We start from the raw sequence: 112868 nt of genomic DNA, 5'->3' as shown, positions 1-112868 counted from the left end.
TGGACTGTAAGCTTTTAGAGGACGGATCTGTACTTTGTTTTTGGTGCACTGTAAAATTCAGCGATTGCCTTTTTTTTTATTACCAGCAGAATTATCTTTAGCATACAAGGAGTGTGGCTTTGTCCTCTGATAGAATCAATAATAGAATTGTAGTATTGGAGGGGACTCCAAGGTTCATCTAGTCCAACCCCCTCCAGGGCAGGGATCTCAACTAAAGCATTCATGACAGATGGCCATCCAACCTCTGCTTAAATACCTCTAATGAAGGAAAGTCCACCACCTTCTGAGGGCGTCCGTTCCACTGCCAAACAGCTCTTATCGCCAGAAAGTTCTTCCTGATGTTTAGTTGGAATCTCCTGTCTTGTAACTGGAATCCATTGGTTTGGGAACTATCCTCCAGAGCAGGATAAAACAAGCTTGCTGTGTCTTTTATGTGACAGCCATTTAGATATTTGAAGATAGCTATTGTATCTCCTCTCAGTCTCTTCTTTTCCAAGCTAAACATACTGAACTCCCTCAACTGTTCTTCATAGGGCTTGGTTTTCAGACCCGTGATCATCTTGGTTGCCCTCCTCTGCACACATTCCAGCTTGCCAATATCCTTAAATTGTGGTGCCCAGAACTGGACACAGTACTCTAGGTATGGTCTGACCAAGGCAGAATAGAGCAGGACAATTATTTCTCTTGAGCAGTACACTAGACTTGATGCACCTAGAATAGCTTTAGCACTTTTTTTTTTTGCTGCTGTTGCTGCATCACACTATTGGCTCATGTTAAGCATGTTAAGCTAGATCCTTTTCACATGTACTGCTGGCAAGCCAGGTGTCCCCCATCTTATATTTGTGCAGCTGACAAATATAGAATCTTACATTTGTCCCTATTGAAATTCATTTTGTTTGTTTGGGCCCAGTTCACCAAGGTCACCTTGAATCCTGATTCTGTCTTCTGCACAGAACTTTGGTGGGCCCTGCCCCTTCAGCTCCCATGGCTTCACATAGATGACACCCCTGCTTAGCAGGAAGGAGGATGGGGACTATACTAGAATTAGCTGGCTCTGCCTGCCATTGGCTAGGCTCTACCTACTGTTTTGGCTACCTGCATTCCATCTCACTAGTCTCAATGGGCACTGGTCGCCACTGGTTTTGAGAGGTCGCCCAGCTCACCCAACAATCCCACAGCAGTACTGAAAGTAAGCTGTTAGACGCCAGAGTTACAAATAACAGTGGTACCTTGGGTTACATACGCTTCAGGTTACATACGCTTCAGGTTACATACGCTTCATGTTACAGACTCTGCTAACCCAGAAATAATGCTTCAGGTTAAGAACTTTGCTTCAGGATGAGAACAGAAATCGAGCGGCGGTGGCGCGGTAGCAGCGGGAGGCCCCATTAGCTAAAGTGGTGCTTCAGGTTAAGAACAGTTTCAGGTTAAGAACGGACCTCCGGAACTAATTAAGTACTTAATCTGAGGTACCACTGTATACAAATACAAATCAAATAAATACCCCAAAAGCAACTTATACATTTACATCTAACTAATTTAGATTAGTAGCTAGGCAGACCATGATTTTTAAAATGTCAAGAAATTGGAGCTTGTCCCACCACTTACTCTTTTATTGATGGTTATCAGTGGAGAGAAAAGAAACCCCAGCATTCCACATGTAAATTATAAATTATCAAAGAGAACCCACCACACCACCAATAATCTAAAGAAGTCAAATTCTCCTGGGATTCAAAGAACCAAACAATGGCTAGTCTTGACTGTTAAGTATATATATACACAGGAAGTGACTATCTGATAGCCTGAGACCATTAGCTGGTTCCAAATCCCTTGGCAGTAAGTACCGTATTTTTTGCTCCATAAGACTCACTTTTTCCCTCCTAAAAAGTAAGGGGAAATGTGTGTGCGTCTTATGGAGCGAATGCAGGCTGCACAGCTATCCCAGAAACCAGAACAGCAAGAGGGATTGCTGCTTTCACTGCACAGTGATCCCTCTTGCTGTTCTGGCTTCTGAGATTCAAATTTTTTTTTCTTGTTTTCCTCCTCCAAAAACTAGGTGCGTCTTGTGCTCTGGTGCGCCTTATAGAGCGAAAAATACGGTATCTTAACAGAGACTATTTTTCCTCTGTTTTGTTTTGTAGCGTCCTAGAGTTATGGACCTTCCAGAACACTGCAGCGTAAAGCAGCTGTTTTGCTGGGGCTTGAGCACTGTTTCTTTTACAAGGCAAATGCCAAGGACATGTGTGTGCATATGGTGTTGCCAACTAAACCTACTCTGTGAATACGTGTTCATGCTTATTGATTCTGTAAGTTCTTCCTCTTCTTCTTCACCCAGTTGCATGTTGGAAACATTCAGCAATACCAGTAAAGCTGTTCTTTCTGTTCACACTATCTCATTTGCTTTATATCATCAGACAAATTCTTGTCCGCAGCAGACAGTCCAGATAGAAGGGGCTTTGTTTTGATTCCGCCTCTCTGGCCCAGACTCAGGACAACCTGGCCATGATGTGCTACTCGCAAGCCAGCTTCCCATCAAAGCTGGATAGGGCGATGGCAAAAGCTTGCACAGCACACAGTGGGTAGTTGTAGTCCAGGGTGAAAGTATCATCAGCTACGCGGCCAAACTGCAAGACGATGTAGTCCACTGTAGGAAAAGAGGTGAACACACCATCATTTCAGCAGATGGACCAAAAATAGGCTCTGCTACAATGCCATAACCCCCACCCCAAAATGAGTAATGACAACTTCTGGTCCTCTGTGCCTTCCAGTTGAAAAAGACTCTTCACCACTGGCCCACTGTCATAAGAAGAATGGGGTTCTGGAGAAAGGCCCATTTCCAGAGCTGCCAAACTTTCATGCTCCCCCCCCAAAAAAACCTTGTAGCATTTCTATCTTGACCAGAACCTTTTGATGTTATTATCTTGGCATAGCTGCCTCCAGACATTTGAAAGGAAGTTGGATGTTCCTAAGATGTCGTCACCAGAGGTGACTTCCCAGAGAATGCCTGAAGAGAACAGGTTTTCTACCATATGGCTTATATCTCTATTTCCAGTGCTAAGGGAGTATGGCTCACATGGAGCTGAACAAAACCTTTTTATTCCGGACCCTCCTATTCAAATGCTAAGGAGAAAAGAACAGGATGGGACAGGGAAGAGAACAGCAGAGTTCAGGAGTTGACTGGCCACCTGCTGGGCAATGAATGCCTGCTGCTTCTTCAACAGAGCTACCAAGTAAGTACATTTCTTTTTTCCAGCTGGGTGGACAGAGCACAAGACCCAATATGTGCTGCCTCCCCCCTAGAGACCTGCCCCCTCACCAGAATTCCTAACCAAGACATTTGTGGCATTCTAGAGGTCTCTCTGACTCACTGCTTCGGTCATGACTCCCTTTGTTACCAGTGAGAGCAACAAGAAATCTGTAAAAATAACTGGGGCCCTGAGCAGGTTCTTTCTGTCCTGTAATCCTACACCCAAGACAGTAACATCCCCTGATTGGGCTGGACAGGTGACAAGCAGACAAGTCATACACTCGGCGAAATTGCTTGGCTGCCTATGTTTGTTGCTCTCATGTGAATTCTGCAGGGTGCTCACAGCCCCAGCACTCACAAGGGGGATGGAAGTGTCAACGTTTTGTCCTCTTTTTGTATCAAGAGCTGCTTCTTTGATCCTGGAATCCCTTGTTCTGCCTATAGAATATGCTAACTCAAAATATCAACACTGTGATTAGAAAAACACCCTTTAGATCTTTATTACATAAAGAAGCCAGCACTATTTGCACATGCCTCTTGAGTGAAATCAATGCAGACCTTGGCATCTTGTACCCCAAAGTATTTCATGACTAATTGGAAATGCCAGAACAGTTCTTTTGAGTTGGAGGCTACATATCAATTGGGCAATTAGTGCCCAAGTGGTACCTGTTATTGGCCATTTTGGATTAGCCCCATCAGAAACTGGATGACTATCTTGAGTAATCAGGAACACCTTGTGTACGCATCAGAGTTTACGAGTGTCTCATAAATTAACACTCAAAAGTTTGAAGCGTACCCAGGAAGAATTCCAACCTCAAACAACTTAGAGACAAAACCAGACGAAAGCTTGGCTCCAAGTCATTCAGCAGTTCCAAGGGGCTTAGCAAGGAACCCAAACCCTTATTATTCCTGTCTTCCGACTGTCATGCTCCCTCTCGTGGATGATTTGTGCATGCCTCGCTTCCTGTCTACATTTAGGCAAACTCCTTAGAGAGTTTGGTGGCTCGTTCAGGTCTGGTTGTAAAACTTAACACATTCCCAAATTGTGATTACAGAGTACAGGCTTCAGGAAGGTTCTTCTCACAGCAGATAGGTCAGGTATCCTTGTATCTGGAAAGTGGACATTCTGGTTTCCTCTGGCCTAAATTACACAACAACTCAGGCAACTTATTTCCAAACTCTGCTGCCTTTTCTTTTTAGGTCAGTCCTGGTCCACACATGTACTCTGTGACATGGTTGGCATTTGGGGGGGAAACACAACCAATTGCACATAGGCAACTCCATGTGGCAAGTCATTCACGGGAAGGAGCTTCCCGTGCAATCACAGAGATTGTCAACATACTCTCTCTCATCTGAACCTCCTCCTGAGTGTTGGTTTCACACAGCTGCAGTTTCAAGTGGCTACTATGCCACAGATAGATGTATGGTTCAGACATGAAGTGGTCACCTGAGCATGCCATTATGTGTGGCAAACAGTCCTTTTGAAGCCATTGTGTGACCACACAGCCCTCATACAGCAGACACAATTTCAAGTCTGCTTTGACACTCAGCTAGCATCTGAGTCAAAAGCATCTGCTTATCCAGCTTTCTGCATGCCTTGTCTCCAAATCTGATTGGTCCTATAACTATTGTTAACAATGAACCAGCATCCCAAGCAATTTATTTGCAAAGCATAAATGTGAGAGAAAAGCAAACCCCAACATAGGTAATATAATGATGCTGTCATTATACCTTTCCTTTCTGCCCCATCTCTCTTCAGATTACAAGCTGTTTGTTGAAATGGAGAGTATAATACAAGGACTACCTTGCTCCATACACTTTATTGCCTAGAGTAGCAATAATTCCAGAGCCAATCCTGGTTGACCTCCTAAGTTAGCACAATGTAGGATTGCTCCATCGGTAGAGCAGGAGAATCTCAGGGTTGTGGGTTCAAGCCCCACGTTGGGTAAAAGATTCCTGCATTTCAGGGGACTAGATGACCCTTTGTGATTCTTTGAGGTCTGCCTTCACTCTTACGGGCCAAGAGAATTCCATAGGACTTACCGTCATTGCTGTGGACAATCTGGAAGTTCTTGACGGAGGCATGAGTAACTCTGCCATGGAAGTTGAGCACATAAGACTGGGTCTCGTCATTCCACACTGGGGCTTTGTTATGCAGTTCGATTAAGTTGTCCATTATCCTGTTCTGCCATCTGATGAGCAGCCCATCATTATCCTGGCAAGAAATGTGAGAAAAGCACAAAATTAAATCATTTCCAAACACACTTCAGTGCCAGCTGCAGCATTTGGTTTATCTGTCTGTGGATATACCTTTCTGGTTCCCAGAGATAAGGGACCTTGTATAGTATTATAGTGTTATACCTCACTATCATTTTATTTTATTTTATGTGGGAATGAGAGGACTGATTAAGAAATACAGTGGTACCTCGGATTACATACGTTTCAGGTTACAGACTCCGCTAACCCAGAAATATTACCTCGAGTTAAGAACTTTGCTTCAGGATGAGAACAGAAATTGTGCAGCAGCAGCAGGAGGCCCCATTAGCTAAAGTGGTGCTTCAGGTTAAGTACAGTTTCAGGTTAAGAATGGACCTCCGAAATGAATTAAGTACTTAACCCGAGGTATTACTGTAAAATAAAATAAAATCAGGGTCATAAATGGCACCCACTGCAACACTTATACTGAATGTGGGCTGAGATGCAAATGGACCCACCTATCGCAGCTTCCTCAAGGCCACCAGTGTGGCCAAAACAAAGGTGCAGGACTCTGAATGTGGAAAATCACTTGCAATTCCACTTGTAACTTAAAATAGCAAAACAGTAATTGGGTAGCACTAGGAACATCCTATCATGATAGGATACTAAGGTTCCAGGATATTAAGGGTGTCATGCTATGGTGAGCATCCCATCAGTGCAAGGATATCAACTTGCTAGACGGAATGACCCCTTTTCCTTCCCCTGTTCTGAGGATTCTTCCCTCTGAGCCAATTGGGGGGAGGGCCTGCAGAGAGAGGACAGAGGGGGAAAGCCCCCTTTGTGACAGTGGAAGACCTCAGACAGTTTGCACTGAGGGGACTTGTTAGGTGTACTGTACCCCAAGTGTGTACACAGCACTGAGAGACACCTGCCAATCCTTCCAAGGTCTTCTGCCCCTCCTAATTTTAGTTGCTCATATTTTTTGAATGGAGATCCCTGCCCCCTCTGGCCCTGGGGGCCCTTTTTATTGTTCCATTGGTGGTGCCAGGCTGGCTGGAGACCACAATTCTGGCACTTAGGCATCAAAATCTCCCTTTCCCCAGATTGCCTCTAGGATTGTGTCGTAGATGCTTATCATGTTGGTAACTTACATTTCGGGGTCGGATTGGCACCCTCTCATTGTCTGAATTCATTCCAGGGATAATCACTGTCATTTTTCGAGGTCCCTTGAACCCTAATACATTTGTCTCCTGAAACAGAAACCCCAGAATGCTTATAACTCAATCACAGTCATATATCCTCAAAACATGATTAATTTGTTTATATTCCCCCAAACTATCTGATTCGTAACAGCTTAAAGCAGCTATCTTGTCAGTCTCAAGCTTGTGCTACAGCTTTGCCATGATAGTGTTGCATCCTCCCAACATATAAAACAAAAATAACATTGATATAACATGAAAAGGAGTTAGATACCACTGATTTTTTTAAAAAAACAAAACAAAACCCTTCCTTTCTCTGCCTTCTTAGCCTGGCAAGAGTATTTACCAGTGATGATCAAATGTCAGCATGTGGGATCTACCTTTTTTTGTTTGTTTAAAGAATGTTTTTATTATACGCTTCACAGTTTATTTTGTGTATGGAGAAGAATGGCTGTTTGGCAATACACTCTAGCTGAGAACTATTTGTATATCTGGAGGAAAAAAAAACTAATAAAAAGTACTTAAATAATAATAAAGACCCAAGGTCCACCAAGCAGAGTCAGATGCAAAATAGTGGCTCAGGAGAGAAGAAATACATTTAGAATTAAAGAACAGGGTGCCTCTGAGCACATGCTGCTCAGCTCAATAATTTGTTTTCAGGGCCAGGATCTATCTTCTGCTTGTCCCTAGCCTAGAGAATGGAGGAGATATTGATGATATGAAGGTGCTTGCATCTGGAGATGGCAAGCATGATTGTTCTGTTAGGTAAACACTATTGCTTATTATTTCCCCTCTAAGAATTCTGGATAGTGCAGTTTAACCCTATCAGAGTTATAATTCCAAGCAACTCCTAACCAACTACCATTCTTAAAAGGGCATGAGCCTTGAGAGAAGCCCTGGAGCACCCATGTCCGCAAAAATGGAGTCGGGTGTAGCTTGTGCCAGCTGCAGCATTTGCTTTACCTGTCTGTGAATGTTGATACCTTTTTGGTTCCCAGAGGATAAGGGACCACCCTTGGCTGGACTGAAATATGGCAGGGTGGTTTAAAAAGTAAGCGGATTGGACAGGGACTTGGCTAATGTAACACATGCCTTGGAAATATCTAGGTTAGATTTGAAAAGGCATCAAGGTATGACAAGCATAACTCCACCCCCAGCCTTGAATTATCCCCAGCCACTCCATGCAATGTAGACCCTGCAGATTTTACCTGCATTGGGTGACACTAACTGGTTGGTATTAAGACTCTGTTCCACTCGGGAACAGTTTTTACAGCAGACAAAGAGTTCTCAAGCCTCCCTTGGGAAAGGTACTCACAAGCATATTCTAGCCCAGGGGTAGGCAACCTAAGGCCCGGGGGCTGGATGCGGCCCAATCGCCTTCTCAATCCGGCCAACGGACAATCCGGAATCAGCGTGTTTTTATATGAGTAGAATGTGTCCTTTTATTTTAAATGCATCTGTGGGTTATTTGTGGGGCATAGGTGTTTGTTCATATTTTTTTTTTCAAAATATGGTCTGGCCCACCACATGGTCTGAGGCCCACAGCTGAAAAAGGTTGCTGACCCCTGTTCTAGCCACTGCAAGCAGCTGCCCAGGAGATTATGGCTAGAAAAGATGGAGTGGCACAATGTGGTTCCTTACATAAACAACAGCTGCAAGCTCCTGGCGCACATTTGACCAATCCGAATTTGCTCTGTCAGGATTCACGCCATTATCAAACACCGAAAACCGAGTGCCCATCAAATTGGATCTAAAAGCAAAACAAAAAACCACAACAGCAATCAGGCAAAGCAGAGGAGGGTTTCAGAGTCAAGGAGCCCCTTTGCACAATTACCCCTTTCCTGTTAAAATAAACACCGTAACATTGAGTTAACTAGGTATACTGTGCATCAGTGTGGGTATAGTATATATGTGTGTGTGTGTAAGAGAGGGAGGGAATATGGGAGTGGGATGGGATAATGAGGGAATGGAAAGGTCACTCAATCAGGGCATCTTCAGTATTTCCAAATGCCCAGGCCTATTAAATTGCGACATGTCTCTCCTCTGGATAGAACCGGCTAAACCACTTCTGCCCTGCCCTGAGGGACAATCTTGATACCATATCTGATAACAGGGTGCGTCTGGCTTGCTGGGCTAGGGGTGTAATTATTGACAAATCTCCGCACCAGGGGAAAGAGAGGCCACACTTTAAGGGAGTGGCTGCAACTTGATGGCAAGCTCAGGTTTTGCATGCCAAAGATCCCAGGTTCAGTCCCCAGCATCTCCAGGCAGGGCTGGCAAAGACTTCTTGATCACTTAATCTAGATGGACCAATGGTCTGACTCTGCATAAAGCAACTTCCCGTATTCTGGACATTTTTTATTTACCTGTGATCACCATCTGCAATGTAAATATGCAAAGACTACCCTACCCTACCCTCACATATAAGCTTGTTTGCAATCAGAGTCCTGCTACTTGGGAAGTCAGTATGGGCTGCCCAAATAAGCTAAAGTAGCACTTAAAATGTGGGACTTTAGCCATGCAACACTGTAAACTGCCACGCACATTTATGGTGCTGTATACACAATCATGAGGGACGCGGGTGACGCTGTGGGTTAAACCACAGAGCCTAGTACTTGTGGATCAGAAGGTCGGCGGTTCGAATCCCCATGCCGGGGTGAGCTCCCGTTGCTCGGTCCCTGCTCCTGCCAACCTAGCAGTTCAAAAGCCCGTCAAAAGTGCAAGTAGATAAATAGGTACCGCTCCAGCGGGAAGGTAAACAGCGCTTCCGTGCGCTGCTCTGGTTCACCAGAAGCAGCTTAGTCATGCTGGTCACATGACCCGGAAGCTGTACGCCGGCTCCCTTGGCCAATAAAGCGAGATGAGCACTGCAACCTCAGAGTCGGCCATGACTGGACCTAATGGTCAGGGGTCCCTTTACCTTTACCTATACACAATAATAGTAATAACCAGTGGGATCTGCAACAAAATATTGCAGTGTGGAGAGTTCCCTCCTTAATAATTAGAGTTGCTTTTGGAGTAATTCCAAGCAAGGAAATCCCAGTTCGTGGCACCTTTCAGCAACAGAATGCATAAAGCAAGCCATCTATCACAGAGATGGGGAATTTGAGACCCTTTTTTATGTTGTTGGACTCCAACTCCTGTCAGCCCCAGCTAGCATGGTCAATGCTCAGGGATGATGGGAATTGTAGTCTGGAAACATCTGGAGGGCCATAAATAAAAGGCTATCTCATTGGCTCCCTTCTGTGTAAATGTGCCCCAACTAGGCAGAAATTCGGAACCCATCAGAAATGAATCTTTCCCAGACACAAAAGCTAGCTTGTTTTTAATCAGCCTTCCTGTATTTAAAGGGAACCCTATGTTGTGTGATGGCATTGCTCCCTGCAGAATGTCCTGTTATGTCTGAACCACATCTTGATGTCAAGCCTAACCTCAGCTTTCCAATGAAGTTCTCTCCATCCCGAGACAAGTCAGTGGGATCCATGGAAATCAGGTAGTTAGAGGTCTTGCTCTTTTTGCGCTTGCGACCAGCAAGTAGGAAGACCTGCAAGAGACAGGTGGAAGTAATAGCTGCTGCAGTTTCTGTCTGTAATGCATACAAAAATCCCAAGCTCCACAATTTTATTATTGTTATTGTTATTGTTATTTTATTTTAAGTCCTCAGGTAGCTTCCACGCTACATGCCTTTAGGGCTGCTGAGGCATTTCTTTTCCACAGATGGGAAATGAATTAAGGTGGTTGTGCCACAGGGTATTTAGTACAGAACTGTGTTATCTGGCAGCGCCCATCCCCATGACCCTCCTATGAAGTTTTCATAAAAGTAAGTCCCATTTGGCAAACATCTCCTGAGACTTTAGTTGGAAGCATCCTTCTTGCCTCTTCCATCTCTAGTTGCTTCAGCATTAGTGATAAATTACCCCCTTCATTAGGCAGTTTCTGTTCCGTGCACAAGGGGTGGAGGGGGTTTAATTACTGGTTTCCTCTTGTTAAGAGTCTTTAAAATTGTGAAATAGCTCCGTTTCACAATTAGAGAAATAAGAGAAGCCAAAGAGCCACAGCAGCAGTGAGCGCATATTGGTTTGCCAGAGACAAATTGGGCAGAGGCTCCCGTTTCCAGAGTTGTGTGCATTCTGTAGATAGGAATGGAAATCAGCTTAAAGCTTTTTATCTCAAGAGTGGTTTGATCCATTTCCTCCCCTATGCACTTGTGAGAAGAGATCGCTGTGTGTGCCTCTCCAAGCAAGGGAAAACTTGAGCAGCCTTGAGACTGTACAGTGGTACCTCAGGTTACATACGCTTCAGGTTACATACACTTCAGGTTACAGACTCTGCTAACCCAGAAATATTACCTCGGGTTAAGAACTTTGCTTCAGGATGAGAACAGAAATCGTGCGGCGGCAGCGGGAGGCCCCATTCGCTAAAGTGGTGCTTCAGGTTAAGAACAGTTTCAGGTTAAGAACGGACCTCCCGAATGAATTAAGTACTTAACCCGAGGTACCACTGTACTGGGAGAGTGTGTGTTGAATTTCCTTTCTCCTTTCCCTATGGCTCTGAGGCCGCTCAGGCTTCCCCAGCAGCTTCTACATACATAACAAAAGAGAGAGTGCGCATGTTTTGCAATTAATGCATGCATTAATTTGGCCCTTGGAAAAGAAGTTGACAAAGGATCTCTGCCAAGAGGGATATATTTATCAGCCCTTTTTACCCATCCTTCTAAGTGGCTTTGCTGCAGGGCCATCTCTGTTTCTGCACAAAAGGCAACACTCCCACTGAGCAACTCACCTTTTTGTCATTATCCAAATGAAGGTAGTATGTAGGATAGAGGCCCCGGTCCATCCCCTTCTTGTCTCGAGTGACCCGACACTTGATGGTCACTCCTTGCGGAGCTGGCTGTAGCACAAATTCCTCCAGATTGTCCACTTCAATGACTGGGGAAGGCGGTCTCTCTTCCTTCTACAGTCCAGCACCAAGAAAGAGAAGGGAGGTTTGTTTCAAGTACATTGTTCTGCCCCAGGCTTTCCAGCATGACCTCTACTAGTCACCTGCTGTGTTTGTGTTTCTTCTTCTTCTTCTTCTTCTTCTTCTTCATCATCATCATCATCATCACATATATGGCCTCATCCCCAACCATGTCTATCCTGGTTGCTTGGTTGGCTAGTTTCCCTGCCCCGCAGTCTGTTGCAGTAGATCTCCTGCTACCTAAATTCCACTTGCTTAAAAAACTCAAGTGTGACCCCCTGATTCTCTGAGCAGAGCATCCTGGGACAAAGGGCCAGGTTGCCCTGGGAAGGAGGTGTCAGGGGTAACAGTGGCTGGTCTCTGTGGGAACTGAGACTGGCACACTCTCTGAAATCACATGCCCTCCCCATCAGGGAATCCATGGTTGGCTTCTCAGATCAGGAATGTCATAGAGAAAAGCCAGATGGCAGGAAAGGTGAACAGGGTTGCAACCTGGGCTGGAAATTTGCTTCCCCAGCTGTAATTTAATTGTCTATTCTGGAAGCTGGTCCTATATAAAGAAAACTGAGGAAGACAAGCTGGGGAAGTGGACAGTGTGCCTGTACAGTGCCTTTGTTTCAATGCACGAGGTGACTAGCACTGTTAATAATACACCATAGCTTCATTCCTGCTTTTGGTAAAGATTTGTAGTCCCTCCCCCACAAGAAATGACTTCGCTAAAGAAACTGCTCTGACTTTCACAAAGCACCTTCTTTCAAAGAGGATTTTGAATCCCTCACATGCCCCCTAAGAGCATTCCCAGCTATCTACCTTCTTGGATTTCTTTGTTTTTCCTTTCTTGTTGGTGTTCTTTTGAGCTACTGCTTCTGTGGGCTCATCCTCACTTTCGTTTTCAGTGGCTTTGGGAAGAGCTGCAGAAAAAAAAAGAACACTCTGCTTAGTGGCCACCCAGTGAGTATGCAGACTGGCCTTTGTCAGAGTCCTGGTGGAGCAGGTTGGAGACCCATCTAATCCAGCATTATGTTCTCTAGTCTAGCATCCTGATGACTTGGACTTTTCTGTATTCAATCTGTGAAATGGGGGGTGGGGTTCCATACATTTTATGAAGTCCCCTAAGCAATTACCAAATTTCCTTTTAGAACAGGAACCAGTAATGGATACAAGATAACTGTAAGACAACTCTGCTTATTTCTGGGGGGTGTAACAAATTAATGAACACAATTGCATCAACCAAAGTCAGGCTACAGTAGCAGTAGCAGTAGCAGTAACAGTTCTTCTTCTTGTTGTTGTTGTTATCTGAGCATGTCAACAGTGGGGCAGCAGCATTCTGCATTAGCTAAAGTTGCTGGACCAGCTGCAATGACTGTGTTTCAGTCTTAACCGAATGCACCTTCTTGCTCCATCTCCTTACCCTGCTCACTGTTTGCAAGGGGCTGATGCTGCACCTACCTTTCTTTTTAGTTTTCTTCTCCTTGGCACCTTCTGCCCCCGCCTGAAACATGGAAGCTGTGTTCTTCTTTTTTTCAGTTTTTGTTGGCTTGGTGCTAGAATCTGAATCACCTTCTGTCTCACTATCTTTCAGATCTAGTGTTGTGAAGAGCAAGGTTTTTAAATTGTAGAAAGGAATCAGGCTGTATTTTATTTTTGGTAATGATATCTTGCTATATCCTAATGCAGGGGTCAGCAAACCATGGTATGCAGGCCGGATCTGGCCCAATTGCCCTCAGGATCTGGCCCATGGACGGTCTGTCGATCATGTGGATTCTGTTCATTAAATTCTTTTTGTTATTTTTTTTCTGCACCGCCATTTTTGGGGGGCACCATTTCCCCCTCTCCCTCTCACACACTGAGGTGCCTCCTCCCCCCTGGCTTCTCCCCACCCTGCATAGAGGAGGAAGGGGCCTGGGCTGAGCTGGCTGAGCACCATTTTGGGCAGTGCCTCTCCGGAGCCAGCCAGCCCTTTGGGCTGCTCGTCCCGCCACAACTGCCACCAGCCTCTGCCACTCACAAGGGAAGGCACAGGAGCCGTGGTTGGCAGAGCACAGCACAGCGCCTCTCCAAAAGGGCTGGCTGGCTCCGGAGAGGTGCTGCTCTGCGCCCTGCCAACCACGGCTCCTGTGCCTGTCCTTGCAAGTGGCAGAGGCTGGCGGTGGTGGAGGGGCAAGCGGCCCGAAAGCAAGGGCAGTCACAGGAGCCACAATTAGCAGAGCGCAGCGCAGCACCTCTCCGAAGCCAGCCTGCTCTTGCGCTGGCAGCACCATAGGTAGGCAGGGCGAGGGGAGACAGGAGGAGGAGAGAGTAGTGGCCCGCCACAAGGTCTGGGGGACTGGGGAACCAGCCCCCTCCAAAAAAAGTTTGCTGACCCCTGCCTACCTATGGGTCTCCCCCCAAATCCTCAGGAACTGCTGATTAGCAGAAGAATGTTTCTTAACATCGTATTTGCAAAATATAAGCATTGGCAATAGAATAATTCCACACCTTCATTCTAAATAATGGAGCTTGGATGCTTCCTCACTCAAAGTTTTGGAGACTCCTCATGCCTCAAACTAGGAACAAAAATACATACTTAGACTCGCATGGGGGGTGGAAGAGTCTCTCCTATCAACCCCAGCTACCATGTTCATGCTGGCTGGAGCTCCTGGGATTTGTAGTCCAGAGAATCTGGAGGGCATCAGGTTGGCATAAGCTTCTTTAAGCCTTCTTTAAGAGGCTACCAGAATTGTTTTGGTTTTCACTACGCAGCTCTAAATAAACATTTTGGTTCCTTCCCTAGTTCATTTATCTTTGCATGGCACCATGGCATCCATGTAAACTTAACTTTTTTTGGGGGGGGGCGGGGGAGATTATAGCACAGAATGCTTGCTTGACCCATTTATAAACGTCCTTTTTCATTTCATTTCATTTATTTTTGCCAAAGCACCTTAAGGTAGTTTACAATTTAAAATGCAAATGCTACAAAATACAGAACAGAGAGTTCTCTCTGATGATACAAACTCTTTGATCTGGTCTTTTGGATCTTCTGCCACCCCCTCAGGGCATGCAAGTGTTATGTAGTCCTAAGGAAGGTGGGGTGGGACTTTTATCATCCTTCTTCTGGAACCTTGAATGTTCAAACTTGATGTTACACAAACACCTTATAACAAGAGCCCTTTAGCCTTTGTGGTGGTGGTGGTGGGGAACCTGGAAAAACCACCTCAGTAGCATATAATCTAGAGCAGAGAAGTGCTAGGGGAAGGTCCTCTCCAGAAGCTTTCCCTCCCCCCCCACTGCCCCCAAACCACTTTGCAGTTTTGCCCTGGGAGACCCAAATTATTTGAGAGGAATAACAACTCTCAGCACCCTTAACAAACTACAGCTCCTAAAATTCCTGGAGGGAACCCATGACTGTCTAAAGTGGTATAATCCTGCTTTAAATGTACGGTCACCAACAGCTAAAGGGAATCCTGCAGAGGGTGGAGCTGGGGGAACCACTAAGCAGATCTCAGTGCAGGGGGGGGGGGTGGGTTTCACCTTTCTTTTTAACTTTTTTCTCCTTCTTGTCCCCATTGACTTGGAAGACAGACACTGGTTCCTTCTTCAGCGTCTTGACAGTTCTTGTCTTGACATCAGCTTCAGCTTTGTCTCCTGTCCAAGGGGGAAATGATTAATAAAGGGTTTCATCAAGAGGTTGGAGAAGACAGCGACTGGAAAGTGGCTGAAGAGAGAACAGTCAAGGGAGATGGATTGGGGCAGATGGGGCAGAGGAGGATACAGCAGGGGCTCCTCCAGGCTTCAATTTCTGCCAGGTTTCTAGGCAAAGGTTTGAGCTTCAAAGCTGAATGTCTGAGCAATGTTGTTTGTTTATTTGTTGTCTTGGCGCTTTCCCCAGGAAAACCCACGTTTTACCGCTGAATCGGGGCAAATGACAATTGGGTTTTCTATAGATGGACACTTGCTCTGATTCAGTGGTGAAATGCAGGTTTCCCCGGAGAAAGCGCTGGGACAACAATAACAACAGCTCCTCTTGAACGCAAAGCTTTAAAGTGCAGGCCTGTGCCTGGAAGATGCAGTGCAGCAGAAGTCAATGAGACTCAAAGAATGGAAACAATAAAAATGGAGAAACATTGCTGAAGAAAGGTAAGAGTTTTTATTCATTTAGTGCTCTTGTGCCTGCTATGAGCAAAAAAGGCTGAATCAATCAATTAAGACAAGACACTCCCTGCCTGTAGGGTTATAATCTAAAAGTCATGAGACAAAAGGAGAAAGGCACAAGGAGGGAAGAAGAAAAAAAGCAAACTTGGGCACAAATTATTTTAAGATAAATAGTATTTCTTGCAATGACCAGCTGGAATGGAAATAGTTCAGGGGCAGTAGGAGGTGGTTGATGGAACCTGGCTTCAATCTAAACATATGGGTGATGAGCAGAAAGCAAGGGAAGGGGAAAAAGGATGGCTATAGGATGAGAAAGGGGAGGTGATTGCAAAACATATGAGTCTCCATTGTAGCTCACCCTCAAATGCCTTTCCTTAACCATATTTCCTGCAGGACATAAAAGTCATGTGCCGTGTGTGTGTGTGTGTGTGTGTAACGCTCTCCCACGGGAGGCAATGATGGTCACCAAGCTTGATGGCTTTAAAAGAAAAGTAGACACATTCATGGAGGAGAGGGCTATTGATGGCTACTAGCCATGATGGCTATGCTCTGCCTGCACAGCTGGAGGCAGTGATGCTTCTGAATACCAGTTGCTAGAAACCACAGGAGGAGAGAGTGCTCTTGTGCTTGAATCCTGTTTGTGGGTTTCCCACAGGCATCTGGATGTCTACTGTGAGACAGATTCCTGGTCTTCCTCACAGACTTATGGTTCCCAGGGGCTCCTAAGGAATAGGAAGTAACTCTTCAACCAGTATCTATGGCTTAAAAATGGCCACTGAAAGCCACTGACCTTTACTTTTGGGCTTCCTTTCCTTTATGCCAGCAGATGGAACATCTTTGTGGATTTTCCTTTTGGGTTTTTTGGGAGGATCTTCGCTTTCTACATCATCTTCCTCCTCTTCTTCATCATCATCATCTTCTTCTTCATCGTCATCAGAGTCCTCTAGAAGTTTGAAATTTGGACACACAGCAGTTAAGGAAGGGAAGTGAGAGGAAACAACCACATCAATTGATACAGCAAATGTTATTATGAACAGAACCCAGTCACATTGCACCTTGATGTATACCTTTAGTTTTGGAGCTGAGGACTTTGACACTGCATAAACAATCATTGTTGTTATAACCTACTTCCCTGTAATAGTAACCCAAAGGAGGAAGTGGAGATTCCAAGAGGTTTCAAGGAGGAAGGTGGTGGTGGTGGTGGAAAGAGGACTGGCAAGTTGTTTATGGATTAATACTAATTATGTTTCATTAACTATTTATTTTATCAATAAGTGCACCTCTGCCTCTTCTGCTTCAGAACAGATGCCTCTGTGACCTTTCTGTGAACTGTACATAGTGTCCTAGCCTATTTCTTTGATGCAGAACAATTTAAGAAAAAGGGCTCCCATGAATGAATGAATGAATGAATGCTCATTTCATTTCCATTCACACAATTTCCCATTCATTATTTTTTTTACCATAACAATGGATGAGCAAATGAAGTGCACACTTTTAATGACAAATGGGCAGCCACACTGAAAAACTGAAACTTTGACATGTGCATTTCTGCTCTGGGAGACTTTTAGCATAACAGCCTCTGCCCTCTACATATTCACCCCTCAAATCTCTTGAAGAAAAACATTCAAGAGCTGGAAATCAGAGGCAGGGAAATGGAGCATCCTCTGCTGCTGCTGCTGCTCAAAACACTGGCTGGAGCACAGAATGGGGAGCACCTTACCTTGTTTCTTTTTTGATGCCTTGGTCACAATGAGATGAGAAGAGGCAGCTTCCTTCTTCTTCCTGGGCTCTTTGGTGCTTTTGGCAGGTGGGTCCTTCTCACCTTCTTCTTCTGGCTTCTCTTCCTTTTTCTTTCTCACTTTTCTGACAGCAGCTTATGACAGAAGACACCAGAGTCAGATGTCTTCTGACAAAAGGCACCGGAGTCAGGATGGATGAGAAAAGAGCACTAGGGGTGTGCATACAATGGCTGTAGCTCAGTGGTAGAGCATCAGTTTTACATGCAGAAGGATCTAGATTTCATTTCCAGCATCTGCAGGAAAGATTCCCTGACTGACATCCCAGAGAACCTCTGCCTATCCGTGTAGACAATATTGAGCTTTATGGACCAAGTGTCTGGTTCGGTACAAGGTAGTTTCCTGTGTGGTTCGGTACAAGGTAGTTTCTATGAGGGGGAGGGGTGCAGTGATGTGAAAATGGCCTGTCTGAAAGCCAGTCTTAGGATTCGTGAGGCTGCACATTTTATAAAGTGCAAGGGTGCCTCCAAGACTGTCAGTATTCTGCAGGAGGCATTCACACACATACTGGGGAACTGGATTTAAAGTGCCCTGTCTCCCTAGCACAACAAACCCACTTTTAAACAGCATCAGACCTGTTGTAGTTTGGAAAGTGACAGAATGAATGAACAACTATCAAAGAAGACAGAAAAACATGCTTCAAGCATATCAGGATGAATGCCAATCAATGCTCATTAAAGAGCAGTTGTAATCGAACCTCCATGTAAGCTTTGTGCAAGCAAATCAGGATGATTGATGCAATAAACAGGTCATCTGGAGGAGCCCCAAGTAACTCACAGAACTGGGGTTTTGGGAACAAGCGCTCTCACAGCTGGGCCGTTGGGAGAGTGGCAAACACCTTACCTGTGTGAGAACAGAGTTTGCCCTGTGCTCTCATTTGAGGAGAAGGAATACCAGGAAGCTTTGGCTACATGTGGTAAAAGGATGATTTCACAGGAGCCAGTGGTGTGAGGGGCTGTGTGCAATGTCCTTCTGGCTGAGCTGCCTGCCTGTGGTGTTTCTGCCCTCTCCTGGATGAAGCAGATTAGGACACTGCGACCGCACTATGGCTGCAACATCAGGGTAAGGGCCAAACTGAGGGCTTAGAATCATAGAATCATAGAATCATAGAATCATAGAGTTGGAAGAGACCACAAGGGCCATCGAGTCCAACCCCCTGCCAAGCAGGAAACACCATCAGAGCACTCCTGACATATGGTTGTCAAGCCTCTGCTTAAAGACCTCCAAAGAAGGAGACTCCACCACACTCCTTGGCAGCAAATTCCACTGTCGAACAGCTCTTACTGTCAGGAAGTTCTTCCTAATGTTTAGGTGGAAACTTCTTTCTTTAGTTTGGAGCCATTGCTCCATGTCCGCTTCTCTGGAGCAGCAGAAAACAACCTTTCTCCCTCCTCTATGTGACATCCTTTTATATATTTGAACATGGCTATCATATCCCCCCTTAACCTCCTCTTCTCCAGGCTAAACATGCCCAGCTCCCTTAGCCGTTCCTCATAAGGCATCGTTTCCAGGCCTTTGACCATTTTGGTTGCCCTCCTCTGGACACGTTCCAGTTTGTCAGTGTCCTTCTTGAACTGTGGTGCCCAGAACTGGACACAGTACTCCAGGTGAGGTCTGACCAGAGCAAAATAAGCAGGCTTATCCCTGCTCTTTCCAGGCACAGGTTTGCACTTTAAAGCTCTGTGTCTGAGCACCCTTTCTTTTCTTTGGGAGCTTTCTCTGCGAAAACTGGCTGAACCAGAGCAAACAGCTATTCGGGCTTTCCACAGATTTTGCTCCGATTCAGTTTTAAAGAGTGGGTTTTCGTAGGGAAAGCTCCAGAGCAGGGAAAAAAGTGGTGTTTGTACATGGAGTTTTAAAATGTGGACCATGCCTAGAAAGTAAGGAGGAAAGGTGCTCCAGGAGCATGGCATAAGTGGGCTCATGCCAAATTCCTATGAAATGGGTATTTAAAGTACTGTAGGAGCGAGTGGGAGGAGGAAACTAAGCTCATCCCAATCCAGTCTTTCCTCCCCAGCTCCTTTATTTTCCAGTGGGGTTTACTTCTGGCCTCCTCAGCAGCAAATAGTGAAAAAACAAACACACAGAGGGAAAAGCATTAGCTTCTGCCCCAGCCACTATGAATGGCAAGGTTGTAGATGTGGCAACATCATAAGCCCCTCTGGGCAGTGGCTAGAATTAGGGCTGCAGCCTAAATCACCTTTTGCAACCCAGCCATGCAAACTGCTGCCACCTCAGCCAGCCCCTGTGTGCCTGCTGGCTGATGGAGACAGCAGTAGGGCCAGCATGAAACTTGTTTGTGGATCAGTGCTTGAGATGACACTGCCATACTTCTGGTTTGGCTGCGGGGTGTAGGATATTATCCTGTGGGGAGGTACCTGAAAAGGGAAGAGCCCATTGCTCAGTATTAGATCACAGGCTTTGCATGCATAGGGTTTCATAACTGGTAGCATGGTTGGGAAACACTCTTTGGGGGAGGCCTTGGAGATACGGGGACAAATGGCCTGGATCACCATATGGCAGCTTCCTGTGCTAATATACCACAATTCCTGGAACATTGGTTGTGTCCCTTACGTGGTCGGGGGGCACTTGGCTCTTCTGCAGGGCTTGATTCCTCCTGCTTTTTCACTCTGGTCTTTTTTGGCTTGGCCTCCAGTGAAGTAGCCTCCTGCCGTTTCTTCTTTGGCTTCTGCTCCAGCAGGTGAGGCTGCATGAGGGGACATGGGTTGTGAAAACTAATGGAACATCTCTTTCCTGAAATGACCCCCCAAATGACCCTCTTCCAGACAACTGCTGAGAGTAGCCTGGTGACGTGCTGGCTTGTTCTCTGATAGTAGGTTGGGAGGCTTTGGGCTTTTGGGGAAATGGTAGTCCGAAGCCTACACAGCAAGCCCATAAACAGTTCACTGTATCTTGTTTTGATAAACTTGTGCCCCGTTCTTGTTAGGAAGGGGTCCCAGTTTTGAGAGAAGGAAGCAAGCCCTGATGGTTACCATGAGAACAAGGTGTTGGACTAGATGGGCCATTGGCCTCATCCAACTGGCTCTGCTCATGTTCTTATGTTCACCTGACAGGTGTGTTGAAATCTTTACCATCTTGTTGCCCTAAGCTCTGCAACAGAGAAGAATTCCAAGGTCCTGTAAACTCAGGAGAGAGTGGCATAGTTCAGTAATTTTAGACTTATGTGCAGGCTCCATCTTTAGATGACAGTAGCATGCCCTTCCTTCCAAATGTGGTAAGCTAGCCCTGCTGCATTTGGGGACCCTGGACATCAGCCTCAAAGTCCTGCCCTGATTGAACCACTAATCCAAAACAGAGTGAATGGGCACCAACCACCACAGTCCAATAAAAAGGATGAGGGCTGTGTATGTTGGGAGCAAAGAGGGACCAAGAGCATTACTATTCCCACCGCTCTTCTCTGCCCTGATATTAGGCTACAATGGAAAGAAAATTGTGCAGCAAAGTAAACGGATGACAAAGTGTGGGGATGGGGCACTGTTGGAAACACTCTCACATTCAGGTGATTCATATGAGCAGCACTGATTTATAAGCCAAAAGAAGGCTGAGCATGACTCCCCGTGGCCATGCACATCTCCAGGACTACTATTCCTTCACCTTCCTAAGTAAGTATCCTTCCTAAGGGACTGTCCACCTTTTTCATTTGATGAGCCATCTGGGCCAAGTCCAACATTTTTTAAAAAAATAAAAGGCCCACAATAAGAGAGAGCAGGGGCTCTGAAGTTGCCCATCAATAGAGTAGGCCAACAAAGGGCACAGATTACCAGGTCTTTCCCCACTGTAGTGAGATGTACTGCATTTCTAGTTAAATTACAGTAATTATTTCTAAAATTGAATCTGTATATACGAATAAGCACGTGCTATTTTAATGCAAATCTTGTTCCTCTCCCCCCGCACCCATTCAGGAATAAGTGACTACCTTAACATATTCCTGAACTTAATGTCTTTCTTGCCACTCAATTTACATTTTGAGCCTTTGCTATTAAAATAATCCCAAGGTGAAAATGCTAATGGAAAGGGAAAATAAGCAAAATGGTTAAGCTGGTTAATTTATATTGGGTGCGGATTTTTTCCCCTTCTCCAGCTTGGCATCTGCTGGTGAGAACATGAACCAACCACACAATATGTGTGCATATGCAACATGCTTACAAAAGCAAGTGAGTTGAGTTGGCCCTGAATCAAAACCGTGAAGTAAACAAAGCACTCTCATATTTGCAAAGCGCAAAAAGTTGTAGTAACTCAGGCCCACTCAGAACTGAACAATGCAGGGAGGAGTAGATGAGACACACAGCCCTTAGTTGAGGAGGGCCTTGTAGGCACCAGGATAGTAACTGGGTGTGTGTTAGAATAAACAGACAAGCCCCATGCGGCCAGTATGCAAAACCAGTCCGCTCCTTCCAATCCCACATGCTTAAAACTCATGAATCATGCCTTTAGAATGATAAGGTTGGTAAAAACGAAAAGAGATTTAGGGTCTTTTTTATGGGTGTTTTTTGTTGTTTTTTGTTTGCTTTAAATAGGGAATAAACCATAAGCACATTATCATGGTGAGGTGTCTTAAAACCATCAAGGCTAGAAGTGGCTTCCCCAGGGAAGTTTGCCTGGTGCCTTCATTATACACATTTAGGCGCCAGGCAAAAACGTTCTTTTTAACCAGGCCTCTGGTTGATCCGATTTACATCCTATGCCCTTTTAAAATGTTTTTTTTTGGGGGGGGGTATTGGGTTGCTGTTTTTATTTTTATTAGTATTTATTAGTATTTTGTGATTTTATATTTTGATTTTATTCTGTGAACTGCCCTGAGACCCCTGGGTATATAAATTCAATAAATAATAATAATAATAATAATAATAATAATAATAATAATAATAATTTAAACTGAAGAGAAAGGGGGGGACTTTAAAAACGAAAACAATACTTTGTTTTGCATTTATCTCAAGTCAATGATTTTTTTAAATAATTGTAGTTAACAAATTTGCTCCTGTCACCCCAATACTACTGGGCACGTTTTCAATTTCACAACCAAGCAACCAACAAAAATGTTACGAAACCACACAGCAACTGAACAATGATGAATAGGGCAGCGTCAAATACACCCATCTCAATTATTTTAGGCTGCATCACAATTAGCACCACTAGGTGGCTCACTGATACCTATGGAGAAACTAAACCGTCTGGTTTATGTAGTGGTAAAAAAGCGAATAAGGAAAGGTGCTACTCAGCTCTGTTGAGTCATCTGGAATTTTTGCCATAGGGTGATGAATGTGTATTGCTCTCTAAATATGTTGCAGAAAATGCAAATGCGTATGCTGAAATAGTGTGTGGGGATTTCCCAGAAAACTGCAAGGTTAAAGTCAATATTGCCATATGCTCCAGTTGTTGGTGTGGTGTCCTCTATCCAGCTGCCAGTACATACAACACCTCTCTGAGGTAATGGTTATTGGGAGTTTTAACAAAATTGCAACTAAAAACAGCAACCCACTGATGTGTACTTAAGTCATGATATCCAGACAGCTGGGAGGAGTGCAGTTGTTGTGCCAGTGTGTCTGAATGCAGTATGAGGAGACCTCTGAACCTAGTCAACCCATGACATGTTATTGCCAGTTGAAGAGACACAAAGAACCATATGAACCAGCTACTAGTTTCCTGAAATACTGAAATGGCAGCACCACGACAATGTTTTTGTAGAAGGAAGTAAGGTACTGATTTGTAAGTGGCGCAGAAAAGTAGAAATGGCTCACTGGAAATGCTGAAGAACTATTTGACTCAAAAAGATATGGTGGCTAATCTTCATGAATGATTTTTTTTTTTTGTTAATACCACCATTAGTAACTGGTGTGGCTGCATTCTTAGACACCTTGCTGTGCTAATGCCCAGTCCTTCTGTGTTAGGCTTTTTACGGGGACATCACCACTTCAAAAACAATAATAAACCAACATATCACCTCTCTGAGGTAATGGTTATTAGAGTTTTGAGGGAAGTTACTTCACTAACATCACATTAGTATACTTGTTTACTTAGAAGTTATTCAATCCAACAGGGCTTGCTCCCAAAGGAAGTGAGCATAGGATTGCAGCCTAAATACTCTACTGTGACTTCTGAAGTAAAATATCCACTGAATATTCAATAGCCAAGATTCATGGTTAACATTTGACATCCAATTTTCGGTAACAGTACTTCCAGTTGACAGAATGTGAAGTTGAAGGGAGAGAGAGAACATGAGAACATTTACCTCAGCTTCTCACATATAAACAACATAGCAAGAGCAGAACCATGTTACTAATTTAAGGCAGAAGCTGTGCCGGAATGTTCCCCACAGAGGTAACATCTGTAGTGTCTCCTCACCTACACAAAAATAATCTACTGAAGACTTCTATTTTGCAGTGGTGGTGGATAAAACCTTGACCACCTTCTTGTGCAGAGAAAAGCTTAAATTGCAATAAAATATGCCTTCTTAAACTTGAAAAGCAGAGTTCATACAACACTAATCTCATTATGTTTTTTTTTTAAAAAAACAGTTTATTAAGTACTACAGCCTTGTACCCAGCACTGCTTGGGAATCCTAATAATAATAATAAAAAAATGAGTGCAGTTTTGAAAGATTTAGCTCACCATCTTGATTCAAAATGGAATCTAATTGTATCCAAACGTAGATAAAAATGTGCTCTCAGGTACCATGATGCCAAATTTTGTTGAGTTATCTTAAGAGGTGCCCGAATGCAGAGCAAACAAAATATATAGCAGAAGACTGACATACGATAGAAGGTTATATTCAAAGCACCCCAATAAAAATAACAACAGTAATAATAACAAGAATAACACAACTTACCAACCAGGTCCCCAATTGATGGCAAAGAGGGAAACAAATAAGAAGATGTTTATTAACTTGGTCAGGTTAAAAAAGGAATACTGCTACTGAGAAAATATTGCACTCCAATATGGAGAAATCTTGGAATATGTAGATATAATTTATCTCAGCATTGTTACAATATGAGCTTCTTACTCAACATCTGAAGGGTCATAATTTTCCTCTCTGTATTGCATTAACGGGGAGAGTGACTTCCTTCCAAATACAATATTCTAGGACCAATCCTGTCCCAGCAGGCTGAGGGGAAGCATATTTACTCATTTTTATTTTATTCATTAATTTTTAAAAATTGGACTGTAGCTGGAAATAGCTAGTATATGTAAGTTCAAAGAAAATAAATGTTTTAAACCCACAAGGGAGGGATTGCACTGTGCATTATTTTCTTTCTAAGGGGCTTAATGAGAGCTTGTGTATAGTGATCCATTCCTTCAGTCTACCTTGGGAGCATTTTCACATTTCCTTTAAATGCTGGAAGATGTTTAACTCTGCCTGAACTGGCCACCTCATCTGCTTATGGAAGTGCTTAGGTAACTAAAGCCCTATAGGGATTTGCATTGTACAGAACACTGACCATTAGACAAAGAGACAAAGACTGATACTAGAAGACCTTTTGTAAGGAATGGACACACCTCTCTCTCTCTCTCTCTGTCTCTCTCTCTCTCTCTCTCTGTGTGTGTGTAATGTCCTTGACGGGAACACTCCACGTTGCAACATTTTGTTGCAGCTCCCGCTTGTTGTGTAATAAAAGGAGGGCACAAGTTGGACATGAGTGGAGAGTGATATGTCCCACCTTCTTTCCTTATGTCAACTAAAGGCTTGTGTGTCTCAGTATTTTCAGCTGCCTCTTATTTAAAAGAATCATCTTAGAGCCTCAGCAGCTTTAAACTTTCATATTGGCTTCCAGAAAGGGCATAAGCTGCAGACACACAATATGTGGAGTGCTTTTGTTGAGAATGTTCCTTTCCCACTCAGAATTCTGCTTCCTGGTCCAGGAATCAGCCAGTATTCCATGGCCACTGAGCATGCTCAGTCCTCATTGGGCTGTTTTGTGTATCACTTCCCCCCACTGGATATATATATAACAGTCCTTCTGCAAACCTTGATTCCCCCACTTCCAAGCCTGTTGATACCTTCCTTTTTTAGTATGAGTGGTCACATTCTAGCTACATAAACAATGGCACTCACTGCCGGCACATCAGAATTAGGGGGAAGGATTAAAACGACACTAGACCTCAACTAATCTGCACAGTCAGATGCATATACATGCATATGCCTAAATGTGGGTGTCCTGAACAATATATTGCATTTGAGGCATCAGTGGTCAGCTCACCAGTATACCGTCTCACACAGAGAGTAAGAAGACCATGACAAATATGGCTGTGTTTACCTATGAAACACTGGCAGTATAGAACGAGTATCGCGAGCCAAAAGGTGCTCATAAATAGCCTGTAACAACAACTCTGTTCTTCTGAGATTGAGGTCACTCAGAGCTACGGTGCAGAGGAAGAAGCAGATGGATCAGATTAGGTGCCCTGCATCTAATCCCATTTATCGAGGGCTATATATATGATTGATCAAACGGGAAGTCATGTATCTTGCGCAAGAAGCATTTTGAAATAGGTGCTAATGCAAAACTGCAACCCAGCGCCTGGAGACACCTATGGTCTTCTTGTGCCACACTATTGGTAAACAAATTATTTCATTGGCTCAGACTGGCTCATCCAACCCTATGCCTAAGCAAGGAGGAAACAGGACATGGTCCAAGATCTGACCTGGACTAGATGATTCTACAGTGGAGTCACTGTGGGGTAATGAATAGAAATCTGTACTGGAGAGAGGTGGGTTCAAATGTCCACTTTAGCCATTAAGATTACCAAATGTCCTTGAGCTAGTCCCTATCCCTCAGCATAAGGCTCACAGGGCTGTTGTAAAGATAAAATAGGACAACCTCCTGTGTATCTGTTGCCCCAAGCTCTTTCGGAGGAAGTGTGCAGTACAAAATGTAAGAAACAAAGGTTTGGGCTTGGTTACTGTAACCCCACTGGACCCACATTCTTCAAGCACATTCAAAATGATGTTTTTGAGATAAACCAGTCTTCACTGAGATATGCTTTGAGGAATTTCTTGCACCATGTACCCTCTTGAAGCATGAGCTGCAGAAATTTCCTGCACCTTTGTCCAGCTTCATGGTAATAATTACGTCCAGGGACTTCACCTTTGCTACACCCTTGCGCAAATTAATTGAAACAATGCATATTTTCTATCTTACTCGTAATACTGTACTCAAAGTGAACACGAAAAGTCAGTTGATCATTATGGTGTCCGAAGCCTGCAGCCAATAGAAGAAATGATGCGCTCTCCACAATATATTGAGGTTCTACTAAAGAGAGTTATTCCAGAGCTGGAAAAGATATCCCTGACGATACTGGGATATTGCAGCAGGACCTAGCCCCCTGTCACACATCAAAAGTGGTGAAGAAATTTATGACAGAGCAGCAAATACAGGTACTTGATTGGCCAGGGAATTCCCTGGACGTAAATCCCATTGAGAATTTGTGGGCTATATGCAAAAGTCACCTCCTTGCTGTAGACTGTACAACTATGGAGAAGCTCATTCAGGCGCTGATTCAAGTGTGGCACAGGGATCCAAAAATCAACAGGGACTGTTCGAAACTAGCAGACTCCATGCCAAACCATGTTCAACTGCTGCTTAAAAATATCAGAGGTCATATCCATTACTAATGTACATTTATGTGAGTTTTGTACAATAAAATACTAAATTCATTGTTTGTTTCAATTTATTTGCACAAGGGTGTATTATGTAGCAACCACCTTTCTCAGTTATTATTTTTCAAAATCATCAGTTGCTCAGAAGAAATGAAGCATCACTTCAGTTCATTGCTAGACATGGACAGGATCTCGCACACCGGCTCAAACAACTAACATTAGCCGCTGCTGTAATAGGAGCCCCAAAGAGAAGCCAGAGCTTAGACAGACACATTGCAGCCTAGAAAAGAAACCAGGTAATAAGGGTGGTTGGGACAAATTTTCCTACCTGCTTATTAAGTCTCTGCTGCTGAGGGCTCCCAGGTTCCTCACTTGCACTGAGGGAAGATGGAGAGGAAGACAGGGAAAGCAAATATAAGGCATTAGGCAGACTTACTTTAGGTTATTACCTGAACATATTTATGGAGGAATTGCTAGCCATGTCATGATATCCTCCAATAATTAAATGAGCCTGAGCACAGCCATGGTGCCCAGAAACTATGTGTGATCCTTTCTCGTGTCAGCAGGTGGAATTATAGCTTATCTAGGGTGCTTCCAGAAGGGATTTTATTGTGGAATCAGTGCTACTCATGCCCACAAGTTTTTTTTGTATTTTCCACATGACTGATATGATGGCTTTCTAACACAATTCCTCAAAGACAGTGTAATTGCAGCTCTGAATAGGAGATAGTTCTAGTTCCTAGGCTGTCCAATGTGGGGCTTCCTGGAGGAGCCACTTCTGTCACTGGACTATGATGGCTAGTGGTCTGACTCCTTGGGATGTCAAGAGAGCTCTGAAGAGAGATGCCCACCATAGAAACCTCATTACCCCAAACAAGCCAATAGCTGGAGCCGAAGGCAGTTGCCCTATAACTAGCTGGAAGGCAGCCCTCAGTGGATGGGGCATCCTGTTAATGATGACCTAGCCTCATTATAAAACCAGGACTTTGCTAAGGCAACTTGGATCTTTGGCTTCAGCTGCATGAGTACTCTCCATGGTCCTGAACCCACACCTTGGACTCCCTCCAAGGTGCTGGCGCCTTTGAAACCGTAAACCTCTGACCTCCCCTTGCTTGGGCCACCACACCTTCTTGTTGGTGGGCATCCCTGTGAATCACAACAAATGCCAGTAAAAATAGAGATTTCTAGGATGGGGTCGAAACCCATCACACCAATAATACTTAGCATTTATATCATGCTCTAAAGAGCTTCACATCCATTGACTTGTCCAAATCCTTACATCAGCCCTGTAGGTCTGGGATGGGGAACCTGTGGCCCTCTGGATGTTGGTGAACATCCATCTGCACCAGCAAGCATGTGGATGATGGGAGTTGTAGTGGGATTTACTGATAAATACTGCTAAACTTCTGGAGGGTCACAGGTTCCCCATGTTTGCTCTAGGTAGATTAGCAGATGGGAGGGGGAGGTTCAGGCTGAGAACTTGTGTCTTGCCTGAGTGACTAGATGGGTTCATGGTTGAGATGAGACCCCCACCAGGGTCTTCCTCACTCTCTTACCACCACTGCGTATTTAAAAGTTACCCCCTTCACAATATACCCAATTTTTTGGTGCTGACCGTTGCCCAGTCAGCTTTTTAGCTATTTACATATCTGCACTATTCAATAAAAAAGTAATATTTTGTCATGTACCCCAACATTAAATTTAATATAGAATCATTTCAAGACAATTTCTTGGAGTTTTGTGAAGATGTCAGGACAGCATAGAATGTGGTTAGTTTTCATTATATTGCACACCACAAATTCGGCACTTTCTGGTGCAGGGGTGGGGGCAGTTTTTCTGTAAAAACCCATCCAAAACCCTACATTACATTGTTTCATGACTCAGCTTAGTAAATGTCCTCTGAGTATTGCTATGGCCTAAAGGTAGGTTAGATATTTCTCCAAGCAATAGCCTTGGTATTTAATGGACATGTAACAAAGACAGCTGGGAAGTACCAATAAATGCAATATTATTCTGAATGGCTCTTTGAGTTATTTGATATTTGATAGATGCATGTAACTCCTAAAAATTAGAGACAAATCTCCAACTGTCCCAAATAACTTATAAGCAGTAGCCTATCTTTTAGTTGGATTTTGGTTGCCAGAGCCTATTGTTAGCTATATTTCTGCACTGTTTTGAATAGTACTTTTAATTGTTTTTATGGTGCATTTATAAATTGCCATGAGACTCACATGAAAGGGGATTAATAAATTAATAAAATAATAACATTAACTGGATCCAATGAGAGCCAAAGGGGCAGGGCCTTGCAATTCAAAGAACAGAACACTGGGATGAACTTTCGTTTTTGTTTTGGTTCTGCTATATTCCCTTAATACCTATAAATTAAATGGAATTTAAGCTGCAGGAGGGGAACACTGGTGATGCATATATATTTCATACCAAACTGTATGATGGAAGAAATACTGATTAAAGTATAAATCAACCCCCTCCCCTAATGAACAGTATTCCAGGATTCAGATTACGCCTCTTTAAAGTACAACATATTCCACAACATAATTTAATGTAAAATTCAATAAACTGTAATGTACAATGCTAAATTTTTCCTTTACAGAGCTCATTGCTTTGTATAACCTAAGATCAAAACAAATGACTCAATTAATTAGATCCACATTTCATTTTTCTTAATTTGCCTAACTCTTCTTCGGCAAGGATAATAATATCGTATTTCTAAAATCTCATTACAATTCAAGCCTAAGAGCTAAGAATGTTTTCAAACACAAAAGCTTAAAGCAGTTTTTGTTCATTAGATTTATATTCAGGCCAGAGATTGATGCAACATTTCCATGTGACTACCATAGGACATCTAACCCACTTGGTCCCAATGTGCCAGAAAGCTGATTGTGTTCCCAGTGAAGGTTTCCAGCATACAGAAAATATGTGTGTTCTTCCTCCCCTCCAGCAGATTATTATTATTTTTTTAAATTATGATCTTCTTTGTCTGCCCTAGAACAGAATATATCACCCCGCACTAAGAGCTTCCCCACCATGCCTACCATGGTGAGGTCAGAAGGACCGTGGGACATTCACTGGGCGCCTGCTGAGGTTCATGGCCCTGAAAGGGACTCACGGCTGATCCCTGAAACCTCCCAACCCTGCTCTTCCTTTTTCTTCTTGCTGCCCTTGCCTGTTCTCCCATGACCTCTGACCATGCAAGCAGTGACTGAGCAGTATCCTCCACAAGCCTTGCACTTGCCCTCTAGGGAATTGTGTGGATGGAGCCCAGTGGAAGAGGCCAAGCAAATGCATGGCAGTGACGGTGCTGAGGAGGAGGAGGTGGTGAGCCCACTTGAGAGCAGGGATGAGTGGGAGCATCTTACTTAAGCCTCCCCCCCCCACAAAAAATAAAGACCCTGGAGCCTGCACTGAAGGACCTGATAAAATAGGGCCCCTTCTCACTTCCTGCTCAGGTTTCCAGGATAAAAAAATTCCTTCCAGTAGTACCTTAAAGACCAACTAAGTTAGTTCTTGGTATGAGCTTTCGTGTGCATGAAAGCTCATACCAAGAACTAACTTAGTTGGTCTTTAAGGTGCTACTGGAAGGAATTTTTTTATTTTGTTTTGACTATGGCAGACCAACACGGCTACCTATCTGTAACAGGTTTCCAGGAGTCTTCCCTAGTGACTATCTACCCACACCTAAGGGTGGAGGGTCCTTGTACTTACCCATCTGATGTCCACACCTCACGGAGGATGTCTGACTGAAGGGGCATTGCTAGCAGCCAGTCTCCCTAATTTATTTCAGAGGTCCTTGGTCCAGGAGAGAGCAGGAATGCAGACCTGGGATTCAAAGCCACTTCTCTTGCAGACCTGTGGAAAGACGGCTCCTTCCTCTTTCCTTCCCCGGTGCTGCCTTGATCAAAGAAATCTGTACAAGAAGCTGTTTGCTGTGAAAATCAAATGGAAGACTTCAATGCAGCCGGCCTGTGGGTGCTCCCCTTTGCCTTTCCCATTGCCCTGTCCTTGCAAGGCAGCTCTAGCACTTCGTTCTGACTATCTCCCCCCACAGTTTGAAATTAAATCCTTGATTTATGTACACTGTGCAGCGGCATATAACTTCAGCATGGGCTTCTTGGACAACCGAGAGGGAAGTTAGCGATGCCTCCGTGAAGCAGGTGATGAGAGGGAGTTGGGAAGCGGAGGAGATGATTAACTTTTTTATTTCTTCAAACTAGGTAATAGGATTTCAGGGGCTGACGGACTGCCAGCCAGGCCTCCTGGGAGATCTGTAGAATGGAACATCTGTCACTGTAATTCATTTAAACAGGGCCATGGGAAGATTATTGTAACTATGCAACACTGTGTCTGCCTTGCCAAGGACTGGTGCAAAATGTGTGAAACCATAGATCCAGGATGGAACTTTGCATGCCTGTGTGCCAGAGTCTCCCCGACCCCCCCACCCCCCGTTCACAGCCTAGGACAGCTTTTCAGTTGCATCTCTCCATAGCAAAACTGTATACACACCATACGTTTAAGACATATGACTTTCCCCCAAAGAATCCTGGGAACTTTAGTTAAGGGTGCTGGGAATTGTAGCTCTGTGAGGGGGTAAGCTACAGTTCCCAGGATTCTTTGGGGGGTGTCATGTGCTTTAAATGCATAGTGCATACGTAGCCCAGGATGCAAATGGAGGAAGAGTCTGATGGGGGGGCTGACCCTGGAGTTAGATCCACAATATCTGAAGTCATGAAAATAAAACAAATGGGGGCAGGGGAAATGTCCAAATGAAAGCATATGAAATTTCAGGTAATTCAGTACATAGGACAGTGAATAAGATTCTCTACTACTGACCAAAACAGATGTACTGTAGATGGGAATTTGAAATGCTATAGATTGCTTTATTAGCCAAAGCCTGGGAGAAGAGGAATGTTTTTGCCTGACACCTCAAGATTGTAGTGAAGATGCCAGGCAAGCTTCCCCATACCTGCCTAGAACTATTCTTCAGTTTGTATGCTTCAGTCTGTTTCCCATGCTTTTCATAAATCATCTACAGAGCCTCTTATCTATTTATATAAGATTGAATAAGTCTTGAAACCAAACGTTTCTCCCTGTCTCCACCATTTACCAGGTTAGAGTGTTGGACTAGGGCCTGGGAGACCAGGGTTAAAATCCCCACTTGGTCATGAAACTTGGGCCACTCACTGCCTCTTAGCCAAACCTACCTCACAGGGTTGTTGTGGGAATTTAATGAGGAGGGAGAGGACCATGCACACCACCTTGATCTCCTTGGAGAACAAGGTGGGGTATAAATTCTATAAATAAATACTACATGATACAATACAATACAATAAATGGCATTCTAATGGAATGTACAGTCAGTTGTAGAAATGCTGTTCCTCAGCAGCACTGAAAATCCTCATGTGAAAGCAGCCTCTGTTTATATTTGCCTAGCAGAAAACAGACTTATTAGCCATGTGTCCCAACTGAAAAGGAAATCTGCTTGCTAGACTCTCTTCCCAAGGAAGACTAGAACCTTTCCCTATATTCTTTTCAAACCTCTCTGTTTTAGACTCTTCAGTGATGGTGAGAGTGTACTTTATATGATGAAGCATTTCTGCTGAAGTGGCTCCATCTGGAGATTAGGGGAGCTATTCTGAGAGCTTCAGCAGAGCTGTGCTCAGCCTCTCCAGTGTAAGATTTCAGCCCTGATCGCCTTAGGAGAGATGCAGTCTGACCAACAAGGGCTATACAGTGTGCTGCAACTTCCTGACACATTAACTCCATCCTGACCTGCTGCTCTAGTATAGCTAGGTAATAAACAGACTCTCCGCTCAACAAGCTTACCCCAGTTTTGAAGATGATGGATAGAGCCGAAACAAACACTCACAAGTATTAATACTCCCCCAAATTGCCATTTTCTCCGAAATTATAAATGAGAAACACAGAATGCCAATTTCATATTTTGCAAATGGAATTTGTACCTTATAGTTCAAATGCATCGGACTTGACATCTCCTTATTTTCATAAGGTTCTCTTATGAAATCTCAGAAAACTGTCAGCTGTCAAATGCTAAATACTGCTGTGTGTTATTTATCAAATACCACCAGGGTGTTTTCCATTCCAGTTCACAGGATTTGGAAAACATTGCCTAACTCTGTGCTATGAAGGCCAGATCTTCCACACATCAGCTCTCACACAATCCAGATGACAGCATGTCAGGCACGGAGTCAGTGCATCATAAAGCCAGATGACTCAACCAGACAAGAGAAAGTTGCTCCTTGCAGTGGAATTCCCTCAACCTCCAGCATCACTGGATAATTTGACTGCAGATGGAGGAAGAGCTCTGGTAAAACCCCAACCCCGAGTCTTCCAAAAGGGGTGTGTGTGCAAGAAGCATGAAACTGTTTCAAAGAAAGAAGTGTTTTGTTGGAATTGGAGAACTACAAATGGGCTAAGAAGAGTACTGCCCTATAAAAGCCCCCTGGCATGAACACATATTGAAATGAATCAGAGCAACGGAGAACCCCGTAGTTCACCAACATTTTGTTAGGTTTCTGTTATGCCACTGTGCAGTGCTTGGAGTCACAAGACTCTGTTTACATTCCAGACTGTTGGAAGTCTCACGGGAGATGGGAGACGGATGTTGATGTTACTGGTTTTCTGTTTCTTTGTTCCAGTTGTTCTCTGCCTTTTACAGAGAGCAGATGCATATTCTTTTCTGTCCTGCGTAGTCAGCAATAAAACGTAGCGATGTGGCACATATTTCGGCTCCTTCTGCTGCTGTTTGGATACCCTGAGTAATGGGGACGTGCCTGAAGCCTCATCAAAGACCTAGGTCGTTAATCACCATCAGAGGAGATTCCGGAGACTCAGAGGAGTGGCTCAGTCGAACGGAGATTCCGACCCATTTTAAGGTGAGGGGTTTCAAAGCACAACGGGGGGTGGGGGGTGGGAACTGACTTCAGTACACTCTAGGGTGAAAATGTGAACATATCCATAGTTAACCTAGTACAGCGAGAAAGTTTATGACAAAAATGTATTTGTATTTCCTATCAGTGGGATAGATATCACAGTGCTTGTTACTGAAAACAAACGGTTTCAAACTCTATCATTCTAGGATAGATACCAGAGAGTTAAACTAGTTTCAGAGTCACTTCTCCCAAGGCAAGCCCATGATGGAGCTTTGTGAGGGAATGTGGTGTGTGTGTGTGTGTGTGTGTGTGTGTGTGAGAGAGAGAGAGAGAGAGAGAGAGAGAGTCTTCCCTCCCAGCCATATCCCCAAACTACTATTCCCAGGATTCTCTGGGGCAAGTATGTGGAACTTGTGGCCTTCTAGATGTTGCTGAACTGCAGCTCTCATAATCCTTGACTTGGGCCACGATGGCTGGGGCTGTTGGGAGTTGGAATCTAAGCATATACAGAGTGCCACTCCACTCCCAAGCTTTAGAAGAAATCTGGGCACAGAACTGACAGACGGAGATTGCCAGAGCAGTGCCCCATCTGCACGAACCATTTATCACAACCGTGATTCACAGCCTTGTTCTCATCACCTCCCTCTGAATCTTGGCGAAGATACTGAGATATAGTTATGTGCATCTTCCAACTTCTCTCCTTCCATGGAATTAATTTACAGCAGCCAGCTTTTGGTCTTTTTTCACAAATAGTTGCATTTTTATCCCACTAGGTGGCAGTTTACTACCATCAACTTCAGCTGCCTACAAGGAATTTGGTGGTGTGTGGGCAGAGGTGAGGGGGGAAAGCTGAAGAAACAAAGTCCCTTCTGTACAATGGCAGAGCAGTCGTTTTCTGTCCTTCCAGCTTAGAACAATGTTATACTTACAATTTCATTCTGAACTTTGCCCATGTGCTGCCTTAATGTTTCACACAGCACCTACCTGAGGACTAGGAAGCTGCATTGACAGTGCAGCCAGGTCTGGTTCCCTTGGGTTTCCACATATATCTTAAGTGACTCCAGATCACAATACCTCAAGGACTGCCTCTCCCCATATGAACCAACCTGGGGCCTGTGATCATCATGTGAGACCCTTCTTTGTGTGCCTCCTTCCGTGAGACATCTGGAGGGCGGCAGGACAAGAACAGGCCTTTTTTGCAGTGGCTCCCTGCTTGTGGAATATTCTCCCCAGGTAGACTCACTTGACACCTTTGTTACCTATCTTCAGGTGTCAGGCAAAAACATTTCTCTCAGGCCTTTGGCTATTTAAACAATCTATGGCCTTTAAAACTGTGGGGGGGGGGAGGGATGTTTATGATTTTTGTTTGTTATCATGCTATATATTTTTGTGTTTTTATATTGCAAACCACCCTGTGATCTTTGGATGAAGGCTGGTATAGAAATTTAACTTAACTATCTTCAGACAACACCCTGGGACCTTAGACCAGGTATACGGAAATTTTGACTTTCCAGATGTTGTTGAACCACAATTTCCACCAGTCCCAGCAAGCATGGTCAATGGCCAGGGATGGAAATTGTAGCTCAGCAACACCAGAAGGGTCAAAGGTTCCGCATACCTACATCAGACTAATGTGTCTATTAGCAGAAGCAATGCCTTAGGCATGCAGCTTGAAAATGTGATTCATTCCCACACTGTTGAGTAACTATAGCTGCGTAGATTAGCAAAACAGTTCCTCTCCTGCCACACCATGACTTGACTATTCCATTTACATTCCCCCCCCTTAATCTTTAGAGGCTGAGTCCTTAGTCTGGGGGACCATTCAAGAAAGGGACCACTCTTTGCACTTCAGCTTACAGGCTCTTGCATACCATATTCCTGCTTTTGATGTTGAGAAAATATCCCCCAAATCCTGTTTTATGGCGGCTGGATATAATGCAGGGGAAGATGTCTAACAGGATTGTGCAAAGGGAGAAGGTGACATTGGGGTTGTGCTTTCCAAGGCAGCAAGAACCACATCATGAATTTGCAGTATCCATTTACTTCATTTTCAGTTCTGACCAGATTTGAATGGCAGTTGCTATTTTAAAAAAAGGGAATCTAATAAAAGATCTCACCGTCTTGACTGGCACAGCAACAGTTTTTCTCTATCTAGCTAATGGGCTGCGAATGCCTTAATGATGTATTCTCTCTTGTCAGTCTGTCTCTCATACACAAACATCTACCTCTCTTGTTTGTATTGTAATGCAGGACTGAAACCAGATCCATTTCTAAATACTGCAGGCAGTGCTGGTTTTACAATGAATGCCATGGAAACCCACTTCAAGTGCAAGATGATTCTGTGGACCAGTGCTGCTCTTCCATCACCTTGGGCATGAGCTGTGTCGAGAGTACAACTCAAAGGGAATTGGGTGGCCAATAGGCTGGATCGTATTTGATTACTGTGCACTTGACAACGGACATAATTGAAAAGCATCGCTATATAAAAGCTCTGCCTGTGGCATATGATCTGTGGTTGCCTATTTACACAATGGACATAGTTTGGCGACCTGAACTAGATGGGCTCCAGACTCTACTATAACCCCAACTTGGCAGCCAGAATCTCCATTCTTCTTGAAATAATCATCTCTACAATGTGACATTTATACTCATAATGATATTGTTACCTGTGTCCAGTTAGTCCTCACATTCTTATTCCTGTGTGTTGTAGCAATTTATTCCATCGACTTCTCCCTTTTTTTTTTTTGTTACATCGGCTGTTGTAAATAATAAGAAATTTATCTCAGTGGGACTTCCAAACATTCATAGGATCCTGCTGTACATTGGTCATGCAGTACTCTCCACTCTACAGCACAGAGTGTAATAAATAATAATAATAATAATAATAATAATAATAATAATAATAATAATAATTTATACCCTGCCCATCTGGCTGGGTTTCCCCAGTCACTCTGGGCGGCTTCAAGCAGAATATTAAAATACAATTATTTATCCAGTATTAAAAGCTTCCCTAAACAGATGTCTTCTAAAAGTTGGATAGTTGTTTATTTCTTTGACATCTGATGGGAGGGCATTCCACAGGGCAGGCGCCACTACCAAGAAGGCCCTCTGCCTGGTTCCTTGTAACTTGGCTTTTCACCGTGAGGGAACTGCCAGAAAGCCCTCAGCGATGGACTTCAGTGTCTGGGCAGAACAATAGGGGTGGAGACGCTCCTTCAGGTATACTGGACAGAGGCCGTTTAGGGCTTTAAAGGTCAGCACCAACACTTTGGATTGTGCCCAGAAACGTACTGGGAGCCAATGTAGGTCTTTCAGGACTGGTGTTATGTGGTCTTGGCGGCCACTCCCAATCACCAGTCTAGCTGCCACATTCTGGATAAGTTGTAGTTTCCGGATCACCTTCAAAGGTAGCCCCACATAGAGCGCATTGCAGTAGTCCAAGCGGGAGATAACCAGAGCATGAAACTACTCTGGTGAGACAGTTTGCGGGCAGGTAGGGTCTCAGCCTGCGTACCAGGTGGAGCTGGTAGACAGCTGCCCTGGACACAGAATTGACCTGCGCCTCCATGGACAGCTGTGAGTCCAGAATGACTCCCAGGCTGCGCACCTGGTCCTTCAGGGGCACAGTTGCCCCATTCAGGACCAGGGAGTCCCCCACACCCGCCCGCCCCATCTCCCAAGAACAGTACTTCTGCCTTGTCAGGATTCAATCCTCCAACCGCCTCCAGACACTCCAGGACTCAATCCTCCAACCGCCTCCAGACACTCAGAATGAAGTTACTTCAAGTCGGTAGCTTCTTATTATAAGTGTAGAAAAGAAATATGGAAAACAGCAAACCACAATATGGTGGAAAAAAGGTCAGATTTTATTTTTATTTCATGTTTTTGACACAAGTAGGGGTAAAACAGTTTCCCCAACACTGATAAGTGCTTTAAGTTTCTGTAAGAGGTGTTCTGAGAAGGCCCCACTCTCCAAGGATATAAAGACCATTAGGGCACCCTTGGGACAACCCACTTCTGCCCCACCCCAGCAGTGTGCGATCTTAAGCAGTATGTAATTGCCTTTCTACTCCATTTAATAAAAATTGTTCTCATTCATTACCTTCCACTCAGCAGAGTCGTGCCACATTAGAAACTGTATTACATTGCTGTGCTATGTTTTAGTGAGAGACATACGGTAGTTCTGCCACACCACCCTTTGCCACGTTAAATTGCACTGGAGGCATTTTCTTCTAATAACTAGACCCTTGTACTGGAAAGAAAACAAAACAGGCAATGCCAACAATGAGATTCGGAACAGCTTCTGTTGTATGTGTACATTGGAAAACAATTATTTTGTGTGATGCCCAATTGGCGGAGAGAGCTTGTTTATGACTCTTTTTCACTGTGCAGAAAAGAAAATAAAGGTGGGTGAAAGCCGGAAACAGGTGGCTTTTTTCTTTTTTTACTGAATGACTTCTAGTTTCTAGCTATTATGTGCGCATTACACAGGGATTTGCAATATTACTGGACTCCAAGTATATATAAGAAATAGAGGGTGAAGTCTTGATCATCAGTTTTGACCCTCTCATTCTGCTTCAGGTACACTATGCATTTTTATTTTAAAGTGGCACATATACATTTAGTCATTCTTCCTCAATTTATTAAAAATGTAAACATGCAAGAAAGATGCAAAACTGCTGTGAGGATTGATGTGCACATATGTGCAATGATCAGGCCACCGGCACTTGCCAATCTGCACAATGCAGCTGGCTTTTCTTTGCTTCAAATCTAACACTGCGGTTTTATGGAACTGGTTTTTAAACATTTGCCCAAAAGAGGAAAATATATGTTGAAATTGAATATGGCCTCTCCACTCTAAAAATGTTATATGCCTTCACCCTCAAAACGCATGAAAACTGAACCCTTCCACAGATTTAATGCTGCAGCTGTGCTCCTTTGTTCCAGTTACTGAAAAAGAGGAAATAGATATCACTTGTGGCTATAGACTTATTTTGCCTCCAGCAGCATGGAAGAGAGAGGATTCAGATGTCTGCCTGAGTAGCAATACCTCAAATCCAATTGGTGAGAAATAAATGGACTCTGAAAAACCTGTAGCTTCAGGAAAGGTCTGAATGAAGAGAGAAAAGACAGTGAATGAATTTTACCTTAAGGCCATGGTGTCTGGGGCTTCTGTTGCATTTGCAACAGGCTTTGAGGCTTTCAGAATAAGGTATCTTTCCCTTCCTCTGTTCCTCTAAAGTGCTGAAGCTGGACTGAAAGCAACTTGTAAAATGCTATTTAGTAGCCCTGCCCTTGTATCAATGGAGCAAGGCATTTATTCTCCTGAAGAAGGGAGGTACAGAGTCTCTGGCCTGGAGAGGTAGGTGGCTTGCTCTGCATTTTTTCCTGTAAATGGTAATTGAAATTCTCAGTCGCCTCTCTCTTTCAAGGCCACTTCATGTTATTTCCCCCCTTGATGGGGAGAAAAGCATTCAGGTTAGAAAAGCTGCATTAAAAAGTAGCATGTGCTATTTCACTGTGGGGGGTGAAAACCAATGTGGCCTAGTAAAGAGAGGATGGACCAGGGTTGTGCGAGATGCCCAAATTTAAAGTGCGGTAAATTAGTAGTAGTACAAATACAACACATCAGAACCCTATCGCATGCGCAGACAACCTGGCTTCCCAACACATATGCCCACTACACTCATGCAACCACCTGTGTATTTTTTACACCTGTCCTGTAGTTTGATATTTACCTGTTCACAAGGGGCAACTAACCATTTCCCCTGGGCAAGTACTATGGCAGCTAACTGCTCCTGCCAATAGCTTCCATAGTTCTGTGCTGTCCCTTTGGGCACCAAGCATGCAGCTTTATTTCCTGGTATTAAAGTTCATAGTACTTTGGGAAGAAACAGCACACAAGGCCTGTAAGCTCTGTATCATAGCTCTTTGCATACCAGAGACCCAAGCTGTAAGGGTTGTATGGGCGTAACTCCAACTCTCTATTAAACTGTACCCCCCCCCAAAAAAAAAACACCTTCAGCTCTATAGTTTGTTCTGTGCATTATGTTACTAAAACACCAGTTGCATGTGAGCTGGGAGGGGGTGGACACCTTCTCCCTTAGTAATTTAGATGGCTGCTTTATACAGTTTCCCCAACACTTGCATTAACCTTGTATTATATATATGAATGAATGAATGGTCTCACATGCCACCAACCATTAAGCAAAGTGGCTGCCTCAGGCAGAAGTTTCTGGGTGTTGCAAAAGTTGCCATTTTATTCCAGCAGATAAACATTTGTGGGATTTTCTGCCTCAAATGCCAAAATAACCTGCCTGCCTCGTGTATGCACCTCAACTTTTTGGGGGTGTGGGTACTTGATGTTCCACCTCAGGCAAAAAGGTGGGCCAGCCCTGCTCACAAGTATGCATTCTGAATCCTTAAATAATTTTCAGAGTTTACAACATAGTTTCTCTGAGTGTTGCTCCTCTCTGAGCACAATTCTTTGCTGCACACATGCTTGGAGTGGGCTTTCTGATTCTCCTCAATAGAGCGGACAAGAGAAGCTCTATCTGTACAACACAACGCATAGAATCCTGGGCAGGAAGCACATTTTTATATATGTAAAGCAAAGCAAAGCTTAGTAGAGACTTCAATTCACAAGGTTATGAAAATTGCCTCAAAGGATTAAATAAAAGTTCATTTATTTCTATTCCCCATAGTGACCAGGTAGATACTACTGGAAGGATCACAGGCACGGCATGATGGTGATGACTTTTCTCTGTTGTTTTTCTCCAACCTCTGTTAATTTAGAGGCACCTTATCTATGATCATGGAAATTTCCAGCTAGTTATTCTAGCTAATAGCCATTCACACCATCTGCACATTCATCTAACCCACCCTTTTAAACCTTCTACGTAACTTGGCTCTCCCTGTTCCAAAGTTTTCAGGATAAGTAGTGGGCCAGAAAGTTAACAGAGGGTCAGAAATCCCTTGTATACTATCCTTGTAACATGAGACCTCTGGTAAAATAGCTGGCTACAGTGCTTCATTTTCCAGCTACCAGTAATACATTAATACAGCTGTGTCTTGTCATCTTCTGTTTTTTGTGTTTTATTTGAAGAAAAACTTTCAAACTATTAAGGTGCAAGACACATTTAACCCACTGGGATGATTACCAACCTGCTTGTTCTTTCAGGTACTGATTTCTTAACTAGGGGCTGCAAGGTCATTCTAACCAGAAAAGAAATTCCATGCAGAATGCAGAAACTTTGCTGACTCGGAGGAATTGTGTTGCATCCAAAATTTTACACTACCAGAAAACAAATAGCAACACAGTTATGGGTCCACAAATGAACTTGCCTGTGGCAAGCAAAGGGAGGAATTAAATGCAATGCTAAGCAGATCATTCCAAGCATGAACAATCCACCCCCTTCTCTCCATACACTGTTCTGAGGACTCTCCTGACCTGCCCCTAAAGCCAATTTGGGGAGGAGAATGGGAAAGGCCTGCTACACTAGGATGGGCTTCTGCTGGCAGATCTCATGGGCTGAATCCTACCCATAACTTTTAACCTTAGCAGTTGCAGACACCAAGGGACAGAGTGCTAGGTATTTATCTCTGAAGTCACACTGAAGTTCAGAGGTGCTCAGAAACAGTTTTTACTCCTTCTGAGTGCCTCAGAAAACCAAGTCCATAATTATTGCAGGCACAAGCCTGTCCCCTTTTCACAAGTGGGCAACAGGCAGGCTCAGTGGTAACCACACAAAATTTATGTATCCCTGGGTGTGAGAATCATGGCAGCGAAACAAAATAGCAAGAGGGGGTAGTAAGTCAAGCTAAATTTGTTACTAATTCTGGCTGTTGAATTAAGACTTTGAGGAAACCGGTGAAATTTACAAAATGTCTAGGTTTTCATGATGCCAGGACAAATGGCTCTGGATCAAAAGAGAAAGAGGAAAAAGTGCCTCAAATAAGACAGTATTAAGAATCTGAGTATTTGGCATTGCCTGCACTTCAGATGGATCTGAAGTGGACATTGAGTAGAATAATATATTGTGAATGGTGGGTGTGAAATTTTGAAGCTGGCTTAATACAAACTGTGACTGGATTTTTTAGTCCGCTGTTACAACACAGATACAATGAATACATAATTATGACTTAGCAGAGTAAAAAGGCCACCTGAGTTGGTTAGTCACCCCATACAGGCACAAGAACTAGAGAGGGAGCATAGAAAATAGAAAAGGCAGTGCATGGTCAGCAATGTTTTGGCACATTAAGAAGTCATTTTAGCAAGTGGTCTGCTACTGATTCTGCTTTTTTCTTCTCAGCAGGTGATTCTAACAGGTAAAAGGTGGTTTTTGGAGTAACCTACTGCCAAGGAGAGCCACCACCCTCTGATAGCACAGGATAATTAGACTCACCCGGCAACAAGCATTCAGCTGTTAATAATAGGGTGTGATCCTTTCTTTCTGATGAAGCAAAAAATTACCACTTCAATGCCAAATACCAAAGAGGATGTAGAAGTCACTTCTTTTTCTTTTATAAGAATATCCTTAGCATAACCTAATCTAGGTACTACAGAGTTTGGGCTAGTGCAAACAGCTTGGAACAATACAACAGAGGTTCTAGTTCAGCGTGGAATAGAATTTTAGAAAAGAGCCAATTTAGTTTGGAACATGGAAATGAACATCAAATGGCTATGTTCAAGAACAAAATGATAGCCACTTAATACTGAGGTAGATGCAGTTATCTTGATGTTCCAACAGATATAAAACTAAAAATAGTCTACAGATCTACAGGATTGCAAAACAGGAAATTGCTTGAACATCCACCTTTAGAGGTTCAAGTTTCCAAACCACAGCAGGCACAAGACATAAAACTGTCAGGCATCCTCAGCAAAGTTCTATGATTAGTGGGCAATTTGATGATAAACAAGAGTAACTGAGCGAAGATGTAGTGAGAAGAGGAAGAATTAGTTAAGCCAAGAAAAGGGTTGCTTGAGGAAATTATGGAATGCTCACCACATGACACAGCCACAAGTGAAAATGGGGGAAAGACTACAATGAATTCTGGCAGAGGTTGATAAACTAAGGCTGTAATTCTAACATCATTTACCTGGGAATAAATCCCACTGAATCTAACAAGACTAACATCTGAGTAGATATGGTTAGGATTGTGCTTAGTGACTACCTTGTCCCAGACATAGGTTTTAGGAGAGTGCAAAAGTGAACTTAAAATACAGTATGGAAGTCTACAAAACTTGGAACATATTTTGAATACTACATGCCCATCATTCTTCTTATTCTGAAATTCTATCTTTGGAGGACATAACATAGTAGCTTCTACTGCTGCTGCCTACTAGGGAGGGGCCTTTATGGACCAAAGCCAGGTCTCTTTTAGATGAAAAGTCTTTCCTGTATGGTCATAGCAAAACTGAAATTATAACTACATAAAATGTGTGCCTGGTACCATTTCACTTTTTAAAAACAAACAAACAAAAAACTGTGCTGAGTTGTTTGCCCTTTCTTGCATTTGTAGCAAGAACATATGGAGGACTGAGTCAGTTTTATCACTGGAGGCAGATAAATTTTGTCAGGAGCAAAAGGTCAAGGCTACCAATTTGGTCTCTCTTCCTAGCACTGCAAATCACCAACATCATCTGGGGGAAAAACCCCATACTGAGAGCCCACCCCCAGGGCAGATTTTATTTTCTTTCTATTTTTTTATGGGCGAGTTTAAGACTTTCACAATAAGCCACGTGGCTTACGTAAATATCATAGAAAACAAAAATGAAAATGATGACGTGCAGTCTTGCAGAACTTGCTCCCTGTTATGCCAATTTGGTTCATGTAAGCAGAGTTTAAGCCTAAGATTTGGTATAGAAATGCAAAACGCTTGGTATACAGCAAACTGTTGTATAAGCATTACGTCATGCGGCCAAATTGCTATTCTGTGAGTGTTTAGTACGATTTTATCCCTTCATCTCACACTATCCTAAACCAACAAAATTTGTAAAATAGTAATAATGAAAATAATAAAAAAATTGTCCAGTAGCACCTTAGAGACCAACTAAGTTTGTTCTTGGTATGAGATTTCGTGTGCATGCACACTTCTTCAGATACACTGAAACAGAAGTCACCAGACCTTTATATATAGTGAAGTCTGGTGACTTCTGTTTCAGTGTATCTGAAGAAGTGTGCATGCACACTTAAACTCATACCAAGAACAAACTTATTTGGTCTCTAAGGTGCTACTGGACAATTTTTTTATTATTTTTATTTTTATTATTTTTATATATTTCTCCTGCATCAGACCAACACGGCTACCTAAATGAATCTACAACAAAATCTGGGTATGGAAAAGTGCTCAGCCACTTTCACTATGTAGAGAAATGTACAACAATTTACAGGTAAGGATTGGCTGTTGACTGGGTTTTAGTTTCCTTTAAAGTTGACAGAATAACCAGCAGGAAACTACCACACAAATTTCAAGTGCTGAACTCCATCAGAAGAGAACACCTGCCTTTTTTCCCTGTTCAATGACTGTTTAGGGACATCCTCATGTCACCAGGAGAAATGGCACCATACCATAGCTGGTTTTATTTGAATAAGTTACCAATAAGGTTTTAGCTTGTTTAAACAACCAAACAGTGAAGCAGAAAGGAGAGATGGAGAAAACTATGCTTCCAGCAGGACCAGGAAGAGATAGGAAAAAAGAAAATGCATTTTTAAAACAGATACTAACAGGAAAATATGTTAAACATTTGTTAATTCCCTTTTTTAAAATTAGAGCATTTTTTTTAAAAAAGTTTGTTTAAAAACATAGCAGTGTTGTCATTCTGGTATATAGGAAAGCAAAATGCCCTAGTCTGTAATGGTGCTATAGCAGTATATGCTGTGGATTTGTTTGCATTCCGCTACAGATCAGTAAACTTGCTGACCCAAACTCAGAAACATTTTTTTGCACTTAAAATCATCATAATTTCAGTGGGACTTGAGTACAATTATCTTTCTCTAGGAGTTGTCTTTCAGTGCTGTTACGTATTTTGAGAAACAATGAAGACTGATATGATACTTCATCTGCAGTGAACATTTGCTGTGCTGCTTTAAGCTAAAATCATTTCGAAAAAACCATTGGTTGGATGCAGAATGGACCCTCTTCACTTTATAAAGCAAACAAAAACAAAGCAGTGGCACAGCTTCTGGGGAGAAATCCAAGTAAGAATGTGAGATCGAAATCCCAAGAACAAGCACGGAATTTTAAAACCAAAATATTATTTTTGTTTCTTAAGATGCTTATAATGTGATGGGAAAACAAAACTGGATTGCTTATAGGACTAATGGCAATAATTTCCTGAAAGGAAATGTAATTTTCTTAATATTTTCATTACTCGCTGTATTATAATCTCAGGAAAGGTATCTATAAAGCCCCTAAAAAAGGACTGAACACATAATCCAAGTCTATCACTGCATACCTTTCCCGCAAATCTGCAAGACAAATCCATAAAAGGAATCAGGCTACAGTACTTGACTATAGATGTGCCCTCACGCAACTGGTGTTGTGGGGAGAAGGGGGTTCCTGACTCAGTCCAGGTGCAGAAGTTTATTGGGTGGGGATAGAAAAGATACTCTTGCCTTGAAGGTGGCATGCTCAGTCATCCATGGGTCAGGGACCTTTCCAGCAAACAATCATTTAAAAATAATAGTGTGATTTGGACTGCTCAGCTCCCTGAGAAACCAGTTGTGCTACAGAAACCCATTGGAAATATAAGACAGACTGAAAAAGATCCCAGGAGTCTGCTTTCAAAGCCATAAACTGCTTTCCACATGGTTCTAGTAGGGCCAGAGGGATGCCTTGCGTTGGTAGCAGCTGCGTCTTTTGTTTTGTTTTTGTTTAAGACAGACAACATACACCCATGTGGTGCTACTACAGTACACCAAATGCAATGCCAAAATTATACAGCTGACAGCTCCTAAATGCTAACTCATTTTATAGAACCCTGGTCACTGCCTTTAGAACTGATGCAAACTGATTGAGTTCTCTTTGAGCCACCTCAGTAAAAATCTTCTATAACCAAGACTCGTGTGTGTGTGTGTGTGTGTGTGTGTGTGTATGTGTGTGTGTGTGTGTGTGTGTGTGTGTGTGTTAAAACCATTTGTTCCACTTGGAGTGGTCCCATACTGTCGCTCTGCTCATGTTCCACTGCTGAGAATGCTCACAGCAGTGGCTGTGATTTTATAGTTTCTTGTGAAGCTGCTGAATAGGCTTTTTGCTTCCACAATAACGCCTACTGTAACAACCTTTACAATAAACACTGTTGAATTCTGAGTTCTTCAGAAACCTGTTTGAATGCAGGCAGAATTCAGAAGGATTGTCTTTCTGCTACACAATCATACGTGGCCCTCTGCTTCTTCACCTTCCGTCACTGTCTCCTTAAGCCCAATTTCAGAGCAAGACTTTTCTTCTCCCTCTCCTGGGGGTTTACTGGCCTCCTCCTGTAACCAACAGCAAACACACAATGTGGAGATTAGTGAGGAGGTAAAAGCAGAAGTTCTTAAAGCATAAATTCAAAGATTCTCAGAACTTTTAAACTCGAAAAAAATAATGCAAAGGGAATTGCTTCCTAGCAGTATTTTAGAAATACTATTCCATTAATTGCTGTAAATGAAGTTGGGCACATGAAACTCAACATGGGAAATGAATGTTTCAGGTACCTACAACTCTAACAACCTCTGAAGTTGCAACATGAATGTAGAAAGGGACGGGAAGATATGCCTCTGTAAACTGCCTGTTACCTAAACCCCACTCTGAGTGTATGAGGAACTGTGAAATGGTAGAAGCAGGTGAATCCTCAATGCTTACAAAACATTCTAGATTTTATCTGAAGCCATCTCTGATACACAGAGGTGAACAGCAAGAAAAACCTCTACTGCTAGAGATAAGAAAAGGAATACGATGAATGTGAATGCATTCATTTCATTATTAGTCTTTGCTAGCAGTTGTAAGGGTTTCTGGAAAACTTTCAGATTATAAAAATTGTTTGTCACAAAATGAAAATGCATCTGGAGCTTACAATATTGTATGCATATAGATGTTGGTTGTGATTCAGAAGCTTCACACATGCACCTCTATAAGGAAATAGAGAATTTCAAAGCCTATTAGCCTGGATGAGCTATATAGTTAAGGTGCCACTGAACAGTAATCTGAAATAAATTAAAAAATTGTCCAGTAGCACCTTAGAGACAAACTTAGTTGGCCTCTAAGGTGCTACTGGACAATTTTTTTTAATTTTCTTATTTATTTTGACTGCGTCAGACCAACATGGCTACCTACCTGAATTGGTAATCTGAAAATTATTCAACTATGGGCTCACGGCTGAGTGTCTACAATCTGACTTAAGCGTCTCCTCAATTGTGCCATTTTTTGTGCCCCAAATGAGCATTCATCATAGGACTGAATACCCCTCTGTAAACAAAGGGGGGGGGGGAAACCCCTCTGTGGTGGGATGCTGGAAGATGTCCCTGAGACTCTGAGCCACCTCCTCCATGTGCTGCCAAGCCACCTTAATTTCCCCCCAAGAAGAGAATTCTAAGAACCCACCACCACCACCACCTGTGGAAACTATACTGGGTGGTATCCCACTAAGTTTTATTCAGAGTAGACACACTGAAATTAATGAACATGACTAAGTCAGGTCCATTAATTTCACTGGGTCTACGCCAAGTAAAGCTTTGTGGAATGCCACCCAATGCATTGTTAATATTTCTGTATAATTATATACCACACCCCCTCAGTATTTTGGCACAGTTAAAGTTGGACAGAGGTTGGAAGGAGGCCATATTGGCATGGTGCAAACCTTTGCATCTCTCTCTGCGAATTTCTTGAACATGTTGGCATATATTTTTCGGTCACGTTCATTGTGCTCCTTTGTCTTCTTCTGACACACAGTGATTTGTGACCTGGCTGCCTTGTTTTGTGGATTCACTTCTAGCACTCTCTCAAAGTCACACTTTGCCAATTCAAATTCATTCATGAGTAGTCGTGCTTCTCCTCTTCTGTACAAGCCCTTTTCGTTGAGATGGTCCAGTGCTAATGCCTGCAAACATACATCCACACATTTAACATAGCTAAAATGATTCCACAGACAGAGACAACAAGAATGAGGAAAACGGGACTCAAGAAGAGGATGTGGGACAGAAAGAAAATGTGTCAACTGAGTATGTCTGCTCAACATGGCTAACCTGACCCAAAAAACCCACCCCCTCACACACATAAACAAACCTCACTACAGCCAACCCAAGACAACCAACCACACACTCTAGGCCAGTGTTTCCCAACCTTGTGCCTCCAGCTGTTTTTGGACTACAATTCCCATCATCCCTTGCCACTGGTCTTGCTAGTCAGGGATGATGGGAGTTGTAGTTCAAAAACAGCTGGAGGCACAAGGTTGGGAAACACTGCTTGGTGGAAATACAACAAGCGAATAGAAAGAGAACCCACACAAGTGACACTGACACAAAATCCCACACATACACTAAGTAGAAGAATAGAAGCATTGCCCACCCCATGCACCCTCCTTCTCTTTTCTTTCCAACCCAACAGTGCACACAACGCTAACGTCTCAGAACAAATGAAACTGATCTGTAGAAAACACAACTTCAAAAAATAATTATTATTTTTTTTTTAAAAAAAAAAACCTGAGTATGTATGCTGGACATAAATGTGTTATTACAGCTTTTGTTTTAATTAAGGTTGACAACATTAGAAAAACAACAACAACTGCATATAGAATCATACAGCTGTGATCAGGACTGCCTTATAGAGGCAGGACAACCTAGATTCTCAACTTCCATTTATGGAAAATAAAAGAGGAACATTTTTTCCCTAGTCACATGGTTTTCTAGAAAAGCCTGATTCTGCCAAGTCCAATGAAAAAGAGGACTTTTAAGTGCTCAAGAGCAAGGACATGAGTCACTGACACAGGAATAGGTAATATTCTAGAAAAATGACTTCAACCCTTAAAATGCAAGCAGTACAAGGCATATCCTTTTATTTTAATGTCTCTTATATGACCAACTGGTGTCATCCAAAGATTACTGTGCATGCACAGAATGCATTTCTATGCGCACATGTGAGTGTGGGGGAGAGAGAATTACTCCACCACCACATACAGCACTTCATCCCTAATAAAACCTGCAGCAGAATGGCATAGCATGTGGGGGGCAGAGCTGCAGAAGGGGCAGGGGAAATGGTCAACGCATGCTGAAGTGCTTGTACATAATAATCTTGGGAGCCACACTAGACATATCAAAATGACAAAGCCGAGTTTCTAGACATACAGCTTATTTATTGACTTTGGTAACAAAAGCTGTTTTTTTAAAAAATAGTGAAGTAACAATTAAACCTCACGTACTATGTATCTGCTGCATACCCTGAATTTTTGGCATTTGAACTTCTTAATCAAAAATCCAAATCCAGATGCCAGATGTTTTTATCAGATGTTTCTATGGTGCCTCAGTTACTGATGTAAAAATAAGAGCTTCAATATTATTGAATCAAGCATAGAATTTTAAACCCAACAAGGTAATTTTCTCAAACATCCTGGCACTAAAATGGTGGAAATCTCTCCACTGATCTACAAAATGGATTTGTCTCCAAAACTAGTTGGAAATGTGTATGTTGTAGATGACAAGTCATCTTCAACTACAAATAGAACATTCAAAAAAGAGTAATATGATACAGTGACTAAATGCAAACGGATATTATGCTTAAAGCTTCCAAACAGAGGCCCAAAAGAGAGCTTACAGGCAATGTTTAGATGATGACTCACAAACCCCAGATATTTATAGTTGTACCCGTAAGCACATGCCTTACGTTTGCATAATTATTTTACTAATTTAAATGTTCTGGCTCATTTTTTAACACTTCATTTTAGCTGTGTGCTGCATTCAGAGACCTAAAGCACACAACAGCAGTTCCATTCTGCAGACTTCTAGCCAAACCCAGAATGTGGTCCGTTCTAAAATAATACCTATGCATGCTTAACTGATGGAAAACAATATGCAATGCAGATAAACCCTGCTGTAACAACACAACAGTATTAAAGAATAAACTTATGGAAATCGTAGCTATTATGTGACTGACATTAAAACTGAAAAGGCCCCTGTTTCATGGCACCCCTAAAAATTTGCCTCGAGATGCTGTCATAGTTCATGTATTACATGTACACCTGAAGGTGTTGCCTAAGAAAGTTCTTGCAATAGCAACCCCCAATTTGTGCAGGGGTTGTGTTCTGGGTCATTGCATGCTACGTCGGGGTGCATATAAGTTCACCCCACCTGCTTTCCCTGCCACTTCCGGGTTTGCAGAGATGCATGTGTGCATGGTCGTGCATGTTTTGAACATGAGCAAAATGGTTGTTGCCTGCATTGTGTTCAGTTAAAGAATCATACATTAAGGATCATATGCAGTTCTTCCCAACTCAGTTTACTACTCATGTTCTCTGTAGTCAAAAGGGACATTCTAGAAAGGACAGCCCTACTCCTGTAATGATCATGAACAAATCGTAGAGAAGTCAGAATATTCACAGTGAAATCCTATACATGTCCTGTCTTTTTTTACATTTTTATTTGCCTTTGCTTTGTGCTTTCTTTCATTCATTATTTTTTTTACAAATGTCAATAAACAAACAAATAAATGTCACCGAGTTCAATGTGGCTTGCTCTCAGGTAAGTGGGTATAGAATCACAGCCATAATGAGGAATCATTCCTCTCAGTGTAAACGGTACAGTACAGGGACTAAACATCTAATGGATTTGTTAAACTTAACTCTTTGCATATATTTGCACTTTGCTTCCAAAATGCCACAGAACTGTTGTATTCTGCAGGCAATGGCCACAACAGTCCATCAGCACAGGAGTATTTATAAAGTAAGGTCTATTTCTAAATCTATCAGATAGTAGTTTGTTGCCTTTTCAAGCTTTTTAAAAGATAATTTGGCATCTGTCTCTAATATGTTAAAAGAATCAGGGTCAAAGGTTGTTTGAAAGAGATACAGGGCAGGATATGACCACCACCCACCACCAATGGCCTCCCAAACCCCACATGGCCAAATGTCTCTTTACCTTATTGCAATACTCAATAGCTTTCGTATACTCCCGCAACTTCAAGTTGCACATGGCGAGGTTGAGGAAGGCTGCCAACAACAACGATTCTGAAGCTTTAGATTCCCTTTCTGATAAGCCATATTCCATTTCTAACCAGGATACAATCTTCCCGTATTGAATCATTGCCTGTAGGTACTTGCCTTCCTAGCATGGGGTAAAGAAGATCAGATTATGAATGGTAATGAATGTGAAATATATTTGACTATGAAATTTGTTATAATTTCAACAGCAACAGAATGAGAAGAAGGAAGCAATACAGAAGGGCTAGATGGGAACAGTTTCAATGGGAACCGAAAGTGTGGAAGTCAGGAGAGTATTGGCAAGCAGTAGTGTCATATTGTCTGGGTGCTGTCACATTCTGCCAAGACTACCATGTGCCTAGAAAGAATATTTCAGAAACCCTCTAAACCACCGCCAATATATTTCATGCCATCTCCACTCCCAGCGTCAGTCCAGCTTACAGGCAATTCCACCTTTGGAATGAGAAGCTGAGGTGGAAAAGAGGCATCATTAGGGTTGCTTGAGAGCCACAGTGCTTCCGAAAATGTCATCATTGGCAATTAAACTACAGGGCATTTATCAGAAGAAATTCCAATTATTGATGCTACTATTTCTAGACATGTTGACACAGACCTTGAAGTACACAGTCCCTTTCTCTTTGACGATGCCAGCCTGCTCTAATTTCTCTTTGGTGTCCATCTCCCAGGATTCTTTGGCCTGAAAGCAAACATGTATAGCAATAATTAGGTAATTATAAGGACAACAAACCCTGCTTCTTTCTTAGAAATTGTCTTCAGACCCCGAGACATGGTAAACTTCACAGAATCTCACTATTTCCAACTTTGACATTATTTGAACATATTATTTCACGTAATGCAGTAGTGTTAGCACTGGGATCAGGGGGTAGGAAGGAACAGAGGGTATTATACACAAAGGGTAACCCAGGAAGCTGCCTTATGCTGGGTCAGGTCATTGTGTCCATTTAACTCAGTATTACCAACACTGACAGGCAGTGGCTCTCCGGATTCCAACAGGAGTCTCTCCCAGTTGGGGATTGAATCTGGGGTCTTCTGCACAGAAAGCACATGCTCTACCATCAAGCTATAGAGGATACTAGGTAAGCTACATCTGGCTTTAGAAATTAAGAGCAAGTTTCAGAGTAAATAAATATTTAAGGTACTGAAATTAAGGCTATGTCTTGCAAATGGGTTGTTCCAATCCATTTATTCTTCACACACATTTGGCATGTGAGGGCTTCACTCACTATGTTCATTGCTATTTTGCTGCTTGTCATGCAGACCACTGGGCAGAGATCGGTAGAAAATATCCTGGGTGAGTTTTTTTGTCCCTCCTCTTAATCTCTTTCTTTTCCCCAGCAAGTTTACAGGATTAAACAGCAATTGTTTTACTCTTAAAAAAAAGTTTTAGTTTTGCACAATTCTGATTTAGCAGAATTGCACAATATCTGTAATAATAGAAACAAACCAGGCATGTTTAGTGCTCTGAATGTGTGGAGGGCATGTGCCAAGTTTTCTATAAATTAAGGTAATTCCCCTTTCCCACTTTTCTCCAACTAATGAGCAACTTCACCTCAAAGGTGAGTCTCCTGAACCTCTTCTTGCCATTTCCCCAAACCTCTGTAATGATGCTTCCAGACTTGTTATTTTCAGGTGGGATTCAATCACATTCCAGAAAAATAAGTTTGTTTTGGAGCTCTTGTACAACAAACCCTCCAAAAGCGACAGGAACATGCACTGGAAAGTGTGTGATTACTCTTGTTTGATGTGACATCATCTATCCTCCTCACAAACAAATCAGAATGAATACTCAATAAATAGTCAATGTCATCTAACCTCCCTACAAACCAGGATGAGTGTTCAATGAAGAGTGTCTTGTGCAGGATCAGAGTGTGATGGTGGGTGAAGTAAGAAGTGGCGAGGGGGGCTTCCTGCTTGCCTCTTCCTGCTGTTTCTCCCCTCCCTTCCCCTCCCCACCACCCATCATCTTCAATAGCTATGTGCAGCAGGGCTTCTACCTACAGCTGTAAGAGACTCTTGGAGGGGATTGGAAAAATAGTGAGATGACACTCAGGACTGACTTGATTCCCCTCTCCATCTCAGCAACATGAACAGATCCTCAGGTGCTTTACATTTAAATTGAATGTTATTTTTTTTATATATAAAATTTTTATTAGGTTTTCACATTTTATACACACACACGCAACAAAAACAAAAACAAAACATATATAATTTCATACTCTTACTTTCTTTACCCTCTTTCCTTGACTTCCCCCCACCCCCTCTTCATACATCCCAATTCCAATAATTAATTCAGCAAGTTCTTATCTCTCATCTTTAACATATTATTATTATTTTTAAAACTTAACTCTTTTTACTTATCCACATTTAACTTATCCAATTCTCTTATAAACATTAAATCTTTTTTCTAAGGTCGACCTAATTTCTAAGGTCGACCTACGAATTTCTCCCTTTATATTTTAATTAATTATATGTCATAATGGCCAAATACAAAAATCATAAAATTTTAAAATTCTGTTCTCCCCTCCCTCCCTACCCCGGTTTCCATCCCTTATGTCCACAGAAACAGTTCCTAGCCCGGATTCCTCACGTCCGAGGCCTTCAAGTCTCTGTCAGTCTCTCTCCGCCGATTTTGTTGGTAACCCTTTTTGTTGGTCCTCATGTCTCGAAGGAGTTCAGTCGCAGTCACACCAAGTTTTCTTTCATCCAAAATACTTAAAAGCAGTTGCTGCAAAAGGTCAGCTGCTCTCCCATACTCAAAGAGGAAGTCCCAATCATATTTCTTTATTCTTTTAAATTCCAGTATTCCAGGTACTCCAGGGACTTCCTCCTTCATCTTTCTCATCTTTCGCAGATTTGTAATCCGAAGATCTTCTTCTTTATTTCCTGACAATATAGGCTTCTGATTGGTATTTTCCTTTTCCGCCCCTTCTTTCCTCTCCACCTGTTCCAAAAATGTCTCTTCTGGTTCAGCTGCAGATTTCTTATTAGTCAAATCCTTTATGCATTCAGCAGAGTTGTTTGTTTTAGGATTCAAGGTCATAAGTTCTTTGTTCATAGCCGTACTCTGCTCTTGCAGGATTCCCACGAGAAAAAACATTTTTTCTATCTCTGCCACTAATTTTCCCTCTGCAGCCATTGTAATGTCTCTAGTTCCCCCTAGGGGGATTCCAATTACTTGATAGTCCTTTTCCAACAGTCCGTTACTTATTGTTTATAGCTACGTTGTTTCCAACCACCTCAGTTCAAATGCAACACTTTTAATTCAGAGAGTTATTAAGTAACAAAGTTCTTAACTTTAACCGCCCGTTTGACAGCTCCTTTGACAGCTGTCAAACTCCTTATTCTTTTTCCTCCGGCTTACGCACAGGACACTCCCGGGTTCGGGGGGGGGGGGTTTACACAAAAGCTTCCAAAATTCCTCACTTTGTCTCCAGCACAAAGACTTCTTCTGTCAAATTCATTGAAGTATCTTTTATCTGACACCAAAAACAATACTCTCCACCTTAGTTCTCCAATCCTTGCTTTAGATCGTTTGTAGGTAGGGGGGGTGCGGACTTCCCTTTAGCACATCCCCCGATTGTACCGAATTCAAAGGTATAAATTTTAAAGTCCAGATTCCAATCTACTCACGGGTTGTTTATTTTCCAGTCCGAATTTTGGGAAAAAAGTCAGCGCTCTCCGGCCATGGCTCGCGGCTTCGCTCCACTGCAGTAGCAGTCTACTCACAGCACCACGCCGCTCCCCGTACCCTCTCCGTAGCCTTTAAAAAGGCTCTTCGTGGGTCGGGGAAGGCGCTTAAAGGTGCCCGCCGAGTCACCAAGTCCGCAGGCTTCCGCGCCTGCGGTTTCTAAGGGTCCCCGCGTCGCCGGCGCGGTAAGACCCGTCCTCAGCAGAGCCGATTCCCTCCGGAGCTCGGAGGGAATCCGCCATTAATCCGATCGCGCTAACCCGGAAGTCTACATTTAAATTGAATGTTAGTTGGAGAAGGCAAAGAGAGAGGTACCGTCTTAATTCAAAGAAAGATTGGCACACACATTTCCCCACCTCCATTCAGAGCATTAAGCAGCACTACACATTTGTTTTGATTATTACAAGGCTTGTGCAAATCTCCTCCATGTGGGGAGCAACTGGTAGCAGAAGTGTGGCAATGGAAGCTACCCACTGAAATATCACCACACATGTGCCAAATTATTCCCCCACCCAAAAAGCACTTAACAGGTTCCACACCAGCAATGACTACAGATGCATAATAATATATTTATCAGATTTTTCCCAGTAAGGAGAAATCCAGATTAAAGGTACTGGCTGACACTTCAATGAAGATAGCATTCTGCGGATGCTGCCCTAAACTTGGGGACCCACTTTACAAATGATTATAGCTCTGCTAAAAATCACACTGTCTTGGGAAGTGTGATAGGATGAAAAAGTCATGAAAGTGTGAGAAACCCCTACAAATCTTTCAAGAGTAGAAAGCGTGGAGAAGAAACCAACGCCTTCCTCCTGCAAACATTCCCCAGTATAGACTATAAAAGCACAGCTCCACCTTATGTACATCGTGTTCCTTTACTATACTGTACAGAGATGGGTACATTCTCCAGCACCCCAAAGAGGGCACAGCCTGTTTGGCAATTCTGCCCTGCCCTCCTCTTAGTGCTGTTTGGCAGGACATGATTTTTTTTGTCTGCAGCCCAGGAAAAAAAAAAAAGAAGTACAAAAGGAACAAGCCCAGAACAAGTATTGGACCCCACCCAAAACAATAAAACAAACACACTCACAAGAACACTGTGACCTTAGTTGACGTATCTGCCTTACCAAGCTTTGTCACAAACATGCAGGGGCAGGGAGGGGGAGAGAGAACAGGACATCCTAAATGTTTTCATTGCAGAAGAGATATTGTAGGTAAATGTCAGCCGTGTGTGTGTGTGTGTGTGTGTGTGTGTGTGTATTATAGCTGCTTACAAGTGCAAAAAAAATCCCATTCTCACCTTTTCAAAGCTTTTCAGTGTAACTTCATACACAAGTTCAGCATTTGGCCCTATGCCAAATTTAAGCTTCCCTGCTTCACCAAATCCATATCTAAAACAAAGCATGGAAACAAAATACTAAACAAAAACAGCATAGGATGAGGCACTTAATTCAGCATTCTGAATATTTGCGCTCACGTGGAGATAACAGTGGGTAGCTACACATCGGCCCCTGGAAACAAAACAGATGTTGCCTAGGAAACCAGTGGCCAAGTAACTCATCTGTGGCAACACACACAGCTTGTACACACTATACTAGGCTTATCGTTACTTCCTTTGTATTCAGATTAGATACTATTATATACCTTGCTTCCTACTCAATTTTAATACCTTCTTCAATGGAACATGCATTTATTTTTCAGTAATGAGATTTTTCACAAATGTCTTAGGATCTTCAATAATCACACTAAACTTTAGAGGGGTAAATAGATAATAATATTTGGAATTATTGCCTAAATTCTTTCTACTCCAACCCTTAAAATCTGCCAGATGTGAATTATGTTACTTTATTTTTTTTAAGAGAGATAATACCTCAGAGGACATATGTAAGATTCCTACTATTAGCTAGCAATAGAATGTAGTTCTGGCACTATTGATTGCAAGAGCTGTATTACGATAGAAAATCATTTAACAAAAACACTTTACATGCACAATTGGTTTGCTTTAACATATTTTAATCGCCTCATTTGCGACAAAGGTTAACACAGAATATGCATGTGTTAGTAGCTTAAAGCACAGCAAGGTAATTTTCTCCCTTGCATTTCAATTTGCACTTGTATGTTGCTGTATATACCTGAGAGGGGACAGTGATGTCGCCACCCATTGCGCTTTACCTGTTTGGTTTCTTGCCTATATCCCGCAACTCCTATTCACAAAGCTATTGTCTACACATGTGCAATAGCTGACTCAAACGTACACATCAGAGCTTACGGTAACTGTAAAGTTTTCCTTTCAGATTGAAGCTGCTTTGAGATAAGGTTACCAGACATCCCCGTTTCCCGGGGACAGTCCCCGGATTTATAAATCAGTCCCCAAACAAAATCCATTAAAGTTGAAAAGTGTCCCCGGATTCATTGAAAAAAATCTGGTAACCTTACTTTGAAGGAAAGCTGATCAAACAGCAGTATTTTATTTTTTAAAAAACTACAGGACTGCTCTGCATTGTGGGTAACTGTGTGTGTTCAAAATCCAGCAATCAAAACACTCTGGCTCACTGGAGCCACAGCCACAGAACCTGTGGCAAAATAATGTCTAAATGCATCTTTGCTTACATTAGAGCTGAATGCTGTAGAAGCTGTGTAGCGTGTGCATGTGTAAGAGACAGACAGTAGTGGTCAGTATGGTGAGGCAGAGCTGTGGAGTTGCCCTCCCAAAACCAGCACTGCTACAGCTTACCTGAATGGGACTAGGACAGAGCTGTGTGGTGGTGGTGATGATGTGGCTGTGTAAAAACATTGACAGGAGCACAATATTGGCTCTGTCAGTACATCCACACAGCATCAACCTCACAGCTGCCCTGCTCAAGCACCAGCTCGATAAGCTGCAGCAACACCTGTATTCAGAGGGTGGCTCCACATCTCTGCTTTATCACACCAACTACTGAAAATATTGAGAGAGACGGGAGAAATCTCAAGTTTCTTACTGTGCTCCAATATGTAGGATACAATTTTCTCCCCTTTGCATCTTCTCCAGAGCTTTGTCAATTCCAATGGGAATGTCATGGTCTTCTCCTTCTCCAACCGTGAATGCTACATCTCTGCAATCAAACATCCTGCCATCACAGAATCCTTTCAGATGGACTGTATGAGAAAGAAAACAACAATGCACTGTGAAGCACTGTTTGACTGCAAATATTTTGACAGGCATTAAAGCATTTCATGGCCAAAACACATTTTTCTCAGCATTTGGGCCCCAAAATAAACCCCAAAGCCACATTGCCCATGACTCTCTGCAATAGAAATTCACCAGGAGACTTCTGTGCCATCTTTTAAATGCCTGCTGAATATTTTTCTATTCTGTTCCATTGATTTTATTGTTTGGTTTTATGTCTTTATATTGTTGTAAACTGCTGTGATGTATTAAACATCAATATATAAATGCATTTCTAAAATGAGACCTCTAGCCAACAGAGTTGAGTACTTCAGATGATTTCTATAGTCTTTGAAGCTTTCAGAGTCTAGTAAAAGTTTTTCTACAAATAAATTAGTATAGTCATGTTGTGGCCCAGTTTTCAGAGCCATTGCATAGACATCACAGCTCCTAGCACTGGGCAGTAGGCTCCTGATGTAGAAGTGAGCTTGCAACTGATGTTTTTGTATTTAAACTGGGACACAGTGTTGCAAAAGCTACTGGCACTCTGCTCCAGCATAAAAATGCTATACAAGGGCACCTGCATGGCACTGGCAGGCAGTGGCGGAGCTTCATGCTCCGGTACCACGGTGTGGAGAGCAGGCGGGGGCAGGGCTGGCACGTGTCCTGGGGGTGTGGGCCACCGCCCGCAGGGGCATGCCACGCCACCTGCAGGGGCATGGCACCCAGTGCGCGCGATGGGGGGGAGCCGCAATGGCACCCTACCAGGATCGCGCTGCCGGGGGCGGTGCGCTCCCCCCGCACTCCTCTTCCTCTGCCAGTGCTGGCAGGGAAAATTTCCTCTGTGACCCTGTGCAGCAATCCATTTGTAAATCTTTATACTTCCTGTTTGTGACTGTGCCAGATTGTGGTGCGAAGTCAAATAGTAAAATTACAGTAATACACCTGCACAATAGAAATATTACCTGGATTAACAAAGTTATGTGGACATTCTGACTGAACATCTGTTTGCATATATAAGTGCCTCAAAGAAAGAAAGAAAGAAAGAAAGAAAGAAAGAAAGAAAGAAAGAAAGAAAGAACAAGTGCTGTAAAAAACACTATGTTCCCATAAGGACTAACTGGAACAAGGACAAAGTAACACATAATGGTTAGTCTGCTTCCTGGTTTCTAAGCAGCTCTGCTGGATCCAGATATTGAGTTTTGACATGCTGAGTTGTAAATCTAAGATTGATTATTGCAAAGTGTGCAAATATTGTTATAGCTGTATCTGCTAGCCACATGCAATAAGAGCTACAAAGTTTTCTTTAAAGGAAAACTACTTGATACTTAGTGCTAGAACACAACAAGGTAAAATAACACATTCACTCTCAGATATTAAAAGAACTGACTTGAAAGATATGCAACAAACAGTTCTGTGGCACATCTTAAAGATGAACAAATTTATTGCAGCATAGGTGTTCGTAGCCCAGAGCCCACTTCATCAGGTGCATGAAATGTTCTCCTAAACCAGCAGAGGGGAATGAAATGGGGGGGGGGGACACCACAATGTGTCAGTTTGGGATAGTACTTCATGAAAGTTTATGCCACAAGACTCTTCATCTTCATCTTTAAGGTGCCACAAGACTCTTAGTCTGTTGCAGCAAATGAACACACACATCCCTCTTCATGTTCTGAAAATATATAATCAGAAACAGAGGGGGATCCCACTGGAATGCTATTCAACAGTTACTGCTGGCCTTGCACCCTGGTTTCTTAAGGTGAATGATTGGTTCACCATCATCCTGCTTCTCCCTCCTGCTCCTGCAACCCCACCAAAAAAGAAAATGAGAAAATCAATGAAACTGAATTTTCCTGAACATGTTTCCCTTTTCTCACAGGGCTGTTTCACTGGAATTCTGTTCAAATAAGTCATTTTCAAAATCATACTGAAGTCAAAGTTCTCTAAAAAGTCAGTGACACTTTTGCCTGTATATGGGCTGCAGAACAACACTTCCCTCCATAATTTTTGTCCAATAGTTATTGGTATAAGTTACGTACATATGGGTATGATCTCCTATGCTTACACATAAATATGTTAGTGCTTCAGAAGCTCAGCCCAGTTTTCATAATATCAGTTATAGAGATAGCAGCTTTCCTAAAGCCATTTAGTTAGTTTGTGACATAGGTAAAGTTTGAATGGAAGACTCACATCATTACCTAAGCTGCACTAGATACCAACTTTTATTCTTCCTAAAAGAGGAAATTGCTGATCTCAAAATATAATTACAGAAACCTGGAGAACTGAATGTAAGATTAGAAAAATGAGAAACAGAGATAACCTATCCCTAGATGCCATATAAGATGGCAGGTAAAGACATGGCTGAGTTAAAGAAGGTTTGCAGGCACCACCATGAGCTTATTGGTGGCATCTGTAAAGTCTCATGCATGGACCTATGAAAGCCCTGTGAATCAGCTGATGGTCAGGGTTCACATAGCTATGTGTTTCTGATAGCTAGAGATCTCTGAAGTTTCTCCAAAAAGCAAGGAACAACAAGGTTCATCCTTTCAACTGTACTTGGAATGGAATGCTCACTTTGTACTTGGTGCACTGAATAAGTCGGAGGGCAGGCAGCTGAGAGATCAGCACTGTTAGTGCCTCTTTCCAGAACATTCATAATAGGTGGAAAACCAGCCCTGTGAACAGCAGGCCAGTCTCTGAATTTAGAGCAATATTTCATTAAGTTGTAGATGGTTAGTCACAGGGCTACAGGAACTGTACTATCTACTCAGGTTTCTACTGGAGAGCAGCAAATCAAAGAACACAGGCTGTGAAGAAACAATTTCAATCCTGGCACACTTCCACCTCTTTGCCTAATGCTTCTAAACCTATGGCCTTCTCGCCCCTAAGCCAGCACTGTATGTTCAACCAAAAAATAAGTTTCTCGTGTAAATAATAATAAAAAGAAACCAGAACAACCCTCTCCCTTGACCACCATTTGCATAGAAAGCAAACATCAAGATTTCTAGATGTCTGCTGATCATCAAGCATGAACACCATGCAGAAACAAAAACATAACTAGATGCCAGAACTCAGCAGGGCATAATGCAACAGTATTGCAACCATCCATCATAAGCTTCATTCACATGAACAAAGACAAATCATATTAGGTATTTCTGAAGGGTGAACTTCACTTCAGTCCTAGTGACATGCACAGAAGTATATCCCTCACTTTCTCCCTATGTAGCAATCTCTTCAGTTCTGTCCTGCTTTCTACTGAAGAGACCTAGCTCTTGAAGCAATTACCTACGGTGAATGGCAATAGCTCTCTGGGGTTTCAGATAGGAGTCTTTCCCAGCCATAGAATCATAGAATTGTGGAGTTGGAAGGGATCCAAAGGGTCATCTAGTCCAACCCCCTGCAATTCAATGCAGCCCTACTCAGGCGCATGCAGAGGGTAGGGGGCAACTAGGTACACTTGCCCAAGACTTCAGAAGGCTAAGCTGCCTCAGACAAACTCTGCATGCACCTGTCCCTATCCTGGGGATGCCAACACTGAACCTTTCACATGTAAAACATGTGTTCTGTCACTGAGCCAAAATAATATACCGTAATAAACATATGATACATTATAGTATAATATAATATATAACTGATATATAATATTATATAATTATAAAATGCAAAACTGATTTATAAATACGAAACATTATAAAAGAGCATTTCTGGAGATTAAGGACTTCTTTTATGAGTATATTGCCCAGCAGTGTGTAAGTATGCTCCCTATGGTAAGTCGCTGCGGAGTGTTTGGAAGGATTCCAATTACACCAGCAACATGGGAGTCTTTGGCCTCCTCAAACTGATGCTCAGTTTAGATGGGTGATGTGATTGGGTGGAAAAGAGCCATGCAATCAACTCCTCCTAGGTTTCCCTTTGTTTTTCAACCAACACCGTCAAATCTGTGGCTGGGTTCAAAAGTAACAGCCAAATAAGCTCCTTCCAGAGTTTGTTAAACTACCATTACCCAGCTGATGATACAGGAAATCATTTCAGTTTAAGAAATGGAAGAAATCTTTGTGAAAGCTGGGTGCACAAGGGAAAGAGTAAGGAGGGAACACATGGCACACAGCTCATTTTTGCCCAAATAAATCATGATTTATTGCACTGAGATCAATGTGCCTGATCATGGTCTATGTCTCAATGGCTCTCAACCTGTCCTCAACTCCTCCCACCCCCATTATCCCTAACTGACACACTGTACTAATATTCTTTCTCTCAGTTGCTCTCAATCATACACTGCACAAAAAGCAGCAGCAAAAAAACTGAGTTCCTGTATTTGGGATTCATTCGGTGTGAACTTTGCTATCTCTATGTCCTCAGTTCTCGAAAGTCCTCACTAAGCCATTTTTGGAGGGTTTAGATTTGCAAACTTTTATACTTCTGCATACCCAGGAAACCCCCTAACTGTACAGAAACATGTCCCTTATTTTAGGGTGCTTTTCTTTTGCTTCCAAGTTGATAGGCACTTTGGACAACCCCCATTCACTATTAGAGGAAGTGATTTCATATGAATTGTATAAACATGATATCAGAAAAACTCCACAACTTGATTATCAAAGTTACTTAAGTGCTGCCTAAAGCAGATCATTTGGGTAGAATTACACTTGGATTACACAGTCAGAAACTCTAGCCAGACCAGGGAACATCACTTCAGCTGCTGAGCTAACTTATTGTTCTCTCAGTGCCTAGAGCAATTTTGTTTTGAAGAGCACAGAACACTGTGTTCTGAATGTGGCTGGCACATGAACTCTGTGCACTGACAGCAATTTGTACTCTGATTAAAACAGCAGAGGGGCTGTAACACAACTTGGAATGCAAATATTCAACTGCAGCCTGTGTTTTAGGAAGCAGAGATGTGAATTATGCCCCATCAGTCAAGCTAATAGCACTGTCTACAAAAATCCAGCTCAAAGACTTCAGTTCTGCTCCATGCATTCTATTCTATTCTCCCATTCTAATTATAGCAGTAATATAATTGCCAGGAATCTTTGTATCAGCTCCCAAGTTAATATTGGGTTTTACTAAAACTGAGCAGAAACACGATCAGTTAAAGCACAGTTGCCGAGGTTTTACCACCTGCTTGGCTTCTAAATGCAATCATAACTACTCTTCTGGTTTTCTGCCAACCTGCTCTATTCAAGTCAAATTATCAGCACATTTCCACTTCACAGTAGCTGACAATGAGTCTGAAATGCGGCTCTCAATCCAGAGGCATTTATCTACTAGAACAAGAAACAGAGGTAGCAAACATAAATTTAGTTTCTTCAAAACATCCCATCTCTACTTCTGCTTTACTGACAATATGGGGACCAACTGGGGGCAGGAAGGTGGGCACTTGGTATCACTGTCCCTTAACGTGCCCAATTTCCCCTGGGTTACACTTCATGTATTCTGAAGACTGCTGCAGATGGCTTTATTTCCATGATTCTCACAAAGCAGCTGTTCAATGGGAATAAATTTAATCATTAAATTAATATCTCTGCTTTAGTTTAAGAGTCATGTTATTTTCGTGAACCACACAACTAAATCTATGATACTGAAAACACTTCTGAATTAATAAACTAATCAGGAAAAGAACAAATTGCTAATAAATTTACAATTCAGTTCTGAACATGACTACTCAGAATTCTCATTGGGAGTTGAAATCCTAATTGAAAAGCCTTTTGCTGTAGGCATACTTTATTGCAAGGAAGTCTAATCTAACTCAGTGGGACTTGAGTACGCACACGTCGGATCATACTACAAAAACTTTTCTTATTCCGTGTCAACAAGCAAGTATTACTTAGGCAGATAAATTACTCGTTGCATAATAAACTGTAAAACGTACTTCATTAGTATACAAATAGCAACCTTAAAAAAGGTGTCTGCAGCTTACCAATGAAGTTTCGTTGGTTTGTTTTTCTCATGTGGGAGTTGTGGTCTGGCACGAATGTTCCAACCAAGAGGAAGGGAGGGAGAGCCCTTGGGAACTTCCAGCTTGCTAGAAAGAAGCTTCTTGGAAGACTCCACTAAACTACCCTACTGTTCCTGCAACAACCCCTTTGGACATGTTTTTAACTTGAAATAAACCACAGACTTCAACAGCTATTTCCTGTAAACCTCAATCATCCGGGATTTAGCCAAGTGGGGAGGGAGGAAGAATAGGTAGCCTTATTCCCAAAGGATAGAAAAGATTCAGAGGCAACATAAAACTGACAATATGCTACCTGGTTTTAGATACCTATCACAAATGTGCCTGCCACTACATGCCTTACATAATGAGTTCAGAAGAAAAACCTATGTGAGATTGCAATCATAATCATATACAAAGCATGGTTTTGAGATTGATAAAGGATGCTGTATGGTGTGTCCCAAAGCACTATCATTACAATTATGCATCCAGAACAGCAAGCTGTCTTATTCCAGGTAAGATAGCTGGTCTATATAGTTCTGTGCTGCTGACAATGATTGATAGCCGCTCTCCAAGGTTTCAGGAAGGACCTTTCCTAGCCCTACCTGCAGATACCAGGGACTGAACCTGAGGCCTTCTGCTTGCCTAGCATGTGCCCTACTACTGAACTTCAAGATCTGAACACTGTAAATAAGGACACTAAAGCCTGGATTATCCATTTTTACACCTTCCAGCTTTCTTCTGTTTATCAGTTAGAAATCCTGCAGCCAAAAATTTACAGCTGTAGAATTTAAGGATGGTTTGCAGTCATTTCCACAGGGGTCCTTATGACAGAAAAAGGATTACTATGACTCAGAACTCAGGTGACCTACCAGCAAATCCTTCCCTCAGCAGCTAACTGCCCTCGCTTTATAATATTTTCCATTAAGCCATGAGTGGGGAACCTGTGGCTCTTCGGATGTTGTTGGACTCCATTACTCCCAGCTAGCATGGCCAGTCATTAGGGATGACAAGATCCGTAGTTCAGCGACATTTGATGGGCCACAGGTTCCCTACCCCTGGGCTACACCCTCAGAACCCAGTAGTCCTGGTGCTTATTCAGTTGGATTTACCAAGAAAAAAGAATCAGTGTTTTCTAAACTGAAAGCAGGAACTGGATAGCAGAAGAGGAAAGGTCTTTGTTACAGATTCTAAAACAAAAACACAACTGTTTTTCAAAGCCTATTGAGTGTTAATACTCAGCTTTTCAAACAAGAACCGTTCTCAAACAACAACACCCCCATTGCTTTTGTAAACTGAGAGAAAAATGAAGCTTCATGTGGAACATATATTTGGTAGATTAGATGTTCATCAAAGCCTGCAAGAATACGGGGTGTGCAAAACTATGGAGTTAATCAAATTGTCTGAAGCTGCCAGTTCCCCGGCAGATGAAAGTAACTGAAAGTGCTTAAAGTTCTAGATGGGTCTTTGTTAAATAGGTCAGAGCCTTAAAAGAAACATTACGTGGTCATCAGCAAGCAGGTGCACATTCTGATCTGTACTGAATTTCAGCTGTGACATGAACAGAAGAAACATGGAATTCTGAAGAATCAGCGGATGAACCCCATGAAGTAAGTGGCTACTTCAAGCTGATAACAAAGCTGAGAAAGATGAAAAGGGTCAGGTTTCAAGAATGTACCTGGCGGAGGGTAAAAAAGGAATAGGCAAAATTGAGAAGAAGATATTAGAAAATAGGGTGACATGGGGAAATGTAGCTGTACGAATCTGGGCACATGAGATCAGGAGTAAAAACTAATGGTTGAAAGGTGGCTCAGCACAGTGGCTAAGCAACTGAGCAGTGGTTTGATTCATTAGGCCTCCTTTGACAAGCTACTCTCTCTCAGCCTCAGCTCATCTGCAGTATAGTGGAATAATAATACTGATTTTCTTTACAGGGTTGTTGTAAACATTACACTTGAATCCTCTAAACAAAGCTAAGTATTATTATTATTACTATTATTATTATTAGGTTGGAAGGACAGGTTTTGGAGCTGATGTTTGCCAGGGCAGTTGGTTCACATATTTCTGTCTCTATGAATAAGAGCTGGTAATGAACAGAGATAGCAAAGTACCCCTAGATTTCAAATGCTCCAAACAACTGACATGAACATCCTTGCAGTCCTGCATGCAAACCAACACTCACTTTGTACAGCGGCTCCTTCGTTAGGATTGGAGTATCCTTCACCTTTCTGTTTGATTCTGCGGATGATGCCTCCATTCTCAAATAAATCCTCTCCCTTGAAATCTAGCAGCTCAATCTGAAAATAATGGTAACAACAATAAGACCAAACTTCAAATGTGTGATAATCCACAAGTGTTGGAACACACACAAACACTGGATCTATGGGCTAACTCACATGGGCCATCCTTCTAGTCAGCTGCTTCCACTACCACCCTACACATGACAAAAGGGCTATATGAATTATTCATTCCATTCGTAGCATCTGCTCCCATATTTCTCATGGATAGCCATCTCCTTATCACACAGATTTACCATAAGCAACAAAAAAGCATCAACTGCAAGCAGAGTTCTCATGTGAATCCAGCCCTGCACTACGGCTCTTAGAACCAATGAGTGGGGATCAAAATATGCCCAATCTACAAAGAGTTTGACAAAACCATGAGAAAGAGAAGCAAGCTAGTGAAGTCCCACAATATAGCAAATGCTACCTTATCTGCATAAGGCCTCACTAGAAAAAGTCATAAATTGTAGAAATCTGGAAACAACTTTTCCCCAGATTTAGGGTACAATCTGTCTACTACACTGCATTCTATAAAGAATTATAAGACACAGTTTTGATGTTTTGTTTGCATATACAGTGGGACCTCGGGTTGCGAACATGATCTGTATGGGAGGCACATTCGCAACCGTGTCTGCGCATGCGTGTGACGTGATTCGGCACTTCTGCGCATGTGCAAAGCGCAATTTAGTGCTTCTGCACATGTGCAAGCGCCGAAACCCAGAAGTAACCCGTTCCAGTACTTCTGGGTTTGGCGCATCCGTAACCCAAAAACGCGCAACCTGCAGCATTCTCAACCCGAGGTATGGCTGTATTCCAATGACTCTGAGGTGACTAAGAGCTTGCAGGCACAGCAGGCATATGAGCAAATCACTGTGCCGCTCCCCTGGAGGGTTGCTAGGTGCTCAAATATCCAGGGCACAAACCAAGAGGGTACCAATTGGCAAAAATGTTGCATATGTTCATTTATATGGATATATATGTTAATTTGGAAATAATTATTGGAAGGCAAATGCTGTGGAGGAGTGGGGGCAAGGACTCCTGCTGTGGGCAAGCTGAACTCCCATATGTCTGCTTTCTGTCTTTGCTACTATGCAACTTTCTGGCTTCAAAATACAGAGAAATGGAAACGGTTTTTGGAAACAGTTGTGTGGGGTTCACTTTTTTCAGGAATCTTTACCACATGTATTTGAAAAGTAATTACAGTGGTACCTCAGGTTACAGATACTTCAGGTTATAGACAATTCAGGTTACAGACTCCGCTAACCCTCGGGTTAAGAACTTTGCTTCAGGATGAGAACAGAAATCGTGCTCCGGCGGCGCAGTGGCAGCGGGAGGCCCCATTAGCTAAAGTGGTACCTCAGGTTAAGAACAGTTTCAGGTTAAGAACGGACCTCCAGAATGAATTAAGTTCTTAACCTGAGGTACCACTGTATTATTATTAGTATTCTGGAAAGAAAGAAGGAGCTGGGAAAAGCAGTGAAGGATGGTTCCTTCTTGGAAACTAAGTTCCTATGAGGTGGAGAACAGTGGCAAGCCAGCACTGGCTAAAAAGTAAAAAGTACTCAGTGCTTACCCAGTCTTTGTCATTACCGCATATGTTAAGAACAGAGAGTCAGGCTGACCCAGAATGTCTACCTCTGTTCACCTTCTGCCACAGCCTGCAGAGCCTTAATGTGCCCCTACTGCACAATGCTAATGAATTTATTCATGAATCACAGCTCCTCCCATTCCAGCATGATGTCCACAAAATTTTAAAGAGTTACAAAATTGGATAACAAATACTCTCCCCCAAATCTGCATTTTCTACCCCAAGCTGATTTTCCAACATTTGAAGCTTATGCCTACTCACTCTCCAAACTGCATATCCCATTATAAAACAGTGACAGCATAGGATTTTCTCCAGTCAGCAAGGATCTCCCCGCTGTTACATTTGAACAGCAAGCATTACCACAGTAAGAGTAGGGTAGTTAGAGGGTAGAAGAGTGAAAATGCTTGCATTGTGCCTTAAAATGTTTGCACAAGCCCTAAGCTTTGGGGCTAGCTATATATCACACAAAAAAGTTAATAGGGCCACAATATTAACTTCAAAAATATACACACACCATTTTGGGACAGGAGGGGATGATTCTGAGTAGGCAAAAAGGGAACACAATTCTTGTCCCCCAAATCATAGCTTAAAATTCTCTCCTAAACAGCTTTCTCCCCATGGGGTCCAAAATGTCTGGGCTCAAGTAGAGAAACAGCAAGCACCAAAATAATTAAGCACCCTTCCCTTTTGTTTTACGAATCAATGGTGTCCCTTGGAAGCTGTTTTTCTTTGAAAGAACAAATACAGGTAGGTTGGTTGATATTGGGGTTCAACATGTTTCCACATAATGTGTGCTATAGCCCCTCTGTCTGCATCCTTGCCAACTCTTCCAATTCTGGTGGGCAGGAATAGGGAGGCAGAGAGATTACTGGGAAAGAGGTGAAGAGTTGCCTGAATTTAGTTTCACCTTCAATGGACTGATGATTAGCGTTATCAGAATTAACAGTGGCACCCCACTTTATTTAGATCCAAAAACAGTATACGTATTTTTCCTGGGCTATCAATCAAAGTGGTCCCCAACTGCATTTTAGCCTTTACCAGAAGATTCCCATGACAATATCCTATCTAGTTAACTCAGGGCCTCTCCCAACACCATGGAGTTTAGTGGATGGATTCATGGTCATTGCTAGTTTGCTTCACTTCTGCCTATAAAACATTGTGCTGCACATCTGCTATTACTGGCAAATTACACTCACTAGGTAACAATGTACTTAGTCAAAATAAAATAAGCAAATAAAGATACACTTACCTCAAAGAAGAGTGTTGCATTTGAGGGGATCTTTGGGACACTGCCAGCAGAACCATATGCATATTCTGGTTTACACAACAAGTGGCAGATCTCCCCCCTTTTCATAGTGGCAACCCCAATATCCCATGCCTTAATGACCTGGCCTAATAACAAGAAATTTCAATTAAAAAGTTTCAGTTAGTAAGCTTACCAAAGCAAGACACAGACACATTTTTTAAAAAAACATTTACAATTTGTGATCATTTAGACATGTACAGTGTAGTAGTCAAATAACCGAACTGTTATGCAAAATCCATGATACTAAACTGTGTGTCTCTATTGCTTCTGCATCAGATAATTGCTCGAGTAAGTTGAAGATTATTTTTGTTTACGTACACTGTTATCTGAAAACAAACCAGAATATCACACAAGGAATGTTAAACCATCATTTAGCACTAGCAGCCTTCACTTGTCACTTTTAACCTTGGTTATGATTTATTGGTTATTTATTTATTTATTGGTTATTGGTTATTTATTTATTTATTGGTTATTGGTTATTTATTTATGGGTTATTTATTTTGGTGATTTATTGGTTATTTATTTATTGGTTATGATTGGTTATGACGCAGGTGGCGCTGTGGGTTAAAGCCTCAGCGCCTAGGGCTTGCCGATCGAAAGGTCGGCGGTTCGAATCCCTGCGGCGGGGTGCGCTCCCGCTGCTCGGTCCCAGCGCCTGCCAACCTAGCAGTTCGAAAGCACCTCCGGGTGCAAGTAGATAAATAGGGACCGCTTACCAGCGGGAAGGTAAACGGCGTTTCCGTGTGCGGCTCTGGCTCTGGCTCTGGCCAGAGCAGCGATGTCACGCTGGCCACGTGACCCGGAAGTGTCTCCGGACAGCGCTGGCCCCTGGCCTCTTAAGTGAGATGGGCGCACAACCCCAGAGTCTGTCAAGACTGGCCCGTACGGGCAGGGGTACCTTTACCTTTACCTATGATTTAAAGGTGAGCACACATCATGCTGATCCCCAGTGCAAAAACTGACTGCTTTGCACCTCTCTGCTCCTGCCATGGCTGCTGAGTGCTTAGCATTATGTCTGAACCCAGGTTCAAGGTTTGTTCAGAGAGAGAGAGAGAGAGAGAGAGAGAGAGAGAGAGATTATCAAGCTTGGGTTCAGTTTAGCCCTTGGCATTACAGCAGGACTGGTGAAGGAGTGAAATAGCTGTGATTTTCACACTGTGCAGTAGCAGGCTGCATGTTCACTTTTAAACCACATTTAAAGTTTATGATTGAAAGCATGTGTGGAGAAGATTTTTCAGCTCATGGGCTGTGGTGCCATCTAGGCAACTTTCCAGGGTGCACATGGGAGTGGTAGGTGGGGCCAGAGGCAAAAGTGGGCAAGACCAAAGCAAATGAGAATTTTACCTTTGCAAGGTAAGCTGGTTTCTACACACACTTACACACCTCTCTACCTTCCAATCAGGCAAGCAAGAAGCATGATCAGATTTCAAGGACACTTTCAAGGAGAGTATAAAGTAGGGTCTGGGGTGGGTTGTGACCTGGGCAGAGTCCAGAGAGGGCTGGAAGGCTATATATGGCTCCCAGGCCTCAATGTTTCCCATCTCTGGCCAAGGCACCTATCATTTAAGAACTAGAGCAAGGCTGGGGACAAAAGAAAAATCAACGTATCCCAACAGAAAGCAATTAACATGGAGCACATGTTAATTCCAAACATGGCTATATGAACAAATATCATAAGAACAGCTTGCTGGGTCTATGGAGCTGTAGCTATTAATTTTTGGTAATCCATTTATTCTAAAGAACTCCAAAAGCATAACAAAACTTATAAAAGCAAAAGCAAAGAGGCAAGTAAAGCAAACCAATACTTTTTGGAAACCATTAAATGCTTGCCAGAAAGCAATGATCTCACTTCTGATGAAAGATTCTCAGCTTCAATATTTCATATACCAGTTAGGCAAGGATTCTACAAAGCTGGGCATAATTATAGAAAATGTCTCTCAGTGGAACACACTGCAGCTGAGGAGTAGAGCACACTCTCAGGGGGCAACTCCATCCGTAATATATATATTTTTTTGCATTTCTTCCAGTTTACAGTAACTGCCAATTAATATGCTCATTCTTGTTTGAATTCAGGTATAGAAGACAAACTTGGGAGTATAAAACCATTAAATAATAATCATAAGACTCTAAAGGGTTTGTGAATTATTAGTGATACTTCATGAAAACATTTGCCCTAATAAATCTCTTTCCTGCATTGCAGGGAGTTAGACTAGATGACCCTTGGGGTACCACCCAACTCTACAATTCTGTGATTCTATGTTAGTTTTTAAGATGCCAAAATCCTTAACATGCTGTTGATGCTACAGACTAACAATGACTGTGTGCTGATTAACACATACTTTGTTTTACTACACTCTGACAAATCAAAGGAAATAGAAAGATGTCAACACTCTCAATGCGACTGTGTCCAGAGAACAGTAAAGGGAAACAAAAAGTGAACATTCTGTTAATGATCAAAAAGGATTGTCCTAGAGCAGTGGTCTGCAGATCCTAGGGTGTCCATGTAACCCACCCAGGAGGTCCGTGGCACCATTCACATAAAAAAAACTACCATAGAGATACATTATCAATTTTTTCAGAAGTAAGGGGGTCCATAGTTTGGCTTTTGAAAAACAGGGGCCCACTTAGCTAATTGGGAACCACTGCTCTAGAGCCCTAGAGTTATAATTTAATGAGTAGTAACTACACTCTTTTAATCTATTATTTTCTTTCTGCCACTAAACAAATTCCTAGTTATTTGGATTAACTATAGTAGGACTGATGAGTACATTTAGAGATGCCCTTTCTGGTAGCAGGTGCCAAAGAAGACTGTTGCCTGAGACTTAGGAGAGGTGCTGCCAATGACCTCTTCATATGAAGAATGAAGGCAGCTTCATATGATCACACGGGTTTCTGCCATTGAGATGGCAGGCTGAAAAACGAGATTCTTTTCCTTTGTTGCTCTGTGATTAGGTTTGAAAAGTAATAGCAAAACAAGACATCTTCCAATACTCAGCTCTTTCCCTGCTTGCTCTCAGTCACACAGTCTTTCTGAAAACAGGATTATAAACCAACTGTAATTTAATTGGCAAGAACCCATTTTATATCCCTAAGGCTCTCTTTACCTTTCTCCACCTTTTCCATTCTTTACCTTTGCCCAGGCTGAAGATAAATGGCTCATTCCTGTCACGGCTGGAATCAAACTTTTTCCCATTGGCCAGCTTTCCTTTGTAGTGGACATAAACCTTATCTCCAATCATGGGAGACTCATCCTTATTCCCTGGCCTCTTCACAATCTAGAATGAAGATATGAAAAAAGAAATTAATATCAGAAATAAGAGCTCATGTGCATCAGCTAACCTATTCCAGAGAGTCTTTCGTGTTAGTTCAGTACACTGATTTGTAAATTTGCGCTCTACATCCATATGCGGGGAATGAGGGATATCTGAAAATCTATCACTAGATTGCAAATGAGGAATTGTATATGGAATGCTTCCTAGAAATTATTCTACTTTCAATCCATTCACAGTTGTATTTGACGAACCTCAATCTATTGGTTTTCATTGTTTTCTAACCCAGAAATACAGGGTTGATTCATACAACCAAAAGCTGTTATTATATGTTGGTCAATCAGCCATATGAGAGCCAATAAAGATAAACAAAATCGCAGTAGACAGTGGCACACATTACAGAAGGCCACACAAAGTAGATCTAGAAGAGTTTCATTATATGCCCAAATCTCTGTTCATCATATGATGATGCCTAGTCTACCACATATAGCAGAATGAGGTAAAGAGCTTTACCCACTCCAGGCTAGGTAAGGTAGGTTGTGATTTCTTAAGGACAAGCCTTTTAGTTGTAACATTTAATATGTCCAATCATCTAGCTCCTCCTCATCCTTTTACATTTACCATTCAGGTGCCAATCTAGACCTCCAAGGGCTGCCCCCAAACTTAATTTTCCAGGAAACCCAGTCTGAGTATCTTAAGATTTTCAACCGGTTTTTGATAGCCAAGAATAAGGTAAAATAGAGATGGAGTTTTAAAACTGGCAGAACCTGACAAATATTATTAACTAATTGTTACAGTGGTGGGGAGGGATACATCAGTGGCACTTCATAAGACTATTTCCTAATTGCCCAAGGCAATTGCCCAAGGCAAAAGAGGGATGGGTGTTGGTCCTCATCTGTATTCCTTCTCCTTGACTCCAGGTTTCTTTTGACTTTGAGGTAAGCTTTGGAAGTCCTTTATGATCTGGTCTTTCAAATCTACTGTTCCTTACATAAGGTTTTCAAAAACATTTTTAACATATTGTGATTTTCTTTCCCCCTCTGTTCACAAGCCTTTGGAATGGGTCAAGTGACGAATAAAATAAAATGAAATGAAGGTGAGGTAATTGCAAAATAAATGTAAAGCACTTATTATTTGCTCCAATTACACCATTCAATGGATTTATCACACACTGAGAATTTTTGTTTTATTGTATTATGTTAAGCGGATATTTTCACAGCAGAATAAGAATCTCTGCCTTGCTATAATGGGAACAGTAAGATACTGGTGTTTGTCCAGGAGCTAGAAAGGAACATTTAATTAGCTTCTTCAAAGCCTCACCTTCAGAACTCCTTTGTCTTTGTTTGGTGTGATATCCTCGCCTTGTTCAACAAGAGTTGCTTTCTGGACATCTCCTTCCTTCTTTGTAGCCTCATCAGTTGTCATGGTCTCATTTCACAGACACAACCTTTAGAAACACACACAGATACAAACAACGAAGAATGATAACCTGTCCTACTTGGGTTCAAAAAACCCTTAAAGTCTGGTATTTATTATGTCAGCATTGTAAATAATAAAAGCTGAGCCAGTATGAATAGAGTAATACAACTTAACTCCTTATTGGAATCCCTGGACATTCTAACAGAATAATTCAGAGGCAAATACTCATGAAGTAGGAGATTATAACACACATGAATCAATCAAATTCATTAATCTGTGTTTTAGATATTCTCCATTGTACATGGAATATGTGAGAAGAAGTTGGCCCAGTTATGCTCTCTCAGCCTAACCTACCTCACAGGGTTGCTGTGATGACAAAATGGGAGTGAACCATGTATGCTACCTTGAGCTCCTTGAAGGAAAGGCAGGATATAAAACGTAATAAAAACAATAAGTAGGCCTAGTCTTCTTATTAGTCAACCACATACTCTGTCACTATACCAAATGACTTTTCAATGTATTGTCAAATACCACTTAATATTTCTTAAGAGAGTCTGAGCAATCCAAATTCCTAACCAAGAACAACAAGGTGGTAGCTCTAACCCCATACTGCCCACGCCTGCCAGCACAAAAGGTGATGGTGGGTTTTCACCTGACTGATACAGCTGAGTAGCCAAAGGATTGGGTCCCTTGGGGAATCCCATGGATTGAAAGCTTCCAGCACTCCATGCCTGCCATAACATGCCCCATTTTGAGGCTGTTAGATACTACTGGTGGTGCAACCATGGACAATACCTTCGTATCTGCTGTGGCAGAGCATCCCCAACAGTGATTTTCTCTACCAGTCTCAGGCCTACACACATTAACCCCTTCAGCCATCAACATCAGAGGTTTAGTATTATACCTCAAGACTAGCTCTTCTCAATAAGAAAACTAAACCTTATGCTCTGAACTACTCATTGTTTAATGGTAACAGCACAGTTTGTACCAAAATGGCCAACCAACTGGAATTACACCAAACCAGACTGTTTCCATTCTTCTCCACCCTACCACCACCAAACTTCAGGATGCAAACTTAAAATACAGTATTTGCATTCTTCAACAGACATGTGTGGTTAAGAGTGTATATGTCTCTGGACACTCTCAACTGGACACAGCTCCTACAAGGAAGGCAGGCAGAAGGTAGATCAGAATCTACTAGTAGATGTATGGATGATCTGTGGTAGATCAGAACAGTTCGTGACTCCCAGTATAATAAGAATAGTAAGCAAAAAAACCACCTAGTCTGCCATAGCCTAAAATCAACGGCTTTTCTCTCAGCCTCCATGTTCCTCATCTGTGGAACAGAAGTGTTAATTGGTTGGCTTTGATCAGGTTTTCTGCAGCCCTGCTGCCTAGTTTTGGAGTGCTGTTAGAATCCCTAATCTATAGCCAGTCCAGACATAGATTTGGACATCCATAAACCAAGCTAGTGGGAAGGTGATGAAGCAGGTTTAGGAGCTGAATAGATATAACAAACTAACCTACTGTAGATACCTCATTAGATATAACAAAAGATTTAGTAAGCTTAGGGACACAACTTTATAAAGAATGTAGGACACAACCTTAAGTTTTAAAAATCTGTTTCCTAGCAAAGTAATCAGGAAATGCATGACACAGAATTAGGAAGCAGTATTTTACACAGAACAGACATTCAAGTAATTATGACTGTGAAACTTTCCTTTGAAAATATAGCCAGAAGGAAAATTCATCAGTTCAAAAGGCATTACATACAACCCGAAAGAAAAGGCATTCTGAAAGAATGGACAGCACATAGAACTATATTTATTATAAAGTGTCCTTTAGCTCTGTCATATATGTTTCTGAGCAACAGTTAACACAAGCTTGAAAGAGTACAGATTTTTTTATTTTTAAAAAAATCTATACTCCCTCTATCTAGACTGAGGCTCATTACAATCCACTGTACTTTACCAGTGAATGTTTGACAGCAAGGTGATGTGTTAAAGCTTTATTTAATTGTGACTCTTTTCAAGATATTTCCTGACATTCTGAATAACACATGAACTATAAGATAGTTTTTTAGAAGAAGCTAGTTGTTGTTTTTTTAATGCTGATCATAAGCCACCTCAAAATGTAAAAAGTGCAATGCTATAACGTACTTAAACAATAAACTTAAGTGTGTGCACATGCGTGTACACACACATATATTTGGGAACTGCAACCACAAATGTTTTTAACTGATTTCACAATTTAAAATGTTAAAAATTTAAGGCCAGAAACTCAATATTAGGATCTTTGAATGCCTTGGATTGATGTTTGGAGCTGTTTTAGTGTGTTTCTAATTTTGAAGTGGTTCCAGGAAGAACACAATGTGCCTTCTTTGGTAGTGAGTCAGGTATCAAAATAACTGACTAATGTGGTAATAGAGTAATAAAGATTTTTCTTTTCAGAACACCACAGCTGAGCTTGCAGGAAAAAATAATGGCAGCCATGAAGAGCACAATATTACTTAATGCTATTTTTGTTCCAGTGAGATAAGCTTAAGGTGTGTATTTTGTAATAGCAAGCATCTTTGTTAGAGCCAGGATTATGCTCTCCAAATAGGTAAATCTCAGGATGTCAATAGATTAAACCCCATTTGGTTCCCCTGCAGTATAAATCCAGAGGCAGCATGAATCCAGAGTGCCTTGTGCAAAAATACAAATACAAAAATAAAATATGGTTTTATGGAAACATGTGTATCTGAGCAATAGTAGTTATGATGACAGCCTCACATATGAGATTTTCTTGCACAGATATAATTTTCATGCATGTCAAAATGTGTACACAGTGCCAAGTGTTAAAGTTAATGAATGAGTTTATTTGCTACAAATTCATACATCAGGAAGTTAGGAATTCCCAAGTTGTCTTAATGAAAGGAGTCTTGATTAATTCTTCATTGCAAATGGTAGAAAGGGTACAGCAGGTTAGCAGATGGTGCAGTATGAAAATAAAAAACTTGCATGTCCCTATATTATCGCTATACTCAGCTAAGCTCTCAGATGGGGAGAAAGTTCTGTAATCGGACTATAACCACCAAGAATACTTTGCATCTCATGGCTACCCATCATGGTTCTTAGATACCAGGGGCAGGGTGGTAGGTGTATTTTGAAAGTGTTGTTGTTGTTGTTGTTGTTGTTGTTTAGTCGTGTCCGACTCTTCGTGACTCCATGGACCAGAGCACACCAGGCACTCGTGTCTTCCACTGCCTCCTGCAGTTTGGTCAAATTCATGCTTGTAGTTTCGAGAACACTGTCCAACCATCTCGTCCTCCTTGTGCCCTCCATCTTTCCCAGCATCAGGGTCTTTTCCAGGGAGTCTTCTCTTCTCATGAGGTGACCAAAGTATTGGAGCCTCAGCTTCAGAATCTGTCCTTCCAGTGAGCACTCAGGGCTGATTTCCTTCAGAATGGATAGGTTTGATCTTCTTGCAGTCCATGGGACTCTCAAGAGTCTCCTCCAGCACCATAATTCAAAAGCATCAATTCTTTGGTGATCAGCCTTCTTTATGGTCCAGCTCTCACTTCCGTACATCACTACTGGGAAAACCATAGCTTTAACTATACGGACCTTTGTTGGCAAGGTGATGTCTCTGCTTTTTAAGATACAATATATTATTTGGCAAGGTTTACAACAGGGCTGGAAAAACTATTTTCTGGTGAGGGTCTTGGAACCAGAACCAAGGGTGGGTGAGCCGACTTCTTTTCTCATTCTTAATGCCATTCTTCTCTCTTTATCTGCCACCACTTTCTCCTATTTTTTCTCTTCCTCATCACCTGTTTGATATTAGGTCCTAAGCATGTTTGGATTATTGGTGCTGAATATCAAAGTAAATTATAGAATAATGTAGAAAATATTCTAAGTCTGTGACTTCCTGTTGCATATATAACATTCTTAGGTGGATTTCTTTTTCTAGAAAAAGAAAAGGCTCAATAATTTGTATGACTGACTTGCAAAAATCTGTTTAGTCATGAATGCATATTTTCTGAATTGTAAGAACATTAGCACAGATGGGTGCTTTGTTTTGCTACAGTATACTGATTACCAGCCATCTCAATCTGGAGAGAGGAAACTGTTAAATGAGAGCCAATATTTTCAGTTACTTGTGCTAATGTGATGGCTGTATTTGTGAAACAACAGATATGCAAGAAGAAAAATGACAGAATTCTCCTCTTTAGCACTTTCTAAATGCATTTTTCTTTAGCTGGATTAAAAATGAGAACTCTAAAAGGTACAGAATTCTTTCTGGGTCAATAACATATGATGCTTTGGCATTTGTGTGTCCTGGTTAATAATCAGACATGGTAGGTGTTCACACTCTCTCAAATACTACCTTCTCAAGTAGGGCAGCTTTTGATTTTTCCAAAGTTCCTTAGTGCACCTCAGTTAAGCAAGTATATTATTTCATTTTCAGTTAATACTGTTTGTCTATAACTACACTTTAAATGTGGACTAGCCTCCAGATGTTGGGTCACAGACTTTATAGAGGTTTTCAAAATTGATTTAAAGAATATACAGGCATATTAAGTTTAGGGATCATCTGTAAAAAAGTGGGAGAACAAAACAAATGAGCAATCAGCCCCCTTCTATAGTTCTATAAATGAGTTATGTAGCTGCATGAAGCTAATTTTTACAGCTTATAACCAACAGGAAACAATTTTCTCAACAAATTGATGAGGTAGGGAGAACAACAGGCCAAAAGCCATTAGCAGAATCTGGATGTTAGGGATATGACAGATTGTCTTGAAATAAAACTTGGGTCTCGCCAATCAATCATTTTCATTATTAGAGGTTTTCATATGCTTCTATAAAGGACCATTCACCCACTGGAAAAGTAAATTGGGGGTTGCTCCTCCCTTTTTGTATACACTCTTACAAGTGGGACAGTTTCTGCTGTAAGGAGGATGCCACAATATTCTTCCACTCTTCCCTGCAACTATCACACAACCAGAATCCACAAACACCACAGTTAGCAGGTACTACACTATAACACTATAACTATAACATCAGCCTCCTGCTTTCTGCATAAACTCTAGATAGTGATGGCTAACCCATGGACCTCAATATGTTGTTACACTATAGCTACCATCATCCACGTCATGAGAAAAACAGCTGGTGGAGGGCAGTTTCAGGGGGAACCTCCACTCTTAATATATGATCTATTACCGTATTTTTTGCTCTATAAGACTCACTTTTTCCCTCCTAAAAAGTAAGGGGAAATGTGTGTGTGTCTTATGGAGCGAATGCAGGCCACACAGCTATCCCAGAAGCCAGAACAGCAAGAGGGATTGCTGCTTTCACTGTGCAGCGATCCCTCTTGCTGTTCTGGCTTCTGAGATTCAGAATATTTTTTTCTTGTTTTCCTCCTCCAAAAACTAGGTGCGTCTTGTGGTCTGGTGCATCTTATAGAGCGAAAAATATGGTACCGTATATATTTTGGGAAATGGATTGTCTGTCTGTCTATAGATTGTCAGCTCTCAAGATATTGTCATCAAATTTGGCATGAAAATTCTCAAGGTGGGATGGCAGTTTTCATTGATGTTGGGACACTGGCCGCCATTTTGAATCAAGATAGAGGACCAAAATATGACATTGGTATGACTTTGCCTGTTTTTTGCTTCAGATCAGCCATATCTTGAGACATTATTGCCAAACTTGGTACAAGGGTCCCAGAGGTGGGGGCAGCACATTCTGGCACTACTGGGACACTGGGTACCCCTTTGAATCAAGATGGTGGACTAAGACATCATTATGGTGTGACTTCACCTATTTTTTGGCAGATATCACCAAACTCAGGAGGGTTCACAAGACTGGGTTCTTCATTGACCATTGGGTACCGGGTGCCATTTTGAAATCAGATGGTGAACCAAGACATGACTTTGGTGACTGGCTTACACAATTCTGAAGGCATGACTAAGTGTGTATAAAGAATACAGTGGGCTGACTTACAATTTTGTGATCAAAATATTTTGGTAGGTGTGAATTATTATTTGACCAGTTACTGTACTTGTGTAGTCCAGTACATATCAGTTTGCCAGTAAAATAGGACCACTCAGAAATGTGAGGAGGGGGGATATAAATGAGTAAACTAAAAGAAAATTTAAAACCCCTAGAAGTGGCACAAAAACGACCTATTTTCAGTGGTTTCCAGAGCCTACAGAATGTTGAGAGATTAGGATTAGGGGCTTTATGAGGCTAAAAATTCATCTCCCTGCACTCTGTGAAGAAGCTGCAGGAGAGAGGAAAGAAAATGATATTATTTTTTCCACTCTACAAAATACTCCTTCCTTTGCTATGCTATACAGCAAAAAGTGCTTGGGCAGCCAGCCTAAGCATGAGCCCTTTAGCATTATAGCACAGTAGGGAAAGTTAAAAGAGGGTGGAAACGGAAATATTGTGATTTTTTAAATGTATGACAGGGGCATCTGGAGGACTGGGTCTAAAGATGCTATGGTATCAGAGTGCTGGGTTCAGAACCTTTGAAGAGGAAGGGTCTTGTTTCAGTTCTCTTGAAGTTGCTTGTAATATGGCCTAGTCAATCACTCTGTTGACTTGGATGGTGCAGCTGCAGCAGAGAAAACCAACTGCCTGATGGCCACATGCAAAATGCTTGCTAATATGAAGCTCCCCTCCCCATTTTAGCAAGCAGTTTTAATGCAAACTGTTTTGTGCTAATGTACAAGCCCCGTTGAAGATGAACTCCCCAAACCGGTCCTGGGGATGGCAACATCCCTTCAGAGGTGGTTATCATAGCAGCCCATCAGTTGATGGGCAGTTACAGCAATCCCCTTTGCCCTCTGTAAAAGTTCAATCACCAGATGTCATTATGACCAATCAAAGTTGACCTGCAGAGAATGGAGGATTTGGGGATCTGGCCCAGCATCTGGATCAATTCATGGAAATGTGATATATGAATGAACACCTAAGGATGTCCTTATTAGATGACACCATTTTATTTGCATTTTAGCAATCTGAGTTTTCCATAATTCCATATCCACTCCAACAATTGCAGATTAGGATGTGCATTTCATGCAAAAAGAATAGAGGGTGGGAATAGTTTATATTTTCCCAGACTTCAGCCCTTCTGCTTATGAGTGCAAAAGATAGAATAACAATAAGAATTCCCTTGCTTTCTCCCTCTCCCTTCTCTTTCCTGCCCAGTAGCCTCATTGTTTTCAGATCTTTCTGGTCAATTCTTTTCAAAAAAGAATGGCTCTGATCTGTTTAATAAATATATTAAATCTACTAATCATGTATTTAACTATATATATTAATTGTGTATGTTCAATAATATTATCTACAGTGCAACTTCGGTTTTCAAACGTCTCAGCTGCTGAACGTTTTGGAAGCCGAACGCCAAAAACCCAGAAGTGAATGCTTCCATTTTTCGAATGCGCCTTGGAAGTTGAACAGCTTCCATGGTGTATTTTTCCATTTTCACTATTCACTTTGTTGACAGCCCTTTGATTTTCGGTTTTCAAATGTTTCGGAAGTCAAACGGACTTCTGGAATAGATCATGTTCAAAAACCAAGGTTCCACTGTACAGTATGTTGCAAACACTTTAATTTATGATATGGAAATTTAGGGGGAGAAGGACGGCTTTACCCACCCTATTCTTGGAATGTTTCCTAACAATGGTCTACACTATTCTTGTAACAATATTGCAGAGTTTACCTGCTTGCTGCTTGCTCTCTTCTCTGAACAAGATTTTTACGGAAGCTGGGCTTCCCCTTCATAAAATAAAATTAGCCAACAGCAACCTGTACTTCCAGATTTTTACAAGTTTGAACATTATATTTGGTGCTGTAAACTGCTACAAATGATTGATAATACATGGCTTCCCCACCCCCCTAAGTTTTCCTTGTTTTCTCATCAAGCTTAATGGGATTCAGAAACAATTTGGAATTTTAAACTGTCCTAGCTCCCCCAAGTGGCAGTATCAATTGTTCAAAAACCTATGGAATGCAAAACAAACACTATCGGGTTGCTTTAATGGACCAATCCAGTTATGTTTTAATCAACATTTCTCAACATGAATGCAACAATGAGATTGTGTATCAATTATTCATTTAAGTAACATGGCAGGCAAGGAGGGAGATTGTTTCATATGAAAACAATTAATCATACTGATAGCATTCTTTATTACACACTAAAAGACTGATTTGACCTAGAACTGTAAGTTTCTGCATTAATTAGGATCTGACATTCTATGACTACAATCTTATGTATATTTTTGTGGAAGTGAGTCAGATTTTCTTCTGTAATAATTACCTCCAAGAAAATATGCATAGAATCAAGCCATATAATAATGTTTCCTCTCCAATTTGTACTGAAACCCAACTTTTAAACCAACATCAGATTGATCTCATTCAAGTTGAAACCAGATCATTATCTTCCCTCTCATCTCCACAGTCATTAGCATTATTATCTTCTATTGTAACTGCATTCCTTACAGGAGAATCATATGCTCAGCAGCAAGTTCTGCTGTGTTCAGTGGTGCTTGGTTTGAAATAAATGTACACAGGATTGCAACCACAAGCTCCATGTTGCTGAACAAAAGAGAATGGGTGGAATCAAGAAACAACTTCTTAAAATCCAGTATTTCTGTTTTTCATTCAGTCTTAGAAAGCTGAAACAGCTGAATATATTCATTTGTTGACTGGGCCAATTAATATAATTACAATACTCCTGAACTTTTCCTCTCATTCCTAGGACCAACAATGTATCAAAGGAGTGGAGAAAAACATGGATTTGTTTGTATGCGTGCTTGCCAGGTAAAATCATTTATCGTGTTTGTTGAATGAATCTCCAGAACTAGTTGTATTCCCATAAGATGGCAAACAAATGATTCTAGCTGGTTAACATGCAAAGTTATAAATATTCGCAATTTGATAACTAAGCAAATTGCAGAGCCAAGTTTAGACAGAGGGCGTGAAATAGGAACACTAGTTCACCCAGGAGGGCCAACAGTGTGTGTTTGTTTATGCAGAAGCAAGTCCCACCGAGAACAATGCAAATAAAAATACAAAATGCCACATACACTATGCAGGACACACAGAGGGACTTTTCCACATTTCTCTAAAGATGCTACCCTGAAATACTGGGAGATCCTTCAGAGCAGCACAATAGGAGAACCACCCTATGCAAAAGCACTGTGTGGGTATTCAAAGGTCTCTGAATCCCTGCCTATATGGTGTGAGTATAGCTACCATTCTAATGCAGATGCATAAATTATGAGTAAAGTGTTATTTATTTAGGGAGCTATCCTAACTTTCCCTCTCCAGAGCAAAGGAACCACTGCTTTTCCCTGTACCCAGGGTAGCCACCAGATGTCACACACACACCCCCTACCTACTTATAGCTCAGGTTTATACATTTTTACTAGGAAACAATTATCACTGATTTCAAAGAAGCCTAGTCTTACTAAATTTCATTTAAGTCAATGATACCTACTTTTAAGTAAATATATGTATAGGCTCAGTTGCTGTGGAAAAGGAAATCACAATTCCTGCCGTTGTTGATCAGAGCATTCTTTGTCTACTCACAAATCTCTTACTAAAAAGGAGTTAGTTTAACAGTGGAGGCTTCAATATGCATATGAAATAGTAGAAGGTGGGGGACTATGAGCTGGGAGACAACAAAATTGCAGATTACATGTGTTGACTGTAACTTCTTAGCCAAATCTTGTGCTACAGGCCTCTAGTATTTAAAACGATTCCCAATAAGAAACTCTTCTGATTCCTTCTATACTGCCTTGTTCCCAACACTGGCAACCTAGCAATCCATTCACAAGCATTCCATGATCTGCTGGTGGATTCAAATAAACTCTCTTAGAAAACTAAAGCATAGATTAAACAATAGTCTATTAAAAGATATTGATCCACCTTTATATGCACACTGAGCTGTGTGATATTACGAATAACCTATCACTTCTAATCAAAGGAACAAAGTAGACCAGTAGGACCTATATCAATGCTAACTGTAAATGCAACCGTCTCACCACCCCTTAATGACTCACCTAAGACCCTGTCATTAAAATTCACTTTTTTTAAACATAGTGTTTTTTATCTTCAGCAATACCATTTGATTTCTGACTGTTTTGTTAACCATGTTTTCAGGGATTTATAACGACTCTCAGAGTTGAAGCCTTGAAGAACTGTTGCTTAGAAGCTCAACAGTATGTGTGGTTTTTTAAATGCCATTTATAAAAACAGTTTCCCTACTGTTGATGAAATCCAAATGATAGCTAGAAAGCAGATTTTCTTTATTTTTCTGGGGGAAATCTAAGGCAACTAGTCACTTCCACAGTTCTCCTGTGCATCAACAGAAAAGGGCTTGTATACTTTGGACTTTCACCAATAACATTTTCCCCAATTGTGCTTTATATTTTTATTGATTCAAATGCATTTGTTGTGTATCCTAAAAGCTGAAGACATGTAATAGTATATTAAAGCCAGTGGCTTGAATTAATTAATTTTATAATGAATGATTTTAGAGTGTTGTTTGTGCTGTACTTTTGTACTGTTTTATTGTTGTTAGCCGCCCTGAGCCCGGCTTCGGCTGGGGAGGGCGGGATATAAATAAAATTTATTATTATTATTATTATTATTATTAAACAAAAACATAGACATACCGTTAAAATAATACTACACCTCAAGCCATCTACCAATTTAACCCATACCAAGAAAAGTTAGTTTGAAGAGAAAGATGATACTACACCAAACAAGGAACTTCTGAAGAAAATAACTGCAGAAGTATGAAGCAGCCACTAGTATTGCTTTCTGAAATATCTTTCAACACAGCTGCACAGCACACAAACAGTACAATTAAAATGCAGTCCTAGTCGGTCTCTGAGGGTGCTAAGAGAAGAGAGTTCACAGTAAGGCTTTCTGTGTTCAATAGGTCTTAGCCTGTGGGCCCTCTATGTAGCCTTTCATTTTCATTTTTAAATCATTTTATTCTGCATCCATTATGATTTGTGTTCATATCAAGGCAATTATCTCATTTTCAATACCATTTATGCCTACAGAAGTTTTTGGGTGGACATACCGCTTTGCTTCCAATCAGTGCATGTCCCGTAGCTTTCTGCTGAATTTCCGTAACTTTTTATACCACAAATATTCTGTGTGGGGTTTTTTTGGTCCTGTTTTGATTGACTATAGCACAATAGTGCCCCTACAGGTGGCAACAACCCAGTGCCATATGCATCTTAGGACCAGGTAGGATGTGGATGGTTTAGTAAAAACAACAACCCAACACTAATGCATTATTATTGCATCAATGGCATGTTGCAGAATACACCTACCACTAGTCTGAAGGAGCCCCTAGATATGCTGGTATATCTTTTAAAAAATACATATTACCACATTGCACAATTGGCACATAGCCATTTTATATTACTGTACTTTTAATTCTATAATGCCACAAATAAATCCATTATTACATTTTAGGAAGCTTGAATAGACTACTTTTCAGCAGCTCATGTCACAGGAAGCAGCTGAAGTTGCAAGTGAATTCTATTCCACGTAGAATTCTGCTCTGGAATCTGGTAACAGGATCTGCCTCCGTGTACCGATAATAATAATAATAATAATAATAATAATAATAATAATAATAATAATAAAAACCCAGCCCATCTGGCTGTGTTTACTCTGGGCGACTCCCAACAGAATATTAAAATCACGATAAATACATCAAACATTAAAAACTTCCCTAAACAGGGCTGCCTCTCAGGTAGTTGTTTATTTTCTTGACAACTGATGGGAGGGTGTGTCCAATAGATGTCCATGATATTCGAGTGGCCACATGATCTAGTTGCGATTCCTGCATAGCAGGAGGTTGGACTAAATGACCCTCAGGGTTCATTTCAACTCTACAATTGTATGATACTATGATTCACTGCAATAGCTGTGTTAGATAGAAAAACAACAGTACCGTATTCTCTGCTATACAAGATACTGTGCTTTCAAGATTTGAAAAAATGCTACCTTGAAATAAGATAAATTTATTGCATATTGACTGGTTGAAAAAAAAAATAGTAAGCCCTTTAACATCACAGTAAATGCCTGCCTGAATGCTATGGTTATAATCTGTATCTTCCTTTTATAAATTTGTTGTCCTCACTTATTTATCCACAAAAAAGAGGTTCCCACAACTCATAGAATTACACTAAAATTTTGAGACTCTTTTTCTAGCCATTTTAAATCTTATTTTGGTACCTTTTAACTATATATCTGTGAAGCTTGACAACATTAGACTGCTTTCTCCTATCAAGACTTTTCCCTCTCATTTTGATTATATACAACTTTCAAACCTTTCCCATCAGGCCCCTTTGCTACTTATGTGCACATATACCCATAAAGGTGTGAGTGTATATTGTGGGTTTTTTAAGATGTAATTTTTGCAGTGAAAACTAACCATTCACACCCAACAGTGTGAGACAGGAATACATGATCAAAAAGAGCAGACCTGCTGCCAAAAACAGTGGACCCCAGCTGTTTCACTCTAACCAGATGGAGTGAACAGAAACACCGGAATTTGGATGCTGCCATTAGTTAAGCATCTAAAGCACCTAAAGCTATTACTGGCTTTTAAAAGTTCTTTTTTTAAAAAAAATCTATTTAATCATGTCAGGTTTTTACTGAAGTATATACTCACCCATGTTTCCATTACTTTCTCAACTGTAATGAGGTAGAAACTTACTTCCCCTCAAAAATATTTTATTAGTTTTCAATACAATAAAATGAAACTTTCTTCTTAAAATAAGAAATGCAAGAATCCTTGGAATTTCACCATTCCCAATCTCAATAATTCTCATGCATTCTAATTGTATTACAGTGCTTCAATTTTGATTCAATAGAAACATCCTTTCAGTTGGGTCAGGAAAAACATTTCAGGGCGCAGTCATGCTCAAGATTTACCAGCTGAGGTGCAAAAGAATTTGGCAGCATCCCAGCTATGTTTGCCAAACACTAGATATGTTTCCACAATGACAGATAAAAATAATAATTTAATTGTGCACTCCTGGCCACTGCTCAAACCTGGGTGTTCTAGGTTCAGGGATGAATCCAGCAGTATACTCAAACTGCAAACCTAAGTTTTCAGGTGGGGGGCAGGAGGGATGAATCCCTATTCAGCACAAGTGCCTTTTAACTAACCAGGAACAAGTTCTGTCTTGTCTAGATTAAGTTTCAATTTGTTCACCCTCATCCAGTCCATCACTGACACCAGACACTGGTCTAGCACCAAAACAGTTTCCTAAGATTTAGGTGGAATGGAGGGCAAGGATTCCATACACAAGTGGTGGCTCTCACCTCTCCAAGGAGCCTGTCTGCATCCTCAGGCTGCACAAATTGTAAGGTATTCTTTAACACAGGACAAGCAGGAGCCAGTTATATCCACAGGACTGGTGTCAACTATAGCATCCACGACAGATACGCTGACAGAACACGTGAATAGGATGGACTTATGGGTGGGGCAAGGATGGCACAGGGAAGAAGCACAATTATGCTATACAGTGGTACCTTTGGGTTAAGAACTTAATTCGTTCCGGAGGCCCGTTCTTAACCTGAAACTGTTCTTTACCTGAAGCACCACTTCAGCTAATGGGGCCTCCCGCTGCTACCGCGCCGCCGGAGCACGATTTCTGTTCTCATCCTGAAGCAAAGTTCTTAACCCGAGGTACTATTTCTGGGTTAGCAGAGTCTGTAACCTGAAGTGTATGTAACCTGAAGCGTATGTAACCCGAGGTACCACTGAACCCTATATTCCCTGGTCATGTTCACACCATACATTTATAGCACGTGGCTTCCCCCAAAGAATCCTTGAACCAGTAGTTTGTTAAGGATGCTTGGAACTGTAACTCTGTAAGAGTCAAACTACCGTTCCCAGGATTGGGGGGAGCATGTGGCTTAAATGTATGGTGTGGATGCAACCATTCACTCCACAACTATAGCCTCTTCAACTATAGCCCCTTCAACAATGCAACTTTACACCAACCCTCCCTTTGGCTGCTTGTAAAAAATGTATTTCCCTCCCTGGGTGGATCCTGAGCAAGAGCTATGTGTGCTCTCTGAAGGTCCCCTGCCAAAGCTATGTGGGTACTGTGTTGTGTGGGCTCTCCTTCCTCCCCTTTGGTGCTGTATTTCAAAATGCTGATTGCAAAGAACATAAAGGCCGCACTATTGGCATGTCCAACATTTTAATGGCATCCTTGTGTGTGTGTGTGTGTGTGTGTGTGTGTCCCCAGCTAAGCGTACCTTGGATATAGTGGCTCTTCTGCTAGCATAGCAGTGGCGTATCTCCACTTCTAACATACAATGAGTACTGTATAGGATTGCTCTGCAAAATAATTGGATGCATTCATAACGTTTAAGGAAACAGAATAACATTTTAAAGCACCAGCTCTGTACAAAGATGAAATACGGTACTTTAATTCTGAGCCACCAGCACAAAATATTTAGGAATGGGGGTAAACGGAAATTTCCAGAGTTGCCCTCAGAACAGATTCAAAGCAAAAAGGCCAAAGGAAAGTCATGTTTCAAATACAGCTCTTTTTTTGTTAAATATATAATTATCTAATTACATAAAGGTGGCCATGTTTGTTTTTACCGCAAGACACTGAGTCTTATGGCACCCTGACCACTAACAAATGTTATAAGCTTTTATGGGCCGGACAAACAAGGAAGGATTATACTTCATGCGTTTGATGAAGTGGTTCGGCTGCACAAAACCTTATACTGTAATACAATTGTTAGCCTTCTAGTGCCACAGGATGCTCTATTTTTTTAATGTATTGTTCCTTGGCCAACACTTAAAATATGGATTACTTATGTCTAGTTTCTAAACAGATTTATATGAAAATAAATCTAAATTATTTCAGTTAAAATATATTTGTGCAGAACTAGATTGAAAGGATCAAAACTTTCCCAGAAGAGAGGGAAACTCAATGCACAAGAGTAGGAGAGAAGCAAAGAGGGTTGATATTGGAGGAATGCTGTGAACAATCCTAGGCTGAACCAGATGGCCACAGGAGCACTTATCAAGAAGAAGAAGAGTTTGGATTTGATACCCCACTTTATCACTACCCGAAGGAGTCTCAAAGCGGCTCCAAAGGAGTCTCCTTTCCCTTCCTCCCCCACAACAAACACTCTGTGAGGTGAGTGGGGCTGAGAGACTTCAGAGAAATGTGACTAGCCCAAGGTCACCCAGCAGCTGCATGTGGAGGAGCGGAGACGCGAACTTGGTTCCCCAGATTACGAGTCTTAATTATCGCTCTTAACCACTACACCACACTGGCTCTCAAGGTATCAAGGTAGTGGCAGTTGCCCCTAGGCAAACAGGGAGCTAAGTCCCACCATCAAAAACAGGCATCAGATGGTTGTGTAGGAGACCAAGAGTGAGGCACACCTATTGCCCTTTCTGAGCCCAAGGAACTGTTTCTTACCAGCACAGCACTGAAAGTACAATATTTACAATTTCAGTTAAATGCACAAGATTGTTTTCAGTCTACCTAACGCAATGGGCCTCCTTTATCTATACCAAAAACAATAATCTGGTCAACAGTTCTGAGTTTTCACTACTTCAAAACTGCAGCACTCAGCTCCATTGGTTTCTCTTTCATTCCAGCTAAGATGACCTACTGAGATCCTCCCTAGAAGAACCACAATGCATCAAGGGCCCAGAGATGCATTTTAAATAAAAGCACACATTCTACTCATGTAAAAACACACAGATTCCCGGACCGTCCGCGGGCCGGATTTAGAAGGCAATTGGGCCGGATCCGGCCCCCAGGCCTTAGTTTGTCTACCCACGTATAAGAGCATGTACTCGTTGTAAGCCAAATCCCAGGCCTTCGCATAAAACCAGTTGTTGCAGCCTTGTATACATCTTGCATATTTCTTAATCATAATCAATCCTATAAACTGTGTCTCCATAGTGACTCAAAGAGTTCAGCCATTAAACGGTATATGACTGGAACAAATAAAATAACAACTGGGTTGCTAAACAAAACAGATGAATGAATTAGTTGTTCCATCTCACTTATGCTAGAATGAAAAAGCACTCAGAGGAGTTTCCACAAAACAAGTTTACAATAACTTTAGTTCTTTCGAGTCCCCTTATACTTTGTAAGGCACTCTTGAGAGCACAGAAGCTGTGAAGGGGAATGGTGCTTTATCATTCCACGATGAATTGATTTTCATCCACAACTCCTGGCCACCAATCTGCCTTTATCTCCTCCCCCACCCCATCCCCCAATTCTAGACACAAGTATATTTTGACTTAGAGGTTACTGACAACAAACTGCATAGAAACGAGTACTCTTCATAAAGTACAACTAGTATACTTTTGTATTCTACAGAAAAATTCCTGGCAATTTAAACACTGAAATGCATGCTCTTATCCTTCACTTAGTATTGGTTCCTGAAGGATACACATCTGACCACTGTCAACAGGTAGTTGTTTTCTACCTACCAATATGTTTAACCTAAGGATGGGTAGACCTGGGTAATAATAGTTCTTGTATTTTCAGAGGTTGGGAATCAGCCATTTTTATTATTCTTGTTCCTGGAAGGCCACGGTACAACCTGATGCCAGCATAGCAGCTAAATACTCTCATTTGAATGTCTGCTACCTCCTCCACAATTTCATCTTAACACCATGACCATATGCAGATTCCATGGCTGTACCATCAGCCAAAAACAGATTTCTCCAACAGATTGCCTTGTTTACCATTGCCTTGTTTACCATTATTTTGTGAAATTTCCTTGGCCTAATAAAGGCATTGCCCTAATACAGATTTTAGAATTTTCCTATGAGACACGGCTCATGGCTATCTTCACTTTTTCTCAGAAATAGGTTATATAATGAATTTTTTAAACTCAAAATGTCTGTTAAACCTTACATTAAATTCCATCTTCCTAAAAGGAGCATGAATACAGTGAAAGTGTAAAATGATGGATCACACAAAAATAACTCAATCAATTAGCATGCTAAGGATCCATGACGTTAGAATACTTTTTGTTGAAAATAATTTATGTGGCTCTTTGAAAGGCACTATGAAACATGTTTCTAAGGATTCAAATCAGAAGTTTATTCTTGTATGTTTAGATCAGAAGATAAATTACATAGCCTTTCAGTTTTACCTTTCATAGTTTTTACAATCCCTTGTTATCAATACATGTGCCTATTTATTAGTAGTACATTCATCAAATAAAAAATAAATGCAATAAACTAGCTACTGAAGTTTACTTTTAGCATTTTGCCATTTGTGACCAATATAATCCAGCCTGGATTACAATAGTGTTGAGAGCTACCTTAATTCTTCTAGTAGGGGTAAATTTATTTTAGTATTTCTAACAATTTGTACAGGCTTTTGTCCACCTAAATGTGTGTTATAGGACTGGAAAGAGGATCCTTTAATCCTCTGGCTTGCAAATACTCTATGGCCCTCCTATGTCATGATTTTGCAGTTGTATATTGCTTTGTTTGTTGACTTTATTATTTCATTTTATTGCACTTTTATTAAATATTTTGTTTTAACATGTTGCTTACCACTTTGGGGGCTTTGGGGCAGAAAAGTAAATTATACACACATATATTGACTGTAATAATAATAATAATCCACAGATTTGTTCTTCCTTTTCAGAAACCATTTTTGGCGTGATTCTCTTGCACAGGCCGGCTAAAATGATTAGGAACTCCTTAATAGGACTAATGTACCGGTACTCTCTCTCTCTCATATACTACAGTGTTTTCCTCTTGCTAGAAATTTCAATGGGATTTTGACATTAAAACTTTCTAGTGGATTAAGGCCTCCCTCTTTTTATGCATTAGGGCATTTCTATGGAGACTCCAAATACTGTTTTGGTAAAGTATACAATGTTGGGAACATGATGGTGTTTCTACCTCCACTATATAAGGAGCCTTTGTACCATTTTGGAGATGAATCTACACGAAGCTTCGAAAGGCAAGATTAGACAAAAAGTTTTAAAAATAAACATTTTTAAATACAAGTGGGAAATGCCCCTCTAATAAATGATATATTGCAGCTTTGGACAGATACCGCTGTTTGGAATAAATAAACTTTGTCAACTTTTCATTCTCAATTTCCCAAAGACAGAACCCTGCTCGTTTATTCTGAGTTACACTTATAGCTCAAAAACAAAGAAGTCAGGAGCCCATGAAACAACAAAATACACCCAGACATCAGTTCTGTCTCAAAACTTCCAACATACCACTTTAGCAAAAGGGTGCTTTTCTTCCAAAGGTCTTTTCTCAAATCTTTAAGTAGGTCCAGTTGCCTAGCTCCAAATCAGCCATCACCCAAGTCTCCGATAGTATGAAAAAAGGGAAGTAACATGAGAGCTTAAATTCCTTCCCCCCAACTCCATCTCCACCTCCTCCTTACATAATGAAGAGGAGACACTAACGGGGGGGGGGGGGAGCTAATAACAACATCACTACTTTCTCTCCGCAGTTCTGCTCCACTGCAATGACTGAGGCAGCAGCGTTTGTATTTATTTTTTAAAAAACACTCTCTAAACCCGGGTTGGAAATGCCAGGTGTCTTGTCATCAGCATCCGAAGAAGTGATTGCTCGGTGGTGGTGGTGGCGTTGGGGGCGAGAAGCGTCTTCACCCTCGCCCTGCTCCCAGTTCTTTCATTATTTCCATCGCCCCCTCCACCTCCCGACCCCAAAATACACACACAGCATCTGCCATTGTTCCTCCCCTCCTTTCCCACCCCCCTTTTAGTAAGAATGGGGCTGTTTTTTTGGGGGAGGGGGGGTTGTCTTCCAGAGAAGAGGTCGGATAGAAGGGCGGCGAGTGAGAGAAATTCGATTTCCAAGTCTCCCAAGGCAACGCCTGGCTGGGGAAGTCGTGGCGGGGAGAAGAACAAACAGGGCTTGGATCCTACGGGGAAGTGAGCGGCCGGCGCCTGTTGTTATGGGGTTGCGGGGAGAGGGTGTGCGAGGCGCGCCATGGTGGGCTGCCCGGAAGATTTCCCCTCAGGAAGGAGGGCGAAAGGGGCCTCTCCGAAGGGGCCGGGGGCCGAGAGAGAGGCTGAGGCGGCCCCTTGAGCGGAGGGAGACCGGGCTGGAGGTCCCGCCAACCCAAGAGCAGCGCCCCTTCCTTCCCTCGGAGGGAGCGAGAACAGCGCGCCTCTTTCCCGCCGGGCCCGCCAGCCAACGCCGGGTACCTGCCCTCGCCACCGCCGCTGCCGCCAGCTTCTGCTGCTGCTGCTGCTGCTGCTTCTACCGCTGCCGCCGCGTTATCCGACCGGGAATGACATGAGCTACCGGCGTTGGCCGCGAGTTCCCTCCGCGAAGCCCCTCCTCCTGCTGCCTACTGGCCCTGGCGCTTGCCCGTCTGGGAGAGCGGTCCCCATGGCGCTTTCTCATTGGGCCGCTTCTCCCCGCCCGTATGTAAATAGCGCCTCCCGCTCATCCACAATCAAACTGCCCTGAGGGGAGTCCGAAGTCTCGAGTTCCCATCCTCCCTCCGGGAAAATAAATAAGAGGCCGATAGATCGAGGGAGGGGAAGTCATAGTCCCACCACGCACCCAGTTCCCGCCCGGCGCTACAGCCCCGGGGCCTCTCAGGCAGCGGCCCGCCGAAGCCGCCGGGCCCCCCAGCGAGTCCCAAGGATGTCCCGGGCAGCAGTTCTGAGAAACCCCATATATCGCAGAAGGCGCTCTCTCGCCTCAGGCAACCCGGTTCTCCCTATGTAGAGCAACTACTACCGCATTTCACCCTCACACCACAACCCCCCTGTGTACTTTTCCTGCTCCTCTCTGAAAGTTTAACAAGGGATCGAAAAATGTAGGCTGGTTGAGCAACTTAACCTCAGTCAACCCCACCGAAGCAAACTTTTTAGCGACTTGAGGAGGCAGGTGGAGGGCAGGAAACGCAGCAGGCTTCGGTAACTCTCGCGAAGATCATTGCTGACTGCTTTGAACTCTGTAATTTGATCTGAGTAGAGAGAAAGAGAGAGAGAACCCTTCCGACGGAACGGCTCGAACACAACTTTTGCCAACGCCTTTCAAAATAAGAAGAGGAGAGATCTCGCTTTCGGCTTTTCGCGTCGGGAGCTGGAGAGGAGCGGACAAAATTATGCTGCAAACACCAAGGGGATGGGGGGGAGAGAGAGAAAGACCTGAACGGTGCGGCTTTTCACATAATATCTCGAGAGACTGTATTGATACGATGAGTTCAGGGCCGGATTTAGGTTTGATGAGGCCCAAAGCTCCTGAAGGTAATGGGGCCCTTTATATGTCCAGCTGTCCTTTGTCAACAACAAATTGTCACTGTTTTTTTTGTGTTGAATATATGAGCTATATGGTAATTTATGGACCTAACAGGTATCTAAAGCCATTTCCACATAACAAAATATGTAAGTTTTGTTTTTTATCTTATATTTTGGAAATGTACATCCAGGTTTTTTTCCCTTTAATTTTTTTTTTGGGGGGGCCCTAAGCTATAGCTTGTTTAGCTTATATTTAAATCCGGCACTGGATACGTTCCAGTTTGATAAGCTGCCCCCCCCCTTACCCAACATTGAGAGAGTCTCCTTGCTGGGAGATCGTCTCTGTTTCTTTTGAAAGGAACCCATGCAGGGCAAACGCAGCACGTGCACAACTTCAGCCACGACTAAATGGCACCCGGGCTCGAGCCGGCTAATTCGACTATCTAATTAACGCAGGCAGGCGGGATTGCATCTCCTCGATTCCCCTGCAAGGTGCCAGCCACGAGCCACTGGCGACTTTCCTTCTCCCTCCGCTCAGGTAATTGCGTCGCCGGGCCACTCTCGCCGAGCTGCGCACTCTTCCGAAGGGAGAGGAGGGCGGCGGATCGCGGTGCATGTGTACGTTTTTTTTTTGTTTTTCCGGGAACTTCCACAATGTTACGAAACCTCGATCCGTCTCTCCTGGCCAAATTCTTTCTAGTGGAGACCACTTCTATCGCTCAGCCTAAACACACACACACACACACCCGCCTTTTCTATGAATGTTTACGACCAGCTTCTCCAACACAAGAGGTCACCTAGCGGCTTGTTTCTCCTGAAAACGGGGTTGGGAGATCGCGAGCAAGCCGGCCGTGGACTGGATCGATCCTGAGGAGGACCATAACGGGATCCTGAGGGCCATCAAGGGAAAGCTGGCTGTTGACGTGACGACCTCTCCTCTCTCTCCTCCTCGCACCCCCCCCCCGTGTGCATCCACATTTTGGGGGGGGGGGTGTTCAGATGAAAACTCGCCCCACCTCCCCAAGGAAGGTGGTAAGTTTGTGGGTTTCCGTTGTCACCCAAAGCCAGCAAAAACACGAACTGCTGTCCTTAGCTCACCCGTGTAGATGCGAGTGTGGTTAATTGCGTTTGCACATCTGCTATGTCACTTAGCAGAAAACAACAAGGAGCGAGGATGGAGTTAAATGCTCACTGAAGGCTGCTTTTCCTTGGTTATGTGGGCTTAATATTAGACTGGCAGCAATATTCCAACGCATAATTCTTTCCTAGTTTGTCTCCTCTTGTGTATGTGTATGTAATATATATATATGCGCCCTAAGGAAACACATTAGGAAAGAATTATGTGTTCAGATGATACATAATACGACTAGAAAAATGACCTCTCAAAAGTCAAATGGTGGAAAAAGCAGAAATGCAATTGCTGTATGCTTGTGGTGATAGTGACCCCTATATATTTTTCCTCTAAAGGCTCAATTAAATAATCTTGCAGGATTAATTCTTTGAGTTTTGGACAATTAACTGATTAAATCTATACCCATTTTCTTAAGAATAAAGGAATCCTTCCAAAGGAAAACTTCCCAGTGATGTATGCCTAGGTTGCAACAGGCACCATACTGGGATACCTCTTCTAAGTTGACCAGGAAAAAGAGGGAAGGAGTAGCTTCAAAAGAGAAGATGGAACCTGCCACCTGCAGTTTTGTAAGATTTTTAAAATAGGACTTGTAAAAAAGCAGGTGGCATTCCCAATAATGAACACACACACACACACACACACACTGTGCCCAATTACTTTTTTTATTGATCAAAAGCAGTTGATGAATCTAACTGCTTAGGCAGCTAAACACTGCAGCCTTCTTTCCAGTAATCATTCCCCTGATATGATCATTTTAATCTTCAAGGTGAGAGTGCTGCCCTTTGTGTAGCCAAAATGTCACCACCAATATGCAAATGAGAGGTATCAGCAAATTTGGGGGAATCTCAAGGTTTGAGAAGTACATGTTATCAGAAATGCTCCCTCCAACAGCCAAATGAGAACTGAGCAATGCTCTGTGACTATAGAATGCTGACCAACTTTTTTGGGTGAACAGAAAAACCTGTGAGTAGGGGATGGGATGGAATGGAGAATTGAATGGTATGGCCTGGCATCCTGTGCAGGGACACTTTAAACTGCTTTGAGTGTCCGTATGCAGCCAAACAGTACCATCCCCATAAAGGAGGGATGTGTCAGCAGGCTTGTGGGGAGTACAACAATCACAAACAGACCAGTGAGGACTGAGTGTTCTCTATGTACTCCCAGACCAATGGGGGGGGGCAGAAAACCCAGACAGGAAGGGGAATGGCATGAAATGGCTGGAATCCTAAATAGCAGTACTCCATACTGCAACATTTTGTTGCAGGATCCACTTGCAAAATTGACTTAAATTTTAACTTCTCACACAAAATTGCCAGCACGGACAATGAAACTAGTCTTTCTAATTTACACAACCAATTAGAGTTCAAAACGTGTGTGGAGGCTTAAACTGGTTATTCCTGCATCTATAATATAGATGTAAAATCTACATACCTTTGACTAGGTCAATTTCATTTAAAAACAGCTGTATTTGGTACCAGGTAAACATTTAGACGTGCAGCAGCAGTACAAGATAGGTTCATAAGGCACGAGTGTGCAAAGCCTGAGTATGGTATGTGGTGGAATTGTTGTGAGATTGTTTTGCCGTCACCCGACTTCCAGCTTAATCCACATGTTTGCATCATTACAACACAGCTGAAAGTCAACTTGCACATTAGGTATACATGCTGAACTCTGCATGGATCTGCTCAAACCACATTCCTAGCACACCAGTCTGCTGGATGTGTGTGTGGCATGGGCATAGCAAGGGGGACGAGCAGGGAGGGGCAGCTGCCTCACGCAGGGTAAAACAATAGAAATATACTTAACTAACTGACCAATCACACTGGTTCTGCCCCCCTTAACAAAAATCCTGGCTATGCCCATGGTGTGCCTCTCACTGTTTTTCAGTATCACTGGATTCATGCAAAAAGTTGTCTCTCCCTACCAAGGGGGGGGGGAGGGGGAGAGAGATAATCAAACTATGCCCAGGACTGTGTCTGTATATGCTATGTGAGTCCGTGAATCTGGTACAAGATTCATCACCTAGCATGCCAAGAATCTCAGCTTTCAAAAAGCAATTTTCTCACTTTGAAGCAATAGCTGTGAATTCTGATAAGAACAAGAGAAGCTGTCATGGCCCTGAGATGGGGACCTTGGGGTAGAGTGTTGAATGGCCTCATGAAGAGAACTACATCCATTTCAGTTTCAGATGCAGCAGTGAAAGGCACATGGCATTTCTTGGACCAGAGAATGAAAATCCCACCACCCCTGTCCTCTGCTCCAACTCTCCTACTCTCCTTCCTTAAAAACACCCTACCGTCTTTATCTCTCCACAACACCTCTTTATTTCTGCTTCTCTCCACTGACATCCAACCCCTCTCTGCCTTTTCCCCTCCCCAAAGCCAGGCCACATGACCCATGTATCTCTATCTTGCCTATGGGGAAGTGCCATAGTGCAGTGGCAGAACATCTACCTTGCATGCAGAAGGTCCAAGGTTCAACCCCCAGTTTCTCCAGGTAGGAAACACCCCTGCATAAAACCCTGGAGAGCTTCTGCCAGTCAGTGTGAGCAGCTTTCTATCTATGTATCCACCAACAGAGAGGAACAGCTATGGGGCGTGAGGCTCTTCCATCACTGGACCACCCCCAGCATCCTCTGCCTGAAGCAGTCACCTCATTCTGTTTGTAGAGCCAATCTTGGCTTACTCTGTCCCTATTCCAAGAACGCCGTGGCTCTCTTTTTGGCTCTTCCTGTCTCACACAGAAATGTTTTACTTTTCCCCATGGCAGCAAATAGCAACCCCTCATTTACCTAGGAGAATGGAAAAGGAGGCTCCTGGGGGCCCTGCCCTCCCCAGCCAGTCACCCAGTCACTGCTGCCATTAAGAACCCTTCTGCTGTCTGCATAGTCCCAACTTGAGCTCGATTTCATGGTCAATCTAATTATGTGTGGCAGAATGTTGGTGAGCCTGAATATGCAGAACAAGTGACCCCCTAGATGTTCATATATTAGCCCTAATGAACTCAGATGTATATTTGGTTGTGAATCCATCCATCCATCTCAGGAAACTTGCTGGTCTTCGTGTGCATGGTGCCGAGTAAGGAGCTCAGGAGGGGCAGGGAAGAAAGCCCTGATTAGTTTGCACTAATGAAGTTGGCTGGGAGCTCTGACGAATTGGATAACTCCTTTGTTGGCATAAGGCTTTGTTCACACTCCCGTTGGCAGTGCACCCACTGCATTTCCAGTGCTGGGTTTTTAATCCATGCACACACAACGTTGCCCAAAATGCACAGTTTCTTATGAAGTACTACTGTTTGATGCATTGTTTCTCAAACCAGCTTCACACTGGTTGGAGCCCTTAAACTATCCTTACTTCATCTCCAACCAAGGTGTGAACACCTTTGCAGAGGGCAAAGGCATCCTTGCCCTGTCAACGCTATCTGGTGTGTGCAAAAATAGAAACAAATCTGACACTAACAAAGCCATGCTGATGTGAACAGCTTCTTTTTCTGCCATTCACTATGTGGTCCCAAGGCAGGCTCATATTACTAATATTGCTGTTCGTTTATTCATATAGAACAAAAAAGTACCCACCCTCCCCAGATAGCCCATGCTCTCTAAACCAAAATTAGATGTAAGCCCCGATCTCATCTTCACTGATCAAGTGGAAGGAGGAAGGGGATTGTGGTCCCTGCCCCCAGTTTTGGCAATAAGACATACAGATGCCTTGGCTTTGTACAAATAAACAAATTACTACTTAACAGGGATATAGGAGGAGGAAATGAATTTCATTCAGGTTTTCAAGGAAGCAACCACAGCATAAGAAAACGTGGTGGTCCACAAAGAACAAGCAAACTAGAATAGTAATTTGGACTGCAGAAACAGAAAGGTTAAGTATAATTGAGCCAGTCCAACTCCTCTCCTGAGGCAGCTTACCATTGTGGATGTTTTAGGAGGTGGCAATGAGGAATTTTGCCTCCTTCCAAAGGAACATCAGCTTTTAAAAAGGATGAATAAGGCATTTCCCGTAACTACAGAAATATCCTACCTAGAGTGTGCTCTCTCTTGCTCTCTATTTATCCATACATATATTCAAGAGGAGCATCCCAGTTCCTATGGCAATCCATAGAAACAGGAAACAGTTACAGGAAACATAGAAAGGACCAACCAGTTAGTGTAGGGAGACCATAGGTCATGCATCCGGTACAGCAAGAATGCCCCTGGCTAGGGCCTCCTTTCCCTGTCTTCTTTCAAATGTAAATGTACAGAACTTTCTAACTCTCTTCCCTAGTGAGTAATCATTGCAGGGATGCAGATTTTGGTTTATAGCATGCCAGCAGTTTCATGGCACCCGTCCTGTAGATATTCCGATAATTAGATCTATGCTTTCTTTGAACTTCCACTGTTATTTGAAGTTAGTATGTCTTTTAATATGTTTCATTTCACAGTATTGAAATGATGAGTAAGAGCAGGTTGTGCCATTTGAGTTCATTGCAGCTACATACATTTTAAGCTTCCTGCTCTACTTCTACCTTTCCTTCAGCTCCCACGATGTAAATGCAAAATGTCTTTTTAAAAACAAAAACAAAAAACCCCCGTTTGCTTATTTATAAAAACATTTATAGACCAGGGTGGTGTACAACAACATTGAGAGATCAAGACTCTGTAATTTTAAAGCTCATTATTTGTGTGGGGTCTGGAGGCTTTGTAGGGAGATTCATAGTGATTTTAAACATTTCATCCCAAGCATCTGGTGATTTGTAGTCTGTGTAAAGTACCGGTATTTGCCAGTCTCCGATTTTTCTCATGATTTGCCCCGATAGAAACTGTACTAGTAGCTCATGCCATCCCACACAATACCACACCCTGTATCAATTTGCATTGCAAAATTAGTACCTCACAAAGACACTAGTCTTCCCATGGTGTGTCTTAATGCTAATAAAAGGTTTTAGGACAAACATTTCCCAAAGCATTTCATCTTGGCCATTGGAGCAGCTCTGCTTTGATCTTGGACAGTGCAAGCCCTATGCCTGTTTAACTTGGTAATGCATGCAATGGGATTTACCCCATAGTATAAGTGTGTTTAAGATTATAGCTTAAAAAATAAAATAAAATGGTTGCCATGTACTTCCACTTATTCACCAATGTTCATAACGACAGTTTTTATTTTTATTTTTAACTTGGCACATCCGATATAGTTTGCAAAATTGCTGTCCTCATATATGTTTCCATCAATGATACCAAACCTTTTTTTAAAAAAGTTGTTAGCAATATCCAAGATGGGTGTATTTCTAGCGGTCTATTCCTTTGGCAATTTTTTTTTTTAATGTACACTTCCCCCCTGAAAACCACATCCATGGAGTGCCACTGGTGGGAATTCCACCCACAGAGCTTCTGCCCATTTGGCGGGCAGAATGGGGAGCTCCATGCTAGCAGAGGATATTAGAGTTGGGCAAAAGCGACACCTCCACCCAGCCCAAACCTTTCCCCTGCCCCTGCCTAGTACAAAGCAGGGTCGAATTGCAGGCTCACTGCATTTATTGCAGCCTGCTCTGTGGTTTGGTGCAGCTTTTTTTTCATTAATAGGCTGTTGGTTGCTGGCTGCTTTGGGGTCCTTTGGGCCAAAAAGTGGTGTATAACTAAATCATAACGTATTAACATAAGCATGGACAATATTCAGCTAATGTACCTCCTTTCAGTGCAAGCTTTTCTGCTTATGCAACAGGACTCTTCCTCCTCTTCCCCACCTGCCCAGAGCAGATTTGGGGAGGAAAGGGGGGAGAGTCCTATTATTTTACAGGAAGAAATCCTTGCACCCACGAGACACCCGGCTCCGCTCTACTTTGGATACAACCCCATATGAATAAGAAGTGCACAACAGGAACAGTTGAGGGAGCTGGGTATGTTTAGCCTGGAAAAGAGGAGACTGAGCAGAGATATGATAGCTATCTTCAAATATCTCAAGCACTGTCACATGGAAGATGAAGCAAGGCTGTTTTCTGCTGCTCCAGAAGGTAGAACCCAAACGAGTGGATTCAAGTTACAAGAAAGGAGATTGCAACTAAACGCCAGGAAGAACTTTCTGACAGTAAGAACTGTTCAAGGAGGTTGTGGACTCTCCTTCATTGGTGGTTTTGGGGCAAAGGTTGGATGGCTATCTGTCATGGAAGCTTTAGTTGAGATTCCTGTATTGTGGGGGGTTGGATTAGAGGACCCTCAGGGTCCCTTCCAACTCTACAATTCTGTGGTTTTGCAATCTAATACTGGCTGTGCTAGTATCACCACAAAGACCTTTTCTAAATCCCCCAATTGCCAATGGATTATTATCTCTTGACATTTCCATGTTCAGCCCTTAAATCTCCATCTAGCACAGATTATACATTATCTGGGCGGGAATCATTTTATTTCTCTTTGCTGTACAGTGCCTAACCAACCATTGGCACTAAATAAATGTTTCTTAGTAGGAGTATGTACTGTAAACAGGATACAGTGTGCAGAGCTCACAAACAAATAAGAAAGAACAATGCACCGAGAAACAAAATGTTAAGGTCTGCATTGGGACAAATGCAGGTGTCTAAGTATTTATTATTAAAAACGATTTGAGGCAGGAGGCGGAAATGGGGCTTTGGTATTCATTTAACCTGTTTATGTTTGTGTGTCTGTTTAATGCCGGGCACTTTCATTATCCAGGCAAAGAGTCAGCAGGCGGAGCTCCCACACTAGTATGAAAGGAGCCCACAAAAATGATGATTGGTTTGCTCTTTAAAAGTTCTCCATGTGTTATGGAACTTTGTCTTGAGCTGGCCTTTGCAATTCAGACAGCCCAGCCTAACTATCTGAAAGACAATTGCGCACACATTTCATTCTTACCTAGTTCCAAGCCCCTACTTAATGGTGCCGATTTAAAGGGAAACAAAAATGGCAAAACCCACATTAAAATAACAGTGAGATTGACGTAAACTGACAAAAGCCAGGAAATTCTCTCTTAAGGCAGCCACTCTGTCCTTGACTCACCCTATTGTGCCTGTGTATTGCCCGTATGTTATGTAAGGTTGCACCTTTACGAGATCTGGGCAATACTTATGCTAAAGCAGTTGAGTGCAGGATATAACCCATGTCTCGGAATTGTTTTCTTCCCCCATCTCCAGCTGAGCATGGAGCAGGTGCGAAAGCAGAGTAACCCACTGCTCAGACTCAGGTGCCAGCACAGCTGACCCACCATCTATAGTTCCTCCTCCATCCTCCCAGTTTTGGTTTTAGGTGTGCTTCAGTCCACAGACACTATCTTTCAGCACTTGGCTCTCTGGGCAGCCACCAACAGCAACCCTCGTGTATTCCAAGCAGAGCAGTTGCATCTTCTATGAGTCATGAGCCCACTCAGTGCATCTTAGGACCTTTCCAGATATTGAAGCTACCAGTGCTGACATCATCACCCCACCACTAAGCTGATGCTAGCAGTATGACATCCCACTCAACATGAGGGAAGAAGAATAAATTGGCTGCAGGGAGGGTAGATTAGCCGAGGGAAGGAGAAGGAGTCATTTGTCCTTAAAAAAAAAAAAAAAAAAAAAGAGGAGGAGGAGGAGGAGGAGGCAACCAGGAGCAGAATTGTACTCTTGAACATAACTTTGGGGCAGCTAAATACAATAAGCCACTACATTTTGAGGTAGCAAAATTATGGTGCATTACTTCAAGGGAAAACAGAAGCATTGTAGGCAATGGTCACTTTCCATATTCCAGTTTCGCTCTCTACATCTCTAGACTAAGGGAGTGAGGCATCCCCACCCACACCATTGCAAGAGACTATCTCCACAGGGCATTATGAAGCCATTTGCCCATTCTATCTGAACTGACATCCATCTGCAGAGCCTATTTTATTGGTGGAACCCGTGAAAACGATAGGAAAAGGTTGTGTCCTTTTCTCCAAGAGGCCAGAACATAGCATGGCACACAGCCGGCCAGGTTCTAAACCTGGGAAGCCAACTGTGGCATCCCATGGTTGACTCACATGTACAAGGCAAACATTGGCTCCATCAGGAAAAGATACGGGGGCATCTGTAGATCGAAAGAGCCACAGGTTTTGTCAGCCAGAGGTCAGCAAATGAGTGGGTGGTGCTTAACAGTCAATGGGTAATCCTGACTCAGGAGGGAAGCGCAATAGAGTTAGTAGGCAAAATAAGGAGCCAATTAGTTGGGGTTATCAATTTGCCCCTGGCCAGCAATTTTATCCTAAGTCAGATATTAAATGTTTAAATAGCCATACGTTTCTTTGAGACCAATGCATATTGATAAGCACATACACATCAGGCTATTTTAGTCACTGAAGCTTTTTCAGAATTGCCAGTGAAGATCTTTGTTAAAAGCTGGTGTTATATTATCTATCTTTCAGTAGTCAGGTACCAAGGCTGAACTGAGCGGTTGTGTTACCATGGTTATTTCACGACTGTGTTGCTCCAGAACACTTAGAGCTGATTCAGATGCTGAGGAAAGGCACGTAATGCTGTTCTCATGGGACTGTACCATCTCGGAATGCACATGGAGATCACATGTTTGCAATCAACGTGCCCTCACATTAACAATCTCCCTACAAATGTAAAGCAATTGTACCAGTTTTGTCTGTAAACAAAGAGACTTGGCATCAGGGCTCTGTTAAGATGCTTGAATCCAATCTGCATTGCACTTTTGAGAGGGGTCAGATGAGCATTCAGGCCATCTACACATTGCTGTTTACTATGGCTCCACTGCACTCCCACTGCTGGTGTGTGAAGCCATGTGTGCATGACGTTAGCCACAATCCATATCTATCCTGTAGTTTCTTCAGAAATACTGTTTTTTTTTAATATGCTTTCCCTCAAACCAGCTTCCATCCAATTTAAAAACATAAGCCATGTTCACTTTCCAGTTAAGATGAGGTGTTTACATTTGATATAGACTTTGCACATGGGCAGATGAGAACTTCATGAACAGGAACCGGGGGGGGGGGGAGGGCTGCAGTTGTGAGGAAACCAAACTAGCAATACGCACCCCCTGTTCCCTCTCTGGTGTGCACAGCAATGTACAAATGTGACTTGAAATGAAGCAAGGGAAACCGACCTTGTTGCTTTTTAAGATACTAATGTGTCCACAGTCCAATTGTGCATAGTATTCTTGCAATGAAGGGGTGGGGATCCTTGGAACCTTTAGGTGATGCTGGACTACAACTCCCATAATCCCCAACAACTGGTCATGCTGGCTGGGATAGATGTCTGTTGGTAGTCAGTGGGTCACCATGTGACTTCAACCCAATGCAGTCCTCCACCTGGCATGGCTGCTTGCAGATATTTTATACAAATTCTAAAAACCACATAACGAATCCCTGTCTTGGGTATTTAAAAGCAAAAGAGCCAATGAGCTTCCTTAGAGGTTCTCCAGGTTAGCTAAAGTTCATAATACTTTATTGCCTTGGGATGGGGGCATAGAAAGGAAGCTCTTTATATGTACAGACATTCTATTTCCCCCTCCTGTGGAAATTATGCATACTAATGCAAATTCCCACAAGAGGGTGGGGGTGGGGGACACACACCAGGTTTTCTGTGGTACAAGCCGCTGATGCAGAAGATTAGCACTTAGTCAGTTCCTCCTCCCTTCTACTTGAACTCTTGCCATAAGCACGATAGGAGGCATAATAGTTGGGGAAGAATTAGAGTGGATGGAGTGCTTCTTCTCCTGTTTTTAGAACTCTGGGTTTGGGTGTGCAGTTCCAGGAAGGGGGGTTGTGGACAAAAAATCATATCCATTTCCTCTTATCAGCTGTAGCTGGGAGGACCACTGAATGTTGGGTGTTTATGGCTCATTCTCAGGCTTGAGACCTCTGCCCCAGTATTGGAAAACCCAAGAGGAGGAATGGGATTGAATGAGGCCCATCGCTTGCACACAGCTTTGAAGAAAGAGGATCAAGAAGCCAAAGTCAAATGCAGGGGTCGGCAAAGTTTTTGTGGCTTGGGCCTGTTCACGGTCCCGCAGATGCTGCGATGGGCCAGTGTGTGTGTGTGCGCACGCACGCACGCACGCATGCATGTACGCACGCACAAACACTATTTCCGGTGCTCCTTCTGGTGCAGAGGAGGCATGCGCAGCTTCCCATTGGCTGCAGGAGCTTCCTGCAGCCAATGGGAAGCTGGCCAGCATTGCGGAAGGCGGTCCCCGCTCTGCTCCACGCCGCTTTAGCGCAGCTCACGGGAGTTGACCAAGCAGGCGGCAGGGGTCCCCAAGTGGGTGGCGGGGGTTCATGGGCCAGTTAAACAACCCCCATGGGCTGCTTGTGGCCCATGGGCCTTAGGTTGCCAACCCCTAGTCAAATGCATTCCTCCCTCCACCCACATCACAGTACAGTGTGGTGGGGATGTTGGTTCTTGTTTCATGGCTATCAGCAGTGCTTTCCCCAAATAAATAGGAAGCACCAGCTAAGCTGGTCATAAAACCTCTATAGATGGGAAAGCAGGTCTGAACAGGCAAATTCTGAAATTGCATATGGTCTGGGCAGCGGTTCATAAGAGCACGGCTGAGTACTCACCTTTAAAGCACATGGCTTCCCCCAAATATTCCTGGGAACTGCAGTTTGTCAAGGCTGCTGAGAATTGTAGCTCTGTGAGGGGTAAACTACATTGCCCAGGATTCTTTGGGGGGAAGCCCTGTGCTTTAAATATATCGTGTGTATGCAACCCATGTCTCTATTTAAAAAAATGAATAATAGGAAACTTGTTTCATTACTGAGGATTCCTACTAGGAACTTAATCCGTCCAAAAACAAAAACCTAGTTCCCATGGTTCTCTTTGGGGAAATTCTGACAGTTAAGCCAATTTCAAACTGGTTTGAATTGTGTAAGCCTTTTCAGAGAGTATAGATTGAGAGTTTGAGAGTGCATTGAAGAATGGTTGTAGCCAGAGATGCACATTCTATTTTCCACCACTGCCACCCCCTGTCCTGTCCTGCAGTGGTCTCTCAACAAGCTGGTTTTGCAGGTTTCTTCAGACCTGCACTTCAAACGTTACCCAGGAAGAACAAAAAGTAGCTTCCAGCAATATGACTGCAGTTGTTGCAACAGACCTGTGTACCTTTTAATGTGGCTGTCGCAGCCTCCTCCATGCTAGTGACGCAGTCAGTGCCAGATTTATGTATAAGCTAAACAAGCTATAGTTTAGGGCCCCACTCTCTTGAGGTAAAGGTAAAGGGACCCCTGACTGTTAAGTCCAGTCGAAGACAACTGGGGTTGCAGCGCTCATCTCACTTTACTGGCCGAGGGAGCCGACTTTTGTCCCCAGACAGTTTTTCCGGGTCATGTGGCCAGCATTACTAAGCCACTTCTGGCGAAACCAGAGCAGTGCATGGAAACGGCGTTTACCTTCCCGCTGGATCGGTACCTATTTATCTACTTGCACTTGACATGCTTTCGAACTGCTAGGTTGGCAGGAGCAGGGACTGAGCAATGGGAGCTCACCCCATTGTGGGGATTCAAACCGCCGACCTTCTGATCGGCAAGCCCTAGGCTATGTGGTTTAAACCACAGCGCCACCCGCATCCCATCCACTCTCTTGAGGGCCCCCCAAAAAATTAAAGGAAAAAAAACCTGGATGTACATTTCCAATATATAAGATAAAAGCAAGCAAGCAAACAAACAACAACAACAATTTTTTTATATCCCGCCCTTCTGGCTGGGTTTCCCCAGCCACTCTGGGTGGCTTCCAACAAAATATTAAAATACAGTAGTCCGTCAAATATTAAACGCTTCCCTAAACAGGGCTGCCTTTAGATGTCTTCTGAAAGTCTGGTAGTAGTTGTTCTCTTTGACATCTGGTGGGAGGGCGTCATCAATCCTAAATGTGGCCCTGGATGCAGTAGTGGTAAAATAAATGTTTCTTTCACAGCAATGATTCCACGTATCCCAAAATGAAGTTTGGCTTCCACGGCTGCCAGCATAATTGCCATGCGCATGCATCTGGCCCTTCAAAAAAGTGGGGACATTTCAAGTCCCATCCACCTTGCCTCCACTCACCCCAAACTGTTTCACTTCAGCTTTGCCCACAAAGGACCCTCATGTCAGGTGGGACAGCTAAATGAAGCGTCCATGTTTGGAGACATTTCTCAACAAAACGTTGCAGGCAGACCTGTTGCCTGCCATGCTAGCATAGCCATTAATCCATCAGCAAACATAACAGGACATGGATCTGCATTAATTTGCATATGCTAATATATAGATAGCAATTCTTTCTAAGTTTATATCATTTTAATAGAAATAGAATCCATCTCACTGTAGTGGGGAACAGAGATTGTGACCACATATGAATCTGTGTGCCTCTAGGTGCTATCTGCTGATGAGCAACTTCAAAGCCTCCACTCTCTCTCTCATTTATCTTACACTAGTCTAGGGCAGGGAAGCCCTTCAGCTAGAGGACTTCAGCCTGTAAAGTAGGACACCTAACCACCCTACTTCATTCCCTGCTGATAAGCTTCTCAGAGAGGACTTTCCCTGGCCACTAATGCCAGATGGACCCTCCCAAGACCAGAAATGGACTCCAAATTGGAGCTGGGGCCAGAGGCCCCAAATATTAACTCCCCCCTCCCCGCAGTTCTCTTCCCATCCAAAAACAACCACATTTGCAGCAATGCCATGGTCTGAATTGCTTCTCTCCCTACTCTCTCTGCACCTAGCCTTGTTTGCAAAGACAGGGGGAAACAAATTCAAGGTGCCTCATGAAAGAATGTTGCTCACATGACTTCTTCACACAATGCAATAATTAACTTATGGAATCACTGCCAGAAGGTGAGGTGATGGCCATTAGCTTAGATGGTTTTCTCTCTCTCTCTCTCTCTTTTTAAGGATTAGGCACATGCACAGAGAGTAGGTCTATCAACAGCTCTTACCTGTAATCACTCAGCAGATGCTCAATACTCAAGAGACTGTAGAGAAGATGATAGAGACAAAGAACCAGACCTGGCATCAGCACCCAGAATGACCGGGCAAGTGCTGTGATCCCTGAGGGTTCACCATGACTGATACGGGCACCATTTTATTCATTATTATTTATTTTTTAAAAGATTTAATTCTTTTTTATTGTTTTCTTTATTTTTGTTTTGCCCTTAAGACAGAAGTTCAGTGAGACTTACAGCTGAATCAGCAGCTGATTGTCTGGTATTCTGTCCATTCAAACTGCGAAGGCAGGAGGAAGCTGGGCTCACCCCATTACTGGATGTGATGGGGCAGGATGTGAGTTCTATTTTTATATTGCGTCTGCCAGCAGAGGTGGGTGGCCACTGGGACTGGTAGGGCGGAAGGCAGGCAGACCAACAGGACGTGGAGTCAGACCCAATGACAGGCAGAGCCAACCCTGCTTTGGCTTCCATCCTCCTGCCTTCTGAGTTCCACAAGGACAACATGGCGACTAAGGAGAAGGGGGAGGGGTAGCTGCCAGCCAGTGCCACCCACTGGACTGGTTGTAAGTTAGAAAGCAGGTAAGGACTGGCTGGGGGCCAGACTGAAGTTGAGGGGGCACTGCCCCACTCACCCTAATAGTCCATTGATGTCTACCTTTACCACCAGAAATGTACACTTGTATGACAAATTTCAAATCTCTCTATGTAAAGAAAGCTATTAGATCTTATTACAAAGCCAGAAACCTGATTTCCCACAAGCTGGGTTGGTACCTACCAAAGAGTTTAACTTAGCCTGAGGATCTGTTTCCAATATGACTCATCCCATGGATAGCCTCAGTACAGGGGAACCTCGGGCTATGTACCGTCCTCCTTACGAATGCTTTGGGTAACAAGCTCCACTAACCCAGAAGTAGATGCCCCTAGTTGCGAACTTTACCCAGGGATGTGAGTGGAAGTCGCGCACCGGCGGCACGACAGCAGCCGGAGGCCCCATTAGTGAAAGCGCACCTCATGTTAAGAACGGTTTCTGGTTAAGAATGGACCTCCAGAATGAATTGAGTTCATAACTGGAGGTACCACTGTAACATTAAAGAAGAACATGCTATTGAACAAGTGCCCACCCATTGATACTGCAATCCAATTGTAGATACCAGTATATGTGAACAGACTTCTGAGCATGTATCATTTGCTGGATCAGGTATCCAGCTGTAAACTGGATGTGCATTCATACATGCATCAGATTATGTGGTCTATTAGCCCCATCTTGCCTTCGATGGAGTACTTTCAAATGACCCCAGGATGTATATATTTATCAATATTCTGGCACAATCACACATAAATGCATTTTTTATTTATTTTTTACTGAAGATGAGAGCTGTTTCTCTGAACTCAACATGGTTTGGGCCAGGATATCTTAAGGACTAGGGTGACCATGTGTCCTAATTTACAGAGGACAGTCCTCTATTTGAAGGGCTGTCTGGTCCAGGTCTCGTTTAAAGGTGAAGCACTAAGCAAAGAGAGAGTAGGAGCCTGGAAGCTGACAATTAACAGTTAGCACATAGACAGCAGACTGAGAATTCATGCAGGACATGTAGTCTTCCAAACTATGATGACGTGTGTCTTTATTTAAATGACAGCAGTTATTTCTACATTTGTGTGTGTGTGTTAGCATAGTCAAATTTATACAAATAGTTGCATTCTTTTGTCCTTTTTTGGATGATATGCACTCTTTTTTTACATTGTCCCCACATTGCATGCCTCTTGTTGAGCTGCATAAACTCTAATCCATCTTTTTATCCTGACTAATTTTGTTGCCCCAATCCCATGGAAAATCCAAATTGCTGTTTGTTGCCCTTCAGCTTTAAAGAATGAATTTCTGCAGGAAAAATTCGGGGGGGGGGGGAGAGTAATTGGACACAGATCTTTAAAACAGGAACCTGTGCCTGGAAAGCGTGGGGCAAAATTTAAGTGTGGATAAGCCCTAAGAGCTACTAGGACAAATGGCTTGGCTTTCACATTTTCACATAGGCATGTATAGTAGTGCAGTTGTGTAATTTTTGATTCCAGACTTCCACAGTGTGTATTACCTCACTTATTCAAAACATGGTAAGCCATCCATGCTTTTTTTGGGAAGCCTTCCTGCTCACTCTGCTGAAAGGCAGCCATGGCCACCTGCCTCAAAGTCCTTCCCTGGCAACACCACTGGGCATAAGCCTTGGTCCTTTGCATTTTAGAAGCAGAGCACTATTTTATCCTTCAGTAGCCAGTCCATTTTGTTGGCATGTACCTGTGCTGCCAACAGCAGAAAGACAGAACAAAAGAGAACCTATTAAATTCTCAACCGAAACATCAACTGTTTCAACGACTGGGGAATTGGCAAATAGTTCATCTCTATGTATCTGCGCATTGACATTTAAAACATTGCATGTCATAAATGGATCTATATATCTGAGGGACTGCATTGCAGATGGGGTGACATATGTTTCTTCCACAGAAGAATGCCTAGTGAATGTTTATTTTTTTCCCCTGAACTTCAAATGATAAAAAAGGTTCTGCTTTTAAACAGGCAGTGTAGATGTCTCTTGCATAGTCTGGATAAACTATTGCCTCATTCAGGCACACCAATGTTGTTTTTTTCTCTCCTTGTACATTTTTCTAAAAATATTTGTTCTGAGGCTGGTATCTGAGTGTGCCAAGTTTTAACCCAAAATGGGGGGAGGGGGAGGGAAAGTATGTTCTTGTTTGCGCAAGAAATCCTTTATGTTTTGGAAGTTTACAATGGGGAGTGGCTACGTACTCTGAACTGTGCAACAGTACTGCCCTCCACTGCTAAATGGAACCTAGGCCTAAACACGTCAGTGGGTATAGGCAGTGTTTACAGCTAGCTGGGGCCTCCGAATTACACAATAGCCTGCCTACTCTTAGCACATTCTGTACCAGTTGTTGAAAGCATTGGGTGCAGCTGCTCCAGATGACAATTTAAGTGCTACAATAGATAGGTCTAAACAATTTTCAATTACCATTCTTGCAGGATCTTCACAGCCTTAATAACGGTGCAGGAGCCCCATCTCTCTCTAACCCTTATTTACACCATTGTCAGTAAAACAGGGACAGGATGTACTAATGCAGAGGGGGATTAACGGAATGGGCTAAAATGACTTGCAGCCGCCTAAGCTTGCATTCTTTCTCCCATTAAGACTGTTTTGGAGGAGCAAGGAAGGCTCGCGGTATTGCATTTCTCAGATGAGTGGGATGCATTTATAGTGAGAGATGTTTTTAGCTGTGTGGCATAAGCTCTCAGGAAGAAACTTGAGTGACGAGTTTGTTCCTGCTTCCCCTATCCCAAATATTTACTGGTGACAATGTAAAGAGTACTTTATGTGCCGTTGCCTGAAGTGAATCAGTATGGGTAATCTGTGTCATCGTAGGCCCGGTGCTTCCTATGAACAATTCTCATCTTGTGCTCCTGTAAATTGACTTAGCTTTCAGCATCACTTGGATTGAAAGAGAAGCAGCAGTTGTTACAAAACCACAGTTGATAACGTGTCCTTGTTTTTGTGTTACTGATCTGCTTATTCCTAAATGGTAACATTCAAGATATTAAAAGGATAACAAATAAAGGACATATGTTGAAAAAATGCAATTAAACTCTGTTATCCAAATGTTGCAGGGACTCCTTATCACAGCCTTGAATGTCTCCCGATAAATTCCGCAGCCTTTGTTCAGAACTGTACATGCTGTGTTCCAATTCCCAGCCACTCCTCCCACACACATTCACGCACGCACACAAAAACAAAGGAAATCCAGATTTTGCATTCAGAATTAATTATATACACCAGTGACACTGACATCTTTTGGGTTTCCACCTCATCCAGGCTCTTTGTTTTATCTAGCCATCACTGTGTAACCATCACACATTGTGATTCAAACAAATAACATCACCCTAATTATGCTTTTCTTGTGGGCAAATAACTATTTACCAGAACATGAACCACTGTCCAAGTTGCTAGTAAACTAGGATGTTCACTCCAGCAAATGTAATTGTTCTGGGTGTTTTTCTCTGGATATTGTCCTTGCAATAGTGAGGCCCCTTTGAATGGAGCTCGTCATCACTGCCACTCATCCCATAAGACCTTTCTTTGCTTGACTGTGGTGTTTTGAATCCTCTGTTAGTTTCAAGACTTTCAGTTTGTTTTTTTCCTCAAGAGGCTATGTGTTTACCTGCTCCAACACTTAAGCACTGACTTGAAAGTATATAAATCTTCCTAATTATATAACAATGTAAGGCAGTCATCATTCTGCAGTTCACCCGGCTGCCAATAGGCTGCGGACTCCAGCATCATGAACGGCATGCAGGCAGGTGACCAAGCAAGGGGCAGGAGTGGCAGATGGGGCAGGGGAGCTGTTTAATGGAGGTGGGAGAGGCACTTCACAGAGCACCTCCTCCTCTCCATTAAACGTGGCTGAAATGGGGTATAATTGGGGTGGGGGAGGCATGTCACAGAAAGTGCTCATACCATAGATATTCTGGAAAGGTGAGGGTATAAGAATATCCGGACTGAGGGAGGGAAAATGTGGGAAGGCAGCGATTTGGAAGATAACATCACATGGACAACAGAGAATTAATGGAGGTACAGGAAGCTTACTATTCACATTAAATGACATCTAGCAGGGTCTAAGAGGGTCATCCTATAAA

The 112868-nt window shown here is 42.5% G+C and overlaps 2 protein-coding genes across 5 annotated transcripts; both read right to left on the bottom strand.

Moving 5' to 3' along the window:
* Positions 1-1064: 1064 nt before the first annotated feature.
* TULP1 (TUB like protein 1) lies at positions 1065-36807 on the bottom strand. The gene is made up of 16 exons (XM_079982512.1): positions 36716-36807; positions 30865-31085; positions 27470-27518; positions 20103-20235; positions 17453-17605; positions 16523-16675; positions 15112-15225; positions 13051-13185; positions 12412-12512; positions 11425-11595; positions 10074-10186; positions 8284-8392; positions 6595-6693; positions 5291-5462; positions 1490-2644; positions 1065-1229 (listed from the first exon to the last, which is right to left on the bottom strand). Exons 2-15 carry the CDS (start codon positions 30909-30911, stop codon positions 2511-2513), a joined length of 1683 nt encoding a protein of 560 aa, XP_079838638.1. The 5' UTR covers positions 30912-31085; positions 36716-36807; the 3' UTR covers positions 1065-1229; positions 1490-2510.
* A 1093-nt stretch (positions 36808-37900) lies between these two features.
* Positions 37901-93242, bottom strand: FKBP5 (FKBP prolyl isomerase 5). Of its 4 annotated transcripts, none has more exons than XM_079980621.1 (11): positions 93105-93242; positions 73768-73894; positions 72309-72453; positions 69122-69264; positions 66185-66299; positions 57907-58063; positions 56226-56316; positions 51833-51916; positions 51158-51343; positions 47890-48129; positions 37901-46528 (listed from the first exon to the last, which is right to left on the bottom strand). In XM_079980621.1, exons 2-11 carry the CDS (start codon positions 73870-73872, stop codon positions 46424-46426), a joined length of 1371 nt encoding a protein of 456 aa, XP_079836747.1. In that variant the 5' UTR covers positions 73873-73894; positions 93105-93242; the 3' UTR covers positions 37901-46423. The 4 variants fall into 4 exon arrangements, with proteins under 4 accessions (XP_079836747.1, XP_079836748.1, XP_079836749.1 ...); XM_079980622.1 differs by lacking the exon at positions 93105-93242 and adding an exon at positions 92142-92251; XM_079980623.1 differs by lacking the exon at positions 93105-93242 and adding an exon at positions 74221-74279.
* Between the last annotated feature and the right edge of the window lie 19626 nt (positions 93243-112868).

The sequence above is a fragment of the Podarcis cretensis genome, assembly GCF_951804945.1.
Source record: "Podarcis cretensis genome assembly, chromosome: 6".
Classification (NCBI taxonomy): Eukaryota; Metazoa; Chordata; class Lepidosauria; order Squamata; family Lacertidae; genus Podarcis; species Podarcis cretensis.
The sequence above is the reverse complement of the archived record's forward strand: the minus strand, read 5'-3'. Positions and strand labels throughout refer to the sequence as shown.

What these genes read in the sequence shown, in the direction of transcription:
- TULP1 (XM_079982512.1), bottom strand. Translation starts at nt 30,911, where the DNA reads ATGCCCCTTCAGTCAGACATCCTCCGTGAGGTGTGGACATCAGATGG. An exon ending in AACTTCATTGGAAAGCTGAG is followed by an intron (nt 8,393 to 10,073) that starts GTTAGGCTTGAC and finishes TTTTGCTTTTAG; the next exon opens with ATCCAATTTGATGGGCACTC. An exon ending in GATTGTCCACAGCAATGACG is followed by an intron (nt 2,645 to 5,290) that starts GTAAGTCCTATG and finishes CTTTTCCTACAG; the next exon opens with TGGACTACATCGTCTTGCAG.
- FKBP5 (XM_079980621.1), bottom strand. Translation starts at nt 73,872, where the DNA reads ATGACAACTGATGAGGCTACAAAGAAGGAAGGAGATGTCCAGAAAGCA. An exon ending in AAGACAAAGGAGTTCTGAAG is followed by an intron (nt 72,454 to 73,767) that starts GTGAGGCTTTGA and finishes TCTTCATTCTAG; the next exon opens with ATTGTGAAGAGGCCAGGGAA. An exon ending in TATCTTCAGCCTGGGCAAAG is followed by an intron (nt 69,265 to 72,308) that starts GTAAAGAATGGA and finishes TCTTGTTATTAG; the next exon opens with GCCAGGTCATTAAGGCATGG.